The sequence below is a fragment of the Heptranchias perlo genome, unplaced genomic scaffold (assembly GCF_035084215.1).
Source record: "Heptranchias perlo isolate sHepPer1 unplaced genomic scaffold, sHepPer1.hap1 HAP1_SCAFFOLD_79, whole genome shotgun sequence".
Taxonomy (NCBI): domain Eukaryota; kingdom Metazoa; phylum Chordata; class Chondrichthyes; order Hexanchiformes; family Hexanchidae; genus Heptranchias; species Heptranchias perlo.
The window spans coordinates 2,387,927-2,532,105 of record NW_027139824.1 but is presented as its reverse complement, the minus strand read 5'-3'; positions in this window follow the sequence as shown (position 1 = coordinate 2,532,105).

Here is a 144,179-nt window from a genome sequence, read left to right as displayed (position 1 = left end):
TATTTCAGTCAGCTAGATCTTTCTTCTTCAAAGCAAAAAGATTTTATCTTCAAATACAAGAACTTTTCGTGGTTTTGATGGTTTTCAGCAAATGAACATATTTCAGCGAGCTGGAAGTTTTTTCCTTAATAGAGTAAGATTTTATCTTAAAATACAAGAACTTTTCGTGGTTCTTGTCAATTTTTGTTGGTTTTCATCGAATGAACTTATTTCAGTCAGCTAGATCTTTCTTCTTCAAAGCAAAAAGATTTTATCTTCAAATACAAGAACTTTTCGTGGTTTTGATGGTTTTCAGCAAATGAACATATTTCAGCGAGCTGGAAGTTTTTTCTTTAATAGCGTAAGATATTATCTTAAAATACAAGAAGTTTTCGTGGTTCTTGTCAAATTTTGTTGGTTTTCATCTAATGAACTTATTTCAGTCAGCTAGATCTTTCTTCTTCAAAGCAAAAAGATTTTATCTTCAAATACAAGAACTTTTCGTGGTTTTGATGGTTTTCAGCAAATGAACATATTTCAGCGAGCTGGAAGTTTTTTCCTTAATAGAGTAAGATTTTATCTTAAAATACAAGAACTTTTCGTGGTTCTTGTCAATTTTTGTTGGTTTTCATCGAATGAACTTATTTCAGTCAGCTAGATCTTTCTTCTTCAAAGCAAAAAGATTTTATCTTCAAATACAAGAACTTTTCGTGGTTTTGATGGTTTTCAGCAAATGAACATATTTCAGCGAGCTGGAAGTTTTTTCCTTAATAGAGTAAGATTTTATCTTAAAATACAAGAACTTTTCGTGGTTCTTGTCAATTTTTGTTGGTTTTCATCTAATGAACTTATTTCAGTCAGCTAGATCTTTCTTCTTCAAAGCAAAAAGATTTTATCTTCAAATACATGAACTTTTCGTGGTTTTGTTGGTTTTCAGCAAATGAACATATTTCAGCGAGCTGGAAGTTTTTTCCTTAATAGAGTAAGATTTTATCTTAAAATACAAGAACTTTTCGTGGTTCTTGTCAATTTTTGTTGGTTTTCATCTAATGAACTTATTTCAGTCAGCTAGATCTTTCTTCTTCAAAGCAAAAAGATTTTATCTTCAAATACAAGAACTTTTCGTGGTTTTGATGGTTTTCGGCAAATGAACATATTTCAGCGAGCTGGAAGTTTTTTCCTTAATAGAGTAAGATTTTATCTTAAAATACAAGAACTTTTCGTGGTTCTTGTCAATTTTTGTTGGTTTTCATCTAATGAACTTATTTCAGTCAGCTGGATCTTTCTTCTTCAAAGCAAAAAGATTTTATCTTCAAATACAAGAACTTTTCGTGGTTTTGATGGTTTTCAGCAAATGAACATATTTCAGCGAGCTGGAAGTTTTTTCCTTAATAGAGTAAGATTTTATCTTAAAATACAAGAACTTTTCGTGGTTCTTGTCAATTTTTGTTGGTTTTCATCTAATGAACTTATTTCAGTCAGCTGGATCTTTCTTCGTCAAAGCAAAAAGATTTTATCTTCAAATACAAGAACTTTTCGTGGTTTTGTTGGTTTTCAGTAAATGAACATATGTCAGCGAGCCAGAAGTTTTTTCTTTAATAGCGTAAGATTTTATCTTAAAATACAAGAACTTTTCGTGGTTCTTGTCAATTTTTGTTGGTTTTCATCTAATGAACTTATTTCAGTCAGCTCGATCTTTCTTCTTCAAAGCAAAAAGATTTTATCTTCAAATACAAGAACTTTTCGTGGTTTTGATGGTTTTCAGCAAATGAACATATTTCAGCGAGCTGGAAGTTTTTTCCTTAATAGAGTAAGATTTTATCTTAAAATACAAGAACTTTCCGTGGTTCTTGTCAATTTTTGTTGGTTTTCATCTAATGAACTTATTTCAGTCAGCTAGATCTTTCTTCTTCAAAGCAAAAAGATTTTATCTTCAAATACATGAACTTTTCGTGGTTTTGTTGGTTTTCAGCAAATGAACATATTTCAGCGAGCTGGAAGTTTTTTCCTTAATAGAGTAAGATTTTATCTTAAAATACAAGAACTTTTCGTGGTTCTTGTCAATTTTTGTTGGTTTTCATCTAATGAACTTATTTCAGTCAGCTAGATCTTTCTTCTTCAAAGCAAAAAGATTTTATCTTCAAATACAAGAACTTTTCGTGGTTTTGATGGTTTTCAGCAAATGAACATATTTCAGCGAGCTGGAAGTTTTTTCCTTAATAGAGTAAGATTTTATCTTAAAATACAAGAACTTTTCGTGGTTCTTGTCAATTTTTGTTGGTTTTCATCTAATGAACTTATTTCAGTCAGCTAGATCTTTCTTCTTCAAAGCAAAAAGATTTTATCTTCAAATACAAGAACTTTTCGTGGTTTTGATGGTTTTCAGCAAATGAACATATTTCAGCGAGCTGGAAGTTTTTTCCTCAATAGAGTAAGATTTTATCTTAAAACACAAGAAGTTTTCGTGGTTCTTGTCAAATTTTGTTGGTTTTCATCTAATGAACTTATTTCAGTCAGCTAGATCTTTCTTCTTCAAAGCAAAAAGATTTTATCTTCAAATACAAGAACTTTTCGTGGTTTTGATGGTTTTCAGCAAATGAACATATTTCAGCGAGCTGGAAGTTTTTTCCTTAATAGAGTAAGATTTTATCTTAAAATACAAGAACTTTTCGTGGTTCTTGTCAATTTTTGTTGGTTTTCATCGAATGAACTTATTTCAGTCAGCTAGATCTTTCTTCTTCAAAGCAAAAAGATTTTATCTTCAAATACAAGAACTTTTCGTGGTTTTGATGGTTTTCAGCAAATGAACATATTTCAGCGAGCTGGAAGTTTTTTCTTTAATAGCGTAAGATATTATCTTAAAATACAAGAAGTTTTCGTGGTTCTTGTCAAATTTAGTTGGTTTTCATCTCATGAACTTATTTCAGTCAGCTAGATCTTTCTTCTTCAAAGCAAAAAGATTTTATCTTCAAATACAAGAACTTTTCGTGGTTTTGATGGTTTTCAGCAAATGAACATATTTCAGCGAGCTGGAAGTTTTTTCCTTAATAGAGTAAGATTTTATCTTAAAATACAAGAACTTTTCGTGGTTCTTGTCAATTTTTGTTGGTTTTCATCGAATGAACTTATTTCAGTCAGCTAGATCTTTCTTCTTCAAAGCAAAAAGATTTTATCTTCAAATACAAGAACTTTTCGTGGTTTTGATGGTTTTCAGCAAATGAACATATTTCAGCGAGCTGGAAGTTTTTTCCTTAATAGAGTAAGATTTTATCTTAAAATACAAGAACTTTTCGTGGTTCTTGTCAATTTTTGTTGGTTTTCATCTAATGAACTTATTTCAGTCAGCTAGATCTTTCTTCTTCAAAGCAAAAAGATTTTATCTTCAAATACATGAACTTTTCGTGGTTTTGTTGGTTTTCAGCAAATGAACATATTTCAGCGAGCTGGAAGTTTTTTCCTTAATAGAGTAAGATTTTATCTTAAAATACAAGAACTTTTCGTGGTTCTTGTCAATTTTTGTTGGTTTTCATCTAATGAACTTATTTCAGTCAGCTAGATCTTTCTTCTTCAAAGCAAAAAGATTTTATCTTCAAATACAAGAACTTTTCGTGGTTTTGATGGTTTTCGGCAAATGAACATATTTCAGCGAGCTGGAAGTTTTTTCCTTAATAGAGTAAGATTTTATCTTAAAATACAAGAACGTTTCGTGGTTCTTGTCAATTTTTGTTGGTTTTCATCTAATGAACTTATTTCAGTCAGCTAGATCTTTCTTCTTCAAAGCAAAAAGATTTTATCTTCAAATACAAGAACTTTTCGTGGTTTTGATGGTTTTCAGCAAATGAACATATTTCAGCGAGCTGGAAGTTTTTTCCTTAATAGAGTAAGATTTTATCTTAAAATACAAGAACTTTTCGTGGTTCTTGTCAATTTTTGTTGGTTTTCATCTAATGAACTTATTTCAGTCAGCTGGATCTTTCTTCGTTAAAGCAAAAAGATTTTATCTTCAAATACAAGAACTTTTCGTGGTTTTGTTGGTTTTCAGTAAATGAACATATGTCAGCGAGCCAGAAGTTTTTTCTTTAATAGCGTAAGATATCATCTTAAAATACAAGAAGTTTTCGTGGTTCTTGTCAAATTTTGTTGGTTTTCATCTAATGAACTTATTTCAGTCAGCTAGATCTTTCTTCTTCAAAGCAAAAAGATTTTATCTTCAAATACAAGAACTTTTCGTGGTTTTGATGGTTTTCAGCAAATGAACATATTTCAGCGAGCAGGAAGTTTTTTCCTTAATAGAGTAAGATTTTATCTTAAAATACAAGAACTTTTCGTGGTTCTTGTCAATTTTTGTTGGTTTTCATCGAATGAACTTATTTCAGTCAGCTAGATCTTTCTTCTTCAAAGCAAAAAGATTTTATCTTCAAATACAAGAACTTTTCGTGGTTTTGATGGTTTTCAGCAAATGAACATATTTCAGCGAGCTGGAAGTTTTTTCCTTAATAGAGTAAGATTTTATCTCAAAATACAAGAACTTTTCGTGGTTCTTGTCAATTTTTGTTGGTTTTCATCTAATGAACTTATTTCAGTCAGCTAGATCTTTCTTCTTCAAAGCAAAAAGATTTTATCTTCAAATACAAGAACTTTTCGTGGTTTTGTTGGTTTTCAGCAAATGAACATATTTCAGCGAGCCAGAAGTTTTTTCTTTAATAGCGTAAGATATTATCTGAAAATACAAGAACTTTTCGTGGTTCTTGTCAATTTTTGTTGGTTTTCATCTGATGAACTTATTTCAGTCAGCTGGATCTTTCTTCTTCAAAGCAAAAAGATTTTATCTTCAAATACAAGAACTTTTCGTGGTTTTGGTGGTTTTCAGTAAATGAACATATTTCAGCGCGCCAGAAGTTTTTTCTTTAATAGCGTAAGATATTATCTTAAAATACAAGAAGTTTTCGTGGTTCTTGTCAAATTTTGTTGGTTTTCATCTCATGAACTTATTTCAGTCAGCTAGGTCTTTCTTCTTCAAAGCAAAAAGATTTTATCTTCAAATACAAGAACCTTTCGTGGTTTTGATGGTTTTCAGCAAATGAACAGATTTCAGCGAGCTGGAAGTTTTTTCTTTAATAGCCTAAGATTTTATCTTAAAATACAAGAAGTTTTCGTGGTTCTTGTCAAATTTTGTTGGTTTTCATCTAATGAACTTATTTCAGTCAGCTAGATCTTTCTTCTTCAAAGCAAAAAGATTTTATCTTCAAATACAAGAACTTTTCGTGGTTTTGATGGTTTTCAGCAAATGAACATATTTCAGCGAGCTGGAAGTTTTTTCCTTAATAGAGTAAGATTTTATCTTAAAATACAAGAACTTTTCGTGGTTCTTGTCAATTTTTGTTGGTTTTCATCGAATGAACTTATTTCAGTCAGCTAGATCTTTCTTCTTCAAAGCAAAAAGATTTTATCTTCAAATACAAGAACTTTTCGTGGTTTTGATGGTTTTCAGCAAATGAACATATTTCAGCGAGCTGGAAGTTTTTTCCTTAATAGAGTAAGATTTTATCTTAAAATACAAGAACTTTTCGTGGTTCTTGTCAATTTTTGTTGGTTTTCATCTAATGAACTTATTTCAGTCAGCTAGATCTTTCTTCTTCAAAGCAAAAAGATTTTATCTTCAAATGCATGAACTTTTCGTGGTTTTGTTGGTTTTCAGCAAATGAACATATTTCAGCGAGCTGGAAGTTTTTTCCTTAATAGAGTAAGATTTTATCTTAAAATACAAGAACTTTTCGTGGTTCTTGTCAATTTTTGTTGGTTTTCATCTAATGAACTTATTTCAGTCAGCTAGATCTTTCTTCTTCAAAGCAAAAAGATTTTATCTTCAAATACAAGAACTTTTCGTGGTTTTGATGGTTTTCAGCAAATGAACATATTTCAGCGAGCTGGAAGTTTTTTCCTTAATAGAGTAAGATTTTATCTTAAAATACAAGAACTTTTCGTGGTTCTTGTCAATTTTTGTTGGTTTTCATCTAATGAACTTATTTCAGTCAGCTAGATCTTTCTTCTTCAAAGCAAAAAGATTTTATCTTCAAATACAAGAACTTTTCGTGGTTTTGATGGTTTTCAGCAAATGAACATATTTCAGCGAGCTGGAAGTTTTTTCCTTAATAGAGTAAGATTTTATCTTAAAATACAAGAACTTTTCGTGGTTCTTGTCAATTTTTGTTGGTTTTCATCGAATGAACTTATTTCAGTCAGCTAGATCTTTCTTCTTCAAAGCAAAAAGATTTTATCTTCAAATACAAGAACTTTTCGTGGTTTTGATGGTTTTCAGCAAATGAACATATTTCAGCGAGCTGGAAGTTTTTTCCTTAATAGAGTAAGATTTTATCTTAAAATACAAGAACTTTTCGTGGTTCTTGTCAATTTTTGTTGGTTTTCATCTAATGAACTTATTTCAGTCAGCTAGATCTTTCTTCTTCAAAGCAAAAAGATTTCATCTTCAAATACATGAACTTTTCGTGGTTTTGTTGGTTTTCAGCAAATGAACATATTTCAGCGAGCTGGAAGTTTTTTCCTTAATAGAGTAAGATTTTATCTTAAAATACAAGAACTTTTCGTGGTTCTTGTCAATTTTTGTTGGTTTTCATCTAATGAACTTATTTCAGTCAGCTAGATCTTTCTTCTTCAAAGCAAAAAGATTTTATCTTCAAATACAAGAACTTTTCGTGGTTTTGATGGTTTTCAGCAAATGAACATATTTCAGCGAGCTGGAAGTTTTTTCCTTAATAGAGTAAGATTTTATCTTAAAATACAAGAACTTTTCGTGGTTCTTGTCAATTTTTGTTGGTTTTCATCTAATGAACTTATTTCAGTCAGCTAGATCTTTCTTCTTCAAAGCAAAAAGATTTTATCTTCAAATACAAGAACTTTTCGTGGTTTTGTTGGTTTTCAGTAAATGAACATATGTCAGCGAGCCAGAAGTTTTTTCTTTAATAGCGTAAGATATTATCTTAAAATACAAGAAGTTTTCGTGGTTCTTGTCAATTTTTGTTGGTTTTCATCGAATGAACTTATTTCAGTCAGCTAGATCTTTCTTCTTCAAAGCAAAAAGATTTTATCTTCAAATACAAGAACTTTTCGTGGTTTTGATGGTTTTCAGCAAATGAACATATTTCAGCGAGCTGGAAGTTTTTTCCTTGATAGAGTAAGATTTTATCTTAAAATACAAGAACTTTTCGTGGTTCTTGTCAATTTTTGTTGGTTTTCATCTAATGAACTTATTTCAGTCAGCTAGATCTTTCTTCTTCAAAGCAAAAAGATTTCATCTTCAAATACATGAACTTTTCGTGGTTTTGTTGGTTTTCAGCAAATGAACATATTTCAGCGAGCTGGAAGTTTTTTCCTTAATAGAGTAAGATTTTATCTTAAAATACAAGAACTTTTCGTGGTTCTTGTCAATTTTTGTTGGTTTTCATCTAATGAACTTATTTCAGTCAGCTAGATCTTTCTTCTTCAAAGCAAAAAGATTTTATCTTCAAATACAAGAACTTTTCGTGGTTTTGATGCTTTTCAGCAAATGAACATATTTCAGCGAGCTGGAAGTTTTTTCCTTAATAGAGTAAGATTTTATCTTAAAATACAAGAACTTTTCGTGGTTCTTGTCAATTTTTGTTGGTTTTCATCTAATGAACTTATTTCAGTCAGCTAGATCTTTCTTCTTCAAAGCAAAAAGATTTTATCTTCAAATACAAGAACTTTTCGTGGTTTTGATGGTTTTCAGCAAATGAACATATTTCAGCGAGCTGGAAGTTTTTTCCTTAATAGAGTAAGATTTTATCTTAAAATACAAGAACTTTTCATGGTTCTTGTCAATTTTTGTTGGTTTTCATCTGATGAACTTATTTCAGTCAGCGAGATCTTTCTTCTTCAAAGCAAAAAGATTTTATCTTCAAATACAAGAACTTTTCGTGGTTTTGTTGGTTTTCAGCAAATGAACATATTTCAGCGAGCCAGAAGTTTTTTCTTTAATAGCGTAAGATATTATCTGAAAATACAAGAACTTTTCGTGGTTCTTGTCAATTTTTGTTGGTTTTCATCTAATGAACTTATTTCAGTCAGCTGGACCTTTCTTCTTCAAAGCAAAAAGATTTCATCTTCAAATACAAGAACTTTTCGTGGTTTTGTTGGTTTTCTGCAAATGAACATATTTCAGCGAGCCAGAAGTTTTTTCTTTAATAGCGTAAGATATTATCTTAAAATACAAGAACTTTTCGTGGCTCTTGTCAATTTTTGTTGGTTTTCATCTGATGAACTTATTTCAGTCAGCTGGATCTTTCTTCTTCAAAGCAAAAAGATTTTATCTTCAAATACAAGAACTTTTCGTGGTTTTGGTGGTTTTCAGTAAATGAACATATTTCAGCGCGCCAGAAGTTTTTTCTTTAATAGCGTAAGATATTATCTTAAAATACAAGAAGTTTTCGTGGTTCTTGTCAAATTTTGTTGGTTTTCATCTCATGAACTTACTTCAGTCAGCTAGGTCTTTCTTCTTCAAAGCAAAAAGATTTTATCTTCAAATACAAGAACCTTTCGTGGTTTTGATGGTTTTCAGCAAATGAACATATTTCAGCGAGCTGGAAGTTTTTTCCTTAATAGAGTAAGATTTTATCTTAAAATACAAGAACTTTTCGTGGTTCTTGTCAATTTTTGTTGGTTTTCATCTAATGAACTTATTTCAGTCAGCTAGATCTTTCTTCTTCAAAGCAAAAAGATTTTATCTTCAAATACAAAAACTTTTCGTGGTTTTGATGGTTTTCAGCAAATGAACAGATTTCAGCGAGCTGGAATTTTTTTCTTTAATAGCGTAAGATTTTATCTTAAAATACAAGAACTTTTCGTGGTTCTTGTCAATTTTTGTTGGTTTTCATCTAATGAACTTATTTCAGTCAGCTGGATCTTTCTTCTTCAAAGCAAAACATTTCATCTTCAAATACAAGAACTTTTCGTGGTTTTGTTGGTTTTCAGTAAATGAACATATTTCAGCGCGCCAGAAGTTTTTTCTTTAATAGCGTAAGATATTATCTTAAAATACAAGAAGTTTTCGTGGTTCTTGTCAAATTTTGTTGGTTTTCATCTAATGAACTTATTTCAGTCAGCTAGATCTTTCTTCTTCAAAGCAAAAAGATTTTATCTTCAAATACAAGAACTTTTCGTGGCTCTTGTCAATTTTTGTTGGTTTTCATCTGATGAACTTATTTCAGTCAGCTGGATCTTTCTTCTTCAAAGCAAAAAGATTTTATCTTCAAATACAAGAACTTTTCGTGGTTTTGATGGTTTTCAGCAAATGAACATATTTCAGCGAGCTGGAAGTTTTTTCCTTAATAGAGTAAGATTTTATCTTAAAATACAAGAACTTTCCGTGGTTCTTGTCAATTTTTGTTGGTTTTCATCTAATGAACTTATTTCAGTCAGCTAGATCTTTCTTCTTCAAAGCAAAAAGATTTTATCTTCAAATACAAGAACTTTTCGTGGTTTTGTTGGTTTTCAGCAAATGAACATATTTCAGCGAGCTGGAAGTTTTTTCCTTAATAGAGTAAGATTTTATCTTAAAATACAAGAACTTTTCGTGGTTCTTGTCAATTTTTGTTGGTTTTCATCTAATGAACTTATTTCAGTCAGCTAGATCTTTCTTCTTCAAAGCAAAAAGATTTTATCTTCAAATACAAGAACTTTTCGTGGTTTTGATGGTTTTCAGCAAATGAACATATTTCAGCGAGCTGGAAGTTTTTTCCTTAATAGAGTAAGATTTTATCTTAAAATACAAGAACTTTTCGTGGTTCTTCTCAATTTTTGTTGGTTTTCATCTAATGAACTTATTTCAGTCAGCTAGATCTTTCTTCTTCAAAGCAAAAAGATTTTATCTTCAAATACAAAAACTTTTCGTGGTTTTGATGGTTTTCAGCAAATGAACAGATTTCAGCGAGCTGGAAGTTTTTTCTTTAATAGCCTAAGATTTTATCTTAAAATACAAGAACTTTTCGTGGTTCTTGTCAATTTTTGTTGGTTTTCATCTAATGAACTTATTTCAGTCAGCTAGGTCTTTCTTCTTCAAAGCAAAAAGATTTTATCTTCAAATACAAGAACCTTTCGTGGTTTTGATGGTTTTCAGCAAATGAACAGATTTCAGCGAGCTGGAAGTTTTTTATTTAATAGCCTAAGATTTTATCTTAAAATACAAGAACTTTTCATGGTTCTTGTCAATTTTTGTTGGTTTTCATCTAATGAACTTATTTCAGTCAGCCAGATCTTTCTTCGTCAAAGCAAAAAGATTTTATCTTCAAATACAAGAACTTTTGGTGGTTTTGTTGGTTTTCAGCAAATGAACATATGTCAGCGAGCCAGAAGTTTTTTCTTTAATAGCGTAAGATATTATCTTAAAATACAAGAAGTTTTCGTGGTTCTTGTCAAATTTTGTTGGTTTTCATCTAATGAACTTATTTCAGTCAGCTAGATCTTTCTTCTTCAACGCAAAAAGATTTTATCTTCAAATACAAGAACTTTTCGTGGTTTTGTTGGTTTTCAGTAAATGAACATATTTCAGCGAGCCAGAAGTTTTTTCTTTAATAGCGTAAGATATTATCTTAAAATACAACAAGTTTTCGTGGTTCTTGTCAAATTTTGTTGGTTTTCATCTAATGAACTTATTTCAGTCAGCTAGATCTTTCTTCTTCAAAGCAAAAAGATTTTATCTTCAAATACAAGAACTTTTCGTGGTTTTGATGGTTTTCAGCAAATGAACATATTTCAGCGAGCTGGAAGTTTTTTCCTTAATAGAGTAAGATTTTATCTTAAAATACAAGAACTTTTTGTGGTTCTTGTCAATTTTTGTTGGTTTTCATCGAATGAACTTATTTCAGTCAGCTAGATCTTTCTTCTTCAAAGCAAAAAGATTTTATCTTCAAATACAAGAACTTTTCGTGGTTTTGATGGTTTTCAGCAAATGAACATATTTCAGCGAGCTGGAAGTTTTTTCTTTAATAGCGTAAGATATTATCTTAAAATACAAGAAGTTTTCGTGGTTCTTGTCAAATTTTGTTGGTTTTCATCTAATGAACTTATTTCAGTCAGCTAGATCTTTCTTCTTCAAAGCAAAAAGATTTTATCTTCAAATACAAGAACTTTTCGTGGTTTTGATGGTTTTCAGCAAATGAACATATTTCAGCGAGCTGGAAGTTTTTTCCTTAATAGAGTAAGATTTTATCTTAAAATACAAGAACTTTTCGTGGTTCTTGTCAATTTTTGTTGGTTTTCATCGAATGAACTTATTTCAGTCAGCTAGATCTTTCTTCTTCAAAGCAAAAAGATTTTATCTTCAAATACAAGAACTTTTCGTGGTTTTGATGGTTTTCAGCAAATGAACATATTTCAGCGAGCTGGAAGTTTTTTCCTTAATAGAGTAAGATTTTATCTTAAAATACAAGAACTTTTCGTGGTTCTTGTCAATTTTTGTTGGTTTTCATCTAATGAACTTATTTCAGTCAGCGAGATCTTTCTTCAAAGCAAAAAGATTTTATCTTCAAATAGAAGAACTTTTCGTGGTTTTGTTGGTTTTCAGCAAATGAACATATTTCAGCGAGCTGGAAGTTTTTTCCTTAATAGAGTAAGATTTTATCTTAAAATACAAGAACTTTTCGTGGTTCTTGTCAATTTTTGTTGGTTTTCATCTAATGAACTTATTTCAGTCAGCGAGATCTTTCTTCTTCAAAGCAAAAAGATTTTATCTTCAAATACAAGAACTTTTCGTGGTTTTGATGGTTTTCAGCAAATGAACATATTTCAGCGAGCTGGAAGTTTTTTCCTTAATAGAGTAAGATTTTATCTTAAAATACAAGAACTTTTCGTGGTTCTTGTCAATTTTTGTTGGTTTTCATCTAATGAACTTATTTCAGTCAGCTGGATCTTTCTTCGTCAAAGCAAAAAGATTTTATCTTCAAATACAAGAACTTTTCTTGGTTTTGTTGGTTTTCAGTAAATGAACATATGTCAGCGAGCCAGAAGTTTTTTCTTTAATAGCGTAAGATATTATCTTAAAATACAAGAACTTTTCGTGGTTCTTGTCAAATTTTGTTGGTTTTCATCTAATGAACTTATTTCAGTCAGCTAGATCTTTCTTCTTCAAAGCAAAAAGATTTTATCTTCAAATACAAGAACTTTTCGTGGTTTTGATGGTTTTCAGCAAATGAACATATTTCAGCGAGCTGGAAGTTTTTTCCTTAATAGAGTAAGATTTTATCTTAAAATACAAGAACTTTTCGTGGTTCTTGTCAATTTTTGTTGGTTTTCATCGAATGAACTTATTTCAGTCAGCTAGATCTTTCTTCTTCAAAGCAAAAAGATTTTATCTTCAAATACAAGAACTTTTCGTGGTTTTGATGGTTTTCAGCAAATGAACATATTTCAGCGAGCTGGAAGTTTTTTCTTTAATAGCGTAAGATATTATCTTAAAATACAAGAAGTTTTCGTGGTTCTTGTCAAATTTTGTTGGTTTTCATCTAATGAACTTATTTCAGTCAGCTAGATCTTTCTTCTTCAAAGCAAAAAGATTTTATCTTCAAATACAAGAACTTTTCGTGGTTTTGATGGTTTTCAGCAAATGAACATATTTCAGCGAGCTGGAAGTTTTTTCTTTAATAGCGTAAGATATTATCTTAAAATACAAGAAGTTTTCGTGGTTCTTGTCAAATTTTGTTGGTTTTCATCTAATGAACTTATTTCAGTCAGCTAGATCTTTCTTCTTCAAAGCAAAAAGATTTTATCTTCAAATACAAGAACTTTTGGTGGTTTTGTTGGTTTTCAGCAAATGAACATATTTCAGCGAGCTGGAAGTTTTTTCCTTAATAGAGTAAGATTTTATCTTAAAATACAAGAACTTTTCGTGGTTCTTGTCAATTTTTGTTGGTTTTCATCGAATGAACTTATTTCAGTCAGCTAGATCTTTCTTCGTCAAAGCAAAAAGATTTTATCTTCAAATACAAGAACTTTTCGTGGTTTTGTTGGTTTTCAGTAAATGAACATATGTCAGCGAGCCAGAAGTTTTTTCTTTAATAGCGTAAGATATTATCTTAAAATACAAGAAGTTTTCATGGTTCTTGTCAAATTTTGTTGGTTTTCATCTAATGAACTTATTTCAGTCAGCTAGATCTTTCTTCTTCAACGCAAAAAGATTTTATCTTCAAATACAAGAACTTTTCGTGGTTTTGATGGTTTTCAGCAAATGAACATATTTCAGCGAGCTGGAAGTTTTTTCCTTAATAGAGTAAGATTTTATCTTAAAATACAAGAACTTTTCGTGGTTCTTGTCAATTTTTGTTGGTTTTCATCTAATGAACTTATTTCAGTCAGCTGGATCTTTCTTCTTCAAAGCAAAAAGATTTTATCTTCAAATACAAGAACTTTTCGTGGTTTTGTTGGTTTTCGGTAAATGAACATATTTCAGCGAGCTGGAAGTTTTTTCTTTAATAGCGTAAGATATTATCTTAAAATACAAGAAGTTTTCGTGGTTCTTGTCAAATTTTGTTGGTTTTCATCTAATGAACTTATTTCAGTCAGCTCGATCTTTCTTCTTCAAAGCAAAAAGATTTTATCTTCAAATACAAGAACTTTTCGTGGTTTTGATGGTTTTCAGCAAATGAACATATTTCAGCGAGCTGGAAGTTTTTTCTTTAATAGCGTAAGATATTATCTTAAAATACAAGAAGTTTTCGTGGTTCTTGTCAAATTTTGTTGGTTTTCATCTAATGAACTTATTTCAGTCAGCTAGATCTTTCTTCTTCAAAGCAAAAAGATTTTATCTTCAAATACAAGAACCTTTGGTGGTTTTGTTGGTTTTCAGCAAATGAACATATTTCAGCGAGCTGGAAGTTTTTTCCTTAATAGAGTAAGATTTTATCTTAAAATACAAGAACTTTTCGTGGTTCTTGTCAATTTTTGTTGGTTTTCATCGAATGAACTTATTTCAGTCAGCTAGATCTTTCTTCGTCAAAGCAAAAAGATTTTATCTTCAAATACAAGAACTTTTCGTGGTTTTGATGGTTTTCAGCAAATGAACATATTTCAGCGAGCTGGAAGTTTTTTCCTTAATAGAGTAAGATTTTATCTTAAAATACAAGAACTTTTCGTGGTTCTTGTCAATTTTTGTTGGTTTTCATCTAATGAACTTATTTCAGTCAGCTGGATCTTTCTTCGTCAAAGCAAAAAGATTTTATCTTCAAATACAAGAACTTTTCGTGGTTTTGTTGGTTTTCAGTAAATGAACATATGTCAGCGAGCCAGAAGTTTTTTCTTTAATAGCGTAAGATATTATCTTAAAATACAAGAAGTTTTCATGGTTCTTGTCAAATTTTGTTGGTTTTCATCTAATGAACTTATTTCAGTCAGCTAGATCTTTCTTCTTCAACGCAAAAAGATTTTATCTTCAAATACAAGAACTTTTCGTGGTTTTGATGGTTTTCAGCAAATGAACATATTTCAGCGAGCTGGAAGTTTTTTCCTTAATAGAGTAAGATTTTATCTTAAAATACAAGAACTTTTCGTGGTTCTTGTCAATTTTTGTTGGTTTTCATCTAATGAACTTATTTCAGTCAGCTGGATCTTTCTTCTTCAAAGCAAAAAGATTTTATCTTCAAATACAAGAACTTTTCGTGGTTTTGTTGGTTTTCGGTAAATGAACATATTTCAGCGAGCTGGAAGTTTTTTCTTTAATAGCGTAAGATATTATCTTAAAATACAAGAAGTTTTCGTGGTTCTTGTCAAATTTTGTTGGTTTTCATCTAATGAACTTATTTCAGTCAGCTCGATCTTTCTTCTTCAAAGCAAAAAGATTTTATCTTCAAATACAAGAACTTTTCGTGGTTTTGATGGTTTTCAGCAAATGAACACATTTCAGCGAGCTGGAAGTTTTTTCCTTAATAGAGTAAGATTTTATCTTAAAATACAAGAACTTTTCGTGGTTCTTGTCAATTTTTGTTGGTTTTCATCGAATGAACTTATTTCAGTCAGCTAGATCTTTCTTCTTCAAAGCAAAAAGATTTTATCTTCAAATACAAGAACTTTTCGTGGTTTTGATGGTTTTCAGCAAATGAACATATTTCAGCGAGCTGGAAGTTTTTTCTTTAATAACGTAAGATATTATCTTAAAATACAAGAAGTTTTCGTGGTTCTTGTCAAATTTTGTTGGTTTTCATCTAATGAACTTATTTCAGTCAGCTAGATCTTTCTTCTTCAAAGCAAAAAGATTTTATCGTCAAATACAAGAACTTTTCGTGGTTTTGATGGTTTTCAGCAAATGAACATATTTCAGCGAGCTGGAAGTTTTTTCCTTAATAGAGTAAGATTTTATCTTAAAATACAAGAACTTTTCGTGGTTCTTGTCAATTTTTGTTGGTTTTCATCTAATGAACTTATTTCAGTCAGCTGGATCTTTCTTCTTCAAAGCAAAAAGATTTTATCTTCAAATACAAGAACTTTTCGTGGTTTTGTTGGTTTTCGGTAAATGAACATATTTCAGCGAGCTGGAAGTTTTTTCTTTAATAGCGTAAGATATTATCTTAAAATACAAGAAGTTTTCGTGGTTCTTGTCAAATTTTGTTGGTTTTCATCTAATGAACTTATTTCAGTCAGCTCGATCTTTCTTCTTCAAAGCAAAAAGATTTTATCTTCAAATACAAGAACTTTTCGTGGTTTTGATGGTTTTCAGCAAATGAACACATTTCAGCGAGCTGGAAGTTTTTTCCTTAATAGAGTAAGATTTTATCTTAAAATACAAGAACTTTTCGTGGTTCTTGTCAATTTTTGTTGGTTTTCATCGAATGAACTTATTTCAGTCAGCTAGATCTTTCTTCTTCAAAGCAAAAAGATTTTATCTTCAAATACAAGAACTTTTCGTGGTTTTGATGGTTTTCAGCAAATGAACATATTTCAGCGAGCTGGAAGTTTTTTCCTTAATAGAGTAAGATTTTATCTTAAAATACAAGAACTTTTCGTGGTTCTTGTCAATTTTTGTTGGTTTTCATCTAATGAACTTATTTCAGTCAGCTAGATCTTTCTTCTTCAAAGCAAAAAGATTTTATCTTCAAATACAAGAACTTTTCGTGGTTTTGTTGGTTTTCAGCAAATGAACATATTTCAGCGAGCCAGAAGTTTTTTCTTTAATAGCGTAAGATATTATCTGAAAATACAAGAACTTTTCGTGGTTCTTGTCAATTTTTGTTGGTTTTCATCTGATGAACTTATTTCAGTCAGCTAGATCTTTCTTCTTCAAAGCAAAAAGATTTTATCTTCAAATACAAGAACTTTTCGTGGTTTTGGTGGTTTTCAGTAAATGAACATATTTCAGCGCGCCAGAAGTTTTTTCTTTAATAGCGTAAGATATTATCTTAAAATACAAGAAGTTTTCGTGGTTCTTGTCAAATTTTGTTGGTTTTCATCTCATGAACTTATTTCAGTCAGCTAGGTCTTTCTTCTTCAAAGCAAAAAGATTTTATCTTCAAATACAAGAACCTTTCGTGGTTTTGATGGTTTTCAGCAAATGAACAGATTTCAGCGAGCTGGAAGTTTTTTCTTTAATAGCCTAAGATTTTATCTTAAAATACAAGAAGTTTTCGTGGTTCTTGTCAAATTTTGTTGGTTTTCATCTAATGAACTTATTTCAGTCAGCTAGATCTTTCTTCTTCAAAGCAAAAAGATTTTATCTTCAAATACAAGAACTTTTCGTGGTTTTGATGGTTTTCAGCAAATGAACATATTTCAGCGAGCTGGAAGTTTTTTCCTTAATAGAGTAAGATTTTATCTTAAAATACAAGAACTTTTCGTGGTTCTTGTCAATTTTTGTTGGTTTTCATCGAATGAACTTATTTCAGTCAGCTAGATCTTTCTTCTTCAAAGCAAAAAGATTTTATCTTCAAATACAAGAACTTTTCGTGGTTTTGATGGTTTTCAGCAAATGAACATATTTCAGCGAGCTGGAAGTTTTTTCCTTAATAGAGTAAGATTTTATCTTAAAATACAAGAACTTTCCGTGGTTCTTGTCAATTTTTGTTGGTTTTCATCTAATGAACTTATTTCAGTCAGCTAGATCTTTCTTCTTCAAAGCAAAAAGATTTTATCTTCAAATACAAGAACTTTTCGTGGTTTTGTTGGTTTTCAGCAAATGAACATATTTCAGCGAGCTGGAAGTTTTTTCCTTAATAGAGTAAGATTTTATCTTAAAATACAAGAACTTTTCGTGGTTCTTGTCAATTTTTGTTGGTTTTCATCTAATGAACTTATTTCAGTCAGCTAGATCTTTCTTCTTCAAAGCAAAAAGATTTTATCTTCAAATACAAGAACTTTTCGTGGTTTTGTTGGTTTTCAGTAAATGAACATATGTCAGCGAGCCAGAAGTTTTTTCTTTAATAGCGTAAGATATTATCTTAAAATACAAGAAGTTTTCGTGGTTCTTGTCAAATTTTGTTGGTTTTCATCTAATGAACTTATTTCAGTCAGCTAGATCTATCTTCTTCAACGCAAAAAGATTTTATCTTCAAATACAAGAACTTTTCGTGGTTTTGTTGGTTTTCAGCAAATGAACATATTTCAGCGAGCCAGAAGTTTTTTCTTTAATAGCGTAAGATATTATCTGAAAATACAAGAACTTTTCGTGGTTCTTGTCAATTTTTGTTGGTTTTCATCTAATGAACTTATTTCAGTCAGCTGGACCTTTCTTCTTCAAAGCAAAAAGATTTCATCTTCAAATACAAGAACTTTTCGTGGTTTTGTTGGTTTTCTGCAAATGAACATATTTCAGCGAGCCAGAAGTTTTTTCTTTAATAGCGTAAGATATTATCTTAAAATACAAGAACTTTTCGTGGCTCTTGTCAATTTTTGTTGGTTTTCATCTGATGAACTTATTTCAGTCAGCTGGATCTTTCTTCTTCAAAGCAAAAAGATTTTATCTTCAAATACAAGAACTTTTCGTGGTTTTGGTGGTTTTCAGTAAATGAACATATTTCAGCGCGCCAGAAGTTTTTTCTTTAATAGCGTAAGATATTATCTTAAAATACAAGAAGTTTTCGTGGTTCTTGTCAAATTTTGTTGGTTTTCATCTCATGAACTTACTTCAGTCAGCTAGGTCTTTCTTCTTCAAAGCAAAAAGATTTTATCTTCAAATACAAGAACCTTTCGTGGTTTTGATGGTTTTCAGCAAATGAACAGATTTCAGCGAGCTGGAAGTTTTTTCTTTAATAGCCTAAGATTTTATCTTAAAATACAAGAACTTTTCATGGTTCTTGTCAATTTTTGTTGGTTTTCATCTAATGAACTTATTTCAGTCAGCTAGATCTTTCTTCGTCAAAGCAAAAAGATTTTATCTTCAAATACAAGAACTTTTGGTGGTTTTGTTGGTTTTCAGCAAATGAACATATTTCAGCGAGCTGGAAGTTTTTTCCTTAATACAGTAAGATTTTATCTTAAAATACAAGAACTTTTCGTGGTTCTTGTCAATTTTTGTTGGTTTTCATCCAATGAACTTATTTCAGTCAGCTAGATCTTTCTTCTTCAAAGCAAAAAGATTTTATCTTCAAATACAAGAACTTTTCGTGGTTTTGATGGTTTTCAGCAAATGAACATATTTCAGCGAGCTGGAAGTTTTTTCCTTAATAGAGTAAGATTTTATCTTAAAATACAAGAACTTTCCGTGGTTCTTGTCAATTTTTGTTGGTTTTCATCTAATGAACTTATTTCAGTCAGCTAGATCTTTCTTCTTCAAAGCAAAAAGATTTTATCTTCAAATACAAGAACTTTTCGTGGTTTTGTTGGTTTTCAGCAAATGAACATATTTCAGCGAGCTGGAAGTTTTTTCCTTGATAGAGTAAGATTTTATCTTAAAATACAAGAACTTTTCGTGGTTCTTGTCAATTTTTGTTGGTTTTCATCTAATGAACTTATTTCAGTCAGCTAGATCTTTCTTCTTCAAAGCAAAAAGATTTTATCTTCAAATACAAGAACTTTTCGTGGTTTTGATGGTTTTCAGCAAATGAACATATTTCAGCGAGCCAGAAGTTTTTTCTTTAATAGCGTAAGATATTATCTTAAAATACAAGAACTTTTCGTGGCTCTTGTCAATTTTTGTTGGTTTTCATCTGATGAACTTATTTCAGTCAGCTGGATCTTTCTTCTTCAAAGCAAAAAGATTTTATCTTCAAATACAAGAACTTTTCGTGGTTTTGGTGGTTTTCAGTAAATGAACATATTTCAGCGCGCCAGAAGTTTTTTCTTTAATAGCGTAAGATATTATCTTAAAATACAAGAAGTTTTCGTGGTTCTTGTCAAATTTTGTTGGTTTTCATCTCATGAACTTACTTCAGTCAGCTAGGTCTTTCTTCTTCAAAGCAAAAAGATTTTATCTTCAAATACAAGAACCTTTCGTGGTTTTGATGGTTTTCAGCAAATGAACAGATTTCAGCGAGCTGGAAGTTTTTTCTTTAATAGCCTAAGATTTTATCTTAAAATACAAGAACTTTTCATGGTTCTTGTCAATTTTTGTTGGTTTTCATCTAATGAACTTATTTCAGTCAGCTAGATCTTTCTTCGTCAAAGCAAAAAGATTTTATCTTCAAATACAAGAACTTTTGGTGGTTTTGTTGGTTTTCAGCAAATGAACATATTTCAGCGAGCTGGAAGTTTTTTCCTTAATACAGTAAGATTTTATCTTAAAATACAAGAACTTTTCGTGGTTCTTGTCAATTTTTGTTGGTTTTCATCCAATGAACTTATTTCAGTCAGCTAGATCTTTCTTCTTCAAAGCAAAAAGATTTTATCTTCAAATACAAGAACTTTTCGTGGTTTTGATGGTTTTCAGCAAATGAACATATTTCAGCGAGCTGGAAGTTTTTTCCTTAATAGAGTAAGATTTTATCTTAAAATACAAGAACTTTCCGTGGTTCTTGTCAATTTTTGTTGGTTTTCATCTAATGAACTTATTTCAGTCAGCTAGATCTTTCTTCTTCAAAGCAAAAAGATTTTATCTTCAAATACAAGAACTTTTCGTGGTTTTGTTGGTTTTCAGCAAATGAACATATTTCAGCGAGCTGGAAGTTTTTTCCTTGATAGAGTAAGATTTTATCTTAAAATACAAGAACTTTTCGTGGTTCTTGTCAATTTTTGTTGGTTTTCATCTAATGAACTTATTTCAGTCAGCTAGATCTTTCTTCTTCAAAGCAAAAAGATTTTATCTTCAAATACAAGAACTTTTCGTGGTTTTGATGGTTTTCAGCAAATGAACATATTTCAGCGAGCTGGAAGTTTTTTCCTTAATAGAGTAAGATTTTATCTTAAAATACAAGAACTTTTCGTGGTTCTTCTCAATTTTTGTTGGTTTTCATCTAATGAACTTATTTCAGTCAGCTAGATCTTTCTTCTTCAAAGCAAAAAGATTTTATCTTCAAATACAAAAACTTTTCGTGGTTTTGATGGTTTTCAGCAAATGAACAGATTTCAGCGAGCTGGAATTTTTTTCTTTAATAGCGTAAGATTTTATCTTAAAATACAAGAACTTTTCGTGGTTCTTGTCAATTTTTGTTGGTTTTCATCGAATGAACTTATTTCAGTCAGCTGGATCTTTCTTCTTCAAAGCAAAAAGATTTCATCTTCAAATACAAGAACTTTTCGTGGTTTTGTTGGTTTTCTGCAAATGAACATATTTCAGCGAGCCAGAAGTTTTTTCTTTAATAGCGTAAGATATTATCTTAAAATACAAGAACTTTTCGTGGCTCTTGTCAATTTTTGTTGGTTTTCATCTGATGAACTTATTTCAGTCAGCTGGATCTTTCTTCTTCAAAGCAAAAAGATTTTATCTTCAAATACAAGAACTTTTCGTGGTTTTGTTGGTTTTCAGTAAATGAACATATTTCAGCGCGCCAGAAGTTTTTTCTTTAATAGCGTAAGATATTATCTTAAAATACAAGAAGTTTTCGTGGTTCTTGTCAAATTTTGTTGGTTTTCATCTAATGAACTTATTTCAGTCAGCTAGGTCTTTCTTCTTCAAAGCAAAAAGATTTTATCTTCAAATACAAGAACCTTTCGTGGTTTTGATGGTTTTCAGCAAATGAACAGATTTCAGCGAGCTGGAAGTTTTTTCTTTAATAGCCTAAGATTTTATCTTAAAATACTAGAACTTTTCATGGTTCTTGTCAATTTCTGTTGGTTTTCATCTAATGAACTTATTTCAGTCAGCTAGATCTTTCTTCGTCAAAGCAAAAAGATTTTATCTTCAAATACAAGAACTTTTCGTGGTTTTGATGGTTTTCAGCAAATGAACATATTTCAGCGAGCTGGAAGTTTTTTCCTTAATAGAGTAAGATTTTATCTTAAAATACAAGAACTTTCCGTGGTTCTTGTCAATTTTTGTTGGTTTTCATCTAATGAACTTATTTCAGTCAGCTAGATCTTTCTTCTTCAAAGCAAAAAGATTTTATCTTCAAATACAAGAACTTTTCGTGGTTTTGTTGGTTTTCAGCAAATGAACATATTTCAGCGAGCTGGAAGTTTTTTCCTTAATAGAGTAAGATTTTATCTTAAAATACAAGAACTTTTCGTGGTTCTTGTCAATTTTTGTTGGTTTTCATCTAATGAACTTATTTCAGTCAGCTAGATCTTTCTTCTTCAAATCAAAAAGATTTTATCTTCAAATACAAGAACTTTTCGTGGTTTTGATGGTTTTCAGCAAATGAACATATTTCAGCGAGCTGGAAGTTTTTTCCTTAATAGAGTAAGATTTTATCTTAAAATACAAGAACTTTTCGTGGTTCTTCTCAATTTTTGTTGGTTTTCATCTAATGAACTTATTTCAGTCAGCTAGATCTTTCTTCTTCAAAGCAAAAGGATTTTATCTTCAAATACAAAAACTTTTCGTGGTTTTGATGGTTTTCAGCAAATGAACAGATTTCAGCGAGCTGGAAGTTTTTTCTTTAATAGCCTAAGATTTTATCTTAAAATACAAGAACTTTTCGTGGTTCTTGTCAATTTTTGTTGGTTTTCATCTAATGAACTTATTTCAGTCAGCTAGGTCTTTCTTCTTCAAAGCAAAAAGATTTTATCTTCAAATACAAGAACCTTTCGTGGTTTTGATGGTTTTCAGCAAATGAACAGATTTCAGCGAGCTGGAAGTTTTTTATTTAATAGCCTAAGATTTTATCTTAAAATACAAGAACTTTTCATGGTTCTTGTCAATTTTTGTTGGTTTTCATCTAATGAACTTATTTCAGTCAGCCAGATCTTTCTTCGTCAAAGCAAAAAGATTTTATCTTCAAATACAAGAACTTTTGGTGGTTTTGTTGGTTTTCAGCAAATGAACATATGTCAGCGAGCCAGAAGTTTTATCTTTAATTGCGTAAGATATTATCTTAAAATACAAGAAGTTTTCGTGGTTCTTGTCAAATTTTGTTGGTTTTCATCTAATGAACTTATTTCAGTCAGCTAGATCTTTCTTCTTCAACGCAAAAAGATTTTATCTTCAAATACAAGAACTTTTCGTGGTTTTGTTGGTTTTCAGTAAATGAACATATTTCAGCGAGCCAGAAGTTTTTTCTTTAATAGCGTAAGATATTATCTTAAAATACAACAAGTTTTCGTGGTTCTTGTCAAATTTTGTTGGTTTTCATCTAATGAACTTATTTCAGTCAGCTAGATCTTTCTTCTTCAAAGCAAAAAGATTTTATCTTCAAATACAAGAACCTTTCGTGGTTTTGATGGTTTTCAGCAAATGAACAGATTTCAGCGAGCTGGAAGTTTTTTCTTTAATAGCCTAAGATTTTATCTTAAAATACTAGAACTTTTCATGGTTCTTGTCAATTTCTGTTGGTTTTCATCTAATGAACTTATTTCAGTCAGCTAGATCTTTCTTCGTCAAAGCAAAAATATTTTATCTTCAAATACAAGAACTTTTCGTGGTTTTGATGGTTTTCAGCAAATGAACATATTTCAGCGAGCTGGAAGTTTTTTCCTTAATAGAGTAAGATTTTATCTTAAAATACAAGAACTTTCCGTGGTTCTTGTCAATTTTTGTTGGTTTTCATCTAATGAACTTATTTCAGTCAGCTAGATCTTTCTTCTTCAAAGCAAAAAGATTTTATCTTCAAATACAAGAACTTTTCGTGGTTTTGTTGGTTTTCAGCAAATGAACATATTTCAGCGAGCTGGAAGTTTTTTCCTTAATAGAGTAAGATTTTATCTTAAAATACAAGAACTTTTCGTGGTTCTTGTCAATTTTTGTTGGTTTTCATCTAATGAACTTATTTCAGTCAGCTAGATCTTTCTTCTTCAAAGCAAAAAGATTTTATCTTCAAATACAAGAACTTTTCGTGGTTTTGATGGTTTTCAGCAAATGAACATATTTCAGCGAGCTGGAAGTTTTTTCCTTAATAGAGTAAGATTTTATCTTAAAATACAAGAACTTTTCGTGGTTCTTCTCAATTTTTGTTGGTTTTCATCTAATGAACTTATTTCAGTCAGCTAGATCTTTCTTCTTCAAAGCAAAAGGATTTTATCTTCAAATACAAAAACTTTTCGTGGTTTTGATGGTTTTCAGCAAATGAACAGATTTCAGCGAGCTGGAAGTTTTTTCTTTAATAGCCTAAGATTTTATCTTAAAATACAAGAACTTTTCGTGGTTCTTGTCAATTTTTGTTGGTTTTCATCTAATGAACTTATTTCAGTCAGCTAGGTCTTTCTTCTTCAAAGCAAAAAGATTTTATCTTCAAATACAAGAACCTTTCGTGGTTTTGATGGTTTTCAGCAAATGAACAGATTTCAGCGAGCTGGAAGTTTTTTATTTAATAGCCTAAGATTTTATCTTAAAATACAAGAACTTTTCATGGTTCTTGTCAATTTTTGTTGGTTTTCATCTAATGAACTTATTTCAGTCAGCCAGATCTTTCTTCGTCAAAGCAAAAAGATTTTATCTTCAAATACAAGAACTTTTGGTGGTTTTGTTGGTTTTCAGCAAATGAACATATGTCAGCGAGCCAGAAGTTTTATCTTTAATTGCGTAAGATATTATCTTAAAATACAAGAAGTTTTCGTGGTTCTTGTCAAATTTTGTTGGTTTTCATCTAATGAACTTATTTCAGTCAGCTAGATCTTTCTTCTTCAACGCAAAAAGATTTTATCTTCAAATACAAGAACTTTTCGTGGTTTTGTTGGTTTTCAGTAAATGAACATATTTCAGCGAGCCAGAAGTTTTTTCTTTAATAGCGTAAGATATTATCTTAAAATACAACAAGTTTTCGTGGTTCTTGTCAAATTTTGTTGGTTTTCATCTAATGAACTTATTTCAGTCAGCTAGATCTTTCTTCTTCAAAGCAAAAAGATTTTATCTTCAAATACAAGAACTTTTCGTGGTTTTGATGGTTTTCAGCAAATGAACATATTTCAGCGAGCTGGAAGTTTTTTCCTTAATAGAGTAAGATTTTATCTTAAAATACAAGAACTTTTCGTGGTTCTTGTCAATTTTTGTTGGTTTTCATCGAATGAACTTATTTCAGTCAGCTAGATCTTTCTTCTTCAAAGCAAAAAGATTTTATCATCAAATACAAGAACTTTTCGTGGTTTTGATGGTTTTCAGCAAATGAACATATTTCAGCGAGCTGGAAGTTTTTTCTTTAATAGCGTAAGATATTATCTTAAAATACAAGAAGTTTTCGTGGTTCTTGTCAAATTTTGTTGGTTTTCATCTAATGAACTTATTTCAGTCAGCTAGATCTTTCTTCTTCAAAGCAAAAAGATTTTATCTTCAAATACAAGAACTTTTCGTGGTTTTGATGGTTTTCAGCAAATGAACATATTTCAGCGAGCTGGAAGTTTTTTCCTTAATAGAGTAAGATTTTATCTTAAAATACAAGAACTTTTCGTGGTTCTTGTCAATTTTTGTTGGTTTTCATCGAATGAACTTATTTCAGTCAACTAGATCTTTCTTCTTCAAAGCAAAAAGATTTTATCTTCAAATACAAGAACTTTTCGTGGTTTTGATGGTTTTCAGCAAATGAACATATTTCAGCGAGCTGGAAGTTTTTTCCTTAATAGAGTAAGATTTTATCTTAAAATACAAGAACTTTTCGTGGTTCTTGTCAATTTTTGTTGGTTTTCATCTAATGAACTTATTTCAGTCAGCTAGATCTTTCTTCTTCAAAGCAAAAAGATTTTATCTTCAAATACATGAACTTTTCGTGGTTTTGTTGGTTTTCAGCAAATGAACATATTTCAGCGAGCTGGAAGTTTTTTCCTTAATAGAGTAAGATTTTATCTTAAAATACAAGAACTTTTCGTGGTTCTTGTCAATTTTTGTTGGTTTTCATCTAATGAACTTATTTCAGTCAGCTAGATCTTTCTTCTTCAAAGCAAAAAGATTTTATCTTCAAATACAAGAACTTTTCGTGGTTTTGATTGTTTTCAGCAAATGAACATATTTCAGCGAGCTGGAAGTTTTTTCCTTAATAGAGTAAGATTTTATCTTAAAATACAAGAACTTTTCGTGGTTCTTGTCAATTTTTGTTGGTTTTCATCTAATGAACTTATTTCAGTCAGCTAGATCTTTCTTCTTCAAAGCAAAAAGATTTTATCTTCAAATACAAGAACTTTTCGTGGTTTTGATGGTTTTCAGCAAATGAACATATTTCAGCGAGCTGGAAGTTTTTTCCTTAATAGAGTAAGATTTTATCTTAAAATACAAGAACTTTTCGTGGTTCTTGTCAATTTTTGTTGGTTTTCATCTAATGAACTTATTTCAGTCAGCTGGATCTTTCTTCGTCAAAGCAAAAAGATTTTATCTTCAAATACAAGAACTTTTCTTGGTTTTGTTGGTTTTCAGTAAATGAACATATGTCAGCGAGCCAGAAGTTTTTTCTTTAATAGCGTAAGATATTATCTTAAAATACAAGAACTTTTCGTGGTTCTTGTCAAATTTTGTTGGTTTTCATCTAATGAACTTATTTCAGTCAGCTAGATCTTTCTTCTTCAACGCAAAAAGATTTTATCTTCAAATACAAGAACTTTTCGTGGTTTTGTTGGTTTTCAGTAAATGAACATATTTCAGCGAGCCAGAAGTTTTTTCTTTAATAGCGTAAGATATTATCTTAAAATACAAGAAGTTTTCGTGGTTCTTGTCAAATTTTGTTGGTTTTCATCTAATGAACTTATTTCAGTCAGCTAGATCTTTCTTCTTCAAAGCAAAAAGATTTTATCTTCAAATACAAGAACTTTTCGTGGTTTTGATGGTTTTCAGCAAATGAACATATTTCAGCGAGCTGGAAGTTTTTTCCTTAATAGAGTAAGATTTTATCTTAAAATACAAGAACTTTTCGTGGTTCTTGTCAATTTTTGTTGGTTTTCATCGAATGAACTTATTTCAGTCAGCTAGATCTTTCTTCTTCAAAGCAAAAAGATTTTATCTTCAAATACAAGAACTTTTCGTGGTTTTGATGGTTTTCAGCAAATGAACATATTTCAGCGAGCTGGAAGTTTTTTCTTTAATAGCGTAAGATATTATCTTAAAATACAAGAAGTTTTCGAGGTTCTTGTCATATTTTGTTGGTTTTCATCTAATGAACTTATTTCAGTCAGCTAGATCTTTCTTCTTCAAAGCAAAAAGATTTTATCTTCAAATACAAGAACTTTTCGTGGTTTTGATGGTTTTCAGCAAATGAACATATTTCAGCGAGCTGGAAGTTTTTTCTTTAATAGCGTAAGATATTATCTTAAAATACAAGAAGTTTTCGTGGTTCTTGTCAAATTTTGTTGGTTTTCATCTAATGAACTTATTTCAGTCAGCTAGATCTTTCTTCTTCAAAGCAAAAAGATTTTATCTTCAAATACAAGAACTTTTGGTGGTTTTGTTGGTTTTCAGCAAATGAACATATTTCAGCGAGCTGGAAGTTTTTTCCTTAATAGAGTAAGATTTTATCTTAAAATACAAGAACTTTTCGTGGTTCTTGTCAATTTTTGTTGGTTTTCATCGAATGAACTTATTTCAGTCAGCTAGATCTTTCTTCGTCAAAGCAAAAAGATTTTATCTTCAAATACAAGAACTTTTCGTGGTTTTGATGGTTTTCAGCAAATGAACATATTTCAGCGAGCTGGAAGTTTTTTCCTTAATAGAGTAAGATTTTATCTTAAAATACAAGAACTTTTCGTGGTTCTTGTCAATTTTTGTTGGTTTTCATCTAATGAACTTATTTCAGTCAGCCAGATCTTTCTTCGTCAAAGCAAAAAGATTTTATCTTCAAATACAAGAACTTTTCGTGGTTTTGTTGGTTTTCAGTAAATGAACATATGTCAGCGAGCCAGAAGTTTTTTCTTTAATAGCGTAAGATATTATCTTAAAATACAAGAAGTTTTCATGGTTCTTGTCAAATTTTGTTGGTTTTCATCTAATGAACTTATTTCAGTCAGCTAGATCTTTCTTCTTCAACGCAAAAAGATTTTATCTTCAAATACAAGAACTTTTTGTGGTTTTGATGGTTTTCAGCAAATGAACATATTTCAGCGAGCTGGAAGTTTTTTCCTTAATAGAGTAAGATTTTGTCTTAAAATACAAGAACTTTTCGTGGTTCTTGTCAATTTTTGTTGGTTTTCATCTAATGAACTTATTTCAGTCAGCTGGATCTTTCTTCTTCAAAGCAAAAAGATTTTATCTTCAAATACAAGAACTTTTCGTGGTTTTGTTGGTTTTCGGTAAATGAACATATTTCAGCGAGCTGGAAGTTTTTTCTTTAATAGCGTAAGATATTATCTTAAAATACAAGAAGTTTTCGTGGTTCTTGTCAAATTTTGTTGGTTTTCATCTAATGAACTTATTTCAGTCAGCTCGATCTTTCTTCTTCAAAGCAAAAAGATTTTATCTTCAAATACAAGAACTTTTCGTGGTTTTGATGGTTTTCAGCAAATGAACACATTTCAGCGAGCTGGAAGTTTTTTCCTTAATAGAGTAAGATTTTATCTTAAAATACAAGAACTTTTCGTGGTTCTTGTCAATTTTTGTTGGTTTTCATCGAATGAACTTATTTCAGTCAGCTAGATCTTTCTTCTTCAAAGCAAAAAGATTTTATCTTCAAATACAAGAACTTTTCGTGGTTTTGATGGTTTTCAGCAAATGAACATATTTCAGCGAGCTGGAAGTTTTTTCTTTAATAACGTAAGATATTATCTTAAAATACAAGAAGTTTTCGTGGTTCTTGTCAAATTTTGTTGGTTTTCATCTAATGAACTTATTTCAGTCAGCTAGATCTTTCTTCTTCAAAGCAAAAAGATTTTATCTTCAAATACAAGAACTTTTCGTGGTTTTGATGGTTTTCAGCAAATGAACATATTTCAGCGAGCTGGAAGTTTTTTCCTTAATAGAGTAAGATTTTATCTTAAAATACAAGAACTTTTCGTGGTTCTTGTCAATTTTTGTTGGTTTTCATCGAATGAACTTATTTCAGTCAGCTCGATCTTTCTTCTTCAAAGCAAAAAGATTTTATCTTCAAGTACAAGAACTTTTCGTGGTTTTGATGGTTTTCAGCAAATGAACATATTTCAGCGAGCTGGAAGTTTTTTCCTTAATAGAGTAAGATTTTATCTTAAAATACAAGAACTTTTCGTGGTTCTTGTCAATTTTTGTTGGTTTTCATCGAATGAACTTATTTCAGTCAGCTCGATCTTTCTTCTTCAAAGCAAAAAGATTTTATCTTCAAATACAAGAACTTTTCGTGGTTTTGATGGTTTTCAGCAAATGAACATATTTCAGCGAGCCAGAAGTTTTTTCTTTAATAGCGTAAGATATTATCTGAAAATACAAGAACTTTTCTTGGTTCTTGTCAATTTTTGTTGGTTTTCATCTGATGAACTTATTTCAGTCAGCTGGATCTTTCTTCTTCAAAGCAAAAAGATTTTATCTTCAAATACAAGAACTTTTCGTGGTTTTGGTGGTTTTCAGTAAATGAACATATTTCAGCGCGCCAGAAGTTTTTTCTTTAATAGCGTAAGATATTATCTTAAAATACAAGAAGTTTTCGTGGTTCTTGTCAAATTTTGTTGGTTTTCATCTCATGAACTTATTTCAGTCAGCTAGGTCTTTCTTCTTCAAAGCAAAAAGATTTTATCTTCAAATACAAGAACCTTTCGTGGTTTTGATGGTTTTCAGCAAATGAACAGATTTCAGCGAGCTGGAAGTTTTTTCTTTAATAGCCTAAGATTTTATCTTAAAATACAAGAAGTTTTCGTGGTTCTTGTCAATTTTTGTTGGTTTTCATCTAATGAACTTATTTCAGTCAGCTAGATCTTTCTTCTTCAAAGCAAAAAGATTTTATCTTCAAATACAAGAACTTTTCGTGGTTTTGATGGTTTTCAGCAAATGAACATATTTCAGCGAGCTGGAAGTTTTTTCCTTAATAGAGTAAGATTTTATCTTAAAATACAAGAACTTTTCGTGGTTCTTGTCAATTTTTGTTGGTTTTCATCTAATGAACTTATTTCAGTCAGCTGGATCTTTCTTCGTCAAAGCAAAAAGATTTTATCTTCAAATACAAGAACTTTTCTTGGTTTTGTTGGTTTTCAGTAAATGAACATATGTCAGCGAGCCAGAAGTTTTTTCTTTAATAGCGTAAGATATTATCTTAAAATACAAGAACTTTTCGTGGTTCTTGTCAAATTTTGTTGGTTTTCATCTAATGAACTTATTTCAGTCAGCTAGATCTTTCTTCTTCAACGCAAAAAGATTTTATCTTCAAATACAAGAACTTTTCGTGGTTTTGTTGGTTTTCAGTAAATGAACATATTTCAGCGAGCCAGAAGTTTTTTCTTTAATAGCGTAAGATATTATCTTAAAATACAAGAAGTTTTCGTGGTTCTTGTCAAATTTTGTTGGTTTTCATCTAATGAACTTATTTCAGTCAGCTAGATCTTTCTTCTTCAAAGCAAAAAGATTTTATCTTCAAATACAAGAACTTTTCGTGGTTTTGATGGTTTTCAGCAAATGAACATATTTCAGCGAGCTGGAAGTTTTTTCCTTAATAGAGTAAGATTTTATCTTAAAATACAAGAACTTTTCGTGGTTCTTGTCAATTTTTGTTGGTTTTCATCGAATGAACTTATTTCAGTCAGCTAGATCTTTCTTCTTCAAAGCAAAAAGATTTTATCTTCAAATACAAGAACTTTTCGTGGTTTTGATGGTTTTCAGCAAATGAACATATTTCAGCGAGCTGGAAGTTTTTTCTTTAATAGCGTAAGATATTATCTTAAAATACAAGAAGTTTTCGTGGTTCTTGTCAAATTTTGTTGGTTTTCATCTAATGAACTTATTTCAGTCAGCTAGATCTTTCTTCTTCAAAGCAAAAAGATTTTATCTTCAAATACAAGAACTTTTCGTGGTTTTGATGGTTTTCAGCAAATGAACATATTTCAGCGAGCTGGAAGTTTTTTCTTTAATAGCGTAAGATATTATCTTAAAATACAAGAAGTTTTCGTGGTTCTTGTCAAATTTTGTTGGTTTTCATCTAATGAACTTATTTCAGTCAGCTAGATCTTTCTTCTTCAAAGCAAAAAGATTTTATCTTCAAATACAAGAACTTTTGGTGGTTTTGTTGGTTTTCAGCAAATGAACATATTTCAGCGAGCTGGAAGTTTTTTCCTTAATAGAGTAAGATTTTATCTTAAAATACAAGAACTTTTCGTGGTTCTTGTCAATTTTTGTTGGTTTTCATCGAATGAACTTATTTCAGTCAGCTAGATCTTTCTTCGTCAAAGCAAAAAGATTTTATCTTCAAATACAAGAACTTTTCGTGGTTTTGATGGTTTTCAGCAAATGAACATATTTCAGCGAGCTGGAAGTTTTTTCCTTAATAGAGTAAGATTTTATCTTAAAATACAAGAACTTTTCGTGGTTCTTGTCAATTTTTGTTGGTTTTCATCTAATGAACTTATTTCAGTCAGCCAGATCTTTCTTCGTCAAAGCAAAAAGATTTTATCTTCAAATACAAGAACTTTTCGTGGTTTTGTTGGTTTTCAGTAAATGAACATATGTCAGCGAGCCAGAAGTTTTTTCTTTAATAGCGTAAGATATTATCTTAAAATACAAGAAGTTTTCATGGTTCTTGTCAAATTTTGTTGGTTTTCATCTAATGAACTTATTTCAGTCAGCTAGATCTTTCTTCTTCAACGCAAAAAGATTTTATCTTCAAATACAAGAACTTTTCGTGGTTTTGATGGTTTTCAGCAAATGAACATATTTCAGCGAGCTGGAAGTTTTTTCCTTAATAGAGTAAGATTTTGTCTTAAAATACAAGAACTTTTCGTGGTTCTTGTCAATTTTTGTTGGTTTTCATCTAATGAACTTATTTCAGTCAGCTGGATCTTTCTTCTTCAAAGCAAAAAGATTTTATCTTCAAATACAAGAACTTTTCGTGGTTTTGTTGGTTTTCGGTAAATGAACATATTTCAGCGAGCTGGAAGTTTTTTCTTTAATAGCGTAAGATATTATCTTAAAATACAAGAAGTTTTCGTGGTTCTTGTCAAATTTTGTTGGTTTTCATCTAATGAACTTATTTCAGTCAGCTCGATCTTTCTTCTTCAAAGCAAAAAGATTTTATCTTCAAATACAAGAACTTTTCGTGGTTTTGATGGTTTTCAGCAAATGAACACATTTCAGCGAGCTGGAAGTTTTTTCCTTAATAGAGTAAGATTTTATCTTAAAATACAAGAACTTTTCGTGGTTCTTGTCAATTTTTGTTGGTTTTCATCGAATGAACTTATTTCAGTCAGCTAGATCTTTCTTCTTCAAAGCAAAAAGATTTTATCTTCAAATACAAGAACTTTTCGTGGTTTTGATGGTTTTCAGCAAATGAACATATTTCAGCGAGCTGGAAGTTTTTTCTTTAATAACGTAAGATATTATCTTAAAATACAAGAAGTTTTCGTGGTTCTTGTCAAATTTTGTTGGTTTTCATCTAATGAACTTATTTCAGTCAGCTAGATCTTTCTTCTTCAAAGCAAAAAGATTTTATCTTCAAATACAAGAACTTTTCGTGGTTTTGATGGTTTTCAGCAAATGAACATATTTCAGCGAGCTGGAAGTTTTTTCCTTAATAGAGTAAGATTTTATCTTAAAATACAAGAACTTTTCGTGGTTCTTGTCAATTTTTGTTGGTTTTCATCGAATGAACTTATTTCAGTCAGCTCGATCTTTCTTCTTCAAAGCAAAAAGATTTTATCTTCAAGTACAAGAACTTTTCGTGGTTTTGATGGTTTTCAGCAAATGAACATATTTCAGCGAGCTGGAAGTTTTTTCCTTAATAGAGTAAGATTTTATCTTAAAATACAAGAACTTTTCGTGGTTCTTGTCAATTTTTGTTGGTTTTCATCGAATGAACTTATTTCAGTCAGCTCGATCTTTCTTCTTCAAAGCAAAAAGATTTTATCTTCAAATACAAGAACTTTTCGTGGTTTTGATGGTTTTCAGCAAATGAACATATTTCAGCGAGCCAGAAGTTTTTTCTTTAATAGCGTAAGATATTATCTGAAAATACAAGAACTTTTCTTGGTTCTTGTCAATTTTTGTTGGTTTTCATCTGATGAACTTATTTCAGTCAGCTGGATCTTTCTTCTTCAAAGCAAAAAGATTTTATCTTCAAATACAAGAACTTTTCGTGGTTTTGGTGGTTTTCAGTAAATGAACATATTTCAGCGCGCCAGAAGTTTTTTCTTTAATAGCGTAAGATATTATCTTAAAATACAAGAAGTTTTCGTGGTTCTTGTCAAATTTTGTTGGTTTTCATCTCATGAACTTATTTCAGTCAGCTAGGTCTTTCTTCTTCAAAGCAAAAAGATTTTATCTTCAAATACAAGAACCTTTCGTGGTTTTGATGGTTTTCAGCAAATGAACAGATTTCAGCGAGCTGGAAGTTTTTTCTTTAATAGCCTAAGATTTTATCTTAAAATACAAGAAGTTTTCGTGGTTCTTGTCAAATTTTGTTGGTTTTCATCGAATGAACTTATTTCAGTCAGCGAGATCTTTCTTCTTCAAAGCAAAAAGATTTTATCTTCAAATACAAGAACTTTTCGTGGTTTTGATGGTTTTCAGCAAATGAACATATTTCAGCGAGCTGGAAGTTTTTTCCTTCATAGAGTAAGATTTTATCTTAAAATACAAGAACTTTTCGTGGTTCTTGTCAATTTTTGTTGGTTTTCATCGAATGAACTTATTTCAGTCAGCTAGATCTTTCTTCTTCAAAGCAAAAAGATTTTATCTTCAAATACAAGAACTTTTCGTGGTTTTGATGGTTTTCAGCAAATGAACATATTTCAGCGAGCTGGAAGTTTTTTCCTTAATAGAGTAAGATTTTATCTTAAAATACAAGAACTTTTCGTGGTTCTTGTCAATTTTTGTTGGTTTTCATCTAATGAACTTATTTCAGTCAGCTAGATCTTTCTTCTTCAAAGCAAAAAGATTTTATCTTCAAATACATGAACTTTTCGTGGTTTTGTTGGTTTTCAGCAAATGAACATATTTCAGCGAGCTGGAAGTTTTTTCCTTAATAGAGTAAGATTTTATCTTAAAATAGAAGAACTTTTCGTGGTTCTTGTCAATTTTTGTTGGTTTTCATCTAATGAACTTATTTCAGTCAGCTAGATCTTTCTTCTTCAAAGCAAAAAGATTTTATCTTCAAATACAAGAACTTTTCGTGGTTTTGATGGTTTTCAGCAAATGAACATATTTCAGCGAGCTGGAAGTTTTTTCCTTAATAGAGTAAGATTTTATCTTAAAATACAAGAACTTTTCGTGGTTCTTGTCAATTTTTGTTGGTTTTCATCTAATGAACTTATTTCAGTCAGCTAGATCTTTCTTCTTCAAAGCAAAAAGATTTTATCTTCAAATACAAGAACTTTTCGTGGTTTTGATGGTTTTCAGCAAATGAACATATTTCAGCGAGCTGGAAGTTTTTTCCTTAATAGAGTAAGATTTTATCTTAAAATACAAGAACTTTTCGTGGTTCTTGTCAATTTTTGTTGGTTTTCATCTAATGAACTTATTTCAGTCAGCTAGATCTTTCTTCTTCAAAGCAAAAAGATTTTATCTTCAAATACAAGAACTTTTCGTGGTTTTGATGGTTTTCAGCAAATGAACATATTTCAGCGAGCTGGAAGTTTTTTCCTTAATAGAGTAAGATTTTATCTTAAAATACAAGAACTTTTCGTGGTTCTTGTCAATTTTTGTTGGTTTTCATCGAATGAACTTATTTCAGTCAGCTAGATCTTTCTTCTTCAAAGCAAAAAGATTTCATCTTCAAATACATGAACTTTTCGTGGTTTTGTTGGTTTTCAGCAAATGAACATATTTCAGCGAGCTGGAAGTTTTTTCCTTAATAGAGTAAGATTTTATCTTAAAATACAAGAACTTTTCGTGGTTCTTGTCAATTTTTGTTGGTTTTCATCTAATGAACTTATTTCAGTCAGCTAGATCTTTCTTCTTCAAAGCAAAAAGATTTTATCTTCAAATACAAGAACTTTTCGTGGTTTTGATGGTTTTCAGCAAATGAACATATTTCAGCGAGCTGGAAGTTTTTTCCTTAATAGAGTAAGATTTTATCTTAAAATACAAGAACTTTTCGTGGTTCTTGTCAATTTTTGTTGGTTTTCATCTAATGAACTTATTTCAGTCAGCTAGATCTTTCTTCTTCAAAGCAAAAAGATTTTATCTTCAAATACAAGAACTTTTCGTGGTTTTGATGGTTTTCAGCAAATGAACATATTTCAGCGAGCTGGAAGTTTTTTCCTTAATAGAGTAAGATTTTATCTTAAAATACAAGAACTTTTCGTGGTTCTTGTCAATTTTTGTTGGTTTTCATCTAATGAACTTATTTCAGTCAGCTGGATCTTTCTTCGTCAAAGCAAAAAGATTTTATCTTCAAATACAAGAACTTTTCGTGGTTTTGTTGGTTTTCAGTAAATGAACATATGTCAGCGAGCCAGAAGTTTTTTCTTTAATAGCGTAAGATATTATCTTAAAATACAAGAAGTTTTCGTGGTTCTTGTCAAATTTTGTTGGTTTTCATCGAATGAACTTATTTCAGTCAGCTAGATCTATCTTCTTCAACGCAAAAAGATTTTATCTTCAAATACAAGAACTTTTCGTGGTTTTGTTGGTTTTCAGCAAATGAACATATTTCAGCGAGCCAGAAGTTTTTTCTTTAATAGCGTAAGATATTATCTGAAAATACAAGAACTTTTCGTGGTTCTTGTCAATTTTTGTTGGTTTTCATCTAATGAACTTATTTCAGTCAGCTGGACCTTTCTTCTTCAAAGCAAAAAGATTTCATCTTCAAATACAAGAACTTTTCGTGGTTTTGTTGGTTTTCTGCAAATGAACATATTTCAGCGAGCCAGAAGTTTTTTCTTTAATAGCGTAAGATATTATCTTAAAATACAAGAACTTTTCGTGGCTCGTGTCAATTTTTGTTGGTTTTCATCTGATGAACTTATTTCAGTCAGCTGGATCTTTCTTCTTCAAAGCAAAAAGATTTTATCTTCAAATACAAGAACTTTTCGTGGTTTTGGTGGTTTTCAGTAAATGAACATATTTCAGCGCGCCAGAAGTTTTTTCTTTAATAGCGTAAGATATTATCTTAAAATACAAGAAGTTTTCGTGGTTCTTGTCAAATTTTGTTGGTTTTCATCTAATGAACTTACTTCAGTCAGCTAGGTCTTTCTTCTTCAAAGCAAAAAGATTTTATCTTCAAATACAAGAACCTTTCGTGGTTTTGATGGTTTTCAGCAAATGAACAGATTTCAGCGAGCTGGAAGTTTTTTCTTTAATAGCCTAAGATTTTATCTTAAAATACAAGAACTTTTCATGGTTCTTGTCAATTTTTGTTGGTTTTCATCTAATGAACTTATTTCAGTCAGCTAGATCTTTCTTCGTCAAAGCAAAAAGATTTTATCTTCAAATACAAGAACTTTTGGTGGTTTTGTTGGTTTTCAGCAAATGAACATATTTCAGCGAGCTGGAAGTTTTTTCCTTAATACAGTAAGATTTTATCTTAAAATACAAGAACTTTTCGTGGTTCTTGTCAATTTTTGTTGGTTTTCATCCAATGAACTTATTTCAGTCAGCTAGATCTTTCTTCTTCAAAGCAAAAAGATTTTATCTTCAAATACAAGAACTTTTCGTGGTTTTGATGGTTTTCAGCAAATGAACATATTTCAGCGAGCTGGAAGTTTTTTCCTTAATAGAGTAAGATTTTATCTTAAAATACAAGAACTTTCCGTGGTTCTTGTCAATTTTTGTTGGTTTTCATCTAATGAACTTATTTCAGTCAGCTAGATCTTTCTTCTTCAAAGCAAAAAGATTTTATCTTCAAATACAAGAACTTTTCGTGGTTTTGTTGGTTTTCAGCAAATGAACATATTTCAGCGAGCTGGAAGTTTTTTCCTTAATAGAGTAAGATTTTATCTTAAAATACAAGAACTTTTCGTGGTTCTTGTCAATTTTTGTTGGTTTTCATCTAATGAACTTATTTCAGTCAGCTAGATCTTTCTTCTTCAAAGCAAAAAGATTTTATCTTCAAATACAAGAACTTTTCGTGGTTTTGATAGTTTTCAGCAAATGAACATATTTCAGCGAGCTGGAAGTTTTTTCCTTAATAGAGTAAGATTTTATCTTAAAATACAAGAACTTTTCGTGGTTCTTCTCAATTTTTGTTGGTTTTCATCTAATGAACTTATTTCAGTCAGCTAGATCTTTCTTCTTCAAAGCAAAAAGATTTTATCTTCAAATACAAAAACTTTTCGTGGTTTTGATGGTTTTCAGCAAATGAACAGATTTCAGCGAGCTGGAATTTTTTTCTTTAATAGCCTAAGATTTTATCTTAAAATACAAGAACTTTTCGTGGTTCTTGTCAATTTTTGTTGGTTTTCATCTAATGAACTTATTTCAGTCAGCTGGATCTTTCTTCTTCAAAGCAAAAAGATTTCATCTTCAAATACAAGAACTTTTCGTGGTTTTGTTGGTTTTCTGCAAATGAACATATTTCAGCGAGCCAGAAGTTTTTTCTTTAATAGCGTAAGATATTATCTTAAAATACAAGAACTTTTCGTGGCTCTTGTCAATTTTTGTTGGTTTTCATCTGATGAACTTATTTCAGTCAGCTGGATCTTTCTTCTTCAAAGCAAAAAGATTTTATCTTCAAATACAAGAACTTTTCGTGGTTTTGTTGGTTTTCAGTAAATGAACATATTTCAGCGCGCCAGAAGTTTTTTCTTTAATAGCGTAAGATATTATCTTAAAATACAAGAAGTTTTCGTGGTTCTTGTCAAATTTTGTTGGTTTTCATCTAATGAACTTATTTCAGTCAGCTAGGTCTTTCTTCTTCAAAGCAAAAAGATTTTATCTTCAAATACAAGAACCTTTCGTGGTTTTGATGGTTTTCAGCAAATGAACAGATTTCAGCGAGCTGGAAGTTTTTTCTTTAATAGCCTAAGATTTTATCTTAAAATACTAGAACTTTTCATGGTTCTTGTCAATTTTTGTTGGTTTTCATCTAATGAACTTATTTCAGTCAGCTAGATCTTTCTTCGTCAAAGCAAAAAGATTTTATCTTCAAATACAAGAACTTTTGGTGGTTTTGTTGGTTTTCAGCAAATGAACATATTTCAGCGAGCTGGAAGTTTTTTCCTTAATACAGTAAGATTTTATCTTAAAATACAAGAACTTTTCGTGGTTCTTCTCAATTTTTGTTGGTTTTCATCTAATGAACTTATTTCAGTCAGCTCGATCTTTCTTCTTCAAAGCAAAAAGATTTTATCTTCAAATACAAGAACTTTTCGTGGTTTTGATGGTTTTCAGCAAATGAACATATTTCAGCGAGCTGGAAGTTTTTTCCTTAATAGAGTAAGATTTTATCTTAAAATACAAGAACTTTCCGTGGTTCTTGTCAATTTTTGTTGGTTTTCATCTAATGAACTTATTTCAGTCAGCTAGATCTTTCTTCTTCAAAGCAAAAAGATTTTATCTTCAAATACAAGAACTTTTCGTGGTTTTGTTGGTTTTCAGCAAATGAACATATTTCAGCGAGCTGGAAGTTTTTTCCTTAATAGAGTAAGATTTTATCTTAAAATACAAGAACTTTTCGTGGTTCTTGTCAATTTTTGTTGGTTTTCATCTAATGAACTTATTTCAGTCAGCTAGATCTTTCTTCTTCAAAGCAAAAAGATTTTATCTTCAAATACAAGAACTTTTCGTGGTTTTGATGGTTTTCAGCAAATGAACATATTTCAGCGAGCTGGAAGTTTTTTCCTTAATAGAGTAAGATTTTATCTTAAAATACAAGAACTTTTCGTGGTTCTTCTCAATTTTTGTTGGTTTTCATCTAATGAACTTATTTCAGTCAGCTAGATCTTTCTTCTTCAAAGCAAAAAGATTTTATCTTCAAATACAAAAACTTTTCGTGGTTTTGATGGTTTTCAGCAAATGAACAGATTTCAGCGAGCTGGAAGTTTTTTCTTTAATAGCCTAAGATTTTATCTTAAAATACAAGAACTTTTCGTGGTTCTTGTCAATTTTTGTTGGTTTTCATCTAATGAACTTATTTCAGTCAGCTAGGTCTTTCTTCTTCAAAGCAAAAAGATTTTATCTTCAAATACAAGAACCTTTCGTGGTTTTGATGGTTTTCAGCAAATGAACAGATTTCAGCGAGCTGGAAGTTTTTTATTTAATAGCCTAAGATTTTATCTTAAAATACAAGAACTTTTCATGGTTCTTGTCAATTTTTGTTGGTTTTCATCTAATGAACTTATTTCAGTCAGCCAGATCTTTCTTCGTCAAAGCAAAAAGATTTTATCTTCAAATACAAGAACTTTTGGTGGTTTTGTTGGTTTTCAGCAAATGAACATATGTCAGCGAGCCAGAAGTTTTTTCTTTAATAGCGTAAGATATTATCTTAAAATACAAGAAGTTTTCGTGGTTCTTGTCAAATTTTGTTGGTTTTCATCTAATGAACTTATTTCAGTCAGCTAGATCTTTCTTCTTCAACGCAAAAAGATTTTATCTTCAAATACAAGAACTTTTCGTGGTTTTGTTGGTTTTCAGTAAATGAACATATTTCAGCGAGCCAGAAGTTTTTTCTTTAATAGCGTAGATATTATCTTAAAATACAAGAAGTTTTCGTGGTTCTTGTCAAATTTTCTTGGTTTTCATCGAATGAACTTATTTCAGTCAGCTCGATCTTTCTTCTTCAAAGCAAAAAGATTTTATCTTCAAATACAAGAACTTTTCGTGGTTTTGATGGTTTTCAGCAAATGAACATATTTCAGCGAGCTGGAAGTTTTTTCCTTAATAGAGTAAGATTTTATCTTAAAATACAAGAACTTTTCGTGGTTCTTGTCAATTTTTGTTGGTTTTCATCGAATGAACTTATTTCAGTCAGCTAGATCTTTCTTCTTCAAAGCAAAAAGTTTTTATCTTCAAATACAAGAACTTTTCGTGGTTTTGATGGTTTTCAGCAAATGAACATATTTCAGCGAGCTGGAAGTTTTTTCTTTAATAGCGTAAGATATTATCTTAAAATACAAGAAGTTATCGTGGTTCTTGTCAATTTTTGTTGGTTTTCATCGAATGAACTTATTTCAGTCAGCTAGATCTTTCTTCTTCAAAGCAAAAAGATTTTATCTTCAAATACAAGAACTTTTCGTGGTTTTGATGGTTTTCAGCAAATGAACATATTTCAGCGAGCTGGAAGTTTTTTCCTTAATAGAGTAAGATTTTATCTTAAAATACAAGAACTTTTCGTGGTTCTTGTCAATTTTTGTTGGTTTTCATCTAATGAACTTATTTCAGTCAGCTAGATCTTTCTTCTTCAAAGCAAAAAGATTTTATCTTCAAATACATGAACTTTTCGTGGTTTTGTTGGTTTTCAGCAAATGAACATATTTCAGCGAGCTGGAAGTTTTTTCCTTAATAGAGTAAGATTTTATCTTAAAATACAAGAACTTTTCGTGGTTCTTGTCAATTTTTGTTGGTTTTCATCTAATGAACTTATTTCAGTCAGCTAGATCTTTCTTCTTCAAAGCAAAAAGATTTTATCTTCAAATACAAGAACTTTTCGTGGTTTTGATGGTTTTCAGCAAATGAACATATTTCAGCGAGCTGGAAGTTTTTTCCTTAATAGAGTAAGATTTTATCTTAAAATACAAGAACTTTTCGTGGTTCTTGTCAATTTTTGTTGGTTTTCATCGAATGAACTTATTTCAGTCAGCTAGATCTTTCTTCTTCAAAGCAAAAAGATTTTATCTTCAAATACAAGAACTTTTCGTGGTTTTGATGGTTTTCAGCAAATGAACATATTTCAGCGAGCTGGAAGTTTTTTCCTTAATAGAGTAAGATTTTATCTTAAAATACAAGAACTTTTCGTGGTTCTTGTCAAATTTTGTTGGTTTTCATCTAATGAACTTATTTCAGTCAGCTAGATCTTTCTTCTTCAACGCAAAAAGATTTTATCTTCAAATACAAGAACTTTTCGTGGTTTTGTTGGTTTTCAGTAAATGAACATATTTCAGCGAGCCAGAAGTTTTTTCTTTAATAGCGTAAGATATTATCTTAAAATACAAGAAGTTTTCGTGGTTCTTGTCAAATTTTGTTGGTTTTCATCTAATGAACTTATTTCAGTCAGCTAGATCTTTCTTCTTCAAAGCAAAAAGATTTTATCTTCAAATACAAGAACTTTTCGTGGTTTTGATGGTTTTCAGCAAATGAACATATTTCAGCGAGCTGGAAGTTTTTTCCTTAATAGAGTAAGATTTTATCTTAAAATACAAGAACTTTTCGTGGTTCTTGTCAATTTTTGTTGGTTTTCATCGAATGAACTTATTTCAGTCAGCGAGATCTTTCTTCTTCAAAGCAAAAAGATTTTATCTTCAAATACAAGAACTTTTCGTGGTTTTGATGGTTTTCAGCAAATAAACATATTTCAGCGAGCTGGAAGTTTTTTCTTTAATAGCGTAAGATATTATCTTAAAATACAAGAAGTTTTCGTGGTTCTTGTCAAATTTTGTTGGTTTTCATCTAATGAACTTATTTCAGTCAGCTAGATCTTTCTTCTTCAAAGCAAAAAGATTTTATCTTCAAATACAAGAACTTTTCGTGGTTTTGATGGTTTTCAGCAAATGAACATATTTCAGCGAGCTGGAAGTTTTTTCTTTAATAGCGTAAGATATTATCTTAAAATACAAGAAGTTTTCGTGGTTCTTGTCAAATTTTGTTGGTTTTCATCTAATGAACTTATTTCAGTCAGCTAGATCTTTCTTCTTCAAAGCAAAAAGATTTTATCTTCAAATACAAGAACTTTTGGTGGTTTTGTTGGTTTTCAGCAAATGAACATATTTCAGCGAGCTGGAAGTTTTTTCCTTAATAGAGTAAGATTTTATCTTAAAATACAAGAACTTTTCGTGGTTCTTGTCAATTTTTGTTGGTTTTCATCGAATGAACTTATTTCAGTCAGCTAGATCTTTTTTCGTCAAAGCAAAAAGATTTTATCTTCAAATACAAGAACTTTTCGTGGTTTTGATGGTTTTCAGCAAATGAACATATTTCAGCGAGCTGGAAGTTTTTTCCTTAATAGAGTAAGATTTTATCTTAAAATACAAGAACTTTTCGTGGTTCTTGTCAATTTTTGTTGGTTTTCATCTAATGAACTTATTTCAGTCAGCTGGATCTTTCTTCGTCAAAGCAAAAAGATTTTATCTTCAAATACAAGAACTTTTCGTGGTTTTGTTGGTTTTCAGTAAATGAACATATGTCAGCGAGCCAGAAGTTTTTTCTTTAATAGCGTAAGATATTATCTTAAAATACAAGAAGTTTTCATGGTTCTTGTCAAATTTTGTTGGTTTTCATCTAATGAACTTATTTCAGTCAGCTAGATCTTTCTTCTTCAACGCAAAAAGATTTTATCTTCAAATACAAGAACTTTTCGTGGTTTTGATGGTTTTCAGCAAATGAACATATTTCAGCGAGCTGGAAGTTTTTTCCTTAATAGAGTAAGATTTTGTCTTAAAATACAAGAACTTTTCGTGGTTCTTGTCAATTTTTGTTGGTTTTCATCTAATGAACTTATTTCAGTCAGCTGGATCTTTCTTCTTCAAAGCAAAAAGATTTTATCTTCAAATACAAGAACTTTTCGTGGTTTTGTTGGTTTTCGGTAAATGAACATATTTCAGCGAGCTGGAAGTTTTTTCTTTAATAGCGTAAGATATTATCTTAAAATACAAGAAGTTTTCGTGGTTCTTGTCAAATTTTGTTGGTTTTCATCTAATGAACTTATTTCAGTCAGCTCGATCTTTCTTCTTCAAAGCAAAAAGATTTTATCTTCAAATACAAGAACTTTTCGTGGTTTTGATGGTTTTCAGCAAATGAACACATTTCAGCGAGCTGGAAGTTTTTTCCTTAATAGAGTAAGATTTTATCTTAAAATACAAGAACTTTTCGTGGTTCTTGTCAATTTTTGTTGGTTTTCATCGAATGAACTTATTTCAGTCAGCTAGATCTTTCTTCTTCAAAGCAAAAAGATTTTATCTTCAAATACAAGAACTTTTCGTGGTTTTGATGGTTTTCAGCAAATGAACATATTTCAGCGAGCTGGAAGTTTTTTCCTTAATAGAGTAAGATTTTATCTTAAAATACAAGAACTTTTCGTGTTTCTTGTCAAATTTTGTTGGTTTTCATCTAATCAACTTATTTCAGTCAGCTAGATCTTTCTTCTTCAAAGCAAAAAGATTTTATCTTCAAATACAAGAACTTTTGGTGGTTTTGTTGGTTTTCAGCAAATGAACATATTTCAGCGAGCTGGAAGTTTTTTCCTTAATAGAGTAAGATTTTATCTTAAAATACAAGAACTTTTCGTGGTTCTTGTCAATTTTTGTTGGTTTTCATCGAATGAACTTATTTCAGTCAGCTCGATCTTTCTTCTTCAAAGCAAAAAGATTTTATCTTCAAATACAAGAACTTTTCGTGGTTTTGATGGTTTTCAGCAAATGAACATATTTCAGCGAGCTGGAAGTTTTTTCCTTAATAGAGTAAGATTTTATCTTAAAATACAAGAACTTTTCGTGGTTCTTGTCAATTTTTGTTGGTTTTCATCGAATGAACTTATTTCAGTCAGCTAGATCTTTCTTCGTCAAAGCAAAAAGATTTTATCTTCAAATACAAGAACTTTTCGTGGTTTTGATGGTTTTCAGCAAATGAACATATTTCAGCGAGCTGGAAGTTTTTTCCTTAATAGAGTAAGATTTTATCTTAAAATACAAGAACTTTTCGTGGTTCTTGTCAATTTTTGTTGGTTTTCATCTAATGAACTTATTTCAGTCAGCTGGATCTTTCTTCTTCAAAGCAAAAAGATTTTATCTTCAAATACAAGAACTTTTCGTGGTTTTGTTGGTTTTCAGTAAATGAACATCTGTCAGCGAGCCAGAAGTTTTTTCTTTAATAGCGTAAGATATTATCTTAAAATACAAGAAGTTTTCGTGGTTCTTGTCAAATTTTGTTGGTTTTCATCGAATGAACTTATTTCAGTCAGCTAGATCTTTCTTCTTCAAAGAAAAAAGATTTTATCTTCAAATACAAGAACTTTTCGTGGTTTTGTTGGTTTTCAGCAAATGAACTGATTTCAGCGAGCTGGAAGTTTTTTCCTTAATAGAGTAAGATTTTATCTTAAAATACAAGAACTTTTCGTGGTTCTTGTCAATTTTTGTTGGTTTTCATCCAATGAACTTATTTCAGTCAGCGAGATCTTTCTTCTTCAAAGCAAAAAGATTTTATCTTCAAATACAAGAACTTTTCGTGGTTTTGATGGTTTTCAGCAAATGAACATATTTCAGCGAGCTGGAAGTTTTTTCCTTAATAGAGTAAGATTTTATCTTAAAATACAAGAACTTTTCGTGGTTCTTGTCAATTTTTGTTGGTTTTCATCTAATGAACTTATTTCAGTCAGCTAGATCTTTCTTCTTCAAAGCAAAAAGATTTTTTCTTCAAATACAAGAACTTTTCGTGGTTTTGATGGTTTTCAGCAAATGAACATATTTCAGCGAGCTGGAAGTTTTTTCCTTAATAGAGTAAGATTTTATCTTAAAATACAACAACTTTTCGTGGCTCTTGTCAATTTTTGTTGGTTTTCATCTAATGAACTTATTTCAGTCAGCTGGATCTTTCTTCTTCAAAGCAAAAATATTTTATCTTCAAATACAAGAACTTTTCGTGGTTTTGTTGGTTTTCAGTAAATGAACATATTTCAGCGCGCCAGAAGTTTTTTCTTTAATAGCGTAAGATATTATCTTAAAATACAAGATGTTTTCGTGGTTCTTGTCAAATTTTGTTGGTTTTCATCTAATGAACTTATTTCAGTCAGCTAGATCTTTCTTCTTCAAAGCAAAAAGATTTCATCTTCAAATACAAGAACCTTTCGTGGTTTTGATGGTTTTCAGCAAATGAACAGATTTCAGCGAGCTGGAAGTTTTTTCTTTAATAGCCTAAGATTTTATCTTAAAATACAAGAACTTTTCGTGGTTCTTGTCAATTTTTGTTGGTTTTCATCGAATGAACTTATTTCAGTCAGCTAGATCTTTCTTCGTCAAAGCAAAAAGATTTTACCTTCAAATACAAGAACTTTTCGTGGTTTTGATGGTTTTCAGCAAATGAACATATTTCAGCGAGCTGGAAGTTTTTTCCTTAATAGAGTAAGATTTTATCTTAAAATACAAGAACTTTTCGTGGTTCTTGTCAATTTTTGTTGCTTTTCATCGAATGAACTTATTTCAGTCAGCTAGATCTTTCTTCTTCAAAGCAAAAAGATTTTATCTTCAAATACAAGAACTTTTCGTGGTTTTGATGGTTTTCAGCAAATGAACATATTTCAGCGAGCTGGAAGTTTTTTCCTTAATAGAGTAAGATTTTATCTTAAAATACAAGAACTTTTCGTGGTTCTTGTCAATTTTTGTTGGTTTTCATCGAATGAACTTATTTCAGTCAGCGAGATCTTTCTTCGTCAAAGCAAAAAGATTTTATCTTCAAATACAAGAACTTTTGGTGGTTTTGTTGGTTTTCAGCAAATGAACATATTTCAGCGAGCTGGAAGTTTTTTCCTTAATAGAGTAAGATTTTATCTTAAAATACAAGAACTTTTCGTGTTTCTTGTCAATTTTTGTTGGTTTTCATCGAATGAACTTATTTCAGTCAGCTCGATCTTTCTTCTTCAAAGCAAAAAGATTTTATCTTCAAATACAAGAACTTTTCGTGGTTTTGATGGTTTTCAGCAAATGAACATATTTCAGCGAGCTGGAAGTTTTTTCCTTAATAGAGTAAGATTTTATCTTAAAATACAAGAACTTTCCGTGGTTCTTGTCAATTTTTGTTGGTTTTCATCTAATGAACTTATTTCAGTCAGCTAGATCTTTCTTCTTCAAAGCAAAAAGATTTTATCTTCAAATACATGAACTTTTCGTGGTTTTGTTGGTTTTCAGCAAATGAACATATTTCAGCGAGCTGGAAGTTTTTTCCTTAATAGAGTAAGATTTTATCTTAAAATACAAGAACTTTTCGTGGTTCTTGTCAATTTTTGTTGGTTTTCATCTAATGAACTTATTTCAGTCAGCTAGATCTTTCTTCTTCAAATCAAAAAGATTTTATCTTCAAATACAAGAACTTTTCGTGGTTTTGATGGTTTTCAGCAAATGAACATATTTCAGCGAGCTGGAAGTTTTTTCCTTAATAGAGTAAGATTTTATCTTAAAATACAAGAACTTTTCGTGGTTCTTGTCAATTTTTGTTGGTTTTCATCTAATGAACTTATTTCAGTCAGCTCGATCTTTCTTCGTCAAAGCAAAAAGATTTTATCTTCAAATACAAGAACTTTTCGTGGTTTTGATGGTTTTCAGCAAATTAACATATTTCAGCGAGCTGGAAGTTTTTTCCTTAATAGAGTAAGATTTTATCTTAAAATACAAGAACTTTTCGTGGTTCTTGTCAATTTTTGTTGGTTTTCATCTAATGAACTTATTTCAGTCAGCTGGATCTTTCTTCGTCAAAGCAAAAAGATTTTATCTTCAAATACAAGAACTTTTCGTGGTTTTGTTGATTTTCAGTAAATGAACATATGTCAGCGAGCCAGAAGTTTTTTCTTTAATAGCGTAAGATATTATCTTAAAATACAAGAAGTTTTCGTGGTTCATGTCAAATTTTGTTGGTTTTCATCTCATGAACTTATTTCAGTCAGCTAGATCTTTCTTCTTCAACGCAAAAAGATTTTATCTTCAAATACAAGAACTTTTCGTGGTTTTGATGGTTTTCAGCAAATGAACATATTTCAGCGAGCTGGTAGTTTTTTCCTTAATAGAGTAAGATTTTGTCTTAAAATACAAGAACTTTTTGTGGTTCTTGTCAATTTTTGTTGGTTTTCATCTAATGAACTTATTTCAGTCAGCTGGATCTTTCTTCTTCAAAGCAAAAAGATTTTATCTTCAAATACAAGAACTTTTCGTGGTTTTGTTGGTTTTCAGTAAATGAACATATTTCAGCGAGCCAGACGTTTTTTCTTTAATAGCGTAAGATATTATCTTAAAATACAAGAAGTTTTCGTGGTTCTTGTCAAATTTTGTTGGTTTTCATCTAATGAACTTATTTCAGTCAGCTCGATCTTTCTTCTTCAAAGCAAAAAGATTTTATCTTCAAATACAAGAACTTTTCGTGGTTTTGATGGTTTTCAGCAAATGAACAGATTTCAGCGAGCTGGAAGTTTTTTCTTTAATAGCCTAAGATTTTATCTTAAAATACAAGAACTTTTCGTGGTTCTTGTCAATTTTTGTTGGTTTTCATCGAATGAACTTATTTCAGTCAGCTAGATCTTTCTTCGTCAAAGCAAAAAGATTTAACCTTCAAATACAAGAACTTTTCGTGGTTTTGATGGTTTTCAGCAAATGAACATATTTCAGCGAGCTGGAAGTTTTTTCCTTAATAGAGTAAGATTTTATCTTAAAATACAAGAAATTTTCGTGGTTCTTTTCAATTTTTGTTGGTTTTCATCTAATGAACTTATTTCAGTCAGCTCGATCTTTCTTCGTCAAAGCAAAAAGATTTTATCTTCAAATACAAGAACTTTTCGTGGTTTTGATGGTTTTCAGCAAATGAACATATTTCAGCGAGCTGGAAGTTTTTTCCTTAATAGAGTAAGATTTTATCTTAAAATACAAGAACTTTTCGTGGTTCTTGTCAATTTTTGTTGGTTTTCATCTAATGAACTTATTTCAGTCAGCCAGATCTTTCTTCGTCAAAGCAAAAAGATTTTATCTTCAAATACAAGAACTTTTGGTGGTTTTGTTGGTTTTCAGCAAATGAACATATGTCAGCGAGCTGGAAGTTTTTTCTTTAATAGCGTAAGATATTATCTTAAAATACAAGAAGTTTTCGTGGTTCTTGTCAAATTTTGTTGGTTTTCATCTAATGAACTTATTTCAGTCAGCTAGATCTTTCTTCTTCAACGCAAAAAGATTTTATCTTCAAATACAAGAACTTTTCGTGGTTTTGTTGGTTTTCAGTAAATGAACATATTTCAGCGAGCCAGAAGTTTTTTCTTTAATAGCGTAAGATATTATCTTAAAATACAAGAAGTTTTCGTGGTTCTTGTCAAATTTTCTTGGTTTTCATCGAATGAACTTATTTCAGTCAGCTAGATCTTTCTTCTTCAAAGCAAAAAGATTTTATCTTCAAATACAAGAACTTTTCGTGGTTTTGATGGTTTTCAGCAAATGAACATATTTCAGCGAGCTGGAAGTTTTTTCCTTAATAGAGTAAGATTTTATCTTAAAATACAAGAACTTTTCGTGGTTCTTGTCAATTTTTGTTGGTTTTCATCGAATGAACTTATTTCAGTCAGCTAGATCTTTCTTCTTCAAAGCAAAAAGATTTTATCTTCAAATACAAGAACTTTTCGTGGTTTTGATGGTTTTCAGCAAATGAACATATTTCAGCGAGCTGGAAGTTTTTTCTTTAATAGCGTAAGATATTATCTTAAAATACAAGAAGTTTTCGTGGTTCTTGTCAATTTTTGTTGGTTTTCATCGAATGAACTTATTTCAGTCAGCTAGATCTTTCTTCTTCAAAGCAAAAAGATTTTATCTTCAAATACAAGAACTTTTCGTGGTTTTGATGGTTTTCAGCAAATGAACATATTTCAGCGAGCTGGAAGTTTTTTCCTTAATAGAGTAAGATTTTATCTTAAAATACAAGAACTTTTCGTGGTTCTTGTCAATTTTTGTTGGTTTTCATCTAATGAACTTATTTCAGTCAGCTAGATCTTTCTTCTTCAAAGCAAAAAGATTTTATCTTCAAATACATGAACTTTTCGTGGTTTTGTTGGTTTTCAGCAAATGAACATATTTCAGCGAGCTGGAAGTTTTTTCCTTAATAGAGTAAGATTTTATCTTAAAATACAAGAACTTTTCGTGGTTCTTGTCAATTTTTGTTGGTTTTCATCTAATGAACTTATTTCAGTCAGCTAGATCTTTCTTCTTCAAAGCAAAAAGATTTTATCTTCAAATACAAGAACTTTTCGTGGTTTTGATGGTTTTCAGCAAATGAACATATTTCAGCGAGCTGGAAGTTTTTTCCTTAATAGAGTAAGATTTTATCTTAAAATACAAGAACTTTTCGTGGTTCTTGTCAATTTTTGTTGGTTTTCATCTAATGAACTTATTTCAGTCAGCTAGATCTTTCTTCTTCAAAGCAACAAAGATTTTATCTTCAAATACAAGAACTTTTCGTGGTTTTGATGGTTTTCAGCAAATGAACATATTTCAGCGAGCTGGAAGTTTTTTCTTTAATAGCGTAAGATATTTTCTTAAAATACAAGAAGTTTTCGTGGTTCTTGTCAAATTTTGTTGGTTTTCATCTAATGAACTTATTTCAGTCAGCTAGATCTTTCTTCTTCAAAGCAAAAAGATTTTATCTTCAAATACAAGAACTTTTGGTGGTTTTGTTGGTTTTCAGCAAATGAACATATTTCAGCGAGCTGGAAGTTTTTTCCTTAATAGAGTAAGATTTTATCTTAAAATACAAGAACTTTTCGTGGTTCTTGTCAATTTTTGTTGGTTTTCATCGAATGAACTTATTTCAGTCAGCTAGATCTTTTTTCGTCAAAGCAAAAAGATTTTATCTTCAAATACAAGAACTTTTCGTGGTTTTGATGGTTTTCAGCAAATGAACATATTTCAGCGAGCTGGAAGTTTTTTCCTTAATAGAGTAAGATTTTATCTTAAAATACAAGAACTTTTCGTGGTTCTTGTCAATTTTTGTTGGTTTTCATCTAATGAACTTATTTCAGTCAGCTGGATCTTTCTTCGTCAAAGCAAAAAGATTTTATCTTCAAATACAAGAACTTTTCGTGGTTTTGTTGGTTTTCAGTAAATGAACATATGTCAGCGAGCCAGAAGTTTTTTCTTTAATAGCGTAAGATATTATCTTAAAATACAAGAAGTTTTCATGGTTCTTGTCAAATTTTGTTGGTTTTCATCTAATGAACTTATTTCAGTCAGCTAGATCTTTCTTCTTCAACGCAAAAAGATTTTATCTTCAAATACAAGAACTTTTCGTGGTTTTGATGGTTTTCAGCAAATGAACATATTTCAGCGAGCTGGAAGTTTTTTCCTTAATAGAGTAAGATTTTGTCTTAAAATACAAGAACTTTTCGTGGTTCTTGTCAATTTTTGTTGGTTTTCATCTAATGAACTTATTTCAGTCAGCTGGATCTTTCTTCTTCAAAGCAAAAAGATTTTATCTTCAAATACAAGAACTTTTCGTGGTTTTGTTGTTTTTCGGTAAATGAACATATTTCAGCGAGCTGGAAGTTTTTTCTTTAATAGCGTAAGATATTATCTTAAAATACAAGAAGTTTTCGTGGTTCTTGTCAAATTTTGTTGGTTTTCATCTAATGAACTTATTTCAGTCAGCTCGATCTTTCTTCTTCAAAGCAAAAAGATTTTATCTTCAAATACAAGAACTTTTCGTGGTTTTGATGGTTTTCAGCAAATGAACACATTTCAGCGAGCTGGAAGTTTTTTCCTTAATAGAGTAAGATTTTATCTTAAAATACAAGAACTTTTCGTGTTTCTTGTCAAATTTTGTTGGTTTTCATCTAATCAACTTATTTCAGTCAGCTAGATCTTTCTTCTTCAAAGCAAAAAGATTTTATCTTCAAATACAAGAACTTTTGGTGGTTTTGTTGGTTTTCAGCAAATGAACATATTTCAGCGAGCTGGAAGTTTTTTCCTTAATAGAGTAAGATTTTATCTTAAAATACAAGAACTTTTCGTGGTTCTTGTCAATTTTTGTTGGTTTTCATCGAATGAACTTATTTCAGTCAGCTCGATCTTTCTTCTTCAAAGCAAAAAGATTTTATCTTCAAATACAAGAACTTTTCGTGGTTTTGATGGTTTTCAGCAAATGAACATATTTCAGCGAGCTGGAAGTTTTTTCCTTAATAGAGTAAGATTTTATCTTAAAATACAAGAACTTTTCGTGGTTCTTGTCAATTTTTGTTGGTTTTCATCGAATGAACTTATTTCAGTCAGCTAGATCTTTCTTCGTCAAAGCAAAAAGATTTTATCTTCAAATACAAGAACTTTTCGTGGTTTTGATGGTTTTCAGCAAATGAACATATTTCAGCGAGCTGGAAGTTTTTTCCTTAATAGAGTAAGATTTTATCTTAAAATACAAGAACTTTTCGTGGTTCTTGTCAATTTTTGTTGGTTTTCATCTAATGAACTTATTTCAGTCAGCTGGATCTTTCTTCGTCAAAGCAAAAAGATTTTATCTTCAAATACAAGAACTTTTCGTGGTTTTGTTGGTTTTCAGTAAATGAACATCTGTCAGCGAGCCAGAAGTTTTTTCTTTAATAGCGTAAGATATTATCTTAAAATACAAGAAGTTTTCGTGGTTCTTGTCAAATTTTGTTGGTTTTCATCTAATGAACTTATTTCAGTCAGCTAGATCTTTCTTCTTCAAAGAAAAAAGATTTTATCTTCAAATACAAGAACTTTTCGTGGTTTTGTTGGTTTTCAGCAAATGAACTGATTTCAGCGAGCTGGAAGTTTTTTCCTTAATAGAGTAAGATTTTATCTTAAAATACAAGAACTTTTCGTGGTTCTTGTCAATTTTTGTTGGTTTTCATCCAATGAACTTATTTCAGTCAGCGAGATCTTTCTTCTTCAAAGCAAAAAGATTTTATCTTCAAATACAAGAACTTTTCGTGGTTTTGATGGTTTTCAGCAAATGAACATATTTCAGCGAGCTGGAAGTTTTTTCCTTAATAGAGTAAGATTTTATCTTAAAATACAAGAACTTTTCGTGGTTCTTGTCAATTTTTGTTGGTTTTCATCTAATGAACTCATTTCAGTCAGCTAGATCTTTCTTCTTCAAAGCAAAAAGATTTTTTCTTCAAATACAAGAACTTTTCGTGGTTTTGATGGTTTTCAGCAAATGAACATATTTCAGCGAGCTGGAAGTTTTTTCCTTAATAGAGTAAGATTTTATCTTAAAATACAACAACTTTTCGTGGCTCTTGTCAATTTTTGTTGGTTTTCATCTAATGAACTTATTTCAGTCAGCTGGATCTTTCTTCTTCAAAGCAAAAAGATTTTATCTTCAAATACAAGAACTTTTCGTGGTTTTGTTGGTTTTCAGTAAATGAACATATTTCAGCGCGCCAGAAGTTTTTTCTTTAATAGCGTAAGATATTATCTTAAAATACAAGATGTTTTCGTGGTTCTTGTCAAATTTTGTTGGTTTTCATCTAATGAACTTATTTCAGTCAGCTAGATCTTTCTTCTTCAAAGCAAAAAGATTTCATCTTCAAATACAAGAACCTTTCGTGGTTTTGATGGTTTTCAGCAAATGAACAGATTTCAGCGAGCTGGAAGTTTTTTCTTTAATAGCCTAAGATTTTATCTTAAAATACAAGAACTTTTCGTGGTTCTTGTCAATTTTTGTTGGTTTTCATCGAATGAACTTATTTCAGTCAGCTAGATCTTTCTTCGTCAAAGCAAAAAGATTTTACCTTCAAATACAAGAACTTTTCGTGGTTTTGATGGTTTTCAGCAAATGAACATATTTCAGCGAGCTGGAAGTTTTTTCCTTAATAGAGTAAGATTTTATCTTAAAATACAAGAACTTTTCGTGGTTCTTGTCAATTTTTGTTGCTTTTCATCGAATGAACTTATTTCAGTCAGCTAGATCTTTCTTCTTCAAAGCAAAAAGATTTTATCTTCAAATACAAGAACTTTTCGTGGTTTTGATGGTTTTCAGCAAATGAACATATTTCAGCGAGCTGGAAGTTTTTTCCTTAATAGAGTAAGATTTTATCTTAAAATACAAGAACTTTTCGTGGTTCTTGTCAATTTTTGTTGGTTTTCATCGAATGAACTTATTTCAGTCAGCGAGATCTTTCTTCGTCAAAGCAAAAAGATTTTATCTTCAAATACAAGAACTTTTGGTGGTTTTGTTGGTTTTCAGCAAATGAACATATTTCAGCGAGCTGGAAGTTTTTTCCTTAATAGAGTAAGATTTTATCTTAAAATACAAGAACTTTTCGTGTTTCTTGTCAATTTTTGTTGGTTTTCATCTAATGAACTTATTTCAGTCAGCTCGATCTTTCTTCTTCAAAGCAAAAAGATTTTATCTTCAAATACAAGAACTTTTCGTGGTTTTGATGGTTTTCAGCAAATGAACATATTTCAGCGAGCTGGAAGTTTTTTCCTTAATAGAGTAAGATTTTATCTTAAAATACAAGAACTTTCCGTGGTTCTTGTCAATTTTTGTTGGTTTTCATCTAATGAACTTATTTCAGTCAGCTAGATCTTTCTTCTTCAAAGCAAAAAGATTTTATCTTCAAATACATGAACTTTTCGTGGTTTTGTTGGTTTTCAGCAAATGAACATATTTCAGCGAGCTGGAAGTTTTTTCCTTAATAGAGTAAGATTTTATCTTAAAATACAAGAACTTTTCGTGGTTCTTTTCAATTTTTGTTGGTTTTCATCTAATGAACTTATTTCAGTCAGCTCGATCTTTCTTCGTCAAAGCAAAAAGATTTTATCTTCAAATACAAGAACTTTTCGTGGTTTTGATGGTTTTCAGCAAATTAACATATTTCAGCGAGCTGGAAGTTTTTTCCTTAATAGAGTAAGATTTTATCTTAAAATACAAGAACTTTTCGTGGTTCTTGTCAATTTTTGTTGGTTTTCATCTAATGAACTTATTTCAGTCAGCTGGATCTTTCTTCATCAAAGCAAAAAGATTTTATCTTCAAATACAAGAACTTTTCGTGGTTTTGTTGATTTTCAGTAAATGAACATATGTCAGCGAGCCAGAAGTTTTTTCTTTAATAGCGTAAGATATTATCTTAAAATACAAGAAGTTTTCGTGGTTCTTGTCAAATTTTGTTGGTTTTCATCTCATGAACTTATTTCAGTCAGCTAGATCTTTCTTCTTCAACGCAAAAAGATTTTATCTTCAAATACAAGAACTTTTCGTGGTTTTGATGGTTTTCAGCAAATGAACATATTTCAGCGAGCTGGTAGTTTTTTCCTTAATAGAGTAAGATTTTGTCTTAAAATACAAGAACTTTTTGTGTTTCTTATCAATTTTTGTTGGTTTTCATCTAATGAACTTATTTCAGTCAGCTGGATCTTTCTTCTTCAAAGCAAAAAGATTTTATCTTCAAATACAAGAACTTTTCGTGGTTTTGTTGGTTTTCAGTAAATGAACATATTTCAGCGAGCCAGAAGTTTTTTCTTTAATCGCGTAAGATATTATCTTAAAATACAAGAAGTTTTCGTGGTTCTTGTCAAATTTTGTTGGTTTTCATCTAATGAACTTATTTCAGTCAGCTCGATCTTTCTTCTTCAAAGCAAAAAGATTTTATCTTCAAATACAAGAACTTTTCGTGGTTTTGATGGTTTTCAGCAAATGAACAGATTTCAGCGAGCTGGAAGTTTTTTCTTTAATAGCCTAAGATTTTATCTTAAAATACAAGAACTTTTCGTGGTTCTTGTCAATTTTTGTTGGTTTTCATCGAATGAACTTATTTCAGTCAGCTAGATCTTTCTTCGTCAAAGCAAAAAGATTTTACCTTCAAATACAAGAACTTTTCGTGGTTTTGATGGTTTTCAGCAAATGAACATATTTCAGCGAGCTGGAAGTTTTTTCCTTAATAGAGTAAGATTTTATCTTAAAATACAAGAACTTTTCGTGGTTCTTTTCAATTTTTGTTGGTTTTCATCTAATGAACTTATTTCAGTCAGCTCGATCTTTCTTCGTCAAAGCAAAAAGATTTTATCTTCAAATACAAGAACTTTTCGTGGTTTTGATGGTTTTCAGCAAATGAACATATTTCAGCGAGCTGGAAGTTTTTTCCTTAATAGAGTAAGATTTTATCTTAAAATACAAGAACTTTTCGTGGTTCTTGTCAATTTTTGTTGGTTTTCATCTAATGAACTGATTTCAGTCAGCTGGATCTTTCTTCGTCAAAGCAAAAAGATTTTATCTTCAAATACAAGAACTTTTCGTGGTTTTGTTGGTTTTCAGTAAATGAACATATGTCAGCGAGCCAGAAGTTTTTTCTTTAATAGCGTAAGATATTATCTTAAAATACAAGAAGTTTTCGTGGTTCTTGTCAAATTTTGTTGGTTTTCATCTAATGAACTTATTTCAGTCAGCTAGATCTTTCTTCTTCAACGCAAAAAGATTTTATCTTCAAATACAAGAACTTTTCGTGGTTTTGATGGTTTTCAGCAAATGAACATATTTCAGCGAGCTGGAAGTTTTTTCCTTAATAGAGTAAGATTTTATCTTAAAATACAAGAACTTTTCGTGGTTCTTGTCAATTTTTGTTGGTTTTCATCGAATGAACTTATTTCAGTCAGCTAGATCTTTCTTCTTCAAAGCAAAAAGATTTTATCTTCAAATACAAGAACTTTTCGTGGTTTTGATGGTTTTCAGCAAATGAACATATTTCAGCGAGCTGGAAGTTTTTTCCTTAACAGAGTAAGATTTTATCTTAAAATACAAGAACTTTTCGTGGTTCTTGTCAATTTTTGTTGGTTTTCATCTAATGAACTTATTTCAGTCAGCTCGATCTTTCTTCTTCAAAGCAAAAAGATTTTATCTTCAAATACAAGAACTTTTCGTGGTTTTGATGGTTTTCAGCAAATGAACATATTTCAGCGAGCTGGAAGTTTTTTCCTGAATAGAGTAAGATTTTATCTTAAAATACAAGAACTTTTCGTGGTTCTTGTCAATTTTTGTTGGTTTTCATCTAATGAACTTATTTCAGTCAGCTAGATCTTTCTTCTTCAAAGAAAAAAGATTTTATCTTCAAATACAAGAACTTTTCGTGGTTTTGTTGGTTTTCAGCAAATGAACAGATTTCAGCGAGCTGGAAGTTTTTTCCTTAATAGAGTAAGATTTTATCTTAAAATACAAGAACTTTTCGTGGTTCTTGTCAATTTTTGTTGGTTTTCATCCAATGAACTTATTTCAGTCAGCGAGATCTTTCTTCTTCAAAGCAAAAAGATTTTATCTTCAAATACAAGAACTTTTCGTGGTTTTGATGGTTTTCAGCAAATGAACATATTTCAGCGAGCTGGAAGTTTTTTCCTTAATAGAGTAAGATTTTATCTTAAAATACAAGAACTTTTCGTGGTTCTTTTCAATTTTTGTTGGTTTTCATCTAATGAACTTATTTCAGTCAGCTCGATCTTTCTTCGTCAAAGCAAAAAGATTTTATCTTCAAATACAAGAACTTTTCGTGGTTTTGATGGTTTTCAGCAAATGAACATATTTCAGCGAGCTGGAAGTTTTTTCCTTAATAGAGTAAGATTTTATCTTAAAATACAAGAACTTTTCGTGGTTCTTGTCAATTTTTGTTGGTTTTCATCTAATGAACTTATTTCAGTCAGCTGGATCTTTCTTCTTCAAAGCAAAAAGATTTTATCTTCAAATACAAGAACTTTTCGTGGTTTTGTTGGTTTTCAGTAAATGAACATATTTCAGCGAGCCAGAAGTTTTTTCTTTAATAGCTTAAGATATTATCTTAAAATACAAGAAGTTTTCGTGGTTCTTGTCAAATTTTGTTGGTTTTCATCTAATGAACTTATTTCAGTCAGCTCGATCTTTCTTCTTCAAAGCAAAAAGATTTTATCTTCAAATACAAGAACTTTTCGTGGTTTTGATGGTTTTCAGCAAATGAACATATTTCAGCGAGCTGGAAGTTTTTTCCTTAATAGAGTAAGATTTTATCTTAAAATACAAGAACTTTTCGTGGTTCTTGTCAATTTTTGTTGGTTTTCATCTAATGAACTTATTTCAGTCAGCTCGATCTTTCTTCTTCAAAGCAAAAAGATTTTATCTTCAAATACAAGAACTTTTCGTGGTTTTGATGGTTTTCAGCAAATGAACAGATTTCAGCGAGCTGGAAGTTTTTTCCTTAATAGAGTAAGATTTTATCTTAAAATACAAGAACTTTTCGTGGTTCTTGTCAATTTTTGTTGGTTTTCATCCAATGAACTTATTTCAGTCAGCGAGATCTTTCTTCTTCAAAGCAAAAAGATTTTATCTTCAAATACAAGAACTTTTCGTGGTTTTGATGGTTTTCAGCAAATGAACATATTTCAGCGAGCTGGAAGTTTTTTCCTTAATAGAGTAAGATTTTATCTTAAAATACAAGAACTTTTCGTGGTTCTTGTCAATTTTTGTTGGTTTTCATCTAATGAACTTATTTCAGTCAGCTAGATCTTTCTTCTTCAAAGCAAAAAGATTTTATCTTCAAATACAAGAACTTTTCGTGGTTTTGATGGTTTTCAGCAAATGAACATATTTCAGCGAGCTGGAAGTTTTTTCCTTAATAGAGTAAGATTTTATCTTAAAATACAACAACTTTTCGTGGCTCTTGTCAATTTTTGTTGGTTTTCATCTAATGAACTTATTTCAGTCAGCTGGATCTTTCTTCTTCAAAGCAAAAAGATTTTATCTTCAAATACAAGAACTTTTCGTGGTTTTGTTGGTTTTCAGTAAATGAACATATTTCAGCGCGCCAGAAGTTTTTTCTTTAACAGCGTAAGATATTATCTTAAAATACAAGAAGTTTTCGTGGTTCTTGTCAAATTTTGTTGGTTTTCATCTAATGAACTTATTTCAGTCAGCTCGATCTTTCTTCTTCAAAGCAAAAAGATTTTATCTTCAAATACAAGAACTTTTCGTGGTTTTGATGGTTTTCAGCAAATGAACAGATTTCAGCGAGCTGGAAGTTTTTTCTTGAATAGCCTAAGATTTTACCTTAAAATACAAGAACTTTTCGTGGTTCTTGTCAATTTTTGTTGGTTTTCATCGAATGAACTTATTTCAGTCAGCTAGATCTTTCTTCGTCAAAGCAAAAAGATTTTACCTTCAAATACAAGAACTTTTCGTGGTTTTGATGGTTTTCAGCAAATGAACATATTTCAGCGAGCTGGAAGTTTTTTCCTTAATAGAGTAAGATTTTATCTTAAAATACAAGAACTTTTCGTGGTTCTTTTCAATTTTTGTTGGTTTTCATCTAATGAACTTATTTCAGTCAGCTAGATCTTTCTTCGTCAAAGCAAAAAGATTTTATCTTCAAATACAAGAACTTTTCGTGGTTTTGATGGTTTTCAGCAAATGAACATATTTCAGCGAGCTGGAAGTTTTTTCCTTAATAGAGTAAGATTTTATCTTAAAATACAAGAACTTTTCGTGGTTCTTGTCAATTTTTGTTGGTTTTCATCTAATGAACTTATTTCAGTCAGCTGGATCTTTCTTCGTCAAAGCAAAAAGATTTTATCTTCAAATACAAGAACTTTTCGTGGTTTTGTTGGTTTTCAGTAAATGAACATATGTCAGCGAGCCAGAAGTTTTTTCTTTAATAGCGTAAGATATTATCTTAAAATACAAGAAGTTTTCGTGGTTCTTGTCAAATTTTGTTGGTTTTCATCTAATGAACTTATTTCAGTCAGCTAGATCTTTCTTCTTCAACGCAAAAAGATTTTATCTTCAAATACAAGAACTTTTCGTGGTTTTGATGGTTTTCAGCAAATGAACATATTTCAGCGAGCTGGAAGTTTTTTCCTTAATAGAGTAAGATTTTATCTTAAAATACAAGAACTTTTCGTGGTTCTTGTCAATTTTTGTTGGTTTTCATCGAATGAACTTATTTCAGTCAGCTAGATCTTTCTTCTTCAAAGCAAAAAGATTTTATCTTCAAATACAAGAACTTTTCGTGGTTTTGATGGTTTTCAGCAAATGAACATATTTCAGCGAGCTGGAAGTTTTTTCCTTAATAGAGTAAGATTTTATCTTAAAATACAAGAACTTTTCGTGGTTCTTGTCAATTTTTGTTGGTTTTCATCTAATGAACTTATTTCAGTCAGCTCGATCTTTCTTCTTCAAAGCAAAAAGATTTTATCTTCAAATACAAGAACTTTTCGTGGTTTTGATGGTTTTCAGCAAATGAACATATTTCAGCGAGCTGGAAGTTTTTTCCTGAATAGAGTAAGATTTTATCTTAAAATACAAGAACTTTTCGTGGTTCTTGTCAATTTTTGTTGGTTTTCATCTAATGAACTTATTTCAGTCAGCTAGATCTTTCTTCTTCAAAGAAAAAAGATTTTATCTTCAAATACAAGAACTTTTCGTGGTTTTGTTGGTTTTCAGCAAATGAACAGATTTCAGCGAGCTGGAAGTTTTTTCCTTAATAGAGTAAGATTTTATCTTAAAATACAAGAACTTTTCGTGGTTCTTGTCAATTTTTGTTGGTTTTCATCCAATGAACTTATTTCAGTCAGCGAGATCTTTCTTCTTCAACGCAAAAAGATTTTATCTTCAAATACAAGAACTTTTCGTGGTTTTGATGGTTTTCAGCAAATGAACATATTTCAGCGAGCTGGAAGTTTTTTCCTTAATAGAGTAAGATTTTATCTTAAAATACAAGAAGTTTTCGTGGTTCTTTTCAATTTTTGTTGGTTTTCATCTAATGAACTTATTTCAGTCAGCTCGATCTTTCTTCGTCAAAGCAAAAAGATTTTATCTTCAAATACAAAAACTTTTCGTGGTTTTGATGGTTTTCAGCAAATGAACATATTTCAGCGAGCTGGAAGTTTTTTCCTTAATAGAGTAAGATTTTATCTTAAAATACAAGAACTTTTCGTGGTTCTTGTCAATTTTTGTTGGTTTTCATCTAATGAACTTATTTCAGTCAGCTGGATCTTTCTTCGTCAAAGCAAAAAGATTTTATCTTCAAATACAAGAACTTTTCGTGGTTTTGTTGGTTTTCAGTAAATGAACAAATGTCAGCGAGCCAGAAGTTTTTTCTTTAATAGCGTAAGATATTATCTTAAAATACAAGAAGTTTTCGTGGTTCTTGTCAAATTTTGTTGGTTTTCATCTAATGAACTTATTTCAGTCAGCTAGATCTTTCTTCTTCAACGCAAAAAGATTTTATCTTCAAATACAAGAACTTTTTGTGGTTTTGATGGTTTTCAGCAAATGAACATATTTCAGCGAGCTGGAAGTTTTTTCCTTAATAGAGTAAGATTTTGTCTTAAAATACAAGAACTTTTCGTGGTTCTTGTCAATTTTTGTTGGTTTTCATCTAATGAACTTATTTCAGTCAGCTGGATCTTTCTTCTTCAAAGCAAAAAGATTTTATCTTCAAATACAAGAACTTTTCGTGGTTTTGTTGGTTTTCAGTAAATGAACATATTTCAGCGAGCCAGAAGTTTTTTCTTTAATAGCCTAAGATTTTATCTTAAAATACAAGAACTTTTCGTGGTTCTTGTCAATTTTTGTTGGTTTTCATCTAATGAACTTATTTCAGTCAGCTGGATCTTTCTTCTTCAAAGCAAAAAGATTTTATCTTCAAATACAAGAACTTTTCGTGGTTTTGATGGTTTTCAGCAAATGAACATATTTCAGCGAGCTGGAAGTTTTTTCCTTAATAGAGTAAGATTTTATCTTAAAATACAAGAACTTTTCGTGGTTCTTGTCAATTTTTGTTGGTTTTCATCTAATGAACTTATTTCAGTCAGCTGGATCTTTCTTCTTCAAAGCAAAAAGATTTTATCTTCAAATACAAGAACTTTTCGTGGTTTTGTTGGTTTTCAGCAAATGAACATATTTTTAGCGAGCCAGAAGTTTTTTTCTTTAATAGCGTAAGATATTATCTTAAAATACAAGAAGTTTTCGTGGTTCTTGTCAAATTTTGTTGGTTTTCATCTAATGAACTTATTTCAGTCAGCTAGATCTTTCTTCTTCAAAGCAAAAAGATTTTATCTTCAAATACAAGAACTTTTCGTGGTTTTGATGGTTTTCAGCAAATGAACATAATTCAGCGAACTGGAAGTTTTTTCCTCAATACAGTAAGATTTTATCTTAAAATACAAGAACTTTTCGTGGTTCTTGTCAATTTTTGTTGGTTTTCATCTCATGAACTTATTTCAGTCAGTTAGATCTTTCTTCTTCAAAGCAAAAAGATTTTATCTTAAAATACAAGAACTTTTCGTGGTTCTTGTCAATTTTTGTTGGTTTTCATCTAATGAACTTATTTCAGTCAGCTGGATCTTTCTTCTTCAAAGCAAAAAGATTTTATCTTCAAATACAAGAACTTTTCGTGGTTTTGATGGTTTTCAGCAAATGAACATATTTCAGCGAGCTGGAAGTTTTTTCCTTAATAGAGTAAGATTTTATCTTAAAATACAAGAACCTTTCGTGGTTCTTGTCAATTTTTGTTGGTTTTCATCGAATGAACTTATTTCAGTCAGCTAGATCTTTCTTCTTCAAAGCAAAAAGATTTTATCTTCAAATACAAGAACTTTTCGTGGTTTTGATGGTTTTCAGCAAATGAACATATTTCAGCGAGCTGGAAGTTTTTTCCTGAATAGAGTAAGATTTTATCTTAAAATACAAGAACTTTTCGTGGTTCTTGTCAATTTTTGTTGGTTTTCATCTAATGAACTTATTTCAGTCAGCTAGATCTTTCTTCTTCAAAGCAAAAAGATTTTATCTTCAAATACAAGAACTTTTCGTGGTTTTGATGGTTTTCAGCAAATGAACAGATTTCAGCGAGCTGGTAGTTTTTTCCTTAATAGCCTAAGATTTTATCTTAAAATACAAGAACTTTTCGTGGTTCTTGTCAATTTTTGTTGGTTTTCATCTAATGAACTTATTTCAGTCAGCTAGATCTTTCTTCTTCAAAGCAAAAAGATTTTATCTTCAAATACAAGAACTTTTCGTTGTTTTGATGGTTTTCAGCAAATGAACATATTTCAGCGAGCCAGAAGTTTTTTCTTTAATAGCGTAAGATATTATCTTAAAATACAAGAAGTTTTCGTGGTTCTTGTCAAATTTTGTTGGTTTTCATCTAATGAACTTATTTCAGTCAGCTAGATCTTTCTTCTTCAAAGCAAAAAGATTTTATCTTCAAATACAAGAACTTTTCGTGGTTCTTGTCAATTTTTGTTGGTTTTCATCGAATGAACTTATTTCAGTCAGCGAGATCTTTCTTCTTCAAAGCAAAAAGATTTTATCTTCAAATACAAGAACTTTTCGTGGTTTTGATGGTTTTCAGCAAATGAACATATTTCAGCGAGCTGGAAGTTTTTTCCTTAATAGAGTAAGATTTTATCTTAAAATACAAGAACTTTTCGTGGTTCTTGTCAATTTTTGTTGGTTTTCATCTAATGAACTTATTTCAGTCAGCTGGATCTTTCTTCGTCAAAGCAAAAAGATTTTATCTTCAAATACAAGAACTTTTCGTGGTTTTGTTGGTTTTCAGTAAATGAACATATGTCAGCGAGCCAGAAGTTTTTTCTTTAATAGCGTAAGATATTATCTTAAAATACAAGAAGTTTTCGTGGTTCTTGTCAAATTTTGTTGGTTTTCATCTAATGAACTTATTTCAGTCAGCTAGATCTTTCTTCTTCAACGCAAAAAGATTTTATCTTCAAATACAAGAACTTTTCGTGGTTTTGATGGTTTTCAGCAAATGAACATATTTCAGCGAGCTGGAAGTTTTTTCCTTAATAGAGTAAGATTTTATCTTAAAATACAAGAACTTTTCGTGGTTCTTGTCAATTTTTGTTGGTTTTCATCGAATGAACTTATTTCAGTCAGCTAGATCTTTCTTCTTCAAAGCAAAAAGATTTTATCTTCAAATACAAGAACTTTTCGTGGTTTTGATGGTTTTCAGCAAATGAACATATTTCAGCGAGCTGGAAGTTTTTTCCTTAATAGAGTAAGATTTTATCTTAAAATACAAGAACTTTTCGTGGTTCTTGTCAATTTTTGTTGGTTTTCATCTAATGAACTTATTTCAGTCAGCTCGATCTTTCTTCTTCAAAGCAAAAAGATTTTATCTTCAAATACAAGAACTTTTCGTGGTTTTGATGGTTTTCAGCAAATGAACATATTTCAGCGAGCTGGAAGTTTTTTCCTGAATAGAGTAAGATTTTATCTTAAAATACAAGAACTTTTCGTGGTTCTTGTCAATTTTTGTTGGTTTTCATCTAATGAACTTATTTCAGTCAGCTAGATCTTTCTTCTTCAAAGAAAAAAGATTTTATCTTCAAATACAAGAACTTTTCGTGGTTTTGTTGGTTTTCAGCAAATGAACAGATTTCAGCGAGCTGGAAGTTTTTTCCTTAATAGAGTAAGATTTTATCTTAAAATACAAGAACTTTTCGTGGTTCTTGTCAATTTTTGTTGGTTTTCATCCAATGAACTTATTTCAGTCAGCGAGATCTTTCTTCTTCAACGCAAAAAGATTTTATCTTCAAATACAAGAACTTTTCGTGGTTTTGATGGTTTTCAGCAAATGAACATATTTCAGCGAGCTGGAAGTTTTTTCCTTAATAGAGTAAGATTTTATCTTAAAATACAAGAAGTTTTCGTGGTTCTTTTCAATTTTTGTTGGTTTTCATCTAATGAACTTATTTCAGTCAGCTCGATCTTTCTTCGTCAAAGCAAAAAGATTTTATCTTCAAATACAAAAACTTTTCGTGGTTTTGATGGTTTTCAGCAAATGAACATATTTCAGCGAGCTGGAAGTTTTTTCCTTAATAGAGTAAGATTTTATCTTAAAATACAAGAACTTTTCGTGGTTCTTGTCAATTTTTGTTGGTTTTCATCTAATGAACTTATTTCAGTCAGCTGGATCTTTCTTCGTCAAAGCAAAAAGATTTTATCTTCAAATACAAGAACTTTTCGTGGTTTTGTTGGTTTTCAGTAAATGAACAAATGTCAGCGAGCCAGAAGTTTTTTCTTTAATAGCGTAAGATATTATCTTAAAATACAAGAAGTTTTCGTGGTTCTTGTCAAATTTTGTTGGTTTTCATCTAATGAACTTATTTCAGTCAGCTAGATCTTTCTTCTTCAACGCAAAAAGATTTTATCTTCAAATACAAGAACTTTTTGTGGTTTTGATGGTTTTCAGCAAATGAACATATTTCAGCGAGCTGGAAGTTTTTTCCTTAATAGAGTAAGATTTTGTCTTAAAATACAAGAACTTTTCGTGGTTCTTGTCAATTTTTGTTGGTTTTCATCTAATGAACTTATTTCAGTCAGCTGGATCTTTCTTCTTCAAAGCAAAAAGATTTTATCTTCAAATACAAGAACTTTTCGTGGTTTTGTTGGTTTTCAGTAAATGAACATATTTCAGCGAGCCAGAAGTTTTTTCTTTAATAGCGTAAGATATTATCTTAAAATACAAGAAGTTTTCGTGGTTCTTGTCAAATTTTGTTGGTTTTCATCTAATGAACTTATTTCAGTCAGCTCGATCTTTCTTCTTCAAAGCAAAAAGATTTTATCTTCAAATACAAGAACTTTTCGTGGTTTTGATGGTTTTCAGCAAATGAACATATTTCAGCGAGCTGGAAGTTTTTTCCTTAATAGAGTAAGATTTTATCTTAAAATACAAGAACATTTCGTGGTTCTTGTCAATTTTTGTTGGTTTTCATCTAATGAACTTATTTCAGTCAGCTCGATCTTTCTTCTTCAAAGCAAAAAGATTTTATCTTCAAATACAAGAACTTTTCGTGGTTTTGATGTTTTTCAGCAAATGAACAGATTTCAGCGAGCTGGAAGTTTTTTCCTTAATAGAGTAAGATTTTATCTTAAAATACAAGAACTTTTCGTGGTTCTTGTCAATTTTTGTTGGTTTTCATCTAATGAACTTATTTCAGTCAGCTAGATCTTTCTTCTTCAAAGCAAAAAGATTTTATCTTCAAATACAAGAACTTTTCGTGGTTTTGATGGTTTTCAGCAAATGAACATATTTCAGCGAGCTGGAAGTTTTTTCCTTAATAGAGTAAGATTTTATCTTAAAATACAACAACTTTTCGTGGCTCTTGTCAATTTTTGTTGGTTTTCATCTAATGAACTTATTTCAGTCAGCTGGATCTTTCTTCTTCAAAGCAAAAAGATTTTATCTTCAAATACAAGAACTTTTCGTGGTTTTGTTGGTTTTCAGTAAATGAACATATTTCAGCGCGCCAGAAGTTTTTTCTTTAATAGCGTAAGATATTATCTTAAAATACAAGATGTTTTCGTGGTTCTTGTCAAATTTTGTTGGTTTTCATCTAATGAACTTATTTCAGTCAGCTAGATCTTTCTTCTTCAAAGCAAAAAGATTTCATCTTCAAATACAAGAACCTTTCGTGGTTTTGATGGTTTTCAGCAAATGAACAGATTTCAGCGAGCTGGAAGTTTTTTCTTTAATAGCCTAAGATTTTATCTTAAAATACAAGAACTTTTCGTGGTTCTTGTCAATTTTTGTTGGTTTTCATCGAATGAACTTATTTCAGTCAGCTAGATCTTTCTTCGTCAAAGCAAAAAGATTTTACCTTCAAATACAAGAACTTTTCGTGGTTTTGATGGTTTTCAGCAAATGAACATATTTCAGTGAGCTGGAAGTTTTTTCCTTAATAGAGTAAGATTTTATCTTAAAATACAAGAAGTTTTCGTGGTTCTTTTCAATTTTTGTTGGTTTTCATCTAATGAACTTATTTCAGTCAGCTCGATCTTTCTTCGTCAAAGCAAAAAGATTTTATCTTCAAATACAAGAACTTTTCGTGGTTTTGATGGTTTTCAGCAAATGAACATATTTCAGCGAGCTGGAAGTTTTTTCCTTAATAGAGCACGATTTTATCTTAAAATACAAGAACTTTTCGTGGTTCTTGTCAATTTTTGTTGGTTTTCATCTAATGAACTTATTTCAGTCACCTGGATCTTTCTTCGTCAAAGCAAAAAGATTTTATCTTCAAATACAAGAACTTTTCGTGGTTTTGTTGGTTTTCAGTAAATGAACATATGTCAGCGAGCCAGAAGTTTTTTTCTTTAATAGCGTAAGATATTATCTTAAAATCCAAGAAGTTTTCGTGGTTCTTGTCAAATTTTGTTGGTTTTCATCTAATGAACTTATTTCAGTCAGCTCGATCTTTCTTCTTCAAAGCAAAAAGATTTTATCTTCAAATACAAGAACTTTTCGTGGTTTTGATGGTTTTCAGCAAATGAACATATTTCAGCGAGCTGGAAGTTTTTTCCTTAATAGAGTAAGATTTTATCTTAAAATACAAGAACTTTTCGTGGTTCTTGTCAATTTTTGTTGGTTTTCATCGAATGAACTTATTTCAGTCAGCTAGATCTTTCTTCTTCAAAGCAAAAAGATTTTATCTTCAAATACAAGAACTTTTCGTGGTTTTGATGGTTTTCAGCAAATGAACATATTTCAGCGAGCTGGAAGTTTTTTCCTTAATAGAGTAAGATTTTATCTTAAAATACAAGAACTTTTCGTGGTTCTTGTCAATTTTTGTTGGTTTTCATCTAATGAACTTATTTCAGTCAGCTCGATCTTTCTTCTTCAAAGCAAAAAGATTTTATCTTCAAATACAAGAACTTTTCGTGGTTTTGATGGTTTTCAGCAAATGAACATATTTCAGCGAGCTGGAAGTTTTTTCCTGAATAGAGTAAGATTTTATCTTAAAATACAAGAACTTTTCGTGGTTCTTGTCAATTTTTGTTGGTTTTCATCTAATGAACTTATTTCAGTCAGCTAGATCTTTCTTCTTCAAAGAAAAAAGATTTTATCTTCAAATACAAGAACTTTTCGTGGTTTTGTTGGTTTTCAGCAAATGAACAGATTTCAGCGAGCTGGAAGTTTTTTCCTTAATAGAGTAAGATTTTATCTTAAAATACAAGAACTTTTCGTGGTTCTTGTCAATTTTTGTTGGTTTTCATCCAATGAACTTATTTCAGTCAGCGAGATCTTTCTTCTTCAAAGCAAAAAGATTTTATCTTCAAATACAAGAACTTTTCGTGGTTTTGATGGTTTTCAGCAAATGAACATATTTCAGCGAGCTGGAAGTTTTTTCCTTAATAGAGTAAGATTTTATCTTAAAATACAAGAACTTTTCGTGGTTCTTGTCAATTTTTGTTGGTTTTCATCGAATGAACTTATTTCAGTCAGCTAGATCTTTCTTCTTCAAAGCAAAAAGATTTTATCTTCAAATACAAGAACTTTTCGTGGTTTTGATGGTTTTCAGCAAATGAACATATTTCAGCGAGCTGGAAGTTTTTTCCTTAATAGAGTAAGATTTTATCTTAAAATACAACAACTTTTCGTGGCTCTTGTCAATTTTTGTTGGTTTTCATCTAATGAACTTATTTCAGTCAGCTGGATCTTTCTTCTTCAAAGCAAAAAGATTTTATCTTCAAATACAAGAACTTTTCGTGGTTTTGTTGGTTTTCAGTAAATGAACATATTTCAGCGCGCCAGAAGTTTTTTCTTTAATAGCGTAAGATATTATCTTAAAATACAAGATGTTTTCGTGGTTCTTGTCAAATTTTGTTGGTTTTCATCTAATGAACTTATTTCAGTCAGCTGGATCTTTCTTCTTCAAAGCAAAAAGATTTCATCTTCAAATACAAGAACCTTTCGTGGTTATGATGGTTTTCAGCAAATGAACAGATTTCAGCGAGCTGGAAGTTTTTTCTTTAATAGCGTAAGATATTATCTTAAAATACAAGACGTTTTCGTGGTTCTTGTCAAATTTTGTTGGTTTTCATCTAATGAACTTATTTCAGTCAGCTCGATCTTTCTTCTTCAAAGCAAAAAGATTTTATCTTCAAATACAAGAACTTTTCGTGGTTTTGATGGTTTTCAGCAAATGAACATATTTCAGCGAGCTGGAAGTTTTTTCCTTGATAGAGTAAGATTTTATCTTAAAATACAAGAACTTTTCGTGGTTCTTGTCAATTTTTGTTGGTTTTCATCGAATGAACTTATTTCAGTCAGCTAGATCTTTCTTCTTGAAAGCAAAAAGATTTTATCTTCAAATACAAGAACTTTTCGTGGTTTTGATGGTTTTCAGCAAATGAACATATTTCAGCGAGCTGGAAGTTTTTTCCTTAATAGAGTAAGATTTTATCTTAAAATACAAGAACTTTTCGTGGTTCTTGTCAATTTTTGTTGGTTTTCATCTAATGAACTTATTTCAGTCAGCTCGATCTTTCTTCTTCAAAGCAAAAATATTTTATCTTCAAATACAAGAACTTTTCGTGGTTTTGATGGTTTTCAGCAAATGAACATATTTCAGCGAGCTGGAAGTTTTTTCCTGAATAGAGTAAGATTTTATCTTAAAATACAAGAACTTTTCGTGGTTCTTGTCAATTTTTGTTGGTTTTCATCTAATGAACTTATTTCAGTCAGCTAGATCTTTCTTCTTCAAAGAAAAAAGATTTTATCTTCAAATACAAGAACTTTTCGTGGTTTTGTTGGTTTTCAGCAAATGAACAGATTTCAGCGAGCTGGAAGTTTTTTCCTTAATAGAGTAAGATTTTATCTTAAAATACAAGAACTTTTCGTGGTTCTTGTCAATTTTTGTTGGTTTTCATCCAATGAACTTATTTCAGTCAGCGAGATCTTTCTTCTTCAAAGCAAAAAGATTTTATCTTCAAATACAAGAACTTTTCGTGGTTTTGATGGTTTTCAGCAAATGAACATATTTCAGCGAGCTGGAAGTTTTTTCCTTAATAGAGTAAGATTTTATCTTAAAATACAACAACTTTTCGTGGCTCTTGTCAATTTTTGTTGGTTTTCATCTAATGAACTTATTTCAGTCAGCTGGATCTTTCTTCTTCAAAGCAAAAAGATTTTATCTTCAAATACAAGAACTTTTCGTGGTTTTGTTGGTTTTCAGTAAATGAACATATTTCAGCGCGCCAGAAGTTTTTTCTTTAATAGCGTAAGATATTATCTTAAAATACAAGATGTTTTCGTGGTTCTTGTCAAATTTTGTTGGTTTTCATCTAATGAACTTATTTCAGTCAGCTAGATCTTTCTTCTTCAAAGCAAAAAGATTTCATCTTCAAATACAAGAACCTTTCGTGGTTATGATGGTTTTCAGCAAATGAACAGATTTCAGCGAGCTGGAAGTTTTTTCTTTAATAGCCTAAGATTTTATCTTAAAATACAAGAACTTTTCGTGGTTCTTGTCAATTTTTGTTGGTTTTCATAGATCATAGAATCATAGAATCATAGAAGTTACAACATGGAAACAGGCCCTTCGGCCCAACATGTCCATGTCGCCCAGTTTATACCACTAAGCTAGTCCCAATTGCCTGCACTTGGCCCATATCCCTCGATACCCATCTTCCCCATGTAACTGTCCAAATGCTTTTTAAAAGACAAAATTGTACCCGCCTCTACTACTGCCTCTGGCAGCTTGTTCCAGACACTCACCACCCTTTGAGTGAAAAAATTGCCCCTCTGGATCCTTTTGTATCTCTCCCCTCTCACCTTAAATCTGTGCCCCCTCGTTATAGACTCCCCTACCTTTGGGAAAAGATTTTGACTATCGACCTTATCTATGCCCCTCATTATTTTATAGACTTCTATAAGATCACCCCTTAACCTCCTACTCTCCAGGGAATAAAGTCCCAGTCTGTCTAACCTCTCCCTGTAAGTCAAACCATCAAGTCCCGGTAGCATCCTAGTAAATCTTTTCTGCACTCTTTCTAGTTTAATAATATCCTTTCTATAATAGGGTGACCAGAACTGTACACAGTACTCCAAGTGTGGCCTCACCAATGCCCTGTACAACTTCAACAAGACATCCCAACTCCTGCATTCAATGTTCTGACCAATGAAACCAAGCATGCTGAATGCCTTCTTCACCACCCTATCCACCTGTGACTCCACTTTCAAGGAGCTATGAATCTGTACTCCTAGATCTCTTTGTTCGATAACTCTCCCCAACGCCCTACCATTAACGGAGTAGGTCCTGGCCCGATTCGATCTACCGAAATGCATCACCTCACATTTATCTAAATTAAACTCCATCTGCCATTCATCGGCCCACTGGCCCAATTTATCAAGATCCCGTTGCAATCCTAGATAACCTTCTTCACTGTCCACAATGCCACCAATCTTGGTGTCATCTGCAAACTTACTAACCATGCCTCCTAAATTCTCATCCAAATCATTAATATAAATAACAAATAACAGCGGACCCAGCACCGATCCCTGAGGCACACCGCTGGACACAGGCATCCAGTTTGAAAAACAACCCTCGACAACCACCCTCTGTCTTCTGTCGTCAAGCCAATTTTGTATCCAATTGGCTACCTCACCTTGGATCCCATGAGATTTAACCTTATGTAACAACCTACCATGCGGTACCTTGTCAAATGCTTTGCTGAAGTCCATGTAGACTGAATGAACTTATTTCAGTCAGCTAGATCTTTCTTCATCAAAGCAAAAAGATTTTACCTTCAAATACAAGAACTTTTGGTGGTTTTGTTGGTTTTCAGCAAATGGACAGATTTCAGCGAGCTGGAAGTTTTTTCCTTAATAGAGTAACATTTTATCTTAAAATACAAGAACTTTTCGTGGTTCTTGTCAATTTTTGTTGGTTTTCATCTAATGAACTTATTTCAGTCAGCTAGATCTTTCTTCTTCAAAGCAAAAAGATTTTATCTTCAAATACAAGAACTTTTCGTGGTTTTGATGGTTTTCAGCAAATGAACATATTTCAGCGAGCTGGAAGTTTTTTCCTTAATCGAGTAAGATTTTATCTTAAAATACAAGAACTTTCTGTGGTTCTGGTCAATTTTTGTTGGTTTTCATCCAATGAACTTATTTCAGTCAGCCAGATCTTTCTTCTTCAAAGCAAAAAGATTTTATCTTCAAATACAAGAACTTTTCGTGGTTTTGATGGTTTTCAGCAAATGAACATATTTCAGCGAGCTGGAAGTTTTTTCCTTAATACAGTAAGATTTTATCTTCAAATACAAGAACTTTTCGTGGTTCTTGTCAATTTTTGTTGGTTTTCATCTAATGAACTTATTTCAGTCAGCTAGATCTTTCTTCTTCAAAGCAAAAAGATTTTATCTTCAAATACAAGAACTTTTCGTGGTTTTGATGGTTTTCAGCAAATGAACATATTTCAGCGAGCTGGAAGTTTTTTCCTTAATAGAGTAAGATTTTATCTTAAAATACAAGAACTTTTCGTGGTTCTTGTAAATTTTTGTTGGTTTTCATCGAATGAACTTATTTCAGTCAGCTGGATCTTTCTTCTTCAAAGCAAAAAGATTTTATCTTCAAATACAAGAACTTTTCGTGGTTTTGTTGGTTTTCAGCAAATGAACATATTTCAGCAAGCCAGAAGTTTTTTCTTTAATAGCGTAACATATTATCTTAAAATAGAAGAAGTTTTCGTGGTTCTTGTCAAATTTTGTTGGTTTTCATCCAATGAACTTATTTCAGTCAGCTGGATCTTTCTTCTTCAAAGCAAAAAGATTTTATCTTCAAATACAAGAACTTTTCGTGGTTTTGATGGTTTTCAGCAAATGAACATATTTCAGCGAGCTGGAAGTTTTGTTCCTTAATAGAGTAAGATTTTATCTTAAAATACAAGAACTTTTCGTGGTTTTGTTGGTTTTCAGCAAATGAACATATTTCAGCGAGCTAGGAGTTTTTTCTTTAATAGCGTAAGATTTCATCTTCAAATACAAGAACTTTTCGTGGTTCTTGTCAATTTTTGTTGGTTTTCATCTAATGAACTTATTTCAGTCAGCTCGATCTTTCTTCTTCAAAGCAAAAAGATTTTATCTTCAAATACAAGAACTTTTCGTGGTTTTGATGGTTTTCAGCAAATGAACAGATTTCAGCGAGCTGGAAGTTTTTTCCTGAATAGAGTAAGATTTTATCTTAAAATACAAGAACTTTTCGTGGTTCTTGTCAATTTTTGTTGGTTTTCATCTAATGAACTTATTTCAGTCAGCTAGATCTTTCTTCTTCAAAGAAAAAAGATTTTATCTTCAAATACAAGAACTTTTGGTGGTTTTGTTGGTTTTCAGCAAATGAACAGATTTCAGCGAGCTGGAAGTTTTTTCCTTAATAGAGTAAGATTTTATCTTAAAATACAAGAACTTTTCGTGGTTCATGTCAATTTTTGTTGGTTTTCATCCAATGAACTTATTTCAGTCAGCGAGATCTTTCTTCTTCAAAGCAAAAAGATTTTATCTTCAAATACAAGAACTTTTCGTGGTTTTGATGTTTTTCAGCAAATGAACATATTTCAGCGAGCTGGAAGTTTTTTCCTTAATAGAGTAAGATTTTATCTTAAAATACAAGAACTTTTCGTGGTTCTTGTCAATTTTTGTTGGTTTTCATCTAATGAACTTATTTCAGTCAGCTAGATCTTTCTTCTTCAAAGCAAAAAGATTTTATCTTCAAATACAAGAACTTTTCGTGGTTTTGATGGTTTTCAGCAAATGAACATATTTCAGCGTGCTGGAAGTTTTTTCCTTAATAGAGTAAGATTTTATCTTAAAATACAACAACTTTTCGTGGCTCTTGTCAATTTTTGTTGGTTTTCATCTAATGAACTTATTTCAGTCAGCTGGATCTTTCTTCTTCAAAGCAAAAAGATTTTATCTTCAAATACAAGAACTTTTCGTGGTTTTGTTGGTTTTCAGTAAATGAACATATTTCAGCGCGCCAGAAGTTTTTTCTTTAATAGCGTAAGATATTATCTTAAAATACAAGATGTTTTCGTGGTTCTTGTCAAATTTTGTTGGTTTTCATCTAATGAACTTATTTCAGTCAGCTAGATCTTTCTTCTTCAAAGCAAAAAGATTTCATCTTCAAATACAAGAACCTTTCGTGGTTTTGATGGTTTTCAGCAAATGAACAGATTTCAGCGAGCTGGAAGTTTTTTCTTTAATAGCCTAAGATTTTATCTTAAAATACAAGAACTTTTCGTGGTTCTTGTCAATTTTTGTTGGTTTTCATCTAATGAACTTATTTCAGTCAGCTAGATCTTTCTTCGTCAAAGCAAAAAGATTTTACCTTCAAATACAAGAACTTTTGGTGGTTTTGTTGGTTTTCAGCAAATGAACAGATTTCAGCGAGCTGGAAGTTTTTTACTTAATAGAGTAACATTTTATCTTAAAATACAAGAACTTTTCGTGGTTCTTGTCAATTTTTGTTGGTTTTCATCTGATGAACTTATTTCAGTCAGCTAGATCTTTCTTCTTCAAAGCAAAAAGATTTTATCTTCAAATACAAGAACTTTTCGTGGTTTTGATGGTTTTCAGCAAATGAACATATTTCAGCGAGCTGGAAGTTTTTTCCTTAATCGAGTAAGATTTTATCTTAAAATACAAGAACTTTCCGTGGTTCTTGTTAATTTTTGTTGGTTTTCATCCAATGAACTTATTTCAGTCAGCCAGATCTTTCTTCTTCAAAGCAAAAATATTTTATCTTCAAATACAAGAACTTTTCGTGGTTTTGATGGTTTTCAGCAAATGAACATATTTCAGCGAGCTGGAAGTTTTTTCCTTAATAGAGTAAGATTTTATCTTAAAATACAAGAACTTTTCGTGGTTCTTGTCAATTTTTGTTGGTTTTCATCTAATGAACTTATTTCAGTCAGCTGGATCTTTCTTCTTCAAAGCAAAAAGATTTTATCTTCAAATACAAGAACTTTTCGTGGTTTTGATGGTTTTCAGCCAATGAACAGATTTCAGCGAGCTGGAAGTTTTTTCTTTAATAGCCTAAGATTTTATCTTAAAATACAAGAACTTTTCGTGGTTCTTGTCAAATTTTGTTGGTTTTCATCTAATGAACTTATTTCAGTCAGCTAGATCTTTCTTCTTCAAAGCAAAAAGATTTTATCTTCAAATATATGAACTTTTCGTGGTTTTGATGGTTTTCAGCAAATGAACATATTTCAGCGAGCTGGAAGTTTTTTCCTTAATAGAGTAAGATTTTATCTTAAAATACAAGAACTTTCCGTGGTTCTTGTCAATTTTTGTTGGTTTTCATCTCATGAACTTATTTCAGTCAGCTAGATCTTTCTTCGTCAAAGCAAAAAGATTTTACCTTCAAATACAAGAACTTTTCGTGGTTTTGATGGTTTTCAGCAAATGAACATATTTCAGCGAGCTGGAAGTTTTTTCCTTGATCGAGTAAGATTTTATCTTAAAATACAAGAACTTTCCGTGGTTCTTGTCAATTTTTGTTGGTTTTCATCCAATGAACTTATTTCAGTCAGCTAGATCTTTCTTCTTCAAAGCAAAAAGATTTTATCTTCAAATACAAGAACTTTTTGTGGTTTTGATGGTTTTCAGCAAATGAACATATTTCAGCGAGCTGGAAGTTTTTTCCTTAATACAGTAAGATTTTATCTTAAAATACAAGAACTTTTCGTGGTTCTTGTCAATTTTTGTTGGTTTTCATCTAATGAACTTATTTCAGTCAGCTGGATCTTTCTTCTTCAAAGCAAAAAGATTTTATCTTCAAATACAAGAACTTTTCGTGGTTTTGATGGTTTTCAGCCAATGAACAGATTTCAGCGAGCTGGAAGTTTTTTCTTTAATAGCCTAAGATTTTATCTTAAAATACAAGAACTTTTCGTGGTTCTTGTCAAATTTTGTTGGTTTTCATCTAATGAACTTATTTCAGTCAGCTAGATCTTTCTTCTTCAAAGCAAAAAGATTTTATCTTCAAATATATGAACTTTTCGTGGTTTTGATGGTTTTCAGCAAATGAACATATTTCAGCGAGCTGGAAGTTTTTTCCTTAATAGAGTAAGATTTTATCTTAAAATACAAGAACTTTCCGTGGTTCTTGTCAATTTTTGTTGGTTTTCATCTCATGAACTTATTTCAGTCAGCTAGATCTTTCTTCGTCAAAGCAAAAAGATTTTACCTTCAAATACAAGAACTTTTCGTGGTTTTGATGGTTTTCAGCAAATGAACATATTTCAGCGAGCTGGAAGTTTTTTCCTTGATCGAGTAAGATTTTATCTTAAAATACAAGAACTTTCCGTGGTTCTTGTCAATTTTTGTTGGTTTTCATCCAATGAACTTATTTCAGTCAGCTAGATCTTTCTTCTTCAAAGCAAAAAGATTTTATCTTCAAATACAAGAACTTTTTGTGGTTTTGATGGTTTTCAGCAAATGAACATATTTCAGCGAGCTGGAAGTTTTTTCCTTAATACAGTAAGATTTTATCTTAAAATACAAGAACTTTTCGTGGTTCTTGTCAATTTTTGTTGGTTTTCATCTAATGAACTTATTTCAGTCAGCGAGATCTTTCTTCTTCAAAGCAAAAAGATTTTATCTTCAAATACAAGAACTTTTCGTGGTTTTGATGGTTTTCAGCAAATGAACATATTTCAGCGAGCTGGAAGTTTTTTCCTTAATAGAGTAAGATTTTATCTTAAAATACAAGAACTTTTCGTGGTTCTTGTAAATTTATGTTGGTTTTCATCTAATGAACTTATTTCAGTCAGCTGGATCTTTCTTCTTCAAAGCAAAAAGATTTTATCTTCAAATACAAGAACTTTTCGTGGTTTTGTTGGTTTTCAGCAAATGAACATATTTCAGCGAGCCAGAAGTTTTTTCTTTAATAGCGTAAGATATTATCTTAAAATAGAAGAAGTTTTCGTGGTTCTTGTCAAATTTTGTTGGTTTTCATCTAATGAACTTATTTCAGTCAGCTGGATCTTTCTTCTTCAAAGCAAAAAGATTTTATCTTCAAATACAAGAACTTTTCGTGGTTTTGATGGTTTTCAGCAAATGAACATATTTCAGCGAGCTGGAAGTTTTTTCCTTAATAGAGTAAGATTTTATCTTAAAATACAAGAACTTTTCGTGGTTTTGTTGGTTTTCAGCAAATGAACAGATTTCAGCGAGCTGGGAGTTTTTTCTTTCATAGCGTAAGATTTTATCTTAAAATACAAGAACTTTTCGTGGTTCTTGTCAATTTTTGTTGGTTTTCATCTAATGAACTTATTTCAGTCAGCTCGATCTTTCTTCTTCAAAGCAAAAAGATTTTATCTTCAAATACAAGAACTTTTCGTGGTTTTGATGGTTTTCAGCAAATGAACAGATTTCAGCGAGCTGGAAGTTTTTTCCTGAATAGAGTAAGATTTTATCTTAAAATACAAGAACTTTTCGTGGTTCTTGTCAATTTTTGTTGGTTTTCATCTAATGAACTTATTTCAGTCAGCTGGATCTTTCTTCTTCAAAGCAAAAAGATTTTATCTTCAAATACAAGAACTTTTCGTGGTTTTGATGGTTTTCAGCAAATGAACAGATTTCAGCGAGCTGGAAGTTTTTTCCTTGATACAGTAAGATTTTATCTTAAAATACAAGAACTTTTCGTGGTTCTTGTCAATTTTTGTTGGTTTTCATCTAATGAACTTATTTCAGTCAGCTAGATCTTTCTTCTTCAAAGCAAAAAGATTTTATCTTCAAATACAAGAACTTTTCGTGGTTTTGATGGTTTTCAGCAAATGATCATATTTCAGCGAGCTGGAAGTTTTTTCCTTAATAGAGTAAGATTTTATCTTAAAATACAAGAACATTTCGTGGTTCTTGTAAATTTTGTTGGTTTTCATCTAATGAACTTATTTCAGTCAGCTAGATCTTTCTTCTTCAAAGCAAAAAGATTTTATCTTCAAATACAAGAACTTTTCGTGGTTTTGATGGTTTTCAGCAAATGAACATATTTCAGCGAGCTGGAAGTTTTTTCCTTAATAGAGTAAGATTTTATCTTAAAATACAAGAACTTTCCGTGGTTCTTGTCAATTTTTGTTGGTTTTCATCTAATGAACTTATTTCAGTCAGCTAGATCTTTCTTCTTCAAAGCAAAAAGATTTTATCTTCAAATACTAGAACTTTTCGTGGTTTTGATGGTTTTCAGCAAATGAACATATTTCAGCATGCTGGAAGTTTTTTCCTTAATAGAGTAAGATTTTATCTTAAAATACAAGAACTTTTCGTGGTTCTTGTCAATTTTTGTTGGTTTTCATCAAATGAACTTATTTCAGTCAGCTGGATCTTTCTTCTTCAAAGCAAAAAGATTTCATCTTCAAATACAAGAACTTTTCGTGGTTTTGTTGGTTTTCAGCAAATGAACATATTTCAGCGAGCCAGAAGTTTTTTCTTTAATAGCGTAAGATATTATCTTAAAATACAAGAAGTTTTCAAGGTTCTTGTCAAATTTTGTTGGTTTTCATCTAATGAACTTATTTGAGTCAGCTAGATCTTTCTTCTACAAAGCAAAAAGATTTTTTCTTCAAATACAAGAACTTTTCGTGGTTTTGATGGTTTTCAGCAAATGAACATATTTCAGCGAGCTGGAAGTTTTTTCCTTAATAGAGTAAGATTTTATCTTAAAATACAAGAGCTTTTCGTGGTTCTTGTCAAATTTTGTTGGTTTTCATCTAATGAACTTATTTCAGTCAGCGAGATCTTTCTTCGTCAAAGCAAAAAGATTTTATCTTCAAATACAAGAACTTTTGGTGGTTTTGTTGGTTTTCAGCAAATGAACAGATTTCAGCGAGCTGGAAGTTTTTTCCTTAATAGAGTAAGATTTTATCTTAAAATACAAGAACTTTTCGTGGTTCTTGTCAATTTTTGTTGGTTTTCATCCAATGAACTTATTTCAGTCAGCTGGATCTTTCTTCTTCAAAGCAAAAAGATTTCATCTTCAAATACAAGAACTTTTCGTGGTTTTGTTGGTTTTCAGCAAATGAACATATTTCAGCGAGCCAGAGGTTTTTTCTTTGATAGCGTAAGATATTATCTTAAAATACAAGAAGTTTTCGTGGTTCTTGTCAAATTTTGTTGGTTTTCATCTAATGAACTTATTTCAGTCAGCGAGATCTTTCTTCTACAAAGCAAAAAGATTTTATCTTCAAATACAAGAACTTTTCGTGGTTTTGTTGGTTTTCAGCAAATGAACATATTTCAGTGAGCTGGGAGTTTTTTCTTTAATAGCCGAAGATTTTATCTTAAAATACAAGAACTTTTCGTGGTTCTTGTCAATTTTTGTTGGTTTTCATCTAATGAACTTATTTCAGTCAGCTCGATCTTTCTTCTTCAAAGCAAAAAGATTTTATCTTCAAATACAAGAACTTTTCGTGGTTTTGATGGTTTTCAGCAAATGAACAGATTTCAGCGAGCTGGAAGTTCTTTCCTTAATAGAGTAAGATTTTATCTTAAAATACAAGACCTTTTCGTGGTTCTTGTCAATTTTTGTTGGTTTTCATCTCATGAACTTATTTCAGTCAGCGAGATCTTTCTTCTTCAAAGCAAAAAGATTTTATCTTCAAATACAAGAACTTTTCGTGGTTTTGATGGTTTTCAGCAAATGAACATATTTCAGCGAGCTGGAAGTTTTTTCCTTAATAGAGTAAGATTTTATCTTAAAATACAAGAACTTTTCGTGGTTCTTGTAAATTTTTGTTGGTTTTCATCTAATGAACTTATTTCAGTCAGCTGGATCTTTCTTCTTCAAAGCAAAAAGATTTTATCTTCAAATACAAGAACTTTTCGTGGTTTTGTTGGTTTTCAGCAAATGAACATATTTCAGCGAGCCAGAAGTTTTTTCTTTAATAGCGTAAGATATTATCTTAAAATAGAAGAAGTTTTCGTGGTTCTTGTCAAATTTTGTTGGTTTTCATCTAATGAACTTATTTCAGTCAGCTGGATCTTTCTTCTTCAAAGCAAAAAGATTTTATCTTCAAATACAAGAACTTTTCGTGGTTTTGATGGTTTTCAGCAAATGAACATATTTCAGCGAGCTGGAAGTTTTTTCCTTAATAGAGTAAGATTTTATCTTAAAATACAAGAACTTTTCGTGGTTTTGTTGGTTTTCAGCAAATGAACAGATTTCAGCGAGCTGGGAGTTTTTTCTTTAATAGCGTAAGATTTTATCTTAAAATACAAGAACTTTTCGTGGTTCTTGTCAATTTTTGTTGGTTTTCATCTAATGAACTTATTTCAGTCAGCTCGATCTTTCTTCTTCAAAGCAAAAAGATTTTATCTTCAAATACAAGAACTTTTCGTGGTTTTGATGGTTTTCAGCAAATGAACAGATTTCAGCGAGCTGGAAGTTTTTTCCTGAATAGAGTAAGATTTTATCTTAAAATACAAGAACTTTTCGTGGTTCTTGTCAATTTTTGTTGGTTTTCATCTAATGAACTTATTTCAGTCAGCTGGATCTTTCTTCTTCAAAGCAAAAAGATTTTATCTTCAAATACAAGAACTTTTCGTGGTTTTGATGGTTTTCAGCAAATGAACAGATTTCAGCGAGCTGGAAGTTTTTTCCTTGATACAGTAAGATTTTATCTTAAAATACAAGAACTTTTCGTGGTTCTTGTCAATTTTTGTTGGTTTTCATCTAATGAACTTATTTCAGTCAGCTAGATCTTTCTTCTTCAAAGCAAAAAGATTTTATCTTCAAATACAAGAACTTTTCGTGGTTTTGATGGTTTTCAGCAAATGATCATATTTCAGCGAGCTGGAAGTTTTTTCCTTAATAGAGTAAGATTTTATCTTAAAATACAAGAACATTTCGTGGTTCTTGTAAATTTTTGTTGGTTTTCATCTAATGAACTTATTTCAGTCAGCTGGATCTTTCTTCTTCAAAGCAAAAAGATTTTATCTTCAAATACAAGAACTTTTCGTGGTTTTGTTGGTTTTCAGCAAATGAACATATTTCAGCGAGCCAGAAGTTTTTTTCTTTCATAGCGTAAGATATTATCTTAAAAGAGAAGAAGTTTTCGTGGTTCTTGTCAAATTTTGTTGGTTTTCATCTAATGAACTTATTTCAGTCAGCTAGATCTTTCTTCTTCAAAGCAAAAAGATTTTATCTTCAAATACAAGAACTTTTCGTGGTTTTGATGGTTTTCAGCAAATGAACATATTTCAGCGAGCTGGAAGTTTTTTCCTTAATAGAGTAAGATTTTATCTTAAAATACAAGAACTTTCCGTGGTTCTTGTCAATTTTTGTTGGTTTTCATCTAATGAACTTATTTCAGTCAGCTAGATCTTTCTTCTTCAAAGCAAAAAGATTTTATCTTCAAATACTAGAACTTTTCGTGGTTTTGATGGTTTTCAGCAAATGAACATATTTCAGCAAGCTGGAAGTTTTTTCCTTAATAGAGTAAGATTTTATCTTAAAATACAAGAACTTTTCGTGGTTCTTGTCAATTTTTGTTGGTTTTCATCAAATGAACTTATTTCAGTCAGCTGGATCTTTCTTCTTCAAAGCAAAAAGATTTCATCTTCAAATACAAGAACTTTTCGTGGTTTTGTTGGTTTTCAGCAAATGAACATATTTCAGCGAGCCAGAAGTTTTTTCTTTAATAGCGTAAGATATTATCTTAAAATACAAGAAGTTTTCAAGGTTCTTGTCAAATTTTGTTGGTTTTCATCTAATGAACTTATTTGAGTCAGCTAGATCTTTCTTCTACAAAGCAAAAAGATTTTTTCTTCAAATACAAGAACTTTTCGTGGTTTTGATGGTTTTCAGCAAATGAACATATTTCAGCGAGCTGGAAGTTTTTTCCTTAATAGAGTAAGATTTTATCTTAAAATACAAGAGCTTTTCGTGGTTCTTGTCAAATTTTGTTGGTTTTCATCTAATGAACTTATTTCAGTCAGCGAGATCTTTCTTCGTCAAAGCAAAAAGATTTTATCTTCAAATACAAGAACTTTTGGTGGTTTTGTTGGTTTTCAGCAAATGAACAGATTTCAGCGAGCTGGAAGTTTTTTCCTTAATAGAGTAAGATTTTATCTTAAAATACAAGAACTTTTCGTGGTTCTTGTCAATTTTTGTTGGTTTTCATCCAATGAACTTATTTCAGTCAGCTGGATCTTTCTTCTTCAAAGCAAAAAGATTTCATCTTCAAATACAAGAACTTTTCGTGGTTTTGTTGGTTTTCAGCAAATGAACATATTTCAGCGAGCCAGAGGTTTTTTCTTTGATAGCGTAAGATATTATCGTAAAATACAAGAAGTTTTCGTGGTTCTTGTCAAATTTTGTTGGTTTTCATCTAATGAACTTATTTCAGTCAGCTAGATCTTTCTTCTACAAAGCAAAAAGATTTTATCTTCAAATACAAGAACTTTTCGTGGTTTTGTTGGTTTTCAGCAAATGAACATATTTCAGTGAGCTGGGAGTTTTTTCTTTAATAGCCGAAGATTTTATCTTAAAATACAAGAACTTTTCGTGGTTCTTGTCAATTTTTGTTGGTTTTCATCTAATGAACTTATTTCAGTCAGCTCGATCTTTCTTCTTCAAAGCAAAAAGATTTTATCTTCAAATACAAGAACTTTTCGTGGTTTTGATGGTTTTCAGCAAATGAACAGATTTCAGCGAGCTGGAAGTTCTTTCCTTAATAGAGTAAGATTTTATCTTAAAATACAAGACCTTTTCGTGGTTCTTGTCAATTTTTGTTGGTTTTCATCTCATGAACTTATTTCAGTCAGCTGGATCTTTCTTCTTCAAAGCAAAAAGATTTTATCTTCAAATACAATAACTTTTTGTGGTTTTGTTGGTTTTCAGCAAATGAACATATTTCAGCGAGCCAGAAGTTTTTTCTTTAATAGCGTAAGATATTATCTTCAAATACAAGAACTTTTGGTGGTTTTGTTGGTTTTCAGCAAATGAACATATTTCAGCGAGCTGGAAGTTTTTTCCTTAATAGAGTAAGATTTTATCTTAAAATACAAGAACTTTCCGTGGTTCTTGTCAATTTTTGTTGGTTTTCATCTAATGAACTTATTTCAGTCAGCTAGATCTTTCTTCTTCAAAGCAAAAAGATTTTATCTTCAAATACTAGAACTTTTCGTGGTTTTGATGGTTTTCAGCAAATGAACATATTTCAGCGAGCTGGAAGTTTTTTCCTTAATAGAGTAAGATTTTATCTTAAAATACAAGAACTTTTCGTGGTTCTTGTCAATTTTTGTTGGTTTTCATCAAATGAAATTATTTCAGTCAGCTGGATCTTTCTTCTTCAAAGCAAAAAGATTTCATCTTCAAATACAAGAACTTTTCGTGGTTTTGATGGTTTTCAGCAAATGAACAGATTTCAGCGAGCTGGAAGTTTTTTCCTGAATAGAGTAAGATTTTATCTTAAAATACAAGAACTTTTCGTGGTTCTTGTCAATTTTTGTTGGTTTTCATCTAATGAACTGATTTCAGTCAGCTGGATCTTTCTTCTTCAAAGCAAAAAGATTTTATCTTCAAATACAAGAACTTTTCGTGGTTTTGATGGTTTTCAGCAAATGAACAGATTTCAGCGAGCTGGAAGTTTTTTCTTTAATAGCCGAAGATTTTATCTTAAAATACAAGAACTTTTCGTGGTTCTTGTCAATTTTTGTTGGTTTTCATCTAATGAACTTATTTCAGTCAGCTAGATCTTTCTTCTTCAAAGCAAAAAGATTTTATCTTCAAATACAAGAACTTTTCGTGGTTTTGATGGTTTTCAGCAAATGAACAGATTTCAGCGAGCTGGAAGTTTTTTCCTTAATAGAGTAAGATTTTATCTTAAAATACAAGAACTTTTCGTGGTTCTTGTCAATTTTTGTTGGTTTTCATCTAATGAACTTATTTCAGTCAGCTGGATCTTTCTTCTTCAAAGCAAAAAGATTTCATCTTCAAATACAAGAACTTTTCGTGGTTTTGTTGGTTTTCAGCAAATGAACATATTTCAGCGAGCCAGAAGTTTTTTCTTTAATAGCGTAAGATATTATCTTAAAATACAAGAAGTTTTCGTGGTTCTTGTCAAATTTTGTTGGTTTCCATCTAATGAACTTATTTGAGTCAGCTAGATCTTTCTTCTTCAAAGCAAAAAGATTTTATCTTCAAATACAACAACTTTTCGTGGTTTTGTTGGTTTTCAGTAAATGAACATATTTCAGCGCGCCAGAAGTCTTTTCTTTAATAGCGTAAGATATTATCTTAAAATACAAGCAGTTTTCGTGGTTCTTGTCAAATTTTGTTGGTTTTCATCTAATGAACATATTTCAGTCAGCTAGATCTTTCTTCTTCAAAGCAAAAAGATTTTATCTTCAAATACAAGAACCTTTCGTGGTTTTGATGGTTTTCAGCAAATGAACAGATTTCAGCGAGCTGGAAGTTTTTTCTTTAATAGCCTAAGATTTTATCTTAAAATACAAGAACTTTTCGTGGTTCTTGTCAATTTTTGTTGGTTTTCATCTAATGAACTTATTTCAGTCAGCTGGATCTTTCTTCGTCAAAGCAAAAAGATTTTATCTTCAAATACAAGAACTTTTGGTGGTTTTGTTGGTTTTCAGCAAATGAACAGATTTCAGCGAGCTGGAAGTTTTTTCCTTAATAGAGTAAGATTTTATCTTAAAATACAAGAACTTTTCGTGGTTCTTGTCAATTTTTGTTGGTTTTCATCTAATGAACTTATTTCAGTCAGCTAGATCTTTCTTCTTCAAAGCAAAAAGATTTTATCTTCAAATACAAGAACTTTTCGTGGTTTTGATGGTTTTCAGCAAATGAACAGATTTCAGCGAGCTGGAAGTTTTTTCCTTAATAGAGTAAGATTTTATCTTAAAATACAAGAACTTTTCGTGGTTCTTGTCAATTTTTGTTGGTTTTCATCTGATGAACTTATTTCAGTCAGCTCGATCTTTCTTCTTCAAAGCAAAAAGATTTTATCTTCAAATACAAGAACTTTTCGTGGTTTTGTTGGTTTTCAGCAAATGAACATATTTCAGCGAGCTGGAAGTTTTTTCTTTAATAGCGTAAGATATTATCTTAAAATACAAGAAGTTTTCGTGGTTCTTATCAAATTTTGTTGGTTTTCATCTAATGAACTTATTTGAGTCAGCTAGATCTTTCTTCTACAAAGCAAAAAGATTTTATCTTCAAATACAAGAACTTTTCGTGGTTTTGATGGTTTTCAGCAAATGAACATATTTCAGCGAGCTGGAAGTTTTTTCCTTAATAGAGTAAGATTTTATCTTAAAATACAAGAACTTTTTGTGGTTCTTGTCAAATTTTGTTGGTTTTCATCTAATGAACTTATTTCAGTCAGCGAGATCTTTCTTCGTCAAAGCAAAAAGATTTTATCTTCAAATACAAGAACTTTTGGTGGTTTTGTTGGTTTTCAGCAAATGAACAGATTTCAGCGAGCTGGAAGTTTTTTCCTTAATAGAGTAAGATTTTATCTTAAAATACAAGAACTTTTCGTGGTTCTTGTCAATTTTTGTTGGTTTTCATCCAATGAACTTATTTCAGTCAGCTGGATCTTTCTTCTTCAAAGCAAAAAGATTTCATCTTCAAATACAAGAACTTTTCGTGGTTTTGTTGGTTTTCAGCAAATGAACATATTTCAGCGAGCCAGAGGTTTTTTCTTTGATAGCGTAAGATATTATCTTAAAATACAAGAAGTTTTCGTGGTTCTTGTCAAATTTTGTTGGTTTTCATCTAATGAACTTATTTCAGTCAGCTAGATCTTTCTTCTACAAAGCAAAAAGATTTTATCTTCAAATACAAGAACTTTTCGTGGTTTTGATGGTTTTCAGCAAATGAACAGATTTCAGCGAGCTGGAAGTTTTTTCCTTAATAGAGTAAGATTTTATCTTAAAATACAAGAACTTTTTGTGGTTCTTGTCAAATTTTGTTGGTTTTCATCTAATGAACTTATTTCAGTCAGCGAGATCTTTCTTCGTCAAAGCAAAAAGATTTTATCTTCAAATACAAGAACTTTTGGTGGTTTTGTTGGTTTTCAGCAAATGAACAGATTTCAGCGAGCTGGAAGTTTTTTCCTTAATAGAGTAAGATTTTATCTTAAAATACAAGAACTTTTCGTGGTTCTTGTCAATTTTTGTTGGTTTTCATCCAATGAACTTATTTCAGTCAGCTGGATCTTTCTTCTTCAAAGCAAAAAGATTTCATCTTCAAATACAAGAACTTTTCGTGGTTTTGTTGGTTTTCAGCAAATGAACATATTTCAGCGAGCCAGAGGTTTTTTCTTTGATAGCGTAAGATATTATCTTAAAATACAAGAAGTTTTCGTGGTTCTTGTCAAATTTTGTTGGTTTTCATCTAATGAACTTATTTCAGTCAGCTAGATCTTTCTTCTACAAAGCAAAAAGATTTTATCTTCAAATACAAGAACTTTTCGTGGTTTTGATGGTTTTCAGCAAATGAACAGATTTCAGCGAGCTGGAAGTTTTTTCCTTAATAGAGTAAGATTTTATCTTAAAATACAAGAACTTTTCGTGGTTCTTGTCAATTTTTGTTGGTTTTCATCTGATGAACTTATTTCAGTCAGCTCGATCTTTCTTCTTCAAAGCAAAAAGATTTTATCTTCAAATACAAGAACTTTTCGTGGTTTTGTTGGTTTTCAGCAAATGAACATATTTCAGCGAGCTGGAAGTTTTTTCTTTAATAGCGTAAGATTTCATCTTCAAATACAAGAACTTTTCGTGGTTCTTGTCAATTTTTGTTGGTTTTCATCTAATGAACTTATTTCAGTCAGCTGGATCTTTCTTCTTCAAAGCAAAAAGATTTTATCTTCAAATACAAGAACTTTTCGTGGTTTTGATGGTTTTCAGCAAATGAACAGATTTCAGCGAGCTGGAAGTTTTTTCCTGAATAGAGTAAGATTTTATCTTAAAATACAAGAACTTTTCGTGGTTCTTGTCAATTTTTGTTGGTTTTCATCTCATGAACTTATTTCAGTCAGCTGGATCTTTCTTCTTCAAAGCAAAAAGATTTTATCTTCAAATACAAGAACTTTTCGTGGTTTTGATGGTTTTCAGCAAATGAACAGATTTCAGCGAGCTGGAAGTTTTTTCTTTAATAGCCGAAGATTTTATCTTAAAATACAAGAACTTTTCGTGGTTCTTGTCAATTTTTGTTGGTTTTCATCTAATGAACTTATTTCAGTCAGCTGGATCTTTCTTCGTCAAAGCAAAAAGATTTTATCTTCAAATACAAGAACTTTTGGTGGTTTTGTTGGTTTTCAGCAAATGAACATATTTCAGCGAGCTGGAAGTTTTTTCCTTAATAGAGTAAGATTTTATCTTAAAATACAAGAACTTTCCGTGGTTCTTGTCAATTTTTGTTGGTTTTCATCTAATGAACTTATTTCAGTCAGCTAGATCTTTCTTCTTCAAAGCAAAAAGATTTTATCTTCAAATACTAGAACTTTTCGTGGTTTTGATGGTTTTCAGCAAATGAACATATTTCAGCGAGCTGGAAGTTTTTTCCTTAATAGAGTAAGATTTTATCTTAAAATACAAGAACTTTTCGTGGTTCTTGTCAATTTTTGTTGGTTTTCATCTCATGAACTTATTTCAGTCAGCTGGATCTTTCTTCTTCAAAGCAAAAAGATTTCATCTTCAAATACAAGAACTTTTCGTGGTTTTGTTGGTTTTCAGCAAATGAACATATTTCAGCGAGCCAGAAGTTTTTTCTTTAATAGCGTAAGATATTATCTTAAAATACAAGAAGTTTTCGTGGTTCTTGTCAAATTTTGTTGGTTTTCATCTAATGAACTTATTTGAGTCAGCTAGATCTTTCTTCTACAAAGCAAAAAGATTTTATCTTCAAATCCAAGAACTTTTCGTGGTTTTGATGGTTTTCAGCAAATGAACATATTTCAGCGAGCTGGAAGTTTTTTCCTTAATAGAGTAAGATTTTATCTTAAAATACAAGAACTTTTCGTGGTTCTTGTCAAATTTTGTTGGTTTTCATCTCATGAACTTATTTCAGTCAGCGAGATCTTTCTTCGTCAAAGCAAAAAGATTTTATCTTCAAATACAAGAACTTTTGGTGGTTTTGTTGGTTTTCAGCAAATGAACAGATTTCAGCGAGCTGGAAGTTTTTTCCTTAATAGAGTAAGATTTTATCTTAAAATACAAGAACTTTTCGTGGTTCTTGTCAATTTTTGTTGGTTTTCATACAATGAACTTATTTCAGTCAGCTGGATCTTTCTTCTTCAAAGCAAAAAGATTTCATCTTCAAATACAAGAACTTTTCGTGGTTTTGTTGGTTTTCAGCAAATGAACATATTTCGGCGAGCCAGAGGTTTTTTCTTTGATAGCGTAAGATATTATCTTAAAATACAAGAAGTTTTCGTGGTTCTTGTCAAATTTTGTTGGTTTTCATCTAATGAACTTATTTCAGTCAGCTTGATCTTTCTTCTACAAAGCAAAAAGATTTTATCTTCAAATACAAGAACTTTTCGTGGTTTTGTTGGTTTTCAGCAAATGAACAGATTTCAGCGAGCTGGAAGTTTTTTCCTTAATAGAGTAAGATTTTATCTTAAAATACAAGAACTTTTCGTGGTTCTTGTCAATTTTTGTTGGTTTTCATCTAATGAACTTATTTCAGTCAGCTGGATCTTTCTTCTTCAAAGCAAAAAGATTTTATCTTCAAATACAAGAACTTTTCGTGGTTTTGATGGTTTTCAGCAAATGAACAGATTTCAGCGAGCTGGAAGTTTTTTCTTTAATAGCCGAAGATTTTATCTTAAAATACAAGAACTTTTCGTGGTTCTTGTCAATTTTTGTTGGTTTTCATCTAATGAACTTATTTCAGTCAGCTAGATCTTTCTTCGTCAAAGCAAAAAGATTTTATCTTCAAAAACAAGAACTTTTGGTGGTTTTGTTGGTTTTCAGCAAATGAACATATTTCAGCGAGCTGGAAGTTTTTTCCTTAATAGAGTAAGATTTTATCTTAAAATACAAGAACTTTCCGTGGTTCTTGTCAATTTTTGTTGGTTTTCATCTAATGAACTTATTTCAGTCAGCTAGATCTTTCTTCTTCAAAGCAAAAAGATTTTATCTTCAAATACTAGAACTTTTCGTGGTTTTGATGGTTTTCAGCAAATGAACATATTTCAGCGAGCTGGAAGTTTTTTCCTTAATAGAGTAAGATTTTATCTTAAAATACAAGAACTTTTCGTGGTTCTTGTCAATTTTTGTTGGTTTTCATCTAATGAACTTATTTGAGTCAGCTAGATCTTTCTTCTACAAAGCAAAAAGATTTTATCTTCAAATACAAGAACTTTTCGTGGTTTTGATGGTTTTCAGCAAATGAACATATTTCAGCGAGCTGGAAGTTTTTTCCTTAATAGAGTAAGATTTTATCTTAAAATACAAGAACTTTTCGTGGTTCTTGTCAAATTTTGTTGGTTTTCATCTAATGAACTTATTTCAGTCAGCGAGATCTTTCTTCGTCAAAGCAAAAAGATTTTATCTTCAAATACAAGAACTTTTGGTGGTTTTGTTGGTTTTCAGCAAATGAACAGATTTCAGCGAGCTGGAAGTTTTTTCCTTAATAGAGTAAGATTTTATCTTAAAATACAAGAACTTTTCGTGGTTCTTGTCAATTTTTGTTGGTTTTCATCCAATGAACTTATTTCAGTCAGCTGCATCTTTCTTCTTCAAAGCAAAAAGATTTCATCTTCAAATACAAGAACTTTTCGTGGTTTTGTTGGTTTTCAGCAAATGAACATATTTCAGCGAGCCAGAGGTTTTTTCTTTGATAGCGTAAGATATTATCTTAAAATACAAGAAGTTTTCGTGGTTCTTGTCAAATTTTGTTGGTTTTCATCTAATGAACTTATTTCAGTCAGCTAGATCTTTCTTCTACAAAGCAAAAAGACTTTATCTTCAAATACAAGAACTTTTCGTGGTTTTGTTGGTTTTCAGCAAATGAACAGATTTCAGCAAGCCAGAAGTTTTTTCTTTAATAGCGTAAGATATTATCTTAAAATACAAGAACTTTTCGTGGTTCTTGTCAATTTTTGTTGGTTTTCATCCAATGAACTTATTTCAGTCAGCTGGATCTTTCTTCTTCAAAGCAAAAAGATTTTATCTTCAAATACAAGAACTTTTCGTGGTTTTGTTGGTTTTCAGTAAATGAACATATTTCAGCGCGCCAGAAGTCTTTTCTTTAATAGCGTAAGATATTATCTTAAAATACAAGCAGTTTTCGTGGTTCTTGTCAAATTTTGTTGGTTTTCATCTATTGAACTTATTTCAGTCAGCTAGATCTTTCTTCGTCAAAGCAAAAAGATTTTATCTTCAAATACAAGAACTTTTGGTGGTTTTGTTGGTTTTCAGCAGATGAACAGATTTCAGCGAGCTGGAAGTTTTTTCCTCAATAGAGTCAGATTTTATCTTAAAATACAAGAACTTTTCGTGGTTCTTGTCAATTTTTGTTGGTTTTCATCTGATGAACTTATTTCAGTCAGCTGGATCTTTCTTCTTCAAAGCAAAAAGATTTTATCTTCAAATACAAGAACTTTTCGTGGTTTTGATGGTTTTCAGCAAATGAACAGATTTCAGCGAGCTGGAAGTTTTTTCCTTAATAGAGTAAGATTTTATCTTAAAATACAAGAACTTTTCGTGGTTCTTGTCAATTTTTGTTGGTTTTCATCTAATGAACTTATTTCAGTCAGCTAGATCTTTCTTCTTCAAAGCAAAAAGATTTTATCTTCAAATACTAGAACTTTTCGTGGTTTTGATGGTTTTCAGCAAATGAACATATTTCAGCGAGCTGGAAGTTTTTTCCTTAATAGAGTAAGATTTTATCTTAAAATACAAGAACTTTTCGTGGTTCTTGTCAATTTTTGTTGGTTTTCATCTAATGAACTTATTTCAGTCAGCTGGATCTTTCTTCTTCAAAGCAAAAAGATTTCATCTTCAAATACAAGAACTTTTCGTGGTTTTGTTGGTTTTCAGCAAATGAACATATTTCAGCGAGCCAGAAGTTTTTTCTTTAATAGCGTAAGATATTATCTTAAAATACAAGAAGTTTTCGTGGTTCTTGTCAAATTTTGTTGGTTTTCATCTAATGAACTTATTTCAGTCAGCGAGATCTTTCTTCGTCAAAGCAAAAAGATTTTATCTTCAAATACAAGAACTTTTGGTGGTTTTGTTGGTTTTCAGCAAATGAACAGATTTCAGCGAGCTGGAAGTTTTTTCCTTAATAGAGTAAGATTTTATCTTAAAATACAAGAACTTTTCGTGGTTCTTGTCAATTTTTGTTGGTTTTCATCCAATGAACTTATTTCAGTCAGCTGGATCTTTCTTCTTCAAAGCAAAAAGATTTCATCTTCAAATACAAGAACTTTTCGTGGTTTTGTTGGTTTTCAGCAAATGAACATATTTCAGCGAGCCAGAGGTTTTTTCTTTGATAGCGTAAGATATTATCTTAAAATACAAGAAGTTTTCGTGGTTCTTGTCAAATTTTGTTGGTTTTCATCTAATGAACTTATTTCAGTCAGCTAGATCTTTCTTCTACAAAGCAAAAAGATTTTATCTTCAAATACAAGAACTTTTCGTGGTTTTGTTGGTTTTCAGCAAATGAACAGATTTCAGCGAGCTGGAAGTTTTTTCCTTAATAGAGTAAGATTTTATCTTAAAATACAAGACCTTTTCGTGGTTCTTGTCAATTTTTGTTGGTTTTCATCTCATGAACTTATTTCAGTCAGCTGGATCTTTCTTCTTCAAAGCAAAAAGATTTTATCTTCAAATACAAGAACTTTTCGTGGTTTTGTTGGTTTTCAGCAAATGAACATATTTCAGCGAGCCAGAAGTTTTTTCTTTAATAGCGTAAGATATTATCTTAAAATACAAGAACTTTTCGTGGTTCTTGTCAATTTTTGTTGGTTTTCATCCAATGAACTTATTTCAGTCAGCTGGATCTTTCTTCTTCAAAGCAAAAAGATTTTATCTTCAAATACAAGAACTTTTCGTGGTTTTGTTGGTTTTCAGTAAATGAACATATTTCAGCGCGCCAGAAGTCTTTTCTTTAATAGCGTAAGATATTATCTTAAAATACAAGCAGTTATCGTGGTTCTTGTCAAATTTTGTTGGTTTTCATCTAATGAACTTATTTCAGTCAGCTAGATCTTTCTTCTTCAAAGCAAAAAGATTTTATCTTCAAATACAAGAACCTTTCGTGGTTTTGATGGTTTTCAGCAAATGAACAGATTTCAGCGAGCTGGAAGTTTTTTCTTTAATAGCCGAAGATTTTATCTTAAAATACAAGAACTTTTCGTGGTTCTTGTCAATTTTTGTTGGTTTTCATCTAATGAACTTATTTCAGTCAGCTAGATCTTTCTTCGTCAAAGCAAAAAGATTTTATCTTCAAATACAAGAACTTTTGGTGGTTTTGTTGGTTTTCAGCAAATGAACAGATTTCAGCGAGCTGGAAGTTTTTTCCTTAATAGAGTAAGATTTTATCTTAAAATACAAGAACTTTTCGTGGTTCTTGTCAATTTTTGTTGGTTTTCATCTGATGAACTTATTTCAGTCAGCTAGATCTTTCTTCTTCAAAGCAAAAAAATTTTATCTTCAAATACAAGAACTTTTCGTGGTTTTGTTGGTTTTCAGCAAATGAACATATTTCAGCGAGCTGGAAGTTTTTTCCTTAATAGAGTAAGATTTTATCTTAAAATACAAGAACTTTTCGTGGTTCTTGTCAATTTTTGTTGGTTTTCATCTAATGAACTTATTTCAGTCAGCTGGATCTTTCTTCTTCAAAGCAAAAAGATTTCATCTTCAAATACAAGAACTTTTCGTGGTTTTGTTGGTTTTCAGCAAATGAACATATTTCAGCGAGCCAGAAGTTTTTTCTTTAATAGCGTAAGATATTATCTTAAAATACAAGAAGTTTTCGTGGTTCTTGTCAAATTTTGTTGGTTTTCATCTAATGAACTTATTTGAGTCAGCTAGATCTTTCTTCTACAAAGCAAAAAGATTTTATCTTCAAATACAAGAACTTTTCGTGGTTTTGATGGTTTTCAGCAAATGAACATATTTCAGCGAGCTGGAAGTTTTTTCCTAATAGAGTAAGATTTTATCTTAAAATACAAGAACTTTTCGTGGTTCTTGTCAAATTTTGTTGGTTTTCATCTAATGAACTTATTTCAGTCAGCGAGATCTTTCTTCGTCAAAGCAAAAAGATTTTATCTTCAAATACAAGAACTTTTGGTGGTTTTGTTGGTTTTCAGCAAATGAACAGATTTCAGCGAGCTGGAAGTTTTTTCCTTAATAGAGTAAGATTTTATCTTAAAATACAAGAACTTTTCGTGGTTCTTGTCAATTTTTGTTGGTTTTCATCCAATGAACTTATTTCAGTCAGCTGGATCTTTCTTCTTCAAAGCAAAAAGATTTCATCTTCAAAACAAGAACTTTTCGTGGTTTTGTTGGTTTTCAGCAAATGAACATATTTCAGCGAGCCAGAGGTTTTTTCTTTGATAGCGTAAGATATTATCTTAAAATACAAGAAGTTTTCGTGGTTCTTGTCAAATTTTGTTGGTTTTCATCTAATGAACTTATTTCAGTCAGCTAGATCTTTCTTCTACAAAGCAAAAAGATTTTATCTTCAAATACAAGAACTTTTCGTGGTTTTGTTGGTTTTCAGCAAATGAACAGATTTCAGCGAGCTGGAAGTTTTTTCCTTAATAGAGTAAGATTTTATCTTAAAATACAAGAACTTTTCGTGGTTCTTGTCAATTTTTGTTGGTTTTCATCTAATGAACTTATTTCAGTCAGCTGGATCTTTCTTCTTCAAAGCAAAAAGATTTTATCTTCAAATACAAGAACTTTTCGTGGTTTTGATGGTTTTCAGCAAATGAACAGATTTCAGCGAGCTGGAAGTTTTTTCTTTAATAGCCGAAGATTTTATCTTAAAATACAAGAACTTTTCGTGGTTCTTGTCAATTTTTGTTGGTTTTCATCTAATGAACTTATTTCAGTCAGCTAGATCTTTCTTCGTCAAAGCAAAAAGATTTTATCTTCAAATACAAGAACTTTTGGTGGTTTTGTTGGTTTTCAGCAAATGAACATATTTCAGCGAGCTGGAAGTTTTTTCCTTAATAGAGTAAGATTTTATCTTAAAATACAAGAACTTTCCGTGGTTCTTGTCAATTTTTGTTGGTTTTCATCTAATGAACTTATTTCAGTCAGCTAGATCTTTCTTCTTCAAAGCAAAAAGATTTTATCTTCAAATACTAGAACTTTTCGTGGTTTTGATGGTTTTCAGCAAATGAACATATTTCAGCGAGCTGGAAGTTTTTTCCTTAATAGAGTAAGATTTTATCTTAAAATACAAGAACTTTTCGTGGTTCTTGTCAATTTTTGTTGGTTTTCATCTAATGAACTTATTTCAGTCAGCTGGATCTTTCTTCTTCAAAGCAAAAAGATTTCATCTTCAAATACAAGAACTTTTCGTGGTTTTGTTGGTTTTCAGCAAATGAACATATTTCAGCGAGCCAGAAGTTTATTCTTTAATAGCGTAAGATATTATCTTAAAATACAAGAAGTTTTCGTGGTTCTTGTCAAATTTTGTTGGTTTTCATCTAATGAACTTATTTGAGTCAGCTAGATCTTTCTTCTACAAAGCAAAAAGATTTTATCTTCAAATACAAGAACTTTTCGTGGTTTTGATGGTTTTCAGCAAATGAACATATTTCAGCGAGCTGGAAGTTTTTTCCTTAATAGAGTAAGATTTTATCTTAAAATACAAGAACTTTTCGTGGTTCTTGTCAAATTTTGTTGGTTTTCATCTAATGAACTTATTTCAGTCAGCGAGATCTTTCTTCGTCAAAGCAAAAAGATTTTATCTTCAAATACAAGAACTTTTGGTGGTTTTGTTGGTTTTCAGCAAATGAACAGATTTCAGCGAGCTGGAAGTTTTTTCCTTAATAGAGTAAGATTTTATCTTAAAATACAAGAACTTTTCGTGGTTCTTGTCAATTTTTGTTGGTTTTCATCCAATGAACTTATTTCAGTCAGCTGCATCTTTCTTCTTCAAAGCAAAAAGATTTCATCTTCAAATACAAGAACTTTTCGTGGTTTTGTTGGTTTTCAGCAAATGAACATATTTCAGCGAGCCAGAGGTTTTTTCTTTGATAGCGTAAGATATTATCTTAAAATACAAGAAGTTTTCGTGGTTCTTGTCAAATTTTGTTGGTTTTCATCTAATGAACTTATTTCAGTCAGCTAGATCTTTCTTCTACAAAGCAAAAAGACTTTATCTTCAAATACAAGAACTTTTCGTGGTTTTGTTGGTTTTCAGCAAATGAACAGATTTCAGCAAGCCAGAAGTTTTTTCTTTAATAGCGTAAGATATTATCTTAAAATACAAGAACTTTTCGTGGTTCTTGTCAATTTTTGTTGGTTTTCATCCAATGAACTTATTTCAGTCAGCTGGATCTTTCTTCTTCAAAGCAAAAAGATTTTATCTTCAAATACAAGAACTTTTCGTGGTTTTGTTGGTTTTCAGTAAATGAACATATTTCAGCGCGCCAGAAGTCTTTTCTTTAATAGCATAAGATATTCTCTTAAAATACAAGCAGTTTTCGTGGTTCTTGTCAAATTTTGTTGGTTTTCATCTATTGAACTTATTTCAGTCAGCTAGATCTTTCTTCGTCAAAGCAAAAAGATTTTATCTTCAAATACAAGAACTTTTGGTGGTTTTGTTGGTTTTCAGCAGATGAACAGATTTCAGCGAGCTGGAAGTTTTTTCCTCAATAGAGTAAGATTTTATCTTAAAATACAAGAACTTTTCGTGGTTCTTGTCAATTTTTGTTGGTTTTCATCTGATGAACTTATTTCAGTCAGCTGGATCTTTCTTCTTCAAAGCAAAAAGATTTTATCTTCAAATACAAGAACTTTTCGTGGTTTTGATGGTTTTCAGCAAATGAACAGATTTCAGCGAGCTGGAAGTTTTTTCCTTAATAGAGCAAGATTTTATCTTAAAATACAAGAACTTTTCGTGGTTCTTGTCAATTTTTGTTGGTTTTCATCTAATGAACTTATTTCAGTCAGCTAGATCTTTCTTCTTCAAAGCAAAAAGATTTTATCTTCAAATACTAGAACTTTTCGTGGTTTTGATGGTTTTCAGCAAATGAACATATTTCAGCGAGCTGGAAGTTTTTTCCTTAATAGAGTAAGATTTTATCTTAAAATACAAGAACTTTTCGTGGTTCTTGTCAATTTTTGTTGGTTTTCATCTAATGAACTTATTTCAGTCAGCTGGATCTTTCTTCTTCAAAGCAAAAAGATTTCATCTTCAAATACAAGAACTTTTCGTGGTTTTGTTGGTTTTCAGCAAATGAACATATTTCAGCGAGCCAGAAGTTTTTTCTTTAATAGCGTAAGATATTATCTTAAAATACAAGAAGTTTTCGTGGTTCTTGTCAAATTTTGTTGGTTTTCATCTAATGAACTTATTTCAGTCAGCGAGATCTTTCTTCGTCAAAGCAAAAAGATTTTATCTTCAAATACAAGAACTTTTCGTGGTTTTGATGGTTTTCAGCAAATGAACAGATTTCAGCGAGCTGGAAGTTTTTTCCTTAATAGAGTAAGATTTTATCTTAAAATACAAGAACTTTTCGTGGTTCTTGTCAATTTTTGTTGGTTTTCATCCAATGAACTTATTTCAGTCAGCTGGATCTTTCTTCTTCAAAGCAAAAAGATTTCATCTTCAAATACAAGAACTTTTTGTGGTTTTGTTGGTTTTCAGCAAATGAACATATTTCAGCGAGCCAGAGGTTTTTTCTTTGATAGCGTAAGATATTATCTTAAAATACAAGAAGTTTTCGTGGTTCTTGTCAAATTTTGTTGGTTTTCATCTAATGAACTTATTTCAGTCAGCTAGATCTTTCTTCTACAAAGCAAAAAGATTTTATCTTCAAATACAAGAACTTTTCGTGGTTTTGTTGGTTTTCAGCAAATGAACAGATTTCAGCGAGCTGGAAGTTTTTTCCTTAATAGAGTAAGATTTCATCTTAAAATACAAGACCTTTTCGTGGTTCTTGTCAATTTTTGTTGGTTTTCATCTCATGAACTTATTTCAGTCAGCTGGATCTTTCTTCTTCAAAGCAAAAAGATTTTATCTTCAAATACAAGAACTTTTCGTGGTTTTGTTGGTTTTCAGCAAATGAACATATTTCAGCGAGCCAGAAGTTTTTTCTTTAATAGCGTAAGATATTATCTTAAAATACAAGAACTTTTCGTGGTTCTTGTCAATTTTTGTTGGTTTTCATCCAATGAACTTATTTCAGTCAGCTGGATCTTTCTTCTTCAAAGCAAAAAGATTTTATCTTCAAATACAAGAACTTTTCGTGGTTTTGTTGGTTTTCAGTAAATGAACATATTTCAGCGCGCCAGAAGTCTTTTCTTTAATAGCGTAAGATATTATCTTAAAATACAAGCAGTTATCGTGGTTCTTGTCAAATTTTGTTGGTTTTCATCTAATGAACTTATTTCAGTCAGCTAGATCTTTCTTCTTCAAAGCAAAAAGATTTTATCTTCAAATACAAGAACCTTTCGTGGTTTTGATGGTTTTCAGCAAATGAACAGATTTCAGCGAGCTGGAAGTTTTTTCTTTAATAGCCTAAGATTTTATCTTAAAATACAAGAACTTTTCGTGGTTCTTGTCAATTTTTGTTGGTTTTCATCTAATGAACTTATTTCAGTCAGCTAGATCTTTCTTCGTCAAAGCAAAAAGATTTTATCTTCAAATACAAGAACTTTTGGTGGTTTTGTTGGTTTTCAGCAAATGAACAGATTTCAGCGAGCTGGAAGTTTTTTCCTTAATAGAGTAAGATTTTATCTTAAAATACAAGAACTTTTCGTGGTTCTTGTCAATTTTTGTTGGTTTTCATCTGATGAACTTATTTCAGTCAGCTAGATCTTTCTTCTTCAAAGCAAAAAAATTTTATCTTCAAATACAAGAACTTTTCGTGGTTTTGTTGGTTTTCAGCAAATGAACATATTTCAGCGAGCTGGAAGTTTTTTCCTTAATAGAGTAAGATTTTATCTTAAAATACAAGAACTTTTCGTGGTTCTTGTCAAATTTTGTTGGTTTTCATCTCATGAACTTATTTCAGTCAGCGAGATCTTTGTTCGTCAAAGCAAAAAGATTTTATCTTCAAATACAAGAACTTTTGGTGGTTTTGTTGGTTTTCAGCAAATGAACAGATTTCAGCGAGCTGGAAGTTTTTTCCTTAATAGAGTAAGATTTTATCTTAAAATACAAGAACTTTTCGTGGTTCTTGTCAATTTTTGTTGGTTTTCATCCAATGAACTTATTTCAGTCAGCTGGATCTTTCTTCTTCAAAGCAAAAAGATTTCATCTTCAAATACAAGAACTTTTCGTGGTTTTGTTGGTTTTCAGCAAATGAACATATTTCAGCGAGCCAGAGGTTTTTTCTTTGATAGCGTAAGATATTATCTTAAAATACAAGAAGTTTTCGTGGTTCTTGTCAAATTTTGTTGGTTTTCATCTAATGAACTTATTTCAGTCAGCTAGATCTTTCTTCTACAAAGCAAAAAGATTTTATCTTCAAATACAAGAACTTTTCGTGGTTTTGTTGGTTTTCAGCAAATGAACATATTTCAGTGAGCTGGGAGTTTTTTCTTTAATAGCGTAAGATTTTATCTTAAAATACAAGAACTTTTCGTGGTTCTTGTCAATTTTTGTTGGTTTTTATCCACTGAACTTATTTCAGTCAGCTAGATCTTTCTTCTTCAAAGCAAAAAGATTTTATCTTCAAATACAAGAACTTTTCGTGGTTTTGATGGTTTTCAGCAAATGAACAGATTTCAGCGAGCTGGAAGTTTTTTCCTTAATAGAGTAAGATTTTATCTTAAAATACAAGAACTTTTCGTGGTTCTTGTCAATTTTTGTTGGTTTTCATCCAATGAACTTATTTCAGTCAGCTGGATCTTTCTTCTTCAAAGCAAAAAGATTTTATCTTCAAATACAAGAACTTTTCGTGGTGTTGTTGGTTTTCAGTAAATGAACATATTTCAGCGCGCCAGAAGTCTTTTCTTTAATAGCGTAAGATATTATCTTAAAATACAAGCAGTTTTCGTGGTTCTTGTCAAATTTTGTTGGTTTTCATCTAATGAACTTATTTCAGTCAGCGAGATCTTTCTTCTTCAAAGCAAAAAGATTTTATCTTCAAATACAAGAACCTTTCGTGGTTTTGATGGTTTTCAGCAAATGAACAGATTTCAGCGAGCTGGAAGTTTTTTCTTTAATAGCCTAAGATTTTATCTTAAAATACAAGAACTTTTCGTGGTTCTTGTCAAATTTTGTTGGTTTTCATCTAATGAACTTATTTCAGTCAGCTAGATCTTTCTTCGTCAAAGCAAAAAGATTTTATCTTCAAATACAAGAACTTTTGGTGGTTTTGTTGGTTTTCAGCAAATGAACAGATTTCAGCGAGCTGGAAGTTTTTTCCTTAATAGAGTAAGATTTTATCTTAAAATACAAGAACTTTTCGTGGTTCTTGTCAATTTTTGTTGGTTTTCATCCAATGAACTTATTTCAGTCAGCTGGATCTTTCTTCTTCAAAGCAAAAAGATTTCATCTTCAAATACAAGAACTTTTCGTGGTTTTGTTGGTTTTCAGCAAATGAACATATTTCAGCGAGCCAGAGGTTTTTTCTTTGATAGCGTAAGATATTATCTTAAAATACAAGAAGTTTTCGTGGTTCTTGTCAAATTTTGTTGGTTTTCATCTAATGAACTTATTTCAGTCAGCCAGATCTTTCTTCTACAAAGCAAAAAGATTTTATCTTCAAATACAAGAACTTTTCGTGGTTTTGTTGGTTTTCAGCAAATGAACATATTTCAGTGAGCTGGGAGTTTTTTCTTTAATAGCGTAAGATTTTATCTTAAAATACAAGAACTTTTCGTGGTTCTTGTCAATTTTTGTTGGTTTTTATCCACTGAACTTATTTCAGTCAGCTAGATCTTTCTTCTTCAAAGCAAAAAGATTTTATCTTCAAATACAAGAACTTTTCGTGGTTTTGTTGGTTTTCAGCAAATGAACATATTTCAGTGAGCTGGGAGTTTTTTCTTTAATAGCGTAAGATTTTATCTTAGAATACAAGAACTTTTCGTGGTTCTTGTCAATTTTTGTTGGTTTTTATCCACTGAACTTATTTCAGTCAGCTAGATCTTTCTTCTTCAAAGCAAAAAGATTTTATCTTCAAATACAAGAACTTTTCGTGGTTTTGATGGTTTTCAGCAAATGAACAGATTTCAGCGAGCTGGAAGTTTTTTCCTTAATAGAGTAAGATTTTATCTTAAAATACAAGAACTTTTCGTGGTTCTTGTCAATTTTTGTTGGTTTTCATCCAATGAACTTATTTCAGTCAGCTGGATCTTTCTTCTTCAAAGCAAAAAGATTTTATCTTCAAATACAAGAACTTTTCGTGGTGTTGTTGGTTTTCAGTAAATGAACATATTTCAGCGCGCCAGAAGTCTTTTCTTTAATAGCGTAAGATATTATCTTAAAATACAAGCAGTTTTCGTGGTTCTTGTCAAATTTTGTTGGTTTTCATCTAATGAACTTATTTCAGTCAGCGAGATCTTTCTTCTTCAAAGCAAAAAGATTTTATCTTCAAATACAAGAACCTTTCGTGGTTTTGATGGTTTTCAGCAAATGAACAGATTTCAGCGAGCTGGAAGTTTTTTCTTTAATAGCCTAAGATTTTATCTTAAAATACAAGAACTTTTCGTGGTTCTTGTCAAATTTTGTTGGTTTTCATCTAATGAACTTATTTCAGTCAGCTAGATCTTTCTTCGTCAAAGCAAAAAGATTTTATCTTCAAATACAAGAACTTTTGGTGGTTTTGTTGGTTTTCAGCAAATGAACAGATTTCAGCGAGCTGGAAGTTTTTTCCTTAATAGAGTAAGATTTTATCTTAAAATACAAGAACTTTTCGTGGTTCTTGTCAATTTTTGTTGGTTTTCATCCAATGAACTTATTTCAGTCAGCTGGATCTTTCTTCTTCAAAGCAAAAAGATTTCATCTTCAAATACAAGAACTTTTCGTGGTTTTGTTGGTTTTCAGCAAATGAACATATTTCAGCGAGCCAGAGGTTTTTTCTTTGATAGCGTAAGATATTATCTTAAAATACAAGAAGTTTTCGTGGTTCTTGTCAAATTTTGTTGGTTTTCATCTAATGAACTTATTTCAGTCAGCTAGATCTTTCTTCTACAAAGCAAAAAGATTTTATCTTCAAATACAAGAACTTTTCGTGGTTTTGTTGGTTTTCAGCAAATGAACATATTTCAGTGAGCTGGGAGTTTTTTCTTTAATAGCGTAAGATTTTATCTTAAAATACAAGAACTTTTCGTGGTTCTTGTCAATTTTTGTTGGTTTTTATCCACTGAACTTATTTCAGTCAGCTAGATCTTTCTTCTTCAAAGCAAAAAGATTTTATCTTCAAATACAAGAACTTTTCGTGGTTTTGATGGTTTTCAGCAAATGAACAGATTTCAGCGAGCTGGAAGTTTTTTCCTTAATAGAGTAAGATTTTATCTTAAAATACAAGAACTTTTCGTGGTTCTTGTCAATTTTTGTTGGTTTTCATCCAATGAACTTATTTCAGTCAGCTGGATCTTTCTTCTTCAAAGCAAAAAGATTTTATCTTCAAATACAAGAATTTTTCGTGGTTTTGTTGGTTTTCAGTAAATGAACATATTTCAGCGCGCCAGAAGTCTTTTCTTTAATAGCGTAAGATATTATCTTAAAATACAAGCAGTTTTCGTGGTTCTTGTCAAATTTTGTTGGTTTTCATCTAATGAACTTATTTCAGTCAGCTAGATCTTTCTTCTTCAAAGCAAAAAGATTTTATCTTCAAATACAAGAACCTTTCGTGGTTTTGATGGTTTTCAGCAAATGAACAGATTTCAGCGAGCTGGAAGTTTTTTCTTTAATAGCCTAAGATTTTATCTTAAAATACAAGAACTTTTCGTGGTTCTTGTCAAATTTTGTTGGTTTTCATCTAATGAACTTATTTCAGTCAGCTAGATCTTTCTTCGTCAAAGCAAAAAGATTTTATCTTCAAATACAAGAACTTTTGGTGGTTTTGTTGGTTTTCAGCAAATGAACAGATTTCAGCGAGCTGGAAGTTTTTTCCTTAATAGAGTAAGATTTTATCTTAAAATACAAGAACTTTTCGTGGTTCTTGTCAATTTTTGTTGGTTTTCATCTGATGAACTTATTTCAGTCAGCTAGATCTTTCTTCTTCAAAGCAAAAAGATTTTATCTTCAAATACAAGAACTTTTCGTGGTTTTGATGGTTTTCAGCAAATGAACAGATTTCAGCGAGCTGGAAGTTTTTTCTTTAATAGCCTAAGATTTTATCTTAAAATACAAGAACTTTTCGTGGTTCTTGTCAATTTTTGTTGGTTTTCATCTAATGAACTCATTTCAGTCAGCGAGATCTTTCTTCGTCAAAGCAAAAAGATTTTATCTTCAAATACAAGAACTTTTCGTGGAGTTGTTGGTTTTCAGCAAATGAACAGATTTCAGCGAGCTGGAAGTTTTTTCCTTAATAGAGTAAGATTTTATCTTAAAATACAAGAACTTTTCGTGGTTCTTGTCAATTTTTGTTGGTTTTCATCTGATGAACTTATTTCAGTCAGCTGGATCTTTCTTCTTCATAGCAAAAAGATTTTATCTTCAAATACAAGAACTTTTCGTGGTTTTGTTGGTTTTCAGCAAATGAACATATTTCAGCGAGCTGGAAGTTTTTTCTTTAATAGCCTAAGATTTTATCTTAAAATACAAGAACTTTTCGTGGTTCTTGTCAATTTTTGTTGGTTTTCATCTGATGAACTTATTTCAGTCAGCTAGATCTTTCTTCTTCAAAGCAAAAAGATTTTATCTTCAAATACAAGAACTTTTCGTGGTTTTGATGGTTTTCAGCAAATGAACATATTTCAGCGAGCTGGAAGTTTTTTCCTTAATAGAGTAAGATTTTATCTTAAAATACAAGAACTTTTCATGGTTCTTGTCAATTTTTGTTGGTTTTCATCCAATGAACTTATTTCAGTCAGCTGGATCTTTCTTCTTCAAAGCAAAAAGATTTTATCTTCAAATACAAGAACTTTTCGTGGTTTTGTTGGTTTTCAGCAAATGAACATATTTCAGCGAGCCAGAAGTTTTTTCTTTAATAGCGTAAGATATTACCTTAAAATACAAGAAGTTTTCGTGGTTCTTGTCAAATTTTGTTGGTTTTCATCTAATGAACTTATTTCAGTCAGCTGGATCTTTCTTCTTCAAAGCAAAAAGATTTTATCTTCAAATACAAGAACTTTTCGTGGTTTTGATGGTTTTCAGCAAATGAACATATTTCAGCGAGCTGGAAGTTTTTTCCTTAAAGAGTAAGATTTTATCTTAAAATACAAGAACTTTTCGTGGTTCTTGTCAATTTTTGTTGGTTTTCATCAAATGAACTTATTTCAGTCAGCTAGATCTTTCTTCTTCAAAGCAAAAAGATTTTATCTTCAAATACAAGAACTTTTCGTGGTTTTGTTGGTTTTCAGCAAATGAATATATTTCAGCGAGCTGGGAGTTTTTTCTTTAACAGCGTAAGATTTTATCTTAAAATACAAGAACTTTTCGTGGTTCTTGTCAATTTTTGTTGGTTTTCATCTAATGAACTTATTTCAGTCAGCTGGATCTTTCTTCTTCAAAGCAAAAAGATTTTATCTTCAAATACAAGAACTTTTCGTAGTTTTGATGGTTTTCAGCAAATGAACATATTTCAGCGAGCTGGAAGTTTTTTCCTTAATAGAGTAAGATTTTATCTTAAAATACAAGAACTTTTCATGGTTCTTGTCAATTTTTGTTGGTTTTCATCTAATGAACTTATTTCAGTCAGCGAGATCTTTCTTCTTCAAAGCAAAAAGATTTTATCTTCAAACACAAGAACTTTTCGAGGTTTTGATGGTTTTCAGCAAATGAACATATTTCAGCGAGCTGGAAGTTTTTTCTTTAATAGCCTAAGATTTTATCTTAAAATACAAGAACTTTTCGTGGTTCTTGTCAATTTTTGTTGGTTTTCATCGAATGAACTTATTTCAGTCAGCCAGATCTTTCTTCGTCAAAGCAAAAAGATTTTATCTTCAAATACAAGAACTTTTCGTGGTTTTGTTGGTTTTCAGCAAATGAACAGAGTTCAGCGAGCTGGAAGTTTTTTCCTTAATAGAGTAAGATTTTATCTTAAAATACAAGAACTTTTCGTGGTTCTTGTCAATTTTTGTTGGTTTTCATCTGATGAACTTATTTCAGTCAGCTAGATCTTTCTTCTTCAAAGCAAATAGATTTTATCTTCAAATACAAGAACTTTTCGTGGTTTTGATGGTTTTCAGCAAATTAACATATTTCAGCGAGCTGGAAGTTTTTTCTTTAATAGCCTGAGATTTTATCTAAAAATACAAGAACTTTTCGTGGTTCTTGTCAATTTTTGTAGGTTTTCATCCAATGAACTTATTTCAGTCAGCTGGATCTTTCTTCATCAAAGCAAAAAGATTTTATCTTCAAATACAAGAACTTTTCGTGGTTTTGTTGGTTTTCAGCAAATGAACAGATTTCAGCGAGCTGGAAGTTTTTTCCTTAATAGAGTAAGATTTTATCTTAAAATACAAGAACTTTTCGTGGTTCTTGTCAATTTTTGTTGGTTTTCATCTAATGAACTTATTTCAGTCAGCTGGATCTTTCTTCTTCAAAGCAAAAAGATTTTATCTTCAAATACAAGAACTTTTCGTGGTTTTGATGGTTTTCAGCAAATGAACATATTTCAGCGAGCTGGAAGTTTTTTCCTTAATAGAGTAAGATTTTATCTTAAAATGCAAGAACTTTTCATGGTTCTTGTCAATTTTTGTTGGTTTTCATCTAATGAACTTATTTCAGTCAGCTAGATCTTTCTTCTTCAAAGCAAAAAGATTTTATCTTCAAATACAAGAACTTTTCGAGGTTTTGATGGTTTTCAGCAAATGAACATATTTCAGCGAGCTGGAAGTTTTTTCTTCAATAGCCTAAGATTTTATCTTAAAATACAAGAACTGTTCGTGGTTCTTGTCAATTTTTGTTGGTTTTCATCGAATGAACTTATTTCAGTCAGCAAGATCTTTCTTCGTCAAAGCAAAAAGATTTTATCTTCAAATACAAGAACTTTTCGAGGTTTTGATGGTTTTCAGCAAATGAACATATTTCAGCGAGCTGGAAGTTTTTTCTTTAATAGCCTAAGATTTTATCTTAAAATACAAGAACTTTTCGTGGTTCTTGTCAATTTTTGTTGGTTTTCATCGAATGAACTTATTTCAGTCAGCCAGATCTTTCTTCGTCAAAGCAAAAAGATTTTATCTTCAAATACAAGAACTTTTCGTGGTTTTGTTGGTTTTCAGCAAATGAACAGAGTTCAGCGAGCTGGAAGTTTTTTCCTTAATAGAGTAAGATTTTATCTTAAAATACAAGAACTTTTCGTGGTTCTTGTCAATTTTTGTTGGTTTTCATCTGATGAACTTATTTCAGTCAGCTAGATCTTTCTTCTTCAAAGCAAATAGATTTTATCTTCAAATACAAGAACTTTTCGTGGTTTTGATGGTTTTCAGCAAATTAACATATTTCAGCGAGCTGGAAGTTTTTTCTTTAATAGCCTGAGATTTTATCTAAAAATACAAGAACTTTTCGTGGTTCTTGTCAATTTTTGTAGGTTTTCATCCAATGAACTTATTTCAGTCAGCTGGATCTTTCTTCGTCAAAGCAAAAAGATTTTATCTTCAAATACAAGAACTTTTCGTGGTTTTGTTGGTTTTCAGCAAATGAACAGATTTCAGCGAGCTGGAAGTTTTTTCCTTAATAGAGTAAGATTTTATCTTAAAATACAAGAACTGTTCGTGGTTCTTGTCAATTTTTGTTGGTTTTCATCGAATGAACTTATTTCAGTCAGCAAGATCTTTCTTCGTCAAAGCAAAAAGATTTTATCTTCAAATACAATAACTTTTCGTGGTTTTGTTGGTTTTCAGCAAATGAACAGATTTCAGCGAGCTGGAAGTTTTTTCTTTAATAGCCTAAGATTTTATCTTAAAATACAAGAACTTTTCGTGGTTCTTGTCAATTTTTGTTGGTTTTCATCTGATGAACTTATTTCAGTCAGCTCGATCTTTCTTCTTCAAAGCAAAAAGATTTTATCTTCAAATACAAGAACTTTTCGTGGTTTTGATGGTTTTCAGCAAATGAACATATTTCAGCGAGCTGGAAGTTTTTTCCTTAATAGAGTAAGATTTTATCTTAAAATACAAGAACTTTTCGTGGTTCTTGTCAATTTTTGTTGGTTTTCATCCAATGAACTTATTTCAGTCAGCTGGATCTTTCTTCTTCAAAGCAAAAAGATTTTATCTTCAAATACAAGAACTTTTCGTGGTTTTGTTGGTTTTCAGCAAATGAACATATTTCAGCGAGCCAGAAGTTTTTTCTTTAATAGCGTAAGATATTACCTTAAAATACAAGAAGTTTTCGTGGTTCTTGTCAAATTTTGTTGGTTTTCATCTAATGAACTTATTTCAGTCAGCTGGATCTTTCTTCTTCAAAGCAAAAAGATTTTATCTTCAAATACAAGAACTTTTCGTGGTTTTGATGGTTTTCAGCAAATGAACATATTTCAGCGAGCTGGAAGTTTTTTCCTTAAAGAGTAAGATTTTATCTTAAAATACAAGAACTTTTCGTGGTTCTTGTCAATTTTTGTTGGTTTTCATCTAATGAACTTATTTCAGTCAGCGAGATCTTTCTTCTTCAAAGCAAAAAGATTTTATCTTCAAATACAAGAACTTTTCGAGGTTTTGATGGTTTTCAGCAAATGAACATATTTCAGCGAGCTGGAAGTTTTTTCTTCAATAGCCTAAGATTTTATCTTAAAATACAAGAACTGTTCGTGGTTCTTGTCAATTTTTGTTGGTTTTCATCGAATGAACTTATTTCAGTCAGCAAGATCTTTCTTCGTCAAAGCAAAAAGATTTTATCTTCAAATACAAGAACTTTTCGAGGTTTTGATGGTTTTCAGCAAATGAACATATTTCAGCGAGCTGGAAGTTTTTTCTTTAATAGCCTAAGATTTTATCTTAAAATACAAGAACTTTTCGTGGTTCTTGTCAATTTTTGTTGGTTTTCATCGAATGAACTTATTTCAGTCAGCCAGATCTTTCTTCGTCAAAGCAAAAAGATTTTATCTTCAAATACAAGAACTTTTCGTGGTTTTGTTGGTTTTCAGCAAATGAACAGAGTTCAGCGAGCTGGAAGTTTTTTCCTTAATAGAGTAAGATTTTATCTTAAAATACAAGAACTTTTCGTGGTTCTTGTCAATTTTTGTTGGTTTTCATCTGATGAACTTATTTCAGTCAGCTAGATCTTTCTTCTTCAAAGCAAATAGATTTTATCTTCAAATACAAGAACTTTTCGTGGTTTTGATGGTTTTCAGCAAATTAACATATTTCAGCGAGCTGGAAGTTTTTTCTTTAATAGCCTGAGATTTTATCTAAAAATACAAGAACTTTTCGTGGTTCTTGTCAATTTTTGTAGGTTTTCATCCAATGAACTTATTTCAGTCAGCTGGATCTTTCTTCGTCAAAGCAAAAAGATTTTATCTTCAAATACAAGAACTTTTCGTGGTTTTGTTGGTTTTCAGCAAATGAACAGATTTCAGCGAGCTGGAAGTTTTTTCCTTAATAGAGTAAGATTTTATCTTAAAATACAAGAACTGTTCGTGGTTCTTGTCAATTTTTGTTGGTTTTCATCGAATGAACTTATTTCAGTCAGCAAGATCTTTCTTCGTCAAAGCAAAAAGATTTTATCTTCAAATACAATAACTTTTCGTGGTTTTGTTGGTTTTCAGCAAATGAACAGATTTCAGCGAGCTGGAAGTTTTTTCTTTAATAGCCTAAGATTTTATCTTAAAATACAAGAACTTTTCGTGGTTCTTGTCAATTTTTGTTGGTTTTCATCTGATGAACTTATTTCAGTCAGCTCGATCTTTCTTCTTCAAAGCAAAAAGATTTTATCTTCAAATACAAGAACTTTTCGTGGTTTTGATGGTTTTCAGCAAATGAACATATTTCAGCGAGCTGGAAGTTTTTTCCTTAATAGAGTAAGATTTTATCTTAAAATACAAGAACTTTTCGTGGTTCTTGTCAATTTTTGTTGGTTTTCATCCAATGAACTTATTTCAGTCAGCTGGATCTTTCTTCTTCAAAGCAAAAAGATTTTATCTTCAAATACAAGAACTTTTCGTGGTTTTGTTGGTTTTCAGCAAATGAACATATTTCAGCGAGCCAGAAGTTTTTTCTTTAATAGCGTAAGATATTACCTTAAAATACAAGAAGTTTTCGTGGTTCTTGTCAAATTTTGTTGGTTTTCATCTAATGAACTTATTTCAGTCAGCTGGATCTTTCTTCTTCAAAGCAAAAAGATTTTATCTTCAAATACAAGAACTTTTCGTGGTTTTGATGGTTTTCAGCAAATGAACATATTTCAGCGAGCTGGAAGTTTTTTCCTTAAAGAGTAAGATTTTATCTTAAAATACAAGAACTTTTCGTGGTTCTTGTCAATTTTTGTTGGTTTTCATCTAATGAACTTATTTCAGTCAGCGAGATCTTTCTTCTTCAAAGCAAAAAGATTTTATCTTCAAATACAAGAACTTTTCGTGGTTTTGTTGGTTTTCAGCAAATGAATATATTTCAGCGAGCTGGGAGTTTTTTCTTTAACAGCGTAAGATTTTATCTTAAAATACAAGAACTTTTCGTGGTTCTTGTCAATTTTTGTTGGTTTTCATCTAATGAACTTATTTCAGTCAGCCAGATCTTTCTTCGTCAAAGCAAAAAGATTTTATCTTCAAATACAAGAACTTTTCGTGGTTTTGTTGGTTTTCAGCAAATGAACAGAGTTCAGCGAGCTGGAAGTTTTTTCCTTAATAGAGTAAGATTTTATCTTAAAATACAAGAACTTTTCGTGGTTCTTGTCAATTTTTGTTGGTTTTCATCTGATGAACTTATTTCAGTCAGCTAGATCTTTCTTCTTCAAAGCAAATAGATTTTATCTTCAAATACAAGAACTTTTCGTGGTTTTGTTGGTTTTCAGCAAATGAACAGATTTCAGCGAGCTGGAAGTTTTTTCCTTAATAGAGTAAGATTTTATCTTAAAATACAAGAACTTTTCGTGGTTCTTGTCAATTTTTGTTGGTTTTCATCTAATGAACTTATTTCAGTCAGCTGGATCTTTCTTCTTCAAAGCAAAAAGATTTTATCTTCAAATACAAGAACTTTTCGTGGTTTTGATGGTTTTCAGCAAATGAACATATTTCAGCGAGCTGGAAGTTTTTTCCTGAATAGAGTAAGATTTTATCTTAAAATACAAGAACTTTTCATGGTTCTTGTCAATTTTTGTTGGTTTTCATCTAATGAACTTATTTCAGTCAGCTAGATCTTTCTTCTTCAAAGCAAAAAGATTTTATCTTCAAATACAAGAACTTTTCGAGGTTTTGATGGTTTTCAGCAAATGAACATATTTCAGCGAGCTGGAAGTTTTTTCTTCAATAGCCTAAGATTTTATCTTAAAATACAAGAACTTTTCGTGGTTCTTGTCAATTTTTGTTGGTTTTCATCGAATGAACTTATTTCAGTCAGCAAGATCTTTCTTCGTCAAAGCAAAAAGATTTTATCTTCAAATACAATAACTTTTCGTGGTTTTGTTGGTTTTCAGCAAATGAACAGATTTCAGCGAGCTGGAAGTTTTTTCCTTAATAGAGTAAGATTTTATCTTAAAATACAAGAACTTTTCGTGGTTCTTGTCAATTGTTGTTGGTTGTCATCTGATGAACTTATTTCAGTCAGCTAGATCTTTCTTCTTCAAAGCAAATAGATTTTATCTTCAAATACACGAACTTTTCGTGGTTTTGATGGTTTTCAGCAAATGAACATATTTCAGCGAGCTGGAAGTTTTTTCTTTAATAGCCTAAGATTTTATCTTAAAACACAAGAACTTTTCGTGGTTCTTGTGAATTTTTGTTGGTTTTCATCTGATGAACTTATTTCAGTCAGCTGGATCTTTCTTCTTCAAAGCAAAAAGATTTTATCTTCAAATAGAAGAACTTTTCGTGGTTTTGATAGTTTTCAGCAAATGAACATATTTCAGCGAGCTGGAAGTTTTTTCCTTAATAGAGTAAGATTTTATCTTAAAATACAAGAAATTTTCGTGGTTCTTGTCAATTTTTGTTGGTTTTCATCCAATGAACTTATTTCAGTCAGCTGGATCTTTCTTCTTCAAAGCAAAAAGATTTTATCTTCAAATACAAGAACTTTTCGTGGTTTTGTTGGTTTTCAGCAAATGAACATATTTCAGCGAGCCAGAAGTTTTTTCTTTAATAGCGTAAGATATTACCTTAAAATACAAGAAGTTTTCGTGGTTCTTGTCAAATTTTGTTGGTTTTCATCTAATGAACTTATTTCAGTCAGCTAGAACTTTCTTCTTCAAAGCAAAAAGATTTTATCTTCAAATACAAGAACTTTTCGTGGTTTTGATGGTTTTCAGCAAATGAACATATTTCAGCGAGCTGGAAGTTTTTTCCTTAATAGAGTAAGATTTTATCTTAAAATACAAGAACTTTTCGTGGTTCTTGTCAATTTTTGTTGGTTTTCATCTAATGAACTTATTTCAGTCAGCTAGATCTTTCTTCTTCAAAGCAAAAAGATTTTATCTTCAAATACAAGAACTTTTCGTGGTTTTGATGGTTTTCAGCAAATGAACATATTTCAGCGAGCTGGAAGTTTTTTCCTTAATAGAGTAAGATTTTATCTTAAAATACAAGAACTTTTCGTGGTTCTTGTCAATTTTTGTTGGTTTTCATCTAATGAACTTATTTCAGTCAGCTAGATCTTTCTTCTTCAAAGAAAAAAGATTTTATCTTCAAATACAAGAACTTTTCGTGGTTTTGTTGGTTTTCAGCAAATGAACATATTTCAGCGAGCTGGGAGTTTTTTCTTTAACTGCGTAAGATTTTATCTTAAAATACAAGAACTTTTCGTGGTTCTTGTCAATTTTTGTTGGTTTTCATCGAATGAACTTATTTCAGTCAGCTAGATCTTTCTTCTTCAAAGCAAAAAGATTTTATCTTCAAATACAAGAACTTTTTGTGGTTTTGATGGTTTTCAGCAAATGAACAGATTTCAGCGAGCTGGAAGTTTTTTCCTGAATAGAGTAAGATTTTATCTTAAAATACAAGAACTTTTCATGGTTCTGGTCAATTTTTGTTGGTTTTCATCTAATGAACTTATTTCAGTGAGCTAGATCTTTCTTCTTCAAAGCAAAAAGATTTTATCTTCAAATACAAGAACTTTTCGAGGTTTTGATGGTTTTCAGAAAATGAACATATTTCAGCGAGCTGGAAGTTTTTTCTTTAATAGCCTAAGATTTTATCTTAAAATACAAGAACTTTTCGTGGTTATTGTCAATTTTTGTTGGTTTTCATCGAATGAACTTATTTCAGTCAGCTAGATCTTTCTCCGTCAAAGCAAAAAGATTTTATCTTCAAATACAAGAACTTTTCGTGGTTCTTGTCAATTTTTGTTGGTTTTCATCTAATGAACTTATTTCAGTCAGCTCGATCTTTCTTCTTCAAAGCAAAAAGATTTTATCTTCAAATACAAGAAATTTTCGTGGTTTTGATGGTTTTCAGCAAATGAACATAATTCAGCGAACTGGAAGTTTTTTCCTTAATAGAGTAAGATTTTATCTTAAAACACAAGAACTTTTCGTGGTTCTTGTCAATTTTTGTTGGTTTTCATCTCATGAACTTATTTCAGTCAGCTGGATCTTTCTTCTTCAAAGCAAAAAGATTTTATCTTCAAATACAAGAACTTTTCGTGGTTTTGATGGTTTTCAGCAAATGAACATATTTCAGCGAGCTGGAAGTTTTTTCCTTAATAGAGTAAGATTTTATCTTAAAATACAAGAACTTTTTGTGGTTCTTGTCAATTTTTGTTGGTTTTCATCCAATGAACTTATTTCAGTCAGCTAGATCTTTCTTCTTCAAAGCAAAAAGATTTTATCTTCAAATACAAGAACTGTTCGAGGTTTTGATGGTTTTCAGCAAATGAACATATTTCAGCGAGCTGGAAGTTTTTTCTTTAATAGCCTAAGATTTTATCTTAAAATACAAGAACTTTTCGTGGTTCTTGTCAATTTTTGTTGGTTTTCATCGAATGAACTTATTTCAGTCAGCCAGATCTTTCTTCGTCAAAGCAAAAAGATTTTATCTTCAAATACAAGAACTTTTCGTGGTTTTGTTGGTTTTCAGCAAATGAACAGATTTCAGCGAGCTGGAAGTTTTTTCCTTAATAGAGTAAGATTTTATCTTAAAATACAAGAACTTTTCGTGGTTCTTGTCAATTTTTGTTGGTTTTCATCTGATGAACTTATTTCAGTCAGCTAGATCTTTCTTCTTCAAAGCAAATAGATTTTATCTTCAAATACAAGAACTTTTCGTGGTTTTGATGGTTTTCAGCAGATTAACATATTTTAGCGAGCTGGAAGTTTTTTCTTTAATAGCCTAAGATTTTATCTAAAAATACAAGAACTTTTCGTGGTTCTTGTCAATTTTTGTAGGTTTTCATCCAATGAACTTATTTCAGTCAGCTGGATCTTTCTTCGTCAAAGCAAAAAGATTTTATCTTCAAATACAAGAACTTTTCGTGGTTTTGTTGGTTTTCAGCAAATGAACAGATTTCAGCGAGCTGGAAGTTTTTTCCTTAATAGAGTAAGATTTTATCTTAAAATACAAGAACTTTTCGTGGTTCTTGTCAATTTTTGTTGGTTTTCATCTAATGAACTTATTTCAGTCAGCTGGATCTTTCTTCTTCAAAGCAAAAAGATTTTATCTTCAAATACAAGAACTTTTCGTGGTTTTGATGGTTTTCAGCAAATGAACATATTTCAGCGAGCTGGAAGTTTTTTCCTGAATAGAGTAAGATTTTATCTTAAAATACAAGAACTTTTCATGGTTCTTGTCAATTTTTGTTGGTTTTCATCTAATGAACTTATTTCAGTCAGCTGGATCTTTCTTCTTCAAAGCAAAAAGATTTTATCTTCAAATACAAGAACTTTTCGAGGTTTTGATGGTTTTCAGCAAATGAACATATTTCAGCGAGCTGGAAGTTTTTTCTTCAATAGCCTAAGATTTTATCTTAAAATACAAGAACTTTTCGTGGTTCTTGTCAATTTTTGTTGGTTTTCATCGAATGAACTTATTTCAGTCAGCAAGATCTTTCTTCGTCAAAGCAAAAAGATTTTATCTTCAAATACAATAACTTTTCGTGGTTTTGTTGGTTTTCAGCAAATGAACAGATTTCAGCGAGCTGGAAGTTTTTTCCTTAATAGAGTAAGATTTTATCTTAAAATACAAGAACTTTTCGTGGTTCTTGTCAATTGTTGTTGGTTGTCATCTGATGAACTTATTTCAGTCAGCGAGATCTTTCTTCTTCAAAGCAAATAGATTTTATCTTCAAATACACGAACTTTTCGTGGTTTTGATGGTTTTCAGCAAATGAACATATTTCAGCGAGCTGGAAGTTTTTTCTTTAATAGCCTAAGATTTTATCTTAAAATACAAGAACTTTTCGTGGTTCTTGTGAATTTTTGTTGGTTTTCATCTGATGAACTTATTTCAGTCAGCTGGATCTTTCTTCTTCAAAGCAAAAAGATTTTATCTTCAAATAGAAGAACTTTTCGTGGTTTTGATAGTTTTCAGCAAATGAACATATTTCAGCGAGCTGGAAGTTTTTTCCTTCATCGAGTAAGATTTTATCTTAAAATACAAGAAATTTTCGTGGTTCTTGTCAATTTTTGTTGGTTTTCATCCAATGAACTTATTTCAGTCAGCTGGATCTTTCTTCTTCAAAGCAAAAAGATTTTATCTTCAAATACAAGAACTTTTCGTGGTTTTGTTGGTTTTCAGCAAATGAACATATTTCAGCGAGCCAGAAGTTTTTTCTTTAATAGCGTAAGATATTACCTTAAAATACAAGAGGTTTTCGTGGTTCTTGTCAAATTTTGTTGGTTTTCATCTAATGAACTTATTTCAGTCAGCTAGATCTTTCTTCTTCAAAGCAAAAAGATTTTATCTTCAAATACAAGAACTTTTTGTGGTTTTGATGGTTTTCAGAAAATGAACATATTTCAGCGAGCTGGAAGTTTTTTCTTTAATAGCCTAAGATTTTATCTTAAAATACAAGAACTTTTCGTGGTTATTGTCAATTTTTGTTGGTTTTCATCGAATGAACTTATTTCAGTCAGCTAGATCTTCCTCCGTCAAAGCAAAAAGATTTTATCTTCAAATACAAGAACTTTTCGTGGTTTTGATGGTTTTCAGCAAATGAACAGATTTCAGCGAGCTGGAAGTTTTTTCCTTAATCGAGTAAGATTTTATCTTAAAATACAAGAACTTTTCGTGGTTCTTGTCAATTTTTGTTGGTTTTCATCTGATGAACTTATTTCAGTCAGCTCGATCTTTCTTCTTCAAAGCAAAAAGATTTTATCTTCAAATACAAGAACTTTTCGTGGTTTTGATGGTTTTCAGCAAATGAACATATTTCAGCGAGCTGGAAGTTTTTTCCTTAATAGAGTAAGATTTTATCTTAAAATACAAGAACTTTTCGTGGTTCTTGTCAATTTTTGTTGGTTTTCATCTAATGAACTTATTTCAGTCAGCTGGATCTTTCTTCTTCAAAGCAAAAAGATTTTATCTTCAAATACAAGAACTTTTCGTGGTTTTGATGGTTTTCAGCAAATTAACATATTTCAGCGAGCTGGAAGTTTTTTCCTTCATTGAGTAAGATTTTATCTTAAAATACAAGAACTTTTCGTGGTTCTTGTCATTTTTTGTTGGTTTTCATCTAATGAACTTATTTCAGTCAGCTAGATCTTTCTTCTTCAAAGCAAAAAGATTTTATCTTCAAATACAAGAACTTTTCGTGGTTTTGATGGTTTTCAGCAAATCAACATATTTCAGCGAGCTGGAAGTTTTTTCCTTAATAGAGTAAGATTTTATCTTAAAATACAAGAACTTTTCGTGGTTCTTGTCAATTTTTGTTGGTTTTCATCTAATGAACTTATTTCAGTCAGCTAGATCTTTCTTCTTCAAAGAAAAAAGATTTTATCTTCAAATACAAGAACTTTTCGTGGTTTTGTTGGTTTTCAGCAAATGAACATATTTCAGCGAGCTGGGAGTTTTTTCTTTAACAGCGTAAGATTTTATCTTAAAATACAAGAACTTTTCGTGGTTCTTGTCAATTTTTGTTGCTTTTCATCTAATGAACTTATTTCAGTCAGCTAGATCTTTCTTCTTCAAAGCAAAAAGATTTTATCTTCAAATACAAGAACTTTTCGTGGTTTTGATGGTTTTCAGCAAATGAACATATTTCAGCGAGCTGGAAGTTTTTTCCTTAATAGAGTAAGATTTTATCTTAAAATACAAGAACTTTTCGTGGTTCTTGTCAATTTTTGTTGGTTTTCATCCAATGAACTTATTTCAGTCGGCTGGATCTTTCTTCTTCAAAGCAAAAAGATTTTATCTTCAACTACAAGAACTTTTCGTGGTTTTGATGGTTTTCAGCAAATGAACATATTTCAGCGAGCTGGAAGTTTTTTCCTTAATCGAGTAAGATTTTATCTTAAAATACAAGAACTTTTCGTGGTTCTTGTCAATTTTTGTTGGTTTTCATCTAATGAACTTATTTCAGTCAGCGAGATCTTTCTTCTTCAAAGCAAAAAGATTTTATCTTCAAATACAAGAAATTTTCGTGGTTTTGATGGTTTTCAGCAAATGAACATATTTCAGCGAGCTGGAAGTTTTTTCCTTAATAGAGTAAAATTTTATCTTAAAATACAAGAACTTTTTGTGGTTCTTGTCAATTTTTGTTGGTTTTCATCCAATGAACTTATTTCAGTCAGCTAGATCTTTCTTCGTCAAAGCAAAAAGATTTTATCTTCAAATACAAGAACTTTTCGTGGTTTTGTTGGTTTTCAGCAAATGAACAGAGTTCAGCGAGCTGGAAGTTTTTTCCTTAATAGAGTAAGATTTTATCTTAAAATACAAGAACTTTTCGTGGTTCTTGTCAATTTTTGTTGGTTTTCATCTAATGAACTTATTTCAGTCAGCTGGATCTTTCTTCTTCAAAGCAAAAAGATTTTATCTTCAAATACAAGAACTTTTCGTGGTTTTGTTGGTTTTCAGCAAATGAACAGAGTTCAGCGAGCTGGAAGTTTTTTCCTTAATAGAGTAAGATTTTATCTTAAAATACAAGAACTTTTCGTGGTTCTTGTCAATTTTTGTTGGTTTTCATCTGATGAACTTATTTCAGTCAGCTAGATCTTTCTTCTTCAAAGCAAATAGATTTTATCTTCAAATACAAGAACTTTTCGTGGTTTTGATGGTTTTCAGCAGATTAACATATTTCAGCGAGATGGAAGTTTTTTCTTTAATAGCCTAAGATTTTATCTAAAAATACAAGAACTTTTCGTGGTTCTTGTCAATTTTTGTAGGTTTTCATCCAATGAACTTATTTCAGTCAGCTGGATCTTTCTTCGTCAAAGCAAAAAGATTTTATCTTCAAATACAATAACTTTTCGTGGTTTTGTTGGTTTTCAGCAAATGAACAGATTTCAGCGAGCTGGAAGTTTTTTCCTTAATAGAGTAAGATTTTATCTTAAAATACAAGAACTTTTCGTGGTTCTTGTCAATTGTTGTTGGTTGTCATCTGATGAACTTATTTCAGTCAGCGAGATCTTTCTTCTTCAAAGCAAATAGATTTTATCTTCAAATACACGAACTTTTCGTGGTTTTGATGGTTTTCAGCAAATGAACATATTTCAGCGAGCTGGAAGTTTTTTCTTTAATAGCCTAAGATTTTATCTTAAAATACAAGAACTTTTCGTGGTTCTTGTGAATTTTTGTTGGTTTTCATCTGATGAACTTATTTCAGTCAGCTGGATCTTTCTTCTTCAAAGCAAAAAGATTTTATCTTCAAATAGAAGAACTTTTCGTGGTTTTGATAGTTTTCAGCAAATGAACATATTTCAGCGAGCTGGAAGTTTTTTCCTTCATCGAGTAAGATTTTATCTTAAAATACAAGAAATTTTCGTGGTTCTTGTCAATTTTTGTTGGTTTTCATCCAATGAACTTATTTCAGTCAGCTGGATCTTTCTTCTTCAAAGCAAAAAGATTTTATCTTCAAATACAAGAACTTTTCGTGGTTTTGTTGGTTTTCAGCAAATGAACATATTTCAGCGAGCCAGAAGTTTTTTCTTTAATAGCGTAAGATATTACCTTAAAATACAAGAGGTTTTCGTGGTTCTTGTCAAATTTTGTTGGTTTTCATCTAATGAACTTATTTCAGTCAGCTAGATCTTTCTTCTTCAAAGCAAAAAGATTTTATCTTCAAATACAAGAACTTTTTGTGGTTTTGATGGTTTTCAGAAAATGAACATATTTCAGCGAGCTGGAAGTTTTTTCTTTAATAGCCTAAGATTTTATCTTAAAATACAAGAACTTTTCGTGGTTATTGTCAATTTTTGTTGGTTTTCATCGAATGAACTTATTTCAGTCAGCTAGATCTTCCTCCGTCAAAGCAAAAAGATTTTATCTTCAAATACAAGAACTTTTCGTGGTTTTGATGGTTTTCAGCAAATGAACAGATTTCAGCGAGCTGGAAGTTTTTTCCTGAATAGAGTAAGATTTTATCTTAAAATACAAGAACTTTTCGTGGTTCTTGTCAATTTTTGTTGGTTTTCATCTGATGAACTTATTTCAGTCAGCTAGATCTTTCTTCTTCAAAGCAAAAAGATTTTATCTTCAAATACAAGAACTTTTCGTGGTTTTGATGGTTTTCAGCAAATGAACATATTTCAGCGAGCTGGAAGTTTTTTCCTTAATAGAGTAAGATTTTATCTTAAAATACAAGAACTTTTCGTGGTTCTTGTCAATTTTTGTTGGTTTTCATCTAATGAACTTATTTCAGTCAGCTGGATCTTTCTTCTTCAAAGCAAAAAGATTTTATCTTCAAATACAAGAACTTTTCGTGGTTTTGATGGTTTTCAGCAAATTAACATATTTCAGCGAGCTGGAAGTTTTTTCCTTCATTGAGTAAGATTTTATCTTAAAATACAAGAACTTTTCGTGGTTCTTGTCATTTTTTGTTGGTTTTCATCTAATGAACTTATTTCAGTCAGCTAGATCTTTCTTCTTCAAAGCAAAAAGATTTTATCTTCAAATACAAGAACTTTTCGTGGTTTTGATGGTTTTCAGCAAATCAACATATTTGAGCGAGCTGGAAGTTTTTTCCTTAATAGAGTAAGATTTTATCTTAAAATACAAGAACTTTTCGTGGTTCTTGTCAATTTTTGTTGGTTTTCATCTAATGAACTTATTTCAGTCAGCTAGATCTTTCTTCTTCAAAGAAAAAAGATTTTATCTTCAAATACAAGAACTTTTCGTGGTTTTGTTGGTTTTCAGCAAATGAACATATTTCAGCGAGCTGGGAGTTTTTTCTTTAACAGCGTAAGATTTTATCTTAAAATACAAGAACTTTTCGTGGTTCTTGTCAATTTTTGTTGTTTTTCATCTAATGAACTTATTTCAGTCAGCTAGATCTTTCTTCTTCAAAGCAAAAAGATTTTATCTTCAAATACAAGAACTTTTCGTGGTTTTGATGGTTTTCAGCAAATGAACATATTTCAGCGAGCTGGAAGTTTTTTCCTTAATAGAGTAAGATTTTATCTTAAAATACAAGAACTTTTCGTGGTTCTTGTCAATTTTTGTTGGTTTTCATCCAATGAACTTATTTCAGTCGGCTGGATCTTTCTTCTTCAAAGCAAAAAGATTTTATCTTCAACTACAAGAACTTTTCGTGGTTTTGATGGTTTTCAGCAAATGAACATATTTCAGCGAGCTGGAAGTTTTTTCCTTAATCGAGTAAGATTTTATCTTAAAATACAAGAACTTTTCGTGGTTCTTGTCAATTTTTGTTGGTTTTCATCTAATGAACTTATTTCAGTCAGCGAGATCTTTCTTCTTCAAAGCAAAAAGATTTTATCTTCAAATACAAGAAATTTTCGTGGTTTTGATGGTTTTCAGCAAATGAACATATTTCAGCGAGCTGGAAGTTTTTTCCTTAATAGAGTAAAATTTTATCTTAAAATACAAGAACTTTTTGTGGTTCTTGTCAATTTTTGTTGGTTTTCATCCAATGAACTTATTTCAGTCAGCTAGATCTTTCTTCGTCAAAGCAAAAAGATTTTATCTTCAAATACAAGAACTTTTCGTGGTTTTGATGGTTTTCAGCAGATTAACATATTTCAGCGAGCTGGAAGTTTTTTCTTTAATAGCCTAAGATTTTATCTAAAAATACAAGAACTTTTCGTGGTTCTTGTCAATTTTTGTAGGTTTTCATCCAATGAACTTATTTCAGTCAGCTGGATCTTTCTTCGTCAAAGCAAAAAGATTTTATCTTCAAATACAATAACTTTTCGTGGTTTTGTTGGTTTTCAGCAAATGAACAGATTTCAGCGAGCTGGAAGTTTTTTCCTTAATAGAGTAAGATTTTATCTTAAAATACAAGAACTTTTCGTGGTTCTTGTCAATTGTTGTTGGTTGTCATCTGATGAACTTATTTCAGTCAGCGAGATCTTTCTTCTTCAAAGCAAATAGATTTTATCTTCAAATACACGAACTTTTCGTGGTTTTGATGGTTTTCAGCAAATGAACATATTTCAGCGAGCTGGAAGTTTTTTCTTTAATAGCCTAAGATTTTATCTTAAAATACAAGAACTTTTCGTGGTTCTTGTGAATTTTTGTTGGTTTTCATCTGATGAACTTATTTCAGTCAGCTGGATCTTTCTTCTTCAAAGCAAAAAGATTTTATCTTCAAATAGAAGAACTTTTCGTGGTTTTGATAGTTTTCAGCAAATGAACATATTTCAGCGAGCTGGAAGTTTTTTCCTTCATCGAGTAAGATTTTATCTTAAAATACAAGAAATTTTCGTGGTTCTTGTCAATTTTTGTTGGTTTTCATCCAATGAACTTATTTCAGTCAGCTGGATCTTTCTTCTTCAAAGCAAAAAGATTTTATCTTCAAATACAAGAACTTTTCGTGGTTTTGTTGGTTTTCAGCAAATGAACATATTTCAGCGAGCCAGAAGTTTTTTCTTTAATAGCGTAAGATATTACCTTAAAATACAAGAGGTTTTCGTGGTTCTTGTCAAATTTTGTTGGTTTTCATCTAATGAACTTATTTCAGTCAGCTAGATCTTTCTTCTTCAAAGCAAAAAGATTTTATCTTCAAATACAAGAACTTTTTGTGGTTTTGATGGTTTTCAGAAAATGAACATATTTCAGCGAGCTGGAAGTTTTTTCTTTAATAGCCTAAGATTTTATCTTAAAATACAAGAACTTTTCGTGGTTATTGTCAATTTTTGTTGGTTTTCATCGAATGAACTTATTTCAGTCAGCTAGATCTTCCTCCGTCAAAGCAAAAAGATTTTATCTTCAAATACAAGAACTTTTCGTGGTTTTGATGGTTTTCAGCAAATGAACAGATTTCAGCGAGCTGGAAGTTTTTTCCTTAATCGAGTAAGATTTTATCTTAAAATACAAGAACTTTTCGTGGTTCTTGTCAATTTTTGTTGGTTTTCATCTGATGAACTTATTTCAGTCAGCTAGATCTTTCTTCTTCAAAGCAAAAAGATTTTATCTTCAAATACAAGAACTTTTCGTGGTTTTGATGGTTTTCAGCAAATGAACATATTTCAGCGAGCTGGAAGTTTTTTCCTTAATAGAGTAAGATTTTATCTTAAAATACAAGAACTTTTCGTGGTTCTTGTCAATTTTTGTTGGTTTTCATCTAATGAACTTATTTCAGTCAGCTGGATCTTTCTTCTTCAAAGCAAAAAGATTTTATCTTCAAATACAAGAACTTTTCGTGGTTTTGATGGTTTTCAGCAAATTAACATATTTCAGCGAGCTGGAAGTTTTTTCCTTCATTGAGTAAGCTTTTATCTTAAAATACAAGAACTTTTCGTGGTTCTTGTCATTTTTTGTTGGTTTTCATCTAATGAACTTATTTCAGTCAGCTAGATCTTTCTTCTTCAAAGCAAAAAGATTTTATCTTCAAATACAAGAACTTTTCGTGGTTTTTATGGTTTTCAGCAAATCAACATATTTCAGCGAGCTGGAAGTTTTTTCCTTAATAGAGTAAGATTTTATCTTAAAATACAAGAACTTTTCGTGGTTCTTGTCAATTTTTGTTGGTTTTCATCTAATGAACTTATTTCAGTCAGCTAGATCTTTCTTCTTCAAAGAAAAAAGATTTTATCTTCAAATACAAGAACTTTTCGTGGTTTTGTTGGTTTTCAGCAAATGAACATATTTCAGCGAGCTGGGAGTTTTTTCTTTAACAGCGTAAGATTTTATCTTAAAATACAAGAACTTTTCGTGGTTCTTGTCAATTTTTGTTGTTTTTCATCTAATGAACTTATTTCAGTCAGCTAGATCTTTCTTCTTCAAAGCAAAAAGATTTTATCTTCAAATACAAGAACTTTTCGTGGTTTTGATGGTTTTCAGCAAATGAACATATTTCAGCGAGCTGGAAGTTTTTTCCTTAATAGAGTAAGATTTTATCTTAAAATACAAGAACTTTTCGTGGTTCTTGTCAATTTTTGTTGGTTTTCATCCAATGAACTTATTTCAGTCGGCTGGATCTTTCTTCTTCAAAGCAAAAAGATTTTATCTTCAACTACAAGAACTTTTCGTGGTTTTGATGGTTTTCAGCAAATGAACATATTTCAGCGAGCTGGAAGTTTTTTCCTTAATCGAGTAAGATTTTATCTTAAAATACAAGAACTTTTCGTGGTTCTTGTCAATTTTTGTTGGTTTTCATCTAATGAACTTATTTCAGTCAGCGAGATCTTTCTTCTTCAAAGCAAAAAGATTTTATCTTCAAATACAAGAAATTTTCGTGGTTTTGATGGTTTTCAGCAAATGAACATATTTCAGCGAGCTGGAAGTTTTTTCCTTAATAGAGTAAAATTTTATCTTAAAATACAAGAACTTTTTGTGGTTCTTGTCAATTTTTGTTGGTTTTCATCCAATGAACTTATTTCAGTCAGCTAGATCTTTCTTCGTCAAAGCAAAAAGATTTTATCTTCAAATACAAGAACTTTTCGTGGTTTTGATGGTTTTCAGCAGATTAACATATTTCAGCGAGCTGGAAGTTTTTTCTTTAATAGCCTAAGATTTTATCTAAAAATACAAGAACTTTTCGTGGTTCTTGTCAATTTTTGTAGGTTGTCATCTGATGAACTTATTTCAGTCAGCGAGATCTTTCTTCTTCAAAGCAAATAGATTTTATCTTCAAATACACGAACTTTTCGTGGTTTTGATGGTTTTCAGCAAATGAACATATTTCAGCGAGCTGGAAGTTTTTTCTTTAATAGCCTAAGATTTTATCTTAAAATACAAGAACTTTTCGTGGTTCTTGTGAATTTTTGTTGGTTTTCATCTGATGAACTTATTTCAGTCAGCTGGATCTTTCTTCTTCAAAGCAAAAAGATTTTATCTTCAAATAGAAGAACTTTTCGTGGTTTTGATAGTTTTCAGCAAATGAACATATTTCAGCGAGCTGGAAGTTTTTTCCTTCATCGAGTAAGATTTTATCTTAAAATACAAGAAATTTTCGTGGTTCTTGTCAATTTTTGTTGGTTTTCATCCAATGAACTTATTTCAGTCAGCTGGATCTTTCTTCTTCAAAGCAAAAAGATTTTATCTTCAAATACAAGAACTTTTCGTGGTTTTGTTGGTTTTCAGCAAATGAACATATTTCAGCGAGCCAGAAGTTTTTTCTTTAATAGCGTAAGATATTACCTTAAAATACAAGAGGTTTTCGTGGTTCTTGTCAAATTTTGTTGGTTTTCATCTAATGAACTTATTTCAGTCAGCTAGATCTTTCTTCTTCAAAGCAAAAAGATTTTATCTTCAAATACAAGAACTTTTTGTGGTTTTGATGGTTTTCAGAAAATGAACATATTTCAGCGAGCTGGAAGTTTTTTCTTTAATAGCCTAAGATTTTATCTTAAAATACAAGAACTTTTCGTGGTTATTGTCAATTTTTGTTGGTTTTCATCGAATGAACTTATTTCAGTCAGCTAGATCTTCCTCCGTCAAAGCAAAAAGATTTTATCTTCAAATACAAGAACTTTTCGTGGTTTTGATGGTTTTCAGCAAATGAACAGATTTCAGCGAGCTGGAAGTTTTTTCCTTAATCGAGTAAGATTTTATCTTAAAATACAAGAACTTTTCGTGGTTCTTGTCAATTTTTGTTGGTTTTCATCTGATGAACTTATTTCAGTCAGCTAGATCTTTCTTCTTCAAAGCAAAAAGATTTTATCTTCAAATACAAGAACTTTTCGTGGTTTTGATGGTTTTCAGCAAATGAACATATTTCAGCGAGCTGGAAGTTTTTTCCTTAATAGAGTAAGATTTTATCTTAAAATACAAGAACTTTTCGTGGTTCTTGTCAATTTTTGTTGGTTTTCATCTAATGAACTTATTTCAGTCAGCTGGATCTTTCTTCTTCAAAGCAAAAAGATTTTATCTTCAAATACAAGAACTTTTCGTGGTTTTGATGGTTTTCAGCAAATTAACATATTTCAGCGAGCTGGAAGTTTTTTCCTTCATTGAGTAAGCTTTTATCTTAAAATACAAGAACTTTTCGTGGTTCTTGTCATTTTTTGTTGGTTTTCATCTAATGAACTTATTTCAGTCAGCTAGATCTTTCTTCTTCAAAGCAAAAAGATTTTATCTTCAAATACAAGAACTTTTCGTGGTTTTTATGGTTTTCAGCAAATCAACATATTTCAGCGAGCTGGAAGTTTTTTCCTTAATAGAGTAAGATTTTATCTTAAAATACAAGAACTTTTCGTGGTTCTTGTCAATTTTTGTTGGTTTTCATCTAATGAACTTATTTCAGTCAGCTAGATCTTTCTTCTTCAAAGAAAAAAGATTTTATCTTCAAATACAAGAACTTTTCGTGGTTTTGTTGGTTTTCAGCAAATGAACATATTTCAGCGAGCTGGGAGTTTTTTCTTTAACAGCGTAAGATTTTATCTTAAAATACAAGAACTTTTCGTGGTTCTTGTCAATTTTTGTTGTTTTTCATCTAATGAACTTATTTCAGTCAGCTAGATCTTTCTTCTTCAAAGCAAAAAGATTTTATCTTCAAATACAAGAACTTTTCGTGGTTTTGATGGTTTTCAGCAAATGAACATATTTCAGCGAGCTGGAAGTTTTTTCCTTAATAGAGTAAGATTTTATCTTAAAATACAAGAACTTTTCGTGGTTCTTGTCAATTTTTGTTGGTTTTCATCCAATGAACTTATTTCAGTCGGCTGGATCTTTCTTCTTCAAAGCAAAAAGATTTTATCTTCAACTACAAGAACTTTTCGTGGTTTTGATGGTTTTCAGCAAATGAACATATTTCAGCGAGCTGGAAGTTTTTTCCTTAATCGAGTAAGATTTTATCTTAAAATACAAGAACTTTTCGTGGTTCTTGTCAATTTTTGTTGGTTTTCATCTAATGAACTTATTTCAGTCAGCGAGATCTTTCTTCTTCAAAGCAAAAAGATTTTATCTTCAAATACAAGAAATTTTCGTGGTTTTGATGGTTTTCAGCAAATGAACATATTTCAGCGAGCTGGAAGTTTTTTCCTTAATAGAGTAAAATTTTATCTTAAAATACAAGAACTTTTTGTGGTTCTTGTCAATTTTTGTTGGTTTTCATCCAATGAACTTATTTCAGTCAGCTAGATCTTTCTTCGTCAAAGCAAAAAGATTTTATCTTCAAATACAAGAACTTTTCGTGGTTTTGTTGGTTTTCAGCAAATGAACAGAGTTCAGCGAGCTGGAAGTTTTTTCCTTAATAGAGTAAGATTTTATCTTAAAATACAAGAACTTTTCGTGGTTCTTGTCAATTTTTGTTGGTTTTCATCTAATGAACTTATTTCAGTCAGCTGGATCTTTCTTCTTCAAAGCAAAAAGATTTTATCTTCAAATACAAGAACTTTTCGTGGTTTTGTTGGTTTTCAGCAAATGAACAGAGTTCAGCGAGCTGGAAGTTTTTTCCTTAATAGAGTAAGATTTTATCTTAAAATACAAGAACTTTTCGTGGTTCTTGTCAATTTTTGTTGGTTTTCATCTGATGAACTTATTTCAGTCAGCTAGATCTTTCTTCTTCAAAGCAAATAGATTTTATCTTCAAATACAAGAACTTTTCGTGGTTTTGATGGTTTTCAGCAGATTAACATATTTCAGCGAGCTGGAAGTTTTTTCTTTAATAGCCTAAGATTTTATCTAAAAATACAAGAACTTTTCGTGGTTCTTGTCAATTTTTGTAGGTTTTCATCCAATGAACTTATTTCAGTCAGCTGGATCTTTCTTCGTCAAAGCAAAAAGATTTTATCTTCAAATACAAGAACTTTTCGTGGTTTTGTTGGTTTTCAGCAAATGAACAGATTTCAGCGAGCTGGAAGTTTTTTCCTTAATAGAGTAAGATTTTATCTTAAAATACAAGAACTTTTCGTGGTTCTTGTCAATTTTTGTTGGTTTTCATCTAATGAACTTATTTCAGTCAGCTGGATCTTTCTTCTTCAAAGCAAAAAGATTTTATCTTCAAATACAAGAACTTTTCGTGGTTTTGATGGTTTTCAGCAAATGAACATATTTCAGCGAGCTGGAAGTTTTTTCCTGAATAGAGTAAGATTTTCTCTTAAAATACAAGAACTTTTCATGGTTCTTGTCAATTTTTGTTGGTTTTCATCTAATGAACTTATTTCAGTCAGCTGGATCTTTCTTCTTCAAAGCAAAAAGATTTTATCTTCAAATACAAGAACTTTTCGAGGTTTTGATGGTTTTCAGCAAATGAACATATTTCAGCGAGCTGGAAGTTTTTTCTTCAATAGCCTAAGATTTTATCTTAAAATACAAGAACTTTTCGTGGTTCTTGTCAATTTTTGTTGGTTTTCATCGAATGAACTTATTTCAGTCAGCAAGATCTTTCTTCGTCAAAGCAAAAAGATTTTATCTTCAAATACAAGAACTTTTCGTGGTTTTGTTGGTTTTCAGCAAATGAACAGATTTCAGCGAGCTGGAAGTTTTTTCCTTAATAGAGTAAGATTTTATCTTAAAATACAAGAACTTTTCGTGGTTCTTGTCAATTGTTGTTGGTTGTCATCTGATGAACTTATTTCAGTCAGCGAGATCTTTCTTCTTCAAAGCAAATAGATTTTATCTTCAAATACACGAACTTTTCGTGGTTTTGATGGTTTTCAGCAAATGAACATATTTCAGCGAGCTGGAAGTTTTTTCTTTAATAGCCTAAGATTTTATCTTAAAATACAGGAACTTTTCGTGGTTCTTGTGAATTTTTGTTGGTTTTCATCTGATGAACTTATTTCAGTCAGCTGGATCTTTCTTCTTCAAAGCAAAAAGATTTTATCTTCAAATAGAAGAACTTTTCGTGGTTTTGATAGTTTTCAGCAAATGAACATATTTCAGCGAGCTGGAAGTTTTTTCCTTAATAGAGTAAGATTTTATCTTAAAATACAAGAAATTTTCGTGGTTCTTGTCAATTTTTGTTGGTTTTCATCCAATGAACTTATTTCAGTCAGCTGGATCTTTCTTCTTCAAAGCAAAAAGATTTTATCTTCAAATACAAGAACTTTTCGTGGTTTTGTTGGTTTTCAGCAAATGAACATATTTCAGCGAGCCAGAAGTTTTTTCTTTAATAGCGTAAGATATTACCTTAAAATACAAGAGGTTTTCGTGGTTCTTGTCAAATTTTGTTGGTTTTCATCTAATGAACTTATTTCAGTCAGCTAGATCTTTCTTCTTCAAAGCAAAAAGATTTTATCTTCAAATACAAGAACTTTTTGTGGTTTTGATGGTTTTCAGCAAATGAACAGATTTCAGCGAGCTGGAAGTTTTTTCCTGAATAGAGTAAGATTTTATCTTAAAATACAAGAACTTTTCATGGTTCTTGTCAATTTTTGTTGGTTTTCATCTAATGAACTTATTTCAGTCAGCTAGATCTTTCTTCTTCAAAGCAAAAAGATTTTATCTTCAAATACAAGAACTTTTCGAGGTTTTGATGGTTTTCAGCAAATGAACATATTTCAGCGAGCTGGAAGTTTTTTCCTTAATAGAGTAAGATTTTATCTTAAAATACAAGAACTTTTCGTGGTTCTTGTCAATTTTTGTTGGTTTTCATCTAATGAACTTATTTCAGTCAGCTAGATCTTTCTTCTTCAAAGAAAAAAGATTTTATCTTCAAATACAAGAACTTTTCGTGGTTTTGTTGGTTTTCAGCAAATGAACATATTTCAGCGAGCTGGGAGTTTTTTCTTTAACAGCGTAAGATTTTATCTTAAAATACAAGAACTTTTCGTGGTTCTTGTCAATTTTTGTTGTTTTTCATCGAATGAACTTATTTCAGTCAGCTAGATCTTTCTTCTTCAAAGCAAAAAGATTTTATCTTCAAATACAAGAACTTTTCGTGGTTTTGATGGTTTTCAGCAAATGAACATATTTCAGCGAGCTGGAAGTTTTTTCCTTAATAGAGTAAGATTTTATCTTAAAATACAAGAACTTTTCGTGGTTCTTGTCAATTTTTGTTGGTTTTCATCCAATGAACTTATTTCAGTCGGCTGGATCTTTCTTCTTCAAAGCAAAAAGATTTTATCTTCAACTACAAGAACTTTTCGTGGTTTTGATGGTTTTCAGCAAATGAACATATTTCAGCGAGCTGGAAGTTTTTTCCTTAATAGAGGAAGATTTTATCTTAAAATACAAGAACTTTTCGTGGTTCTTGTCAATTTTTGTTGGTTTTCATCTAATGAACTTATTTCAGTCAGCTCGATCTTTCTTCTTCAAAGAAAAAAGATTTTATCTTCAAATACAAGAACTTTTCGTGGTTTTGTTGGTTTTCAGCAAATGAACATATTTCAGCGAGCTGGGAGTTTTTTCTTTAACAGCGTAAGATTTTATCTTAAAATACAAGAACTTTTCGTGGTTCTTGTCAATTTTTGTTGTTTTTCATCTAATGAACTTATTTCAGTCAGCTAGATCTTTCTTCTTCAAAGCAAAAAGATTTTATCTTCAAATACAAGAACTTTTCGTGGTTTTGATGGTTTTCAGCAAATGAACATATTTCAGCGAGCTGGAAGTTTTTTCCTTAATAGAGTAAGATTTTATCTTAAAATACAAGAACTTTTCGTGGTTCTTGTCAATTTTTGTTGGTTTTCATCCAATGAACTTATTTCAGTCGGCTGGATCTTTCTTCTTCAAAGCAAAAAGATTTTATCTTCAACAACAAGAACTTTTCGTGGTTTTGATGGTTTTCAGCAAATGAACATATTTCAGCGAGCTGGAAGTTTTTTCCTTAATCGAGTAAGATTTTATCTTAAAATACAAGAACTTTTCGTGGTTCTTGTCAATTTTTGTTGGTTTTCATCCAATGAACTTATTTCAGTCGGCTGGATCTTTCTTCTTCAAAGCAAAAAGATTTTATCTTCAACAACAAGAACTTTTCGTGGTTTTGATGGTTTTCAGCAAATGAACATATTTCAGCGAGCTGGAAGTTTTTTCCTTAATCGAGTAAGATTTTATCTTAAAATACAAGAACTTTTCGTGGTTCTTGTCAATTTTTGTTGGTTTTCATCTAATGAACTTATTTCAGTCAGCGAGATCTTTCTTCTTCAAAGCTAAAAGATTTTATCTTCAAATACAAGAAATTTTCGTGGTTTTGATGGTTTTCAGCAAATGAACATATTTCAGCGAGCTGGAAGTTTTTTCCTTAATAGAGTAAAATTTTATCTTAAAATACAAGAACTTTTTGTGGTTCTTGTCAATTTTTGTTGGTTTTCATCCAATGAACTTATTTCAGTCAGCTAGATCTTTCTTCTTCAAAGCAAAAAGATTTTATCTTCAAATTCAAGAACTTTTCGTGGTTTTGATGGTTTTCAGCAAATGAACATATTTCAGCGAGCTGGAATTTTTTTCTTTAATAGCCTAAGATTTTATCTTAAAATACAAGAACTTTTCGTGGTTCTTGTCAATTTTTGTTGGTTTTCATCGAATGAACTTATTTCAGTCAGCTCGATCTTTCTTCTTCAAAGCAAAAAGATTTTATCTTCAAATACAAGAACTTTTCGAGGTTTTGATGGTTTTCAGCAAATGAACATATTTCAGCGAGCTGGAAGTTTTTTCCTTAATAGAGTAAGATTTTATCTTAAAATACAAGAACTTTTCGTGGTTCTTGTCAATTTGTGTTGGTTGTCATCTGATGAACTTATTTCAGTCAGCTAGATCTTTCTTCTTCAAAGCAAAAAGATTTTATCTTCAAATACAAGAACTTTTCGTGGTTTTGATGGTTTTCAGCAAATGAACATATTTCAGCGAGCTGGAAGTTTTTTCCTTAATAGAGTAAGATTTTATCTTAAAATACAAGAACTTTTCGTGGTTCTTGTCAATTTTTGTTGGTTTTCATCTAATGAACTTATTTCAGTCAGCTAGATCTTTCTTCTTCAAAGCAAAAAGATTTTATCTTCAAATACAAGAAATTTTCGTGGTTTTGATGGTTTTCAGCAAATGAACATATTTCAGCGAGCTGGAAGTTTTTTCCTTAATAGAGTAAGATTTTATCTTAAAATACAAGAACTTTTTGTGGTTCTTGTCAATTTTTGTTGGTTTTCATCTAATGAACTTATTTCAGTCAGCTAGATCTTTCTTCTTCAAAGCAAAAAGATTTTATCTTCAAATTCAAGAACTTTTCGTGGTTTTGATGGTTTGCAGCAAATGAACATATTTCAGCGAGCTGGAAGTTTTTTCTTTAATAGCCTAAGATTTTATCTTAAAATACAAGAACTTTTCGTGGTTCTTGTCAATTTGTGTTGGTTGTCATCTGATGAACTTATTTCAGTCAGCTAGATCTTTCTTCTTCAAAGCAAAAAGATTTTATCTTCAAATACAAGAACTTTTCGTGGTTTTGATGGTTTTCAGCAAATGAACATATTTCAGCGAGCTGGAAGTTTTTTCTTTAATAGCCTAAGATTTTATCTTAAAATACAAGAACTTTTCGTGGTTCTTGTCAAATTTTGTTGGTTTTCATCTAATGAACTTATTTCAGTCAGCTGGATCTTTCTTCTTCAAAGCAAAAAGATTTTATCTTCAAATACAAGAACTTTTCGTGGTTTTGATGGTTTTCAGCAAATGAACATATTTCAGCGAGCTGGAAGTTTTTTCCTTAATAGAGTAAGATTTTATCTTAAAATACAAGAACTTTTCGTGGTTCTTGTCAATTTTTGTTGGTTTTCATCTAATGAACTTATTTCAGTCAGCTAGATCTTTCTTCTTCAAAGCAAAAAGATTTTATCTTAAATACAAGAAATTTTCGTGGTTTTGATGGTTTTCAGCAAATGAACATATTTCAGCGAGCTGGAAGTTTTTTCCTTAATAGAGTAAGATTTTATCTTAAAATACAAGAAGTTTTTGTGGTTCTTGTCAATTTTTGTTGGTTTTCATCTAATGAACTTATTTCAGTCAGCTAGATCTTTCTTCTTCAAAGCAAAAAGATTTTATCTTCAAATTCAAGAACTTTTCGTGGTTTTGATGGTTTTCAGCAAATGAACATTTTTCAGCGAGCTGGAAGTTTTTTCTTTAATAGCCTAAGATTTTATCTTAAAATACAAGAACTTTTCGTGGTTCTTGTCAATTTTTGTTGGTTTTCATCGAATGAACTTATTTCAGTCAGCTAGATCTTTCTTCTTCAAAGCAAAAAGATTTTATCTTCAAATACAAGAACTTTTCGAGGTTTTGATGGTTTTCAGCAAATGAACATATTTCAGCGAGCTGGAAGTTTTTTCCTTAACAGAGTAAGATTTTATCTTAAAATACAAGAACTTTTCGTGGTTCTTGTCAATTTGTGTTGGTTGTCATCTGATGAACTTATTTCAGTCAGCTAGATCTTTCTTCTTCAAAGCAAAAAGATTTTATCTTCAAATACAAGAACTTTTCGTGGTTTTGATGGTTTTCAGCAAATGAACATATTTCAGCGAGCTGGAAGTTTTTTCCTTAATAGAGTAAGATTTTATCTTAAAATACAAGAACTTTTCGTGGTTCTTGTCAATTTTTGTTGGTTTTCATCTCATGAACTTATTTCAGTCAGCTGGATCTTTCTTCTTCAAAGCAAAAAGATTTTATCTTCAAATACAAGAACTTTTCGTGGTTTTGATGGTTTTCAGCAAATGAACATATTTCAGCGAGCTGGAAGTTTTTTCTTTAATAGCCTAAGATTTTATCTTAAAATACAAGAACTTTTCGTGGTTCTTGTCAATTTTTGTTGGTTTTCATCTAATGAACTGATTTCAGTCAGCTGGATCTTTCTTCTTCAAAGCAAAAAGATTTTATCTTCAAATTCAAGAACTTTTCGTGGTTTTGATGGTTTTCAGCAAATGAACATATTTCAGCGAGCTGGAAGTTTTTTCTTTAATAGCCTAAGATTTTATCTTAAAATACAAGAACTTTTCGTGGTTCTTGTCAATTTTTGTTGGTTTTCATCTGAGGAACTTATTTCAGTCAGCTAGATCTTTCTTCTTCAAAGCAAAAAGATTTTATCTTCAAATACAAGAACTTTTCGTGGTTTTGATAGTTTTCAGCAAATGAACATATTTCAGCGAGCTGGAAGTTTTTTCCTTAATAGAGTAAGATTTTATCTTAAAATACAAGAACTTTTCGTGGTTCTTGTCAATTTTTGTTGGTTTCATCCAATGAACTTATTTCAGTCAGCTGGATCTTTCTTCTTCAAAGCAAAAAGATTTTATCTTCAAATACAAGAACTTTTCATGGTTTTGTTGGTTTACAGCAAATGAACATATTTCAGCGAGCCAGAAGTTTTTTCTTTAATAGCGTAAGATATTACCTTAAAATACAAGAAGTTTTCGTGGTTCTTGTCAAATTTTGTTGGTTTTCATCTGATGAACTTATTTCAGTCAGCTAGATCTTTCTTCTTCAAAGCAAAAAGATTTTATCTTCAAATACAAGAACTTTTTGTGGTTTTGATGGTTTTCAGCAAATGAACATATTTCAGCGAGCTGGAAGTTTTTTCTTTAATAGCCTAAGATTTTATCTTAAAATACAAGAACTTTTCGTGGTTCTTGTCAATTTTTGTTGGTTTTCATCGAATGAACTTATTTCAGTCAGCTCGATCTTTCTTCTTCAAAGCAAAAAGATTTTATCTTCAAATACAAGAACTTTTCGAGGTTTTGATGGTTTTCAGCAAATGAACATATTTCAGCGAGCTGGAAGTTTTTTCCTTAATGGAGGAAGATTTTATCTTAAAATACAAGAACTTTTCGTGGTTCTTGTCAATTTGTGTTCGTTGTCATCTGATGAACTTATTTCAGTCAGCTAGATCTTTCTTCTTCAAAGCAAAAAGATTTTATCTTCAAATACAAGAACTTTTCGTGGTTTTGATAGTTTTCAGCAAATGAACATATTTCAGCGAGCTGGAAGTTTTTTCCTTAATAGAGTAAGATTTTATCTTAAAATACAAGAACTTTTCGTGGTTCTTGTCAATTTTTGTTGGTTTCATCCAATGAACTTATTTCAGTCAGCTGGATCTTTCTTCTTCAAAGCAAAAAGATTTTATCTTCAAATACAAGAACTTTTCATGGTTTTGTTGGTTTACAGCAAATGAACATATTTCAGCGAGCCAGAAGTTTTTTCTTTAATAGCGTAAGATATTACCTTAAAATACAAGAAGTTTTCGTGGTTCTTGTCAAATTTTGTTGGTTTTCATCTGATGAACTTATTTCAGTCAGCTAGATCTTTCTTCTTCAAAGCAAAAAGATTTTATCTTCAAATACAAGAACTTTTCGTGGTTTTGATGGTTTTCAGCAAATGAACATATTTCAGCGAGCTGGAAGTTTTTTCTTTAATAGCCTAAGATTTTATCTTAAAATACAAGAACTTTTCGTGGTTCTTGTCAATTTTTGTTGGTTTTCATCGAATGAACTTATTTCAGTCAGCTAGATCTTTCTTCTTCAAAGCAAAAAGATTTTATCTTCAAATACAAGAACTTTTCGAGGTTTTGATGGTTTTCAGCAAATGAACATATTTCAGCGAGCTGGAAGTTTTTTCCTTAATGGAGGAAGATTTTATCTTAAAATACAAGAACTTTTCGTGGTTCTTGTCAATTTGTGTTCGTTGTCATCTGATGAACTTATTTCAGTCAGCTAGATCTTTCTTCTTCAAAGCAAAAAGATTTTATCTTCAAATACAAGAACTTTTCGTGGATTTGATGGTTTTCAGCAAATGAACATATTTCAGCGAGCTGGAAGTTTTTTCTTTAATAGCCTAAGATTTTATCTTAAAATACAAGAACTTTTCGTGGTTCTTGTCAATTTTTGTTGGTTTTCATCGAATGAACTTATTTCAGTCAGCTAGATCTTTCTTCTTCAAAGCAAAAAGATTTTATCTTCAAATACAAGAACTTTTCGAGGTTTTGATGGTTTTCAGCAAATGAACATATTTCAGCGAGCTGGAAGTTTTTTCCTTAACAGAGTAAGATTTTATCTTAAAATACAAGAACTTTTCGTGGTTCTTGTCAATTTGTGTTGGTTGTCATCTGATGAACTTATTTCAGTCAGCTAGATCTTTCTTCTTCAAAGCAAAAAGATTTTATCTTCAAATACAAGAACTTTTCGTGGTTTTGATGGTTTTCAGCAAATGAACATATTTCAGCGAGCTGGAAGTTTTTTCCTTAATAGAGTAAGATTTTATCTTAAAATACAAGAACTTTTCGTGGTTCTTGTCAATTTTTGTTGGTTTTCATCTCATGAACTTATTTCAGTCAGCTGGATCTTTCTTCTTCAAAGCAAAAAGATTTTATCTTCAAATACAAGAACTTTTCGTGGTTTTGATGGTTTTCAGCAAATGAACATATTTCAGCGAGCTGGAAGTTTTTTCTTTAATAGCCTAAGATTTTATCTTAAAATACAAGAACTTTTCGTGGTTCTTGTCAATTTTTGTTGGTTTTCATCTAATGAACTGATTTCAGTCAGCTGGATCTTTCTTCTTCAAAGCAAAAAGATTTTATCTTCAAATTCAAGAACTTTTCGTGGTTTTGATGGTTTTCAGCAAATGAACATATTTCAGCGAGCTGGAAGTTTTTTCTTTAATAGCCTAAGATTTTATCTTAAAATACAAGAACTTTTCGTGGTTCTTGTCAATTTTTGTTGGTTTTCATCTGAGGAACTTATTTCAGTCAGCTAGATCTTTCTTCTTCAAAGCAAAAAGATTTTATCTTCAAATACAAGAACTTTTCGTGGTTTTGATAGTTTTCAGCAAATGAACATATTTCAGCGAGCTGGAAGTTTTTTCCTTAATAGAGTAAGATTTTATCTTAAAATACAAGAACTTTTCGTGGTTCTTGTCAATTTTTGTTGATTTTCATCGAATTAACTTATTTCAGTCAGCTAGATCTTTCTTCTTCAAAGCAAAAAGATTTTATCTTCAAATTCAAGAACTTTTCGTGGTTTTGATGGTTTTCAGCAAATGAACATATTTCAGCGAGCTGGAAGTTTTTTCCTTAATAGAGTAAGATTTTATCTTAAAATACAAGAACTTTTCGTGGTTCTTGTGAATTTTTGTTGGTTTTCATCGAATGAACTTATTTCAGTCAGCTAGATCTTTCTTCTTCAAAGCAAAAAGATTTTATCTTCAAATACAAGAACTTTTCGTGGTTTTGTTGGTTTTCAGCAAATGAACATATTTCAGCTAGCTGGGAGTTTTTTCTTTAATAGCGTAAGATTTTATCTTAAAATACAAGAACTTTTCGTGGTTCTTGTCAATTTTTGTTGGTTTTCATCCAATGAACTTATTTCAGTCAGCTCGATCTTTCTTCTTCAAAGCAAAAAGATTTTATCTTCAAATACAAGAACTTTTCGCGGTTTTGTTGTTTTTCAGCAAATGAACATATTTCAGCGAACTGGGAGTTTTCTCTTTAACAGAGTAAGATTTTATCTTAAAATACAAGAACTTTTCGTGGTTCTTGTCAATTTTTGTTGGTTTTCATCTAATGAACTTATTTCAGTCAGCTCGATCTTTCTTCTTCAAAGCAAAAAGATTTCATCTTCAAATACAAGAACTTTTCGTGGTTTTGATGGTTTTCAGCCAAGGAACATATTTCAGCGAGCTGGAAGTTTTTTCCTTAATAGAGTAAGATTTTATCTTAAAATACAAGAACTTTTCGTGTTTCTTGTCAATTTTTGTTGGTTTTCATCTAATGAACTTATTTCAGTCAGCTAGATCTTTCTTCTTCAAAGCAAAAAGATTTTATCTTCAAATACAAGAACTTTTCGCGGTTTTGTTGTTTTTCAGCAAATGAACATATTTCAGCGAGCTGGGAGTTTTTTCTTTAACAGAGTAAGATTTTATCTTAAAATACAAGAACTTTTCGTGGTTCTTGTCAATTTTTGTTGGTTTTCATCTAATGAACTTATTTCAGTCAGCTAGATCTTTCTTCTTCAAAGAAAAAAGATTTTATCTTCAAATACAAGAACTTTTCGTGGTTTTGATGGTTTTCAGCAAATGAACATATTTCAGCGAGCTGGAAGTTTTTTCCTTAATAGAGTAAGATTTTATCTTAAAATACAAGAACTTTTCGTGGTTCTTGTCAATTTTTGTTGGTTTTCATCCAATGAACTTATTTCAGTCAGCTAGATCTTTCTTCTTCAAAGAAAAAAGATTTTATCTTCAAATACAAGAACTTTTCGTGGTTTTGTTGCTTTTCAGCAAATGAACATATTTCAGCGAGCTGGGAGTTTTTTCTTTAATAGCGTAAGATTTTATCTTAAAATACAAGATCTTTTCGTGGTTCTTGTCAATTTTTGTTGGTTTTCATCTAACGAACTTATTTCAGTCAGCTAGATCTTTCTTCTTCAAAGCAAAAAGATTTTATCTTCAAATACAAGAACTTTTCGTGGTTTTGATGGTTTTCAGCAAATGAACAGATTTCAGCGAGCTGGAAGTTTTTTCTTTAATAGCCAAAGATTTTATCTTAAAATACAAGAACTTTTCGTGGTTCTTGTCAATTTTTGTTGGTTTTCATCTAATGAACTTATTTCAGTCAGCTAGATCTTTCTTCTTCAAAGCAAAAAGATTTTATCTTCAAATACAAGAACGTTTCGTGGTTTTGATGGTTTTCAGCAAATGAACAGATTTCAGCGAGCTGGAAGTTTTTTCTTTAATAGCCTAAGATTTTATCTTAAAATACAAGAACTTTTCGTGGTTCTTGTCAATTTTTGTTGGTTTTCATCTAATGAACTTATTTCAGTCAGCTCGATCTTTCTTCTTCAAAGCAAAAAGATTTTATCTTCAAATACAAGAACTTTTCGCGGTTTTGTTGTTTTTCAGCAAATGAACATATTTCAGCGAGCTGGGAGTTTTCTCTTTAACAGAGTAAGATTTTATCTTAAAATACAAGAACTTTTCGTGGTTCTTGTCAATTTTTGTTGGTTTTCATCTAATGAACTTATTTCAGTCAGCTGGATCTTTCTTCTTCAAAGCAAAAAGATTTCATCTTCAAATACAAGAACTTTTCGTGGTTTTGATGGATTTCAGCAAATGAACATATTTCAGCGAGCTGGAAGTTTTTTCCTTAATAGAGTAAGATTTTATCTTAAAATACAAGAACTTTTCGTGTTTCTTGTCAATTTTTGTTGGTTTTCATCTAATGAACTTATTTTAGTCAGCTAGATCTTTCTTCTTCAAAGCAAAAAGATTTTATCTTCAAATACAAGAACTTTTCGCCGTTTTGTTGTTTTTCAGCAAATGAACATATTTCAGCGAGCTGGGAGTTTTTTCTTCAACAGAGTAAGATTTTATCTTAAAATACAAGAACTTTTCGTGGTTCTTGTCAATTTTTGTTGGTTTTCATCTAATGCACTTATTTCAGTCAGCTAGATCTTTCTTCTTCAAAGCAAAAAGATTTTATCTTCAAATACAAGAACTTTTCGTGGTTTTGATGGTTTTCAGCAAATGAACAGATTTCAGCGAGCTGGAAGTTTTTTCCTTAATAGAGTAAGATTTTATCTTAAAATACAAGAACTTTTCGTGGTTCTTGTCAATTTTTGTTGGTTTTCATCTAATGAACTTATTTCAGTCAGCTAGATCTTTCTTCTTCAAAGCAAAAAGATTTTATCTTCAAATACAAGAACTTTTCGTGGTTTTGATGGTTTTCAGCAAATGAACAGATTTCAGCGAGCTGGAAGTTTTTTCTTTAATAGCCTAAGATTTTATCTTAAAATACAAGAACTTTTCGTGGTTCTTGTCAATTTTTGTTGGTTTTCATCTAATGAACTTATTTCAGTCAGCGAGATCTTTCTTCGTCAAAGCAAAAAGATTTTATCTTCAAATACAAGAACTTTTGGTGGTTTTGTTGGTTTTCAGCAAATGAACAGATTTCAGCGAGCTGGAAGTTTTTTCCTTAATAGAGTAAGATTTTATCTTAAAATACAAGAACTTTTCGTGGTTCTTGTCAATTTTTGTTGGTTTTCATCTCATGAACTTATTTCAGTCAGCTAGATCTTTCTTCTTCAAAGCAAAAAGATTTTATCTTCAAATACAAGAACTTTTCGTGGTTTTGATGGTTTTCAGCAAATGAACAGATTTCAGCGAGCTGGAAGTTTTTTCTTTAATAGCCTAAGATTTTATCTTAAAATACAAGAACTTTTCGTGGTTCTTGTCAATTTTTGTTGGTTTTCATCTCATGAACTTATTTCAGTCAGCTAGATCTTTCTTCTTCAAAGCAAAAAGATTTTATCTTCAAATACAAGAACGTTTCGTGGTTTTGATGGTTTTCAGCAAATGAACAGATTTCAGCGAGCTGGAAGTTTTTTCTTTAATAGCCTAAGATTTTATCTTAAAATACAAGAACTTTTCGTGGTTCTTGTCAATTTTTGTTGGTTTTCATCTAATGAACTTATTTCAGTCAGCTCGATCTTTCTTCTTCAAAGCAAAAAGATTTTATCTTCAAATACAAGAACTTTTCGCGGTTTTGTTGTTTTTCAGCAAATGAACATATTTCAGCGAGCTGGGAGTTTTCTCTTTAACAGAGTAAGATTTTATCTTAAAATACAAGAACTTTTCGTGGTTCTTGTCAATTTTTGTTGGTTTTCATCTAATGAACTTATTTCAGTCAGCTGGATCTTTCTTCTTCAAAGCAAAAAGATTTCATCTTCAAATACAAGAACTTTTCGTGGTTTTGATGGATTTCAGCAAATGAACATATTTCAGCGAGCTGGAAGTTTTTTCCTTAATAGAGTAAGATTTTATCTTAAAATACAAGAACTTTTCGTGTTTCTTGTCAATTTTTGTTGGTTTTCATCTAATGAACTTATTTTAGTCAGCTAGATCTTTCTTCTTCAAAGCAAAAAGATTTTATCTTCAAATACAAGAACTTTTCGCCGTTTTGTTGTTTTTCAGCAAATGAACATATTTCAGCGAGCTGGGAGTTTTTTCTTCAACAGAGTAAGATTTTATCTTAAAATACAAGAACTTTTCGTGGTTCTTGTCAATTTTTGTTGGTTTTCATCTAATGCACTTATTTCAGTCAGCTAGATCTTTCTTCTTCAAAGCAAAAAGATTTTATCTTCAAATACAAGAACTTTTCGTGGTTTTGATGGTTTTCAGCAAATGAACAGATTTCAGCGAGCTGGAAGTTTTTTCCTTAATAGAGTAAGATTTTATCTTAAAATACAAGAACTTTTCGTGGTTCTTGTCAATTTTTGTTGGTTTTCATCTAATGAACTTATTTCAGTCAGCTAGATCTTTCTTCTTCAAAGCAAAAAGATTTTATCTTCAAATACAAGAACTTTTCGTGGTTTTGATGGTTTTCAGCAAATGAACAGATTTCAGCGAGCTGGAAGTTTTTTCTTTAATAGCCTAAGATTTTATCTTAAAATACAAGAACTTTTCGTGGTTCTTGTCAATTTTTGTTGGTTTTCATCTAATGAACTTATTTCAGTCAGCGAGATCTTTCTTCGTCAAAGCAAAAAGATTTTATCTTCAAATACAAGAACTTTTGGTGGTTTTGTTGGTTTTCAGCAAATGAACAGATTTCAGCGAGCTGGAAGTTTTTTCCTTAATAGAGTAAGATTTTATCTTAAAATACAAGAACTTTTCGTGGTTCTTGTCAATTTTTGTTGGTTTTCATCTCATGAACTTATTTCAGTCAGCTAGATCTTTCTTCTTCAAAGCAAAAAGATTTTATCTTCAAATACAAGAACTTTTCGTGGTTTTGATGGTTTTCAGCAAATGAACAGATTTCAGCGAGCTGGAAGTTTTTTCTTTAATAGCCTAAGATTTTATCTTAAAATACAAGAACTTTTCGTGGTTCTTGTCAATTTTTGTTGGTTTTCATCTCATGAACTTATTTCAGTCAGCTAGATCTTTCTTCTTCAAAGCAAAAAGATTTTATCTTCAAATACAAGAACTTTTCGTGGTTTTGATGGTTTTCAGCAAATGAACATATTTCAGCGAGCTGGGAGTTTTTTCTTTAATAGCGTAAGATTTTATCTTAAAATACAAGAACTTTTCGTGGTTCTTGTCAATTTTTGTTGGTTTTCATCTAATGAACTTATTTCAGTCAGCTAGATCTTTCTTCTTCAAAGAAAAAAGATTTTATCTTCAAATACAAGAACTTTTCGTGGTTTTGTTGGTTTTCAGCAAATGAACATATTTCAGCGAGCTGGAAGTTTTTTCCTGAATAGAGTAAGATTTTATCTTAAAATACAAGAACTTTTCGTGGTTCTTGTCAATTTTTGTTGGTTTTCATCGAATGAACTTATTTCAGTCAGCTGGATCTTTCTTCTTCAAAGCAAAAAGATTTTATCTTCAAATAGAAGAACTTTTCGCGGTTTTGTTGTTTTTCAGCAAATGAACATATTTCAGCGAGCTGGGAGTTTTTTCCTTAATAGAGTAAGATTTTATCTTAAAATACAAGAACTTTTCGTGGTTCTTGTCAATTTTTGTTGGTTTTCATCTAATGAACTTATTTCAGTCAGCTAGATCTTTGTTCTTCAAAGAAAAAAGATTTTATCTTCAAATACAAGAACTTTTCGTGGTTTTGTTGGTTTTCAGCAAATGAACATATTTCAGCGAGCTGGAAGTTTTTTCCTGAATAGAGTAAGATTTTATCTTCAAATACAAGAACTTTTCGTGGTTCTTGTCAATTTTTGTTGGTTTTCATCCAATGAACTTATTTCAGTCAGCTCGATCTTTCTTCTTCAAAGCAAAAAGATTTTATCTTCAAATACAAGAACTTTTCGCGGTTTTGTTGTTTTTCAGCAAATGAACATATTTCAGCGAGCTGGGAGTTTTCTCTTTAACAGAGTAAGATTTTATCTTAAAATACAAGAACTTTTCGTGGTTCTTGTCAATTTTTGTTGGTTTTCATCTAATGAACTTATTTCAGTCAGCGAGATCTTTCTTCGTCAAAGCAAAAAGATTTTATCTTCAAATACAAGAACTTTTGGTGGTTTTGTTGGGTATTCAGCAAATGAACAGATTTCAGCGAGCTGGAAGTTTTTTCCTTAATAGAGTAAGATTTTATCTTAAAATACAAGAACTTTTCGTGGTTCTTGTCAATTTTTGTTGGTTTTCATCTAATGAACTTATTTCAGTCAGCTAGATCTTTCTTCTTCAAAGCAAAAAGATTTTATCTTCAAATACAAGAACTTTTCGTGGTTTTGATGGTTTTCAGCAAATGAACATATTTCAGCGAGCTGGGAGTTTTTTCTTTAATAGCGTAAGATTTTATCTTAAAATACAAGAACTTTTCGTGGTTCTTGTCAATTTTTGTTGGTTTTCATCTGATGAACTTATTTCAGTCAGCTAGATCTTTCTTCTTCAAAGAAAAAAGATTTTATCTTCAAATACAAGAAGTTTTCGTGGTTTTGATGGTTTTCAGCAAATGAACATATTTCAGCGAGCTGGAAGTTTTTTCCTGAATAGAGTAAGATTTTATCTTAAAATACAAGAACTTTTCGTGGTTCTTGTCAATTTTTGTTGGTTTTCATCTCATGAACTTATTTCAGTCAGCTCGATCTTTCTTCTTCAAAGCAAAAAGATTTTATCTTCAAATACAAGAACTTTTCGTGGTTTTGATGGTTTTCAGCAAATGAACAGATTTCAGCGAGCTGGAAGTTTTTTCTTTAATAGCCTAAGATTTTATCTTAAAATACAAGAACTTTTCGTGGTTCTTGTCAATTTTTGTTGGTTTTCATCCAATGAACTTATTTCAGTCAGCTGGATCTTTCTCCGTCAAAGCAAAAAGATTTTATCTTCAAATACAAGAACTTTTCGTGGTTTTGTTGGTTTTCAGCAAATGAACATATTTCAGCGAGCTGGAAGTTTTTTCCTGAATAGAGTAAGATTTTATCTTAAAATACAAGAACTTTTCGTGGTTCTTGTCAATTTTTGTTGGTTTTCATCTAATGAACTTATTTCAGTCAGCTAGATCTTTCTTCTTCAAAGCAAAAAGATTTTATCTTCAAATACAAGAACTTTTCGTGGTTTTGATGGTTTTCAGCAAATGAACATATTTCAGCGAGCTGGGAGTTTTTTCTTCAATAGCCTAAGATTTTATCTTAAAATACAAGAACTTTTCGTGGTTCTTGTCAATTTTTGTTGGTTTTCATCCAATGAACTTGTTTCAGTCAGCTGGATCTTTCTCCGTCAAAGCAAAAAGATTTTATCTTCAAATACAAGAACTTTTCGTGGTTTTGTTGGTTTTCAGCAAATGAACATATTTCAGCGAGCTGGAAGTTTTTTCCTGAATAGAGTAAGATTTTATCTTAAAATACAAGAACTTTTCGTGGTTCTTGTCAATTTTTGTTGGTTTTCATCGAATGAACTTATTTCAGTCAGCTGGATCTTTCTTCTTCAAAGCAAAAAGATTTTATCTTCAAATAGAAGAACTTTTCGCGGTTTTGTTGTTTTTCAGCAAATGAACATATTTCAGCGAGCTGGGAGTTTTTTCCTTAATAGAGTAAGATTTTATCTTAAAATACAAGAACTTTTCGTGGTTCTTGTCAATTTTTGTTAGTTTTCATCTAATGAACTTATTTCAGTCAGCTAGATCTTTCTTCTTCAAAGCAAAAAGATTTTATCTTCAAATACAAGAACTTTTCGTGGTTTTGATGGTTTTCAGCAAACGAACAGATTTCAGCGAGCTGGAAGTTTTTTCCTTAATAGAGTAAGATTTTATCTTAAAATACAAGAACTTTTCGTGGTTCTTGTCAATTTTTGTTGGTTTTCATCCAATGAACTTATTTCAGTCAGCTCGATCTTTCTTCTTCAAAGCAAAAAGATTTTATCTTCAAATACAAGAACTTTTCGCGGTTTTGTTGTTTTTCAGCAAATGAACATATTTCAGCGAGCTGGGAGTTTTCTCTTTAACAGAGTAAGATTTTATCTTAAAATACAAGAACTTTTCGTGGTTCTTGTCAATTTTTGTTGGTTTTCATCTAATGAACTTATTTCAGTCAGCTAGATCTTTCTTCTTCAAAGCAAAAAGATTTCATCTTCAAATACAAGAACTTTTCGTGGTTTTGATGGATTTCAGCAAATGAACATATTTCAGCGAGCTGGAAGTTTTTTCCTTAATAGAGTAAGATTTTATCTTAAAATACAAGAACTTTTCGTGTTTCTTGTCAATTTTTGTTGGTTTTCATCTAATGAACTTATTTTAGTCAGCTAGATCTTTCTTCTTCAAAGCAAAAAGATTTTATCTTCAAATACAAGAACTTTTCGCGGTTTTGTTGTTTTTCAGCAAATGAACATATTTCAGCGAGCTGGGAGTTTTTTCTTTAACAGAGTAAGATTTTATCTTAAAATACAAGAACTTTTCGTGGTTCTTGTCAATTTTTGTTGGTTTTCATCTAATGCACTTATTTCAGTCAGCTAGATCTTTCTTCTTCAAAGCAAAAAGATTTTATCTTCAAATACAAGAACTTTTCGTGGTTTTGATGGTTTTCAGCAAATGAACAGATTTCAGCGAGCTGGAAGTTTTTTCCTTAATAGAGTAAGATTTTATCTTAAAATACAAGAACTTTTCGTGGTTCTTGTCAATTTTTGTTGGTTTTCATCTAATGAACTTATTTCAGTCAGCTCGATCTTTCTTCTTCAAAGCAAAAAGATTTTATCTTCAAATACAAGAACTTTTCGTGGTTTTGATGGTTTTCAGCAAATGAACAGATTTCAGCGAGCTGGAAGTTTTTTCTTTAATAGCCTAAGATTTTATCTTAAAATACAAGAACTTTTCGTGGTTCTTGTCAATTTTTGTTGGTTTTCATCTAATGAACTTATTTCAGTCAGCGAGATCTTTCTTCGTCAAAGCAAAAAGATTTTATCTTCAAATACAAGAACTTTTGGTGGTTTTGTTGGGTATTCAGCAAATGAACAGATTTCAGCGAGCTGGAAGTTTTTTCCTTAATAGAGTAAGATTTTATCTTAAAATACAAGAACTTTTCGTGGTTCTTGTCAATTTTTGTTGGTTTTCATCTAATGAACTTATTTCAGTCAGCTAGATCTTTCTTGTTCAAAGCAAAAAGATTTTATCTTCAAATACAAGAACTTTTCGTGGTTTTGATGGTTTTCAGCAAATGAACAGATTTCAGCGAGCTGGAAGTTTTTTCTTTAATAGCCTAAGATTTTATCTTAAAATACAAGAACTTTTCGTGGTTCTTGTCAATTTTTGTTGGTTTTCATCTCATGAACTTATTTCAGTCAGCTAGATCTTTCTTCTTCAAAGCAAAAAGATTTTATCTTCAAATACAAGAACTTTTCGTGGTTTTGATGGTTTTCAGCAAATGAACATATTTCAGCGAGCTGGGAGTTTTTTCTTTAATAGCGTAAGATTTTATCTTAAAATACAAGAACTTTTCGTGGTTCTTGTCAATTTTTGTTGGTTTTCATCCAATGAACTTATTTCAGTCAGCTGGATCTTTCTCCGTCAAAGCAAAAAGATTTTATCTTCAAATACAAGAACTTTTCGTGGTTTTGTTGGTTTTCAGCAAATGAACATATTTCAGCGAGCTGGAAGTTTTTTCCTGAATAGAGTAAGATTTTATCTTAAAATACAAGAACTTTTCGTGGTTCTTGTCAATTTTTGTTGGTTTTCATCGAATGAACTTATTTCAGTCAGCTGGATCTTTCTTCTTCAAAGCAAAAAGATTTTATCTTCAAATAGAAGAACTTTTCGCGGTTTTGTTGTTTTTCAGCAAATGAACATATTTCAGCGAGCTGGGAGTTTTTTCTTTAACAGAGTAAAATTTTATCTTAAAATACAAGAACTTTTCGTGGTTCTTGTCAATTTTTGTTGGTTTTCATCTAATGAACTTATTTCAGTCAGCTAGATCTTTCTTCTTCAAAGCAAAAAGATTTTATCTTCAAATACAAGAACTTTTCGTGGTTTTGATGGTTTTCAGCAAATGAACATATTTCAGCGAGCTGGAAGTTTTTTCCTTAATAGAGTAAGATTTTATCTTAAAATACAAGAACTTTTCGTGGTTCTTGTCAATTTTTGTTGGTTTTCATCTAATTAACTTATTTCAGTCAGCTAGATCTTTCTTCTTCAAAGCAAAAAGATTTTATCTTCAAATACAAGAACTTTTCGTGGTTTTGATGGTTTTCAGCAAATGAACAGATTTCAGCGAGCTGGAAGTTTTTTCTTTAATAGCCTAAGATTTTATCTTAAAATACAAGAACTTTTCGTGGTTCTTGTCAATTTTTGTTGGTTTTCATCTAATGAACTTATTTCAGTCAGCTAGATCTTTCTTCTTCAAAGCAAAAAGATTTTATCTTCAAATACAAGAACTTTTCGTGGTTTTGATGGTTTTCAGCAAATGAACATATTTCAGCGAGCTGGGAGTTTTTTCTTTAATAGCGTAAGATTTTATCTTAAAATACAAGAACTTTTCGTGGTTCTTGTCAATTTTTGTTGGTTTTCATCTAATGAACTTATTTCAGTCAGCTAGATCTTTCTTCTTCAAAGAAAAAAGATTTTATCTTCAAATACAAGAACTTTTCGTGGTTTTGATGGTTTTCAGCAAATGAACATATTTCAGCGAGCTGGAAGTTTTTTCCTGAATAGAGTAAGATTTTATCTTAAAATACAAGAACTTTTCGTGGTTCTTGTCAATTTTTGTTGGTTTTCATCTCATGAACTTATTTCAGTCAGCTCGATCTTTCTTCTTCAAAGCAAAAAGATTTTATCTTCAAATACAAGAACTTTTCGTGGTTTTGATGGTTTTCAGCAAATGAACAGATTTCAGCGAGCTGGAAGTTTTTTCTTCAATAGCCTAAGATTTTATCTTAAAATACAAGAACTTTTCGTGGTTCTTGTCAATTTTTGTTGGTTTTCATCCAATGAACTTATTTCAGTCAGCTGGATCTTTCTCCGTCAAAGCAAAAAGATTTTATCTTCAAATACAAGAACTTTTCGTGGTTTTGATGGTTTTCAGCAAATGAACATATTTCAGCGAGCTGGAAGTTTTTTCCTTAATAGAGTAAGATTTTATCTTAAAATACAAGAACTTTTCGTGGCTCTTGTCAATTTTTGTTGGTTTTCATCTAATGAACTTATTTCAGTCAGCTGGATCTTTGTTCTTCAAAGCAAAAAGATTTTATCTTCAAATACAAGAACTTTTCGTGGTTTTCATGGTTTTCAGCAAATGAACAGATTTCAGCGAGCTGGAAGTTTTTTCCTTAATAAAGATTTTATCTTCAAATACAAGAAC